This window comes from Cornus florida, unplaced genomic scaffold (genome assembly GCF_030987335.1).
Source record: "Cornus florida cultivar Cherokee Brave unplaced genomic scaffold, ASM3098733v1 CherokeeBrave_3.0.0_Hap2_Chr01, whole genome shotgun sequence".
Lineage (NCBI taxonomy): Eukaryota > Viridiplantae > Streptophyta > Magnoliopsida > Cornales > Cornaceae > Cornus > Cornus florida.
The window spans coordinates 103,577,550-103,721,728 of NW_026775571.1; the positions used below are offsets into that span (position 1 = coordinate 103,577,550).

At 34.8% G+C, this 144,179-nt stretch overlaps 8 protein-coding genes across 10 annotated transcripts; 4 read left to right on the forward strand and 4 right to left on the reverse strand.

The window, feature by feature from the left end:
• The first annotated feature begins 1,713 nt into the window (after positions 1-1,713).
• Positions 1,714-4,682, forward strand: LOC132279430 (GDSL esterase/lipase At5g45670-like). The gene is made up of 5 exons (XM_059781409.1): positions 1,714-1,915; positions 3,134-3,258; positions 3,516-3,764; positions 3,907-4,153; positions 4,456-4,682. The coding sequence occupies exons 1-5, from the start codon at positions 1,714-1,716 to the stop codon at positions 4,680-4,682; spliced, it is 1,050 nt and encodes a 349-aa protein (XP_059637392.1).
• A 6,685-nt stretch (positions 4,683-11,367) lies between these two features.
• On the forward strand, positions 11,368-12,042 carry LOC132279438 (secreted RxLR effector protein 161-like). The gene has a single exon (XM_059781420.1). The coding sequence runs from the start codon at positions 11,368-11,370 to the stop codon at positions 12,040-12,042; it is 675 nt and encodes a 224-aa protein (XP_059637403.1).
• Positions 12,043-12,944: 902 nt separating this feature from the next.
• LOC132279448 (uncharacterized) lies at positions 12,945-13,614 on the reverse strand. Its single transcript, XM_059781430.1, has 2 exons — positions 13,201-13,614; positions 12,945-13,100 (listed from the first exon to the last, which is right to left on the reverse strand). The coding sequence occupies exons 1-2, from the start codon at positions 13,612-13,614 to the stop codon at positions 12,945-12,947; spliced, it is 570 nt and encodes a 189-aa protein (XP_059637413.1).
• An 8,595-nt stretch (positions 13,615-22,209) lies between these two features.
• On the forward strand, positions 22,210-61,174 carry LOC132279456 (GDSL esterase/lipase At5g45670-like). The gene is made up of 7 exons (XM_059781441.1): positions 22,210-22,258; positions 23,521-23,645; positions 23,957-24,208; positions 26,370-26,616; positions 60,600-60,655; positions 60,763-60,993; positions 61,040-61,174. Exons 1-7 carry the CDS (start codon positions 22,210-22,212, stop codon positions 61,172-61,174), a joined length of 1,095 nt encoding a protein of 364 aa, XP_059637424.1.
• A 774-nt stretch (positions 61,175-61,948) lies between these two features.
• LOC132279466 (GDSL esterase/lipase At5g45670-like) lies at positions 61,949-65,449 on the reverse strand. The gene is made up of 5 exons (XM_059781452.1): positions 65,209-65,449; positions 63,439-63,563; positions 62,871-63,119; positions 62,480-62,726; positions 61,949-62,175 (listed from the first exon to the last, which is right to left on the reverse strand). Exons 1-5 carry the CDS (start codon positions 65,447-65,449, stop codon positions 61,949-61,951), a joined length of 1,089 nt encoding a protein of 362 aa, XP_059637435.1.
• A 5,569-nt stretch (positions 65,450-71,018) lies between these two features.
• LOC132310673 (GDSL esterase/lipase At5g45670-like) lies at positions 71,019-74,116 on the reverse strand. Its single transcript, XM_059808701.1, has 5 exons — positions 73,713-74,116; positions 72,882-73,006; positions 72,170-72,415; positions 71,690-71,945; positions 71,019-71,445 (listed from the first exon to the last, which is right to left on the reverse strand). The coding sequence occupies exons 1-5, from the start codon at positions 73,978-73,980 to the stop codon at positions 71,222-71,224; spliced, it is 1,119 nt and encodes a 372-aa protein (XP_059664684.1). The 5' UTR covers positions 73,981-74,116; the 3' UTR covers positions 71,019-71,221.
• A 4,868-nt stretch (positions 74,117-78,984) lies between these two features.
• On the reverse strand, positions 78,985-81,140 carry LOC132310689 (uncharacterized). 2 transcript variants are annotated; one of them, XM_059808703.1, is made up of 2 exons: positions 80,279-81,140; positions 78,985-79,286 (listed from the first exon to the last, which is right to left on the reverse strand). In XM_059808703.1, exons 1-2 carry the CDS (start codon positions 80,744-80,746, stop codon positions 79,281-79,283), a joined length of 474 nt encoding a protein of 157 aa, XP_059664686.1. In that variant the 5' UTR covers positions 80,747-81,140; the 3' UTR covers positions 78,985-79,280. The 2 variants fall into 2 exon arrangements, with proteins under 2 accessions (XP_059664686.1, XP_059664687.1); XM_059808704.1 differs by having other exon boundaries at positions 78,985-79,439; positions 80,280-81,139.
• Positions 81,141-92,782: 11,642 nt separating this feature from the next.
• Positions 92,783-113,469, forward strand: LOC132310715 (alpha,alpha-trehalose-phosphate synthase [UDP-forming] 1-like). 2 transcript variants are annotated; one of them, XM_059808705.1, is made up of 18 exons: positions 92,790-93,173; positions 93,962-94,364; positions 94,620-94,717; positions 94,849-95,237; positions 96,555-96,669; positions 96,853-96,954; positions 98,116-98,266; positions 99,931-100,019; positions 101,096-101,144; positions 103,991-104,091; positions 105,721-105,908; positions 107,009-107,126; positions 109,296-109,472; positions 109,542-109,664; positions 109,748-109,835; positions 109,960-110,090; positions 110,187-110,285; positions 112,775-113,469. In XM_059808705.1, exons 1-18 carry the CDS (start codon positions 93,123-93,125, stop codon positions 113,162-113,164), a joined length of 2,862 nt encoding a protein of 953 aa, XP_059664688.1. In that variant the 5' UTR covers positions 92,790-93,122; the 3' UTR covers positions 113,165-113,469. The 2 variants fall into 2 exon arrangements, with proteins under 2 accessions (XP_059664689.1, XP_059664688.1); XM_059808706.1 differs by lacking the exons at positions 110,187-110,285; positions 112,775-113,469 and having other exon boundaries at positions 92,783-93,173; positions 109,748-109,827; positions 109,960-110,091.
• The last annotated feature ends 30,710 nt before the right edge of the window (positions 113,470-144,179 follow it).

Below are 144,179 nucleotides of genomic sequence, written 5' to 3' on the forward strand. Positions count from 1 at the left end.
GTCAAGAAATTGTGATAACATGTGAATTTTGTATCAAGGTTGTGATTCTTCTAAATTAAATATGGTACGTTAACGAAATAAGATTAATAAATATAAAGAATTTTTTTTGAGTGAGTTAAAACATGTCTGCAAACCTAATTAGTATGCTATACCAGCCTCTATCATAACACTATCTCTCTTATATCTTCCACTTTAGAACATGCCCCACACATTCAAAGTTCAACATTACTTCATTGAATTAATTCTCTCTCTCACACAGAGTGGTTGTGTTTTTGTGTGTATTGCTACTTGGGGAATATTGATTATGATATGTATGTGTATATCCACTATTTAAAAGCCCTCATGCTTTTATGGGCCTTTCTAATTTGGTCCATGGAAAATGCTAAAACCCTAAACTACCTTCTAATACCTTTAATAGTCTAATAGGGTGGCTTTTGCCACAATGAATTTTGATTTAATCACATGTAACTTTCATGTCTACTAAGAAAAAGAAAAGCTCAACGCATCTCACAATAATTCGAGAAAATTTAACGAAAAGGATAGTTCTTGAATGGGCAATTCAAATTCTACGCGAATATTATATTTTTCTAACTGGAAATTTGGAATGTCCTAATCTTATGGGAAACATTTCATTATTGGTTATAGTGCCTTCTACTCTTCAATTCAATTATTGTACTTTTTTATACTAGATTTTGAAATTTATCTAAGTTTGAGCACAAAAGAATGTTTAGACAATTAATATTAAACTCTGTGCAACCTCATCTTACAGGACTGACAGTCTGTCTCTAACTTTTTATTTATTTAATTATATAAAAAGACCTTTATACACTAACCGACTGCATGGTCCCAAATTCATGTGGGTAGTGAGTTTTGTCGAATTAAATATCATTTTTCTTATAAAATGCAATCCTTCATACTGCTACATTGTTAATTTACAGGAACCTAGCTAACGGACTTATTACGGGTGGAATATATTAGTCATTTAAATAAAAACTCTTCAAAACAAATTGGTTTAAAAAAAAAAATACTCTAAAAGAATAATGTAACACACAAATTATTATTTTTCATTTCAAAGATTAAAAATTTGAATTCTCTTAAAATTATTTTCTAAATTTTTTATCGATAATTATGCGATACGGCAGGATTGCAAATGTTCAGTAGTAGATTATGAAAAACTCTAAAAGACATTACACTACCATAATCGATTGAAAAATAATAATAATAATAATAATAATCTACTTCAAGAGATACAAGCTTTTTTTTTCAAGGTGACGCAATTCATGGTTTGTTGAGTTGCCAAGAGAGTGGACCAGGCAACCATCAAAACAAAAGAAAGTCCCCAATCTATCATTCTAGGATGCAAATTGATTCTCCTCCCACTTGATATAATTTAATTTAATGCCAAACTTCAATACCTCTCACAACGTGGAAAAAGAAAAAAAAGAATATCTCTTATAACCTGCGAGGGAATAGGAAAAAGACAACCAAAAAAAAATAAGGCTGCCAAACACTTCAAATCCACTTCCTTCTAGGCCTTTGAACTTTACTTTTCCTCTATATATAGTCCTCCTCTGTGTTTTCCATCTTCTCACACCAACTTCCTCTTCTATTTGGATCTACTTTCTTTTCCTTTGATTGGCTTTCTTTCTTTTCTTTCCATCAATGGCTTGTGGGCTTAATGTGTTATGGTGGTTTATGGTAACCATAACCTTAATGGTAGCCAACTTGAGCCCATTGGCCAGTGGTGAACCACAAGTCCCATGTTACTTCATATTTGGAGACTCATTGACCGATAATGGCAACAACAATCCCCTCCTTAGTCTGGCTAAAGTTAATTTCCCGCCCTATGGGATTGATTGCCCTGATGGTCCCACAGGCAGATTCACCAATGGCCGAACTACAGTGGACATCATTGGTCTGTTTTTCTTTCATAAAATAGATGCCATTAAATTCCATTTTTCATTTATTAATTTGCCAATTTTTTTTTTCTTTTTTATTTAAATTTATTGCTTCTCCCCGGCGCCCACTCATCCATTGGATTGAGTGCATGATGAGAGTACCCTCATCATAACACTATTCTTTCTTTTATTCTCATTACCATCTCGTTCTGATACTCACTACTATTCCAAAACATATTGGGTAGGAGGATGATTTTGAAGCCTCTTCGAATTGAATACAACAAGATCTCATGACCCATACTGAGAAACCTAAAGTCAGCTTGGTTTTTTTTTGTGCGGAATTAAATATATTTCTAACTTGTTAGAAAGGACCAATCTTAATTATCACTTGTTTTCTACAATCATTTTCTATATTATTATTTGTTTTTTCGTTTTTTTTTTTTTCAAGGCAGCAAGCTACATTGTGATCTAATCACAAATAATAATAAAAATTAATGAATAAATAATAAGGTAGATAACCTTTTTTTTTATATATAAAATTTATTTATTAAATGGTACTGGTACAACTGCATTCTGCATACAGGGGAATATTTTTCCCTTTTGGGAGGTAAGTCACTAAAACAACTATATATCATTACTTTATAAGGTGTACAACTCAGACTCAACCAAAGCTCCGTATTCTAAACTCAACTCATGTTCAAAATTTTGACTTCGGATAAAAAATAGGGCTGATCTAGGTTAGCCTCGGGCTGGGTTACATAACATTTCTAATAGTGTAATGCATATATATATATATATATATATATATATATATGTAAAAGATATTATAATCAAATTTTCAATAAAATTCACCAAAGGAAGAAGTCAACATCAAGGCTTCAAATGCCAAAGTATCTTGAATATGTAGTACATTTGAAGAAAATGTACTACATTTTCCTTTTATGCCAACAATGCGTACTTCTTCTTCAAATTACCAGGCGTGTCTTGAATATTTTGTCCATGTAAAATTTCTAGTTAATTCTATGCATTTCCTTTTTTTTTTTTTTCCTGAATTTCTAGGCATTTCCTTCATTTCCAGTGGACATGAAAGTGCAGCTTCAACATCTTCTTTTTGTTGGAATTTAAGTAGTATTTATGTAAATGCAAAATTAATTCATATAGATGCTAAAGCTTCCTTCCTGTAGCTATTGCTTGCCAAATAAATCATCATGCTGATTGAACACTTCCCTTTGCAGCTGAACTTCTAGGGTTCACCGATCGCATTCTACCCTTTGTAAATGCAACAGGCACGAATATCCTCAGAGGCGTGAATTATGCATCCGGCGGAGGTGGAATTCGTGATGAGACTGGAACCAACGTGGTAATGAGCTATTTGTGTGTGCATGCACTTGTGTAGCTTCTTCAGATAATTGTCCTTTATAATTTTCCGATTGAAAACTGTTTTCTAAATACCGAACTAAACCAAACCAAACCAAACAGCCCTTAGAATTGAAGCCATACGAATTGAGCCTACATATGCATGCTAGAATCTCTTTGGTACAAGTCTGCTATTGTGGCATATTTCCACTTCAACTATATATATATATATATATAAACTCTCTTAATACTTTATTACAGGTTGGTCGGTTCAGCATGAATGGGCAGTTAGCAAATCATCAAGTGACATTGTCACGCATTGCTACTTTACGAAGAAGCACAGTTGATGAAGCTAAAGAATACGTAGGCAACTGCATATATAGTGTTGGAATGGGTAGTAACGATTACATCAACAACTACTTGATGCCACAAATCTACCCAACAAGCACCCTTTTTACACCCGATCAGTATGCAGCAGCCCTTATCACACAGTACGAACAGCAACTAAGGGTCAGTATTGTTACAATTCTTATATATACACAGTCACACACACATATATAGTTATATGACTTAATTGCAATTAGTACTTGTACTAGCTAGTGTCTTAATACTAATAATATTATTAATTGTTTATAATTTGGATGCATGGTAGACTTTGTACGCAGCCGGAGCTAGAAAGGTTGCATTGTTCGACGTTGGTCCAATAGGTTGCACTCCAGCAGAGATAGCCACATTTGGCACGAATGGATCTGCATGTGTTGATTTTATTAACGCCTATGTCACTCTTTTCAACACAAGACTCAAGACGCTTGTTGATCAACTCAACTATGACCTAAATGATGCAAAATTTATCTATATAAACACCACTCACATTAACTCAGGGGATCCTTCAGCTGCCGGTAAGTAATTAACTGCAACTTTTAACATAAATTATACCTATATAATTTGTTTCCACTTTTTGTTGTTGTTTTTGTTAATATTCATACATTACAATATTATAATTAAATATATAATAATTTTAAAAACAAATCATTAATAAAAAAATTTGTTATGTATGATATGAACTTATTTACATGATTATTATTCCCCTCCCACACACATATATTTCAAATTTCATTCATGTTTTGTAGTGGACAAGGTATAGTAGTGTAAATTGTGTAATATTATTGATGTCATTTGTTCACATGTATGTAATTTTCAGGGATTACAATATTAAACGCACCTTGCTGCAGTGTATCCCCAACAACAGGACTATGTATCCCTAACAGCATTCCATGCAGTAACAGATCAATTTATGCTTTTTGGGATACATTCCATCCTACTGAGATTGTGAATCGGCTTGTAGCCCCACGAGCGTATAGTGCTGCCACTCCCATGGACACTTATCCCATTGATATCCGCTGTCTTGCTCAGCTTCAGCTCTATTGAATGATGATCAATATTTATATATATATATATATATATATATATATATATATATATATATCAATAATCTAGGATCTTTGATTTGGAGGAAAAAATCTATTATCTTTGATCTGTTGCCATTATTGCAAATAAAACGCTCTAACTAAATAAAAGAACATGTTTGAGCTATCATTTCATGTGTTATATATATTTATTACGAATCAATTGGAGTTATTTATGCCTTGGTTTTGTTTCTATGAAATTAAAATGAATAGAGCATGTATATACTGCCTGTTTAAGTTTATATGGTGGTTTGTGGAAGGTATCATGGAACTAGCTAGCCAGATCATTATTCATTTATTAATATGAACTCATGGCATATGCTGTTGGAGATCTTTAATATTTTTCAGGTTTATAATATCCCTGATTAAATGTTAGAGGATATATACTTTAAATGTTAGTGGAGTAATGAAAAGGAGATTTTGCATGGCTTAACTCATTCATGTGACAATGATCGATAATGACGAAGATACACTCACACCGACCTGAAAGGAATGAGATGTATGTGATGCTCATAATCTATCTTAAAATAATATATATAAACAAAACGTGACACACTCTTTCCGGTTACAAGTATAGAAGGGAAGCTCCATAAAATAGGTAAATTAATATCGGTGCATGGCCTATTATATATTGACAATAAGGATGGGAGGCCCTCTCTATAATGTCGAATATGAAATTGACAATAGGAATTATTACATATAAATAGCACTAATGACCTATATTTATTATTTGACGGAGTTAAAGTCTCATTGTTCCAAAAAAATGAGGATATGAAAAACACTATTTACCTTTATTGAAGTATCACTTTTGTGCATGCAGGTACCATTTTTTTGTGCATCAGGTACTAAAGTGGTACCTATTTGCACAGAAGTGGTACATATGTGAACAAAAGTGATACCTCTATACCCAAAACAAAAGTGGTACCTTATGCACAAAAAGTGGTACCTATGTGAACAAAAGTGATACATTTATGCCCAAAACAAAAGTGATGCCTTATACACAAAAAGTGATGCCTATGTGAACAAAAGTAATACCTCTATGCCCAAAACAAAAGTGGTACCTTATATACAAAAAGTGGTACATATGTGAATAAAAGTGGTACCTGAGTGAGGACAAACATTGTTTTTTCATGCTCACGTCAGTATTTTGGTCAATTTTATTTTTTTTAAAGTATGAGACTTTAATTCCATTAAAAGATAAATATAAATCATTAGTATCATTTATATGTAATAATCCTTTGAAAATATGCTTATAAAGGACAAGTTGGATATAGATTAAGTCAAAATCAAATAAATATAGTATCCACTGCTATGTATATGTTTTGGTGTGGGGTCCACTGATAATAAGTAATTGTAATGAAGATATATATGTTATCACTGTGTGGCAGCAGCTTATGCAATACGCTTTGGGTGGCAGTGCATCTTATGCAAGAAGCTGCTTGCTGCCCACGCACATGATGCCTATAAATAGGTTTTCTCGGTATACAATAATGGTGGTGAAAATACAAAGCAGTTTTCTCTCTCTCTCTCTCTCTCTCTCTCTATCTCTGTGAAAATTACTTTTCATTTCTATAAAAAATATTGTTCTATAGATATATATACACACATATTTATTACACGTTATCAGCACGATACTTTGTCAACTGAGAAGAAAATTCTATTTTTCTTTCTCACTTCAAAGGGTAAGAAAAATAATTATTTATATTAAACTGTTGTTGTTCAAACTTTACAGTTAATTAAAATTGCTGAGCTCGAAGTCTCGCAAATACTAAATTATTTAATTTGTAAACTCGAAGTTTTGCATATATTAATATGTTGTTTGTGAGCCTGAAGTTTCATAAATATTTGGTACTCTTTGCGAACCCGAAGTTTCGCAAAATTTGTTGACCTGAAGTCCAAATGAATCTAAAATTCTTTGACACGAAGTCATTTACACTGAATACCCTTACAAACCTGAAGTTTTGCAAAACGTAGAAATATAAATTATATGTGCCTTTTAGTGTAAACATATTTTGTCTTTTAGCCATTGTTTTGTTTACTAAAAGCACATGATTAACTTTTTGACATTGTATAGTATATTTATTGACAATTCATATTATATTTGCTAAATATATTGTTACAATCTTTTACATGTTACTTTATGTACATTACTATGCATATAATTTGGCTCAGATTTAAGTACGTAAAAGAAAAAAAAAGAAAAAAAAATTAATTACCACAAGATTCGAACCGTGGCCCTTTAATGCGCAAGTTGAGTTAACGAGTTACCAAGCCACTTGTTCTGTTGTGATTATAAATTGACTATTATTTATATATATTGTATCACCACTATGCAAATCATATTATAGTGACTACAGTATTTTTATAATCTCAAATTCATTATTCTTTTTGTGAAATAATTCTAACTATGTTATTTTATCATTTATAGTTCATAATGTCAAATCTTACCAAGCTTGAATTTGTGGCACTTGATATCTCGAGTAAAAACTACTTGTCATGGATCCTTGACGCCGAGATCCACTTGGATGCCATGAATCTCGGAGAGACAATTAAGGAAGAAAATAATGCATCCCTGCAGGACCGCTTGAAAATTATGATCTTTCTTCGTCATCACCTCCATGAAGAATTAAAAACAAAGTACCTCACGGTTAAGGATCCACTTACACTGTGGAAAATTTTGAAAGAACGATATGAGCATCAGAAAATTGTGATCCTGTTAAAAGCTCGTTATGACTGGATCCACCTGTGATTGTAGGATTTTAAAAGTGTAAGTGAGTACAATTCAACCTTGTTTAAAATCAGCTCACAATTAAAATTATGTAGAGAAAAAATTACTGATGATGATATGTTAAAAAAAAACATACTCCACATTGCATGCCTCAAATGTGCTCCAGCAGCAGCAATATAGAGAGCGCGGATTTACCAAATATTCTGAGCTGATTTCTTATTTGTTGGTGGCTGAACAGAATAATGAGTTTTTGATGAAAAACCACCAGTCCCATCCAACTGGATATGTACCATTCCCAAATGCGAATGTGTCCTCATTTCACGGCCATAGACGTGGACGTGGACAGACGTAGTGGTGGTCGTGGATATGGTTACAATAGAAATAATTATAATAGTCGTGGTGGTCATAATTCCTCATTGACTCCCAGAAAGAACTCCACACCGTCCTATCAGAAGTGGAATTCAAATACGACCAACAAGCAAAAGGAAAAGCTTTGTAGAACAAAGCTCCTGAGATATATGATGACAAGCCTTGCTATAGATGTGGAATGAAAGGTCATTGGTCGCGTACCTGTCGTACACCCAAACATCTAGCTGATCTTTACCATGCCTCAATGAATGATAAGGAAAAAGGAAAGGAAATTGAAATGAATTTTGTGGATGACGACCTGCCAGTTGATATTACTCACCTTGATGTTTCTGACTTCTTTGCTGATCCTAGTGGCAGTATGGATCATTTGATTGGTGATGGAAATGTCCATACCAATTAATGTGTCATTCTCTAGTATGTTATCCCTAGTGTGTTTTATTTTGTCTGTATCAGTATGTTTAAATTTTTGTTGTATTAATATGTCTCTATCTTGGTTGTACCAAAATGTTTTTTATTTTGGCTATCTTGTATGTAAATCTAGTTTGTATTTCAAGTTTGAAGTAATGAAATATATATTTTGTGTGTATGAAGAAGCATGGATCTGACTAAGGCATTAACTGTACCCAAGATAAATGGTGAAGATATATGTCTAGCAGACAGTGCAACAACGCACACTATACTCCGAGATAGAAAATATTTTTCGCATATAGCATTAGTTGAAGCTCGTGTCAATACAATATCAGGTCCAGCAGACTTAAATGAAGGCTCCAGAAGAGCTATCATTGTGTTACCATGTGGAACAAAATTGAATATTGATGATGCTCTATACTATACCAAATCCAAAAGAAATTTATTAAGTTTTAAATATATACGTCTCAACGGTTATCATATTGAGACTATAAATGAATGGGGCATTAAATATCGCTGTATTACATGCCAGAAGCATGTATTAGAAAAACTCCCTGCTTTATCTTCTGGATTACATTATACAAATATAAGAGTAATTGAGTCACATGCAGTGACGCACCAGAAGTGTTCTGACCCAAATATTTTTATACTTTAGCATGATCGCCTTGGTCATCCTGGGTCAACAATGATGCGCCGAATTATTGAAAATTCACTTGGTCATCCACTAAAGAACCAGAAGATTCTTTTAACAAATGATTATCCTTGTACCGCTTGTTCACAGGGTAAATTAATAGTTAGACCATCACCTTCCAAGGTCGTTGTTGAATGCCCACCATTTTTACAATGAATTCAAGGGGATATATGTGGACCAATTCATCCAGCGTGTGGACTATTTCGGTATTTTATGGTCTTAATTGATGCATCAACACGGTGGTCACATGTAAGTTTACTTTCTACTCGTAATGTTGCATTTGCTCGACTCCTTACTCAAAACACGGTGGTCACATGTAAGTTTACTTTCTACTCGTAATGTTGCGTTTGCTCGACTCCTTACTCAAATAATCTGATTACGAGCACAATTTCTGGATTATCCAATCTAGACTATCCGTCTTGATAATGCCGGGTAATTCACATCTCACTCATTTGATGACTATTGCATGTCAATTAGCATTCTTATTGAACATCCTGTTGCACATACTCACACCTAAAATGGTTTTGCAGAATCTTTTCTCAAACGTCTTCAGTTAATTGCTAGATCATTACTCATGAGAACTAAACTACCTGTTTCTGCTTGGAGACATGCGATATTACATGCATCATCACTAGTTCGCATTAGACCAACTACATATCATAGTTTCTCACCACTACAACTTGTGATTGGTCAACAACCAAGTATTTCTCACTTGCGAGTTTTCGATTGCGCTATATATGTTCCCATTGCACCCCCACAACACAACAAAATGGGTCCTCAATGACGACTTGGTATTTATGTAAATTTTGATTCTCCATCTATTATTAGATATCTTGAACCTATGACATGTGATGTTTTTAAGGCGCGGTTTGCTGACTGTCATTTCGATGAGGCTGTTTTCCCTCCATTAGGGGGGGGGGAGAGGGGAGAAAAAGCCAGAAGAGCAACGAGTTATTAATTGGAATGTCTCAACTTTATCTCATTTCGATCCTCGCAAAAATCAATGCGAACTAGAAGTTCAAAGGATCATTCATTTACAAAGTATTGCAAATCAATTACCCGATGCATTCACTGACATAAAGAAAGTGATAAAATCACATATACCAGCTGCAATCATTCCAGCAAGAATTGATGTCCCTGTAGAACAGTTTGTCAGTGTTATTGCAAATGCATCTAAGACCGCTAGAAGCGTGGTAGACCATTCGGTGCAAAAGACATTGTTCCCCAAAAGAGGAAAGTACAAAAGAAAACAAATCAAGCAATTGGCGCTCCTGAAGATGTCACACTTGCAAAAGGAACAATGAAAATAATTGATCAATCTAAATTTTATAAGCAAGTAGCCCCAGAAGTGGCACATGCGCTAGAAGTGGCACAAGCCCCCGAAGAGGCACTGGTACCTGAAAATAATGAGATCTCAATAAACTATAGAGAATTGTGGGATAGAAATATAGTTATTATTAGCGATATATTCTCTTTTGCAGTTGCTCTTGATATTGCAGGTGATAATGAGGATCCTGAACCTCAAAACGTCAAAGAGTGTCGATGTAGAAATGATTGCCCAAAATGGAAAGAAGTAATACAGGCAGAGCTAAACTCATTAGCAAAACGTGAAGTATTTGGACCTGTAGTCCAGACACCTGAAGATATCATGCCTGTAGGGTACAAATGGGTATTTGTAAGGAAATATAATGAGAAAAATGAAATTGTAAGATGTAAAGTCCGACTTGTAGCCTAAGGTTTCTCGTAGAGACCTGGTATTGATTATGAGGAAACATACTCTCCTGTGATGGATGCAATTGCATTTCGCTTTTTGATCAGTTTGATAGTCTCAGAAGCACTGGATATGCATCTGATGGATGTGGTTACAACTTATTTATATGGATCACTAGATAGTGACATATATATGAAAATCCCTGAAGGATTTAAAATACCTGAAGCAAATAGCTTGAAACCACGTACCATGTATTCGATCAAGCTACAACGATCCTTATACGGATTGAAATAATCCGAACGCATGTGGTATAATCGTCTCAGCGAATATTTACTAAAAGAAGGATATGTGAATAATCAAGTTTGTCCATGCATTTTCATCAAGAAATCAAAATCTGGATTTGCCATTATCGCTGTATATGTTGACGATCTAAATCTCGTGGGAACTCCTGAAAAGCTCACCACAACTGCTAATTATTTAAAGAAAGAATTCGAAATGAAAATTCTTGGTAGAACAAAATTTTGTCTCGGCCTGCAGATCGAACATTTACCAAATGAAATTTTTATCTATCAGTCAACATACACTGAAAAAGTCTTGAAGTGCTTTTATATGGATAAAGCTCACCCCCTGAGTTCTTCAATGATTGTCCGATCACTTGATGTTAAGAAAGATCATTTTCGTCCTCAAGAAGAAGGCGAAGAAATTCTTAGTTACCATATCTTAGTGCAATCGGTGCTCTAATGTACCTTGCGAATTGTACCAAACCTGATATAGCATTTGCAGTCAACTTACTAGCACAGTATAGTTTTGCACCAACTCGAAGACATTGGAATGTGGTTAAACATATTATGCGTTACATTTGGGGAACGACTGATATGGGGTTATTTTATTCAAGAAAATCAAAGCTCCAGTTGATCGGATATGCAAATGCAAGTTATCTTTCTGACCCACATACAGTCCGATCACAAACAGGGTACTTGTTTACTTCTGGTAATACTGCTATATCATGGCGATCTATAAAACAGACCATGACTACAACTTCCTTAAATCACTCTGAGATACTCGCAATTCATGAAGCAGGTAGAGAGTGTATTTGGTTGAGATCTGTTATACAACATATTCGAGAATCATGTGGACTTTCCTCAATCAAAGATAGTCCAACAATATTATATGAAGATAATACAATATGTAATACACAGGTAAGAAGAGGATACATAAAAAGTGACAGAACCAAGCACATTTCACCAAAATTCTTTTCCACACACGAGCTTCAGAAGAGTGTTGATATTGATGTTCAGCAGATACGCTCGAGTGATAATCTAGCAGATTTATTCACTAAAGCGCTTCCAACTACAACATTCAAGAAATTAGTGGACAACATTGGAATGCGTCAACTAAAGGATCTTCAGGGTTGACCTAATGAAGGGGAGTAAGTGATCGAAAAGGTATTGGCCTACTATACTCTTTTTCCTTCGTCCAGATTTTGTCCCACTAAATTTTCCTAACAAGGTTTTAATGAGGCAATTTTAATTTATGCAATATCATACACAAGAATACTGTACTCTTTTTCCTTCACTAAGGTTTTGTCCCACTGAGTTTTCTATAATAAGGTTTTGACGAGGCATATTCTTAGTATAGTACAGTTAACCCCAATGGGAAGTGTTATGTATATGTTTTGGTGTGGGGTCCACTGACAATAAGTAATTATAATGAAGATATATATGTTATCATTGTGCGGCAGCAGCTTATGCAATACGCTTTGGGCGGCAATGTAGCCTATGCAAGAAGCTGCTTGCTGCCCACACACATAATGTCTATATATAGGCTTTCTTAGTATACAATAATAGTGGTGAAAATACAAAGCAGTTCTCTCTCTCACTCTCTCTTGTTCTCTCTCTATCTATGCGAAAATTACTTTTTATTTCTATAATAAATATTATTATAGATATTATTCTATAGATATATATACACATATTTATTACATCCACCAAATTGTAAAAGAATTTGTCTTATATATATCTTGATGGATCTTAGAACACACTTCAGTGACATAAGCTTAATGGCCTATCCCTTAGCTATGCGCATGCTTTTGCCTTGTGAATTCTAATAGGGACTTGTACGGATGCAATGTATATTATGTTAGTATGTGTGTGTTTCCTAGTGTTTTTATTTTCATTTTTTATTACTAAAATATATTTTCACCTGTATGACTGTAGAAAAATAAATAAATAAATAGGAATTCAACTCCATGTTACCATAATCCTTTGTTTTTTTGGGCAATAACAACAACAAAAGAACCAGCAACCAAACTAACAAATTAACACCCCACCAGCACAGCAGCCTGACCCTCCTCCTCAGCCAATTGAAGTATCAAAGCAGGAAGAGGAGAGAGAATCAAATCCGAATCTGCACCACCCCTTGTTACCTTGGGGCCGATCCTTAGAGATTGAAAACCATGAGAACGATTTGAGCTCTGCAAGAATATCAAAAATTAGAGAAGAAATGTCTACAGAATAAACACCGGCACCAGTCAAGGAGTCTATAACTAGTTTAGCATCCTATTCGAAACACACTTTTTGAAAATTGAAGGTCCGAGCCCAACCAACAGCACTTCTAAAGCAAGACGCCTCCGCTGACAGCGCCCAAGAGGTCAGAAAAGGTTTTAATACTACTGCTTGAAGAACAGCCCCCGACAAATCCTGGAACACAACATTCCCACCTCCTAACAAGGATGATTTAACAAAAGTAGCATCGACATTGCATTTGACAACTCCATCCGGAGGACAAGACCAAATATCATTAGACAGATTCTTTTGGGAGGTTTGGAGAATATACATACACTTTTGCTGTGAATTCGTGAACTCCCAATAAAGTTCCACTACCATATTTAAATCCTCTTCTGGACTCCAATCAGCATCGTCAAAAACCTTATTTCGAGCTTTCCATACAACCCATAAACAAAAGGAAGCCAATCCACGTACGGTCATACCACACACTACCACAGTACCACTAGAATTTTTTTTTTTTTTTTTTTTCACTACCACTAGAAAGTTCTAATTGGGTCTCGTGCGGATGCAGTGTATATTGTGTGTGTGTGTGTGTGTGTTTGTTTGTGTGTTTCTAAGCTTTTTTATTTTCATTTTTTGATATCTAGAAACCAATCCCAAGCACAGTTGCCCAAGCCCTTGAATCAGGCCCAACAAAAAGGGTTGCAAAACATTTTATTTTTATGCGCATGTCCAGGCAATTTTAATTTTTTTGACAGTATATTCAAGAAATTAATGTTCTTAATTAGATTTTCTTTTTGTTATGTGTGACGACATTGGGTGTATCATATCGCCAGGATTTCATTTCGGGAGGGCCTGGGGATTGTTCAAATCAAGAAGAAAATAAAGATTAAATCTTTACAAAATAATGTGCTAATGAATGAGTATAACTAGCCAAACTATTCTCAATATTACACATTTTCTTTTACGCCTGAAGATATTCAGTATCCCCCGTCTTAATAACAAAATTCCAGATAATGATATTCAATATGTCCAATTGGATATGATTTATCATGGAATGCATATTATGTTTGTGTGTGTATGTTTTTTATTTTTTCAAAAAAAATAAAAAAAAATCAACTATAAGGTAAATGAAATTTGTATACATGCATGAAGAATAAACCTCAAAAGGCCCCCGCAAAACTATGGAAAATATGGCAGAAGGCCCAATTCAACAAAGAGTTAGAGGAGGACTACAGAAAACAAACGTTAGATATCTACAAAGTAAGCCCAAATACAGCAGGCCAAGCCTTGAACCAAGCCCAATAAAAGGCAACTGGAGCGAAACCTGAATAGACTACAGGTCCAAGCAATTAATGTTCTTAGGTTTTTTGATACCCACACATCCCTTTGTAAATGTTTCTTATGGAGCACTTACCACATAAAATTAGTAAATAAATATGTGAATACTCCGCAATATGTGTGGTGGCTAGTTCGTTTGACATAAAATATTTTCTTTAAAATAGATTTTAGTTTTAAGATTTTTGTTTATTTTGGGATGTTTGTCAAGAGTGTAGGTCGAGGTTATCGGGTGGAGAAAAAAATCCTCTCCAGTTACTCTTTCACTGGATTGTTTTAGAAATAAAAAAGCTGATTTGGCGGTTGAATTAAATTTTTATTTTCCAAATTAACTTTTAATATATACATACAACTTCCTTATACAATAAATTTTTTATTTAATTAATTGATTTTTATTTCAGGGGTCCCAATTGATTTGTTGGCACATATCTGTGCGTACATAAGGAGATAGAGCTGGAAAAGGAAAATAAATAAATAAAAAAAAGGGAAGAATACCAAAATAGGGAGAAAAAAAAAAAAAATTAAAGGTTAGGGAAATAAGATTTAGTTTGTGGTGCAAAAATTAAAGTTGTTCAATTTGATCGAATCCTACACAACTACAATTTGAAATTTTCAATTTGAAAAAAGTTTTGAGAATTGAGTGATTTGGATCTATTTTTGAAGTGGGGTTATACTAACCCTAATAACCTATTATATGATTTGTTATTCCTTGTAATTTTGTTTGAGTAACATATTCTGTATACATATTTTAATTTTAATTTTATTGTTTTAAAGTGAGTTTATTTTGCATTTTAATTTTATTTTAATTTCAAAAAAAATGTAAAGTTAAATTATATAATAATATACTTTGTATAATATATTGTATAAAACATAACGTATAGAGTGGTATATTGTATATGGGTAAAACAAAAGTAAATTTTTTTTTCTAAACTTGCTAACTTGACATTGATTTGGTGATGACAAAGCTATACTAGGGAGTTGGCGTTAATTACCACTATTAGATGTTTAGTGTTGTATTGTTAAATCAAATCCAGAATGCATTGCATAAGGTAATGATTTGTGACTAACGAGTTCTCTCTTTAAAGAAACAAAATCGGGAAGAACAGAACAGTGAAGACGGTTTTTTTCCAAGAATGAGAGGTGAACGATTTTTTTCACAATACAGAAGTAGAAAATGTATTTTAATTTAAATAAAAAGGTAAAGTTAAATTGTATAATAATAATCTATTATACATATAAAGTATAACGTATAAGGTGGTATTCGTGTATATGGTAAAACAAAGTATAGATAAATAAATTTCTTAACTTGCTAGTCTGGCGATGACAAGGCTATGTTGGAAAGGTAGCCTAAGTCACCACCATTAAAAGTAATTGGAGAGGATTTTTTTCCAGATATATATATATATATATATATATATATATATATATATATTGAAGCTATGTATAATAAACTATGGAGAGAATCAAAATATATGTAAATAATTCTTACGTGTTGGTATGAAATTATTATGTTTGTATCTCTTTTGTATAATTGGGACTTAGTATTATGGATGATTTGTAAAAAAAAATTGAAGGCATCTATAAATGAAATTATACATAATTTCATATCAACACGTAATTAGTAATTGTTTTGATGAAATTCAACATTTGACGTATGTAATGACTATGGTAGAGGAAGATAAAAAAGAGGAGAAAGTGACGTGAGTGCAAAAATATGACATTTATTTACCATTTGTGATACAAACTTGAATATTTTTTCGTGAAGTCTAGCATTGCTCATATTATATTAAGGACAATACTTGGGTATCCCCATTGATGATAAATTTTATCTTTGCAGCTAACGTGGCCCAATATAATTTAGACATCAATTAAAGGATTGGGAATTTAAGAGAGATCCAAAAGTAGATCTAACTGTGACTAACAATAGATATACTAGAAAAACTAACTCTGACTAGAAATAAATTTACAAAAAAAACTTTTATTGAAATATAGATTAATATCAAAAATAAATTTAATAAATTTTCAATTTCAAACGAAGGTTAAGTATAGAAATAATTGTGATTCTTTTGAAAGAAAAAAAAAAAGATTCGATTTAACAACAAAAAAATAGTAATGATTATTTTTAAAATTTTAAATATTTATCTAAATTGTATTGGGCCACATCAATTGAAAGATGTGCCAGGACCCAATTATTTTCCTTATATTAAAGTTGTATATGTGTTATTTGTGCACACACTAGATCGTTACTCCCTCTCCCTCTCTGTGCGTATATATATCTGTCAGCCTCTTCCGTCTGCTCCACTCCAGCTTTCTTTGCCTTCCGATCGCTGGTTCTCTAATCTTTGTATGTATTGTTTAAACTCATAGATGATTCTTGAACGAGGAATTCAAATCCTCCGTGAATATAATATTTTCCTAACTAGAATGTCCTAAGGGAAACATTTCATTATTGGTTATAGTTCCTTTTACTCTTCAATTCAATTATTGTACTTTTTTATACTTAGCTTTTGAAATTTATCAATTTTTGAGCACAAAAGAATGTTTAGACAATTAATATTTAAACTCTGTGCGACCTCATCTTACAGGACTCAAAAGTCTGTCTTTAACTTTTTATTTATTTAATTATACAAAAAGACCTTGATATACTAACCGACCGCATAGTCCCAATTTCATGTAGGTTTGGTGAGTTTTGTGGAATTAAATAGCATTTTTCTTAATGCAATCCTTCAAACTGCTACATTGTTAATTTACAGGAACCTAGCTAACAGACTTATTACAGGTGGAATATATTAGTCATTTAAATAAAAACTCTTCAAAACAACTTTTAAAAAAAAAAACACTAAAAAAATAACCTAACATACAAATTATTATTTTTCATTCTGAATGTTAAAAGTTCGAATTCTCTTAGAATCACTTTCGAAATTTTTTATCAATGATTATGCCGTACAAGCTTTTTTTTCAAGGTGACGCAATTCATGGTTTGTTGAGTTGCCAAGAGAGTGGACCAAGCAACCATCAAAACAAAAGAGAAAGTCCCCAATCAATCATTCTAGGATGCAAATTGATTATACTCCCACTGGATATTATTTAATTTAATGCCAAGCTTCAAGACCTCTCATAGCGTGGGAAAAGAAAAAAATAATATATCTCATAACCTCCAAGGGAATAGGACAAGACAACCAAAAAATGAATAAAAATAAGGGTGCCAAACACTTCAAATCCACTTCCTTCTAGGCCTTTGAACTTTTCTTTTCCTCTATATATACTCCTCTGTGTTTTCCATCTTCTCACACCAACTTCCTCTTCTATTTGGATCTACTTTCTTTCCCTTTGATTGGCTTTCTTTCTTTTCTTTCCATCAATGGCTTGTGGGCTTAATGTGTTATGGTGGTTTATGTTAATCATAACCTTAATGGTTGCCAACTTGAGCCCATTGGCTAGTGGTGCACCACAAGTCCCATGTTACTTCATTTTTGGAGATTCATTGGCCGATAATGGCAACATCAAAGCCCTCCTTACTCTGGCTAATGTTAATTTCCCGCCCTGTGGGATTGATTTCCCTGATGGTCCCACAGGCAGATTCACCAATGGCCGAACTAGACATCATTGGTCTGTTTTTCTTTCATAAAATAGATGCCATTAAATTCCATTTTTTATTTATTCATTTGCCTATGGTTATTTTATTTATTTATTTAAATTTATTGCTTCTTTTTTTCCCTCCCCCTCCCCCTCCCCCTTTTTTTGAGGGCCTCCTATATGAGGATTGCCCACTCGTCCATTGAACATTTGAGTGCTGAGAGTGCCCTCATCATAACACTATTCTTTCTTTTATCTTCGTTATCATCTCGTTTTGATATTAACTATTATTCCAAAACATATTGGGTAGGAGGATGATTTTGAAGCCTCTTCGAATTGAATACAACAAAATCTCTTAATCAATACTGAGAAACCTAAAGTCAACTTGGTTTTTTTGTGCAGAATTAAATATATTTCTAACTTGTTAGAAATGACCAATCTTAATTATCACTTGTTTTTTACAATCATTTTCTAATCACAAATAATAATAATAATAATTAATAAATGGTAAATAATAAGGTAGATATATAGCCTTTTTATATAAAATTTATTTATCAAATAGTACTGGTACAATTGCATTCTGCATACAAGGGAAATTCAGCAATGCATTCTTTCTTTTAATCCTTTTAAAAGCCCTGGTCCTGATGGCTTTAACTCTTGTTTTTTTACCCATGCTTGGCCTATCATTGGCCAAGAAATCACTACTGCAATCAAGGATTTTTTTGTCTCAGGGAGAATACTTACTGAAATTAACTCCTCCTATATTGCCCTTGTACCCAAAGTCCCTAATCCCACAACTGTCAATGACTATAGGCCCATTTCATGTTGCAATTTAATTTATAAATGCATTTCCAAACTTAATGCTAACAAGCTAAGCTTGGTCCTACCCTCACTCATAAGTCCCACACAAACTGCATTTGTTAAACATAGACACATCACTGATAACATACTTCTTGCTCATGAACTACTGAATGGATACCATAAATCATCCCACCCCCTCTCTTATGTCCTCAAAATCGATCTTAGGAAAGCCTTTGATACCATTCATTGGCAATTTTTGCTTGATGTGTTGCAATTGTTTGATTTTCCACATCAATTCACACATTGGATTGCTCAATGTATCTCCACTCCTTCCTACTCCATTTCAATAAATGGCCAGCTTTGTGGATACTTTAAGGGAAAAAGAGGAGTAAGACAAGGTGACCCTATTTCTCCTCAGCTTTTTGTTCTTGCCATGGAAATCCTTTCTCTATCTATCAACAAGGCCATCTCCCAAAATTCCAATTTCAAGTATCACTAAAGATGTAGTAAGCTCTCCATCTCTCACTTGGCATTTGCAGATGACATCATGTTATTCTCTTATGGTGACACATCCTCTGTTGAAGTTCTTCACTCAGCACTAAACAACTTCCTTTCAATCTCTGGACTGTCCATTAATTGCTCCAAAAGCCAAGCCTTCTTTGCAGGAGTTGATAATCACACAAAGAACAGCATTGCCTCATTACTTCAGTTTGAGATTGGTTGCCTACCAATCACATACCTTGGTTTGCCTTTGTCTTCATCAGCAATCAATGCCAATGACTGCCAAACACTTGTCTAGAGATTTACAGCTAGAATCAGCCAATGGACCTCAAGATTTCTCTCTTATGCGGGAAGGGCCTTGTTAATTAAATCCATACTTTTCTCTATTCAAGCTTATTGGACACAAGCTTTTATTTTACTTATGAAAGTTATTGATCAGATTAATCAAATCTTGAAAAGCTTCTTTTGGTCTGGAACTGATCTCAAGAAAACTGGAGCCAAGGTTGCTTGGACAACCATTTGCAGACCTAAAGCTTTTGGTGGTCTTGGATTTCCCTGCCTTGAGCTCACCAATAGAGTGTCAAGCCTCAAACACCTATGGAGATTGTGCTCAAGAAAATAAAGCCTTTGGGTGGCATGGACTTACAAATACCTCATCAAAACCAAATCCATTTGGACAGTCAAGGCTACATCTACCAGTTCAAGATTCTGGAGAAGATTGCTCAAACTGAAAAGCATGGCAAGAGGGCTTGTTAAACACAGAGTGATGGATGGGAATACCACAAGCTTATGGAATTATTATTGGTTGCCAAATGGTCCCATTACACAACAGTTTGGCATCACTGATGTGGAAATTCTTCAACTGGATCCTCAAATCACAGTTGATAGCCTAATTTCCAACTATCAGTGGTCAATCCCAAACACACTTCACCACCTGCCTTTCTTCATGAGCCAAGAATTCACCTCTCAACTTCAAGCTATCCCCTTACCATCCAATAACCATGATCAAGTTGAATGGCTTCCATGTGTAACAAATAACTTCTCCTACAGACTCACCATGGAGTATTACACTACCCCTTCTCTGGTCTTTGCTTGGGATCACCTCATTTGGTTCAAACATCACATCCCAAAGCATGGATTTATTGCATGGCTTACACTTAAAGAGAAACTTGCAACACTGGACACTAAACCAATGCTAAATAAGCAATATCCCAATGCTTGCTACTTATACCTTTCAGCTGAGGAGTCAGTGGACCACATTTTCTTCAAATGCCAATATAGTGGTATCATTTGGAATTTCATTCAGCATGCTGTAGGTTTTTACATCAACCCTACTAACTGGAGAAACCTAATTGCATGGTGCTTAACAACTTGGAGACAGAACCACTTCATTACACACAAGTTGCTTCTCTCATGTGCCATTTACTTCATATGGCAGGAAAGATATACAAGAGCCTTCAAGAACAAATCATCTCCGCCCCACCATATCATCCAGTGCATCAAGGACTGTATAAGAGCAAGGTTTACATCTCTGAAATTAAAATCTAGTGCAGATTTGAGGAAGATTGGCTCCCCTGAAGCACTCCAGCAGCTTTTCATTCAAGGATGCTCTTATGCCAGTGGACAATCATGGTTCCTAAGACAGTAGCTGCAGCATTACTGCTCCAGCATACAACACTACTGCTAGAATTTATGAAGTGAATTATAGCCTTTTGGGATTACTAAATAGAATCACTTGGTGATAGGATGCTGTATTGGTTGTTGTGTGTTGTTTTACTAATTCTTTCAGTTTCTGGTTTAGATTGCTTTTCTTTGCTTCTCTAGGTGACAACATTTGTTGTCCCTAGCCTGGCTTGTATTGTCCTACTTGGACTCATGTAAATTCTTCTTCTTATTTATTGAAGCTTACCTTTTACCTAAAAAAAATATATATATTTTTCCCTTTTGGTAGGTAAGTCACTAAAACAACCATACAACTCAGGCTCAACAAAAGCTCCATAACTCATGTTCAAAATTTTGACTTCGGATAAAAAATAGGACTGATCTAGGTTAGCCTGGGGTGGGTTACATAAAATTTCTAATAGTATAATGTGTGTGTGTATATATATATATATATATATATATATAAAAGATATTATAATAAATTTTTCAATAAAATTCACCAAAGGAAGAAGTCAACATCAAGACTTCAAATGCCACAATTCCACGCGGGTGACGCGGTTTACTAAGGCCAAAGTATGACAAGCTAAACTACTCCTATTATTCTTTTATCTAATTTGAAGTCAAACACAATAGATTAAGTTACTCTTAGGCCTAGTTTGGTGGATAGAATGGGGTGGAATGTCATTCTACTTTCTCATTCATTTCTCTTGTTTGGTGTGCCACTTCATTCCAGTTTTTAGATGGAATGACCATTCCTCTTTTGGACTTGTGGAATGGTCATTCCATTCCCACTAAATTAAAATAATAAAATGCAAAGATCAAAAAAAACCTATACGCATTCTTTTTTACAGATCTAGCAGACTCTCTCTCCATCTCTCCTCTCTCATTACGCGATTGTACACCCTCTCTCTCTCTCCTTTTTCTCTCTTCACACTTCACTGTATACCATAAAATATATATATATATATATATATATATATATATATATATATATATATATCCCTCTCTGATTCAAAGGATGCAATTGTTGAAGATTTTGTTATTAAAACTTTCAAAGAACGTCACCGGAGAAGATGATCAGAAAATTCGTCAGGCGAGTGAGATCTAAGGCTGTTCTCCGGTGGCAACGCCTCCCGTCTGTTCGATCACCTTCCAATTCGTCTTTATCTCGGGAATCTAGTTGAGAAATTCCCTGATATGGAGCACTTTCTAGACGACGATGATGTTGGCAATGTTGAGATTGATGGTAATGTTGGAGAGAGTTTAGGGCTAAAGATCAATTGAACAAGAGGAAGACAATCCATAACCACTCTTTCCTAGTTTCATGTTTGGTAAGATGCCTCTAACGATTAGGCAAAGAAGCAAGACAAACTGGAGCCCTAATTTGCCAAGTTTTCAACCTCATCCTTCCTTTTCAATTCTTTTTTCTCGTCTATTTTCTATCTCTATCTTATCTATTTTCTTTATTTTTATAGATGTTAATTTTTTTAGTTTTTTTTTTTACTAATAATAAAATATAATTTAAAGAAACAATATAAATTCATTATATTCTAACTTTCTTACCAAATAGTGGAATAAGAATTGAGCATTCCATTTTTACACATTCCATGTTTGCAACCAAACGGTAGAATAAGAATCATCATTCTCATTCCACTCCATCCTCATTCCATTCTCACATCCATTCTCATTCCATTCCAATTCATTCCACTACACCAAACTAGCCCTTAGGGCTTAAGATGTCACAAGGTTTATATTTATTTTGCAAATAAATTTTGTAAAATTCTTTATTCCATTTGACATTTGCTTTCCGTGTGAAGATATTCAACATGGTTCTCTATCTTAATAACAACATTTCAAATAATGATAAGAGTTATCATGGATTCATTTGGTTTTCAATTGAATGGGGGCCTTTATCATTTTTTTCTTCTATATATATTTGAAAAATCACCAAATGAAGAAGTCTTGGGATAAATTAAGATTAGAAATATAAACTGAAAAAGAAAAAAAAGAAAAGAAAAAAAAAAAGAAGAATAGTTGTTCAAATTTAGTTTGGGTTGAAGTTTTTCAACTAAGTCTCGCCCTTATTGTAAAAATAGTTATTTGAGTCTATGAAAAATCGAGTTGAGCTTTTTGAGTACCGTTTAATCCACCTAAGTTGCCCTCTACTCCTATTAACAAACACCGTTGTATAACAGTGCCAAAATCAGCTTACTAATGACCCTCATATAAACATGCACATTATTATAATAAAAAGTAGGAAAAATTCCCACCAAGTCCTACTTTTCTCATTCAAAAACAAATAAGTCCAAAACTTTTTCTTTAGGACTAATAAATCTTACTTTTCTATCCCAACAACATCTACTTTTTGTTGGAATTTAGGTGGTATCTATTTTATTTTTATGTAAATAGTAAAATTAATTCATATAGATGCTAAAGCTTCCTGCTAGCTTGTAGCTAATATTGCTTGCCAAATAAATCATCATGCTGATTGAACACTTGGCTTTGCAGCTGAACTTCTAGGGTTCACCGATCCCATTCTACCCTTTGCAAATGCAACAGGCACGAATATCCTCAGAGGCGTCAACTATGCATTCGGCGGAGGTGGAATTCGTGATGAGACTGGAAACAAGGTGGTAATGAGCTAGTTGTGTGTGCATGCACTTGTGTAACTTCTTTAGATAATTGTCTTTTATAATTTTCCAATTGAAAACTGTTTTCTAAAAATTAACTAAACCAAACCAAACATCCCATAATCACTACAGACCTTAGAATCCAAGCCATACGAATTGAGCCTATATGTGCATGCTAGAATCTCCTTTAAAAATAATACCATGCCAATTCCAATCAATTAATATATTGGTACAAGTCTGCTATATATTGTTGCATATTTCCACTTCAATTGTGTGTGTGTGTGTGTGTAATCTCTCTTAGCACCTTATTACAGGTTGGTCGGTTGATCAGCATGAATGGGCAGTTAGCAAATCATCAAGTGACATTGTCACGCATTGCTACTTTACGAAGAAGCACAGTTGATGAAGCTAAAGAATACGTAGGCAACTGCATATATAGTGTTGGAATGGGTAGTAACGATTACATCGACAACTACTTGATGCCACAAATCTACCCAACAAGCACCCTTTTTACACCCGATCAGTATGCAGCAGCCCTTATCAAACCGTACGAACGGCAACTAAGGGTCAGTACTGTTACAATTGTTATATATATATATATATATACACAGAGTCATACACACATATATAGTGTTGGAAATAGTGGCCTAGTTACACACACAACACTATACTATTTGGAAGAGAATAGAAATGGAGGAAAATATTTTTTATTTCACTTGATCTATTATTTGACTAGAGTACATGAATATATAGGCCTCACATATGTATGTGTAACCATTACATTTAAATGTCTATAACTCTCCTATCTCCCACTAACATAATCTTCAATATGCATAATTCCCACTAACATAGTATTTGTTAGGCTTAACTCTCATGACTCTTTATTTTGAATAACCTTAACTCACACTAAGACAATTTACTACCCACTAACATGCTAAATTAATACATGCATCATGGATACAAAAATACTTGAAAATACTAAATACTAAAATCAAGTTTATTTTCAACACCCCCCTTTAAACTTGATTTTGTAACTTGAAAAACCTTCTTATTAATCTTGGGGGCTTGATCAAAAGTTCGATAGTTGATCTTCAATTCCACCTCCTTCAATAGCTTCAATCTTCTTGGCCATTTCCATTGATGTGTAGGGCTTGTGAAACTTCTTCAAATGCTTGTTTGATGTCTTCACATAATCATATATCATCCTCTTTATACAAGCACACCATCGATCTTTTTTCTTCTTAAATTTTTTATGGATCTTAAACTTCACATATACTTCTTCTTTAGAGTCAAAAAATAATTCCATATTCACCCAACCTGTATCAATTACAAAATTCTCCAAACTATTTTTAAAAAAATAATATGAGAATTTCTTATCATCCTGGGCTTCAATCTCATACTTCTTTGGAACAACTTTCTTTAAGAGAAGTTCATCATTCTCCACAAAATAAGCATTATTTGATGAAGAAATAATAATTTCATCAAATAAGTCAAATATAACTTCTTTCAAGGTGAAATTTGTAACCATACCTGAAGATGTTAATTCACCAACTTGAACTTTTGCCTCTTCTTTAGCACTTCCTTCTTCTAAATCTTCTATTTTCACTTCATCCTCCTTCACTTTTTCAATCTCTTCTTTAACACCTTTTCTTACCTCTTCCTTATTCACCATTTCAAATTCTCCTTCAACTTTTGAATCTCCAAAATCTTCAACTTCTTTTGCATGATACACCTCTTCATTCTCCACAACTTTGTCTTCAAGACTTTCATAATCATCTTTCGTAAACTCATCATTCTCAAAGCATTGTACCCAATACTCCATGGGTAGTGATTCACCTCTATGATTAGAAATGATGGTCTCGAGCATCTTCCAAATATAACTTGGAGTTTTGGACTCTCCAAAATACTCCCAAATTTCTTGATGTATTGCATTTTGCAACACTACCAATGCCTTATCTTCTTTCTTTTCATGAAGCTTGTTAGACATGTCATTCTTTGGCTCTTCTCCAACAACATCCCACAAATCGCATGCTTTGAGGTATGAAGTCATGATGATTCTCATTCTCTTGTAATTAGAGAACATCATCTTTTCACTAAGAAAATACATTTTCTCCCCTTCATCATCATCAAGGAGAAACATGTTTTTCTCAAATGTTGAACCTTCTAGGATCAACTTCGTCTGGCCTTCAGGATCGTCTAGGCTCTGAACATGAAATCTGGCTTTGAACATGAAATCTGGCTCTGATACCACTTTGTTGGAAATAGTGGCCTAGTTACACACACAACACTATACTATTTGGAAGAGAATAGAAATGGAGGAAAATACTTTTTATTTCACTTGATCTATTATTTGACTAAAGTACATGAATATATAGGCCTCACATATATATGTGTAACCATTACATTTAAATGTCTATAACTCTCCTATCTCCCACTAACATAATCTTCAATATGCATAACTCCCACTAACATAGTATTTGTTAGGCTTAACTCTCATGACTCTTTATTTTACATAACCTTAACTCCCACTAAGACAATTTACTACCCACTAACATGCTAAATTAACACATGCATCATGGATACAAAAATACTTGAAAATACTAAATACTAAAATCAAGTTTATTTTCAACATATAGTTATATGACTTAATTGCAATTAGTACTTGCACTAGCTAGTGTCTTAATACTAATAATATTATTAATTGTTTATAATTTGGATGCATGGTAGACTTTGTACACAGCCGGAGCTAGAAAGGTTGCATTGTTCGAAGGTGGTCTAATAGGTTGCACTCCAGCAGAGATAGCCACATTTGGAACGAATGGATCTGCGTGTGCTGATTTTATTAACACCTACGTCACTCTTTTCAACACAAGACTCAAGACGCTTGTTGATAGGCTCGACTATGATATAACTGATGCCAAATTTATCTACATCAACACCACTCACATTGACTCAGGGGAACCTTCGACTACCGGTAAGTTATCAACTGCAACTTTTAACAGAAATTATACCTATATAATTTGTTTCCACTTTTTGATGTTGTTGTTAATATACATCCATTACAATATTATAATTAAATATATAATAATTTAAAAAACCAATCATTAATTAAAAAATTTGTTAGGTGTGATATGAACATATTTACATATTATTCCCTCTCCCACACACATATATTTCAAATTTCAATGTGTAATATTATTGATGTCATTTGTTCACATGTATGTAATTTCAGGTATTACAATATTAAACGCACCTTGCTGCAGTGTATCCGCAACAGGACTATGTATCCCTAACAGCATTCCATGCACTAACAGATCAATTTATGCTTTTTGGGATGCATTCCATCCTACTGAGATTCTGAATAAGTTTGAAGCCGCACGAGCGTACAGTGCTGCCACTTCCATGGCCACCTTGTTGGGATTTATATGCCCTGACATAGCAAATTTCTGTTTGGATTAAAGTGACATATGTTCCTGACGTTTCTGAAATATTTATATTTTATACAATTGGTGAATTCAATGTATTATATTTCGATTCATTATAAAATTGATAGTGTCCATTTGATTACAAGAAATATTTATATATATGTATATGATGGCAATTAATGCATGATATATAAATAGTAATCATAAATGGTTCATAGTCGGTAATTATGGATGGACTCATAATTAATTAAGATTTGAACTGAATCCGCGTTAAGTTGAGATATATTGCGAGAGCCGTCATATGCAATTGCTCCCTATCACCGTCATGGCATTTGACTCTTAAGTATGAGAAAATTATAAACTCTTTTATTAATTAATAATTACTTTGATTTGTTCGGCGGATTTTTCGGGATCCTTAGACCGACACTTTGGGTAGTTATGTAATTAATAGTTAGAGAGTTATATTTTCAATATTTGTATCATTGTTACTTGTATTTATTTTGTATTGATTATGGTTGATCACAAAGTAAATTTGAAGGCCTTCGTATGTTTTTAGACAAAATGATTTATTATATATTTATTTATTTAAATTATTACTTTTTGTCAAACAAATGTTTTATTGTGATCGAGCCAGAAATAATCAATGGTACCGAAATAAATATATTAATTAAGTAGTCGGATTGATGGCTTTATTTATCCGATAACTAATTAAGAATAGAGTGGTTAAAGTGCAATATTGACTTAGAGGTTATTTATTATTTAATTGGAGTTCAATTAATTTCTTTTAGTGGAGTAGAAATTAATTTATGAATTAATTGAATTGGGTCCATGGACCGGGCCAATTATTAATTCATTGTAGCCAATAAAATAATAGGCCCAATGGATTCTCACTCATAACCCAATTTGATATTGGAATCATATTAGATTTGAGACATATGAATTAGAGATTGAGAAGGATTTGTTGTTTCCTTTTCTTTATTTTTATGTTGCCTATAAATATACATGGTTTATGTATATTTTGGGGGTGATTTTTGGAAAGAAGGAAAAAGGAATAAATTTTCTCTCCCTAGAAAATTAGGGTTAGTGTTCTCATCTAATGGAGGCTCCCACAAGCCTAGTTTTCCAAGGTCATTCATGGAGGCTTATGAGTGATTCCTAAAGGTAAGACCATTACCAAGAAGATGGAGATCCATGGAAAAGGTGTCTAGCAAAAGGGATCTACAATAAGTGAAAACATTCACTTTAGAAGAGAGATCTAAGGTTTACTCAAACCTTGATGTAAGTATTCAATCTTTTAATTGAATGATACATCATGTTTTATTTTTACATAAAACTTGTCTCTATGTGATGAATCAAGATCTATGAATTTAAATCCCTTGAAAAGTTTTTAAAATATTACACGTTTCCCAACAGTGGTATCAGAACATGGTTTGATTCATTACTAGAGATCATGTTTTTATGAAATTCATCATCATGGATCCAAATTATATATATATATTGATGTATGATTTAATATATTGATACATGATGATGTATGTATAATTGTGAATGGATGATGATGTGTGTTTGGGCCATGGATTAAGTTTATAGGTTTATTTAATGTAATTTTATCTTCGGATGACTGTAATTAAGGCTTTGATTTAGCCGTTTGAAAGTTCAATGATGTAATTTAATTTTTTTCATTGTATTTCAAATTTTAAATATTTTTAAAGTCATGTAATATTCATCAAAGGATGCTATGAAGCTTCAAGAGGGTCCGAAAGGGTTAAATTATGCTTCAGTAATTTTCTGGAATTTTTTCGAATTTTTTTGAAATTTTTCTGGAATTTTTTGAGGCTTACTTTAATTTTCTGGGAATTTTTCTGATTTTTCTGAAATTTTTCGGCGATTTACCGGCGATCGGAGTAATGCCGGCAGCGAGGGACATTGCCGGAAGGTGGACGGATGATCCGGTGTGGCGTAGTGCATATGCACGCGCACCTACAGCCTTCAGATCAAAGATCAGAAGCGAAAAAGATCCCATGCAGCGCATTCCATGGTGCGTTATATGAGCGCCCAATGGGAATGCGCATGAGATGCACGCGCCGAGTGATGCGGCGAAACTACAAGACAGGCGCGTGGAATCACGCGCTACAGCATCTACAAAGTGCGTGCAAGCGCGTCTCACGCGCTGACGCGCACACCTAGTGCGTGCAGGCGCGTGACTGCGCGTGGGGGCGCATGGAGGCCCGTGCAGTGTCCTGCTGCTTGCCCCCGACGCGTGTGAGCGCGTGTGGGGCCCTCCGGGCACATTCCAAGCGGTGTTTTGCTTCTCCAAACGAGTACCAGCCTTCTGCGGGTGTTCATAGGTCATTTATTGGCCCTCGTGCAATTATTAGAGTAGTTAAATGTTAAAAGCTAAATCCATTGGCCATTTAAATTGCTTCTGTCTATAGTTTGATTATTTATGTGACGCATGGAATAATTTAATACTGATTATGATTATTCATGCATTGGATCCATGATATTTAATTAAATGACTTGATTTATATTAATTAAATTATGAAAATTAATTGGATTTGATTACTAATTAATTTGAGGGCACTTATTGGAAAACGAAAAATTATTTTTGTAAATTATTTTTAAAATGTGCTTCAAATTAAATATTAGTGAATCATTTAAAGTCCAAATATTTTCTAAATTTAATTGGATTAAAATCAAGACGTTTTGCATGCATTATATCATGTAAATGAATAAAATGAAAACTCTAATTATGAATGATTAAAAATTGTGTGGGAGCGGGGATTTTTATACATTGCCCCATGGCCTTTGTTATTAACACCATTATAATTAGATCTTCAAAAATAAGGCCCCACGTATGATTTGAAGAGTCTTAATATTACAAGAATGGTTATCTCATGAAAATAATAATATTAAATGTTCATTGTAATTAGATCTTTAAAAATAAGGCCCTACGCATGATTTAAAGAGTCTAAATTATAATGACAAGATATTTAATATTTTATTTTTCATTAGAACTTTAATAACGTTATACAGTCAATCTAAAATCAATAGTGTTACCTCCCCAACGGAGTGGTTTACACTAGGTGATTTTAGAAAGGTTAAACATAATCAGGAATCATTTCATATAGATAGACAAGGCATTGTCTTAAGAGATATGGAGATGATGGGATTTGCCCGCCAATAGCAATAATGAACTTCGCCAACCGAATAAGTTATTGGCGTATTGGTTATCCGATTTTGCATGCAGTGGTTAAGGGACCCACATACTATTTTAATGGAAGTGCTCGCCTAATAGTAAATGAATCTCAATAATAGTAATAATGAACTCCTCCAACAGGATAAGTTATTGACATATTGATTGGTTGATTTATTATGCTGCAGAGTTGAGGGACCCGTATTAATTAAAAGGGATTGTTCACCAATAATGATAATGATCTCTTGTTCAATTGAGATTTATTATATTATGTGGTTAACAAACTCATTTTAATTTTAAATATGCATGACAATATTAATAATTCACCTTGCATATTGTATGAATGCATTTATATTAAGATTAATTATGTCTAATCCAGTTTATCTGCTTACTTACATATTCAATGTAACTGGACCTCATTAATATTGACTGGGAAAGGAACTTAGATAATTTATTCACAACGTAAGGGTACAAATGTATTTATTACTCCTAAACCTAATCATTTTACTTTAAGATACCCAAGAGAACATTAATGCTTTGAATAAGTGAAATAGGGCAAATGAGATGACTTGGTGTAATATTCTAGAGTTTACCTCGAATACACTCCAAAGCTAACATTTACATTATTTTATTTTCTTGAAGCATCATGTTAAATGTCAATAAGATGTTTTGGTGAGATTAGATAAAGAGTATGCCAAAGTACTATGTCAGACTTGAATAGCATCAAGATAGCCTAAGGAACTCCAGTATGAAATGGAATTTTGGAAAATGATTGTTTATTATTTAAAAATTAGCTGGAGATTAATAGGGCTGACTTGGGTGGTAAGTTTCAAGTTGACATGATTATTGCCTTGTTACCAAACTCGTTCGACTCTGTTAGAGTGAACTAAATAAGGAATCAGTTTGAGTTCACACTCGCTGATATTCTTATAGAATTGGTAACAGATGAAGGGATAATCAAGAGTATGGGCGTTCCTATCAATCTAACCTAGTCTATACCATCTTCTTCTAGGCCCAAGTGAACGGGCAAAGCAAAGAAGAAGGATGATAATAGGACTAGGCTAGCATAAAACATGAGTATCCAAAAGGTTAAAGGGAATAAGGCAGTGTATGTTGAGGGCAAATTAAATTGTTTCTTTTGCTGCTAACGAAGACACTAAAGGACGAACTGTCTAAGCAATGACGTGGCATAGGAAAATATATATTTAATCATTGAGCCATGTTATGTGGTTGTATCTATTAATTCCTGATGGATAGATTCTAGAGCCACTAAACATTTTTGCAATTCGTTGCAAGGATTTCAGGAATCCAGAAGCCTCGATGATATGGAATATATTTGTACTTGACCTGATGTCAAGGTTGTAGCTAAGTCAGTGGGAGTATTACATCTGAAATTAGAGAGTATGAGGATATTAGTATTAGAGAACTATCTTTATGCATAGAAGTTAGACGCTATCTTATTCTTGTTTCACTTGTGGTTTATAAAAACTGTGTTTCTATTTTGTAAAACTAGTTTTATAAAATTGAATAGATATGCGATTGCTTCTGGTGCATTGAAAGATGGTTAATATACTATAATCACAAGCTCTTAAGATTTGCAGGATGTAGAAACTAATGTTGCATCTTCTAGATTGAATGTTAAGAGAAAATTTGTTATTCCTGACTCATTGTATTTTTAATGTCTATTTTTGGGTTGTTATCAATCAAAATGAGATTCAAAGATTGGTCAAAGAAGGTTTATTACCTATTGAGGCAGAGGAGCCTAAACCAAACTTGTGAATCCTGTTTTGAAGGATAGATAATTCTAAAGGCTTAATCAGCCAAATGAAATAGACATAAAGAACAATTGGAGTCGGTACACACGGACACGTGTGGTCTTGTGAACATCCAAGCAAGATTACTCACGTTTTGGATAAATTTACCTGTTGCGACACAAGTCTTACACTTTTGGTATATTCCGAGAGGGTCAAGACTGATGTGGAGCACAGATTAGGTAAACTTATCAAGACACTTCGATCTGATCGAGGATATGAGTATTTCTTGGGATAGTGCAAAGACTATATGGTCAATGAGGGTGTTGTGTACCAGTTTTTCGCAATTGACGCTAAATGCATTTAGGTGTCAAATAGGAATAACAGAATTCCACTTAACATGGTTAGATCTATGATCAGTTATGCCACATTATCTCTTTCATTTAAGAGTTTAGCGTTAATGACATCGATGCGCATTATGAACTGCATTCCATCTTAGTCTGTCTCAAGGATACCGTTGAGCTGTGTTTTTTACTAAATCTTAGTTTGAATCATATGCGCATATGAGATAGTCTTGCACATGTGCGCTTGATATGGACAAGTAAGTTAGAAACAGATCATACGCATGATAGATTTGATAGCTACTCTAAAAGTCACTAGGACGGATTATTTTATGATCTCATTGATAAAAGTTGATTGTTTACACTCACTATTTATCTATAGGAGAATCATATTATGAATCGCATACCTAGTAGCATAGTATTAGAGAATATGGTATGAGTACCAGATGTACCACATATGAACACACTTAGTATAGAGATTTAGAATTATAGATGAATTCCCTATTGATGTGTCAGCATCATCTAGTACACAGATTCCTTCATCGGTACATTGATGTAGTGGGAGGATAATTATCCAATCCGACAGAATCATGTTATTAGGTGAGACCGTTATAGACATCCCTGTTAAACATGGGTTGGACCCAGTAAGCTACACGAAAACGTGAACCGATATGGATACAAATCATTTTGGCGAATTACTATGAAATCAGAGTTGGAATCTATGTATTCTAATAAATTCTGGGATCTTGTAGAACTTTCTAGTAGGGTGATTCCTATGGAAGGCAAGTTAATCTACAAAAAGATATCAGAAGATTTCTTAGTGAATAAATTATGAGTGTACAAGGGAATGTCATTATTTTTCTGATTCTATATATATTGATGACATCCTACTCATTTAGAATGATGTGGAAGTTTTGTCATCAATAAAGAGGTAGTTGTTCAATTACTTTTAAATTAAGGATTTTCAAGATGTAAGCTATATTCCTAGGATCAAGCTTTTGCAAGATCAGGTTAAAAGGAAAATAGGCTTATCTTAATAATCCTACATTGATAAAGTTTTGACCAGGTTTGGTATGTATAACTCAAAGAATGAGTTCTTGCTTTATTTATATAGATTGCTCTCTCTAGTAAGTAGTTTTCCAAGACTAGCAGAGGAGATTGAGCAAATGAGACTAGAACTATATGCTTTGGCATATGGGAGTCTCATATATGCCATGGTCTATACCAAACAGGACATTCGCTACATAGTAGGGATAGTCAGTAGATATCAGTCCAATTCTGGACTTGATAACTGGTCTGTTGTGAAAAATATCATTAAGTACCTAAGGAGAACCAATGATATCATACTCATTTATGGATGTGATGATATGGTCCTAGTCAGGTATGCTAATTCTGATTTTCAATCAGAAGTAGATACTATGAGGTTCATGACTTAGTGTATGTTCACTTAATGAAAGGGAAATAAGTTGGTAGATTGTTAAGCAAATTTCGACTGCTGACTCAAACCTGCAGGTGGAATATATTGCAGCCTTAAAGGCCGCAAAGGAAGCCTATTGGTTTGATCTCACTAATTTAGAGGTTGTGGAGCATACTAGCCTGCTGTGGAGGGAAAAAAACTCCCTCCAATAAAAAGCGCACATGTCACCACTACCCATATCTACATTCCAAGGACATATAAGGCCCATCATGCTCAAGCCCAAATTGAGGGTATTTACGGCCCAAGACCATTGTTATTTGTCCTCCACACTTTCATCAAGGCCGAATCAAGAAATCATCAGCCCAGCTTGTTAATATTTAACATCCGGCCTGTTACTCAAGCCCAGCCGGATCAAAATATGTTCAGCCCAGTTATTCAAGAATGCACAAGTCCTACCAGTCGAAGGATTTACTTAGAAGGAAAATTCTGAAATAGGAAGTTCTGTACAAGGCAAGTTCTATGTATGGAAAATTCGACAATGGAAAGAACTCTAATAGTAAAGAATGTTTATATAGAAAGAATTGGAGGGCAAGCAACGCGAGTCCTACCATAATTTTACAATCTTTTGTATATAAATAGAGGCTAAGACCTCCAATAAAGGGATCAAGCAATTCTACGCTTCTTTATATACTGTTCTTGTTTATTTTCATTGTTTGTTGAGTGAGTTGTTTTATTTTTCTCAATCATTATTGGTTGAGCGAAATTCTGTACCTACACTTTGGCGCCGTCTGTGGGAATCGTATAAAAATATACTCCCACTTGTTCTTCAAATCAAATCCTTAGTCGTGTCTGGAATGTCAAACGGAGAGTCAGCAATGAATCAACAGATAGAATTGATGCAAAAGATGCGAGAAGAGTTCTTGTACCAATTTGAGACACTCCGGCAAGCAAACGATACGAGTGTCGCCCAGATAGCTGTGCTTCAGCAGCAGACTCATACGCTGCACACGGCAATGGCCAGGCTAACGCCACAACCACCACCAGGCGATGCTGCAGCACCACCCCCCACCCAGAATTTACCTCCAGTTCACGAGCCTCCAGCCAACGAGACACCACCCAACGGGGCTCGACCTAATGAGGTTCAACAAAAGCAAGGGACGAGGTCCGAGGCGGTTGCTTCGGGTAATCTCCCGCGTCGCACATAGGACGAACAGGCCGAGTCCAGCCATAGGCTTACGGTATGGTCCAATGGCGTTCCAGATGACGCATGCGTACAAGATGCCTTCGACAAAAAGAAGCTCTTAAGAGTTCAGACACCGGTCGAGATGGCTAGAGAGCACAAAAATTCCTTGGTCAAGACCCCCTTTACTGACGAGGTGTACCTTGTGGAGAGATCAAAGAAGTTCACTATGCCATCCTTCACCCAGTTCGATGGGGCAGGAGACCCCTCTCGGCATCTTGATCATTATGCACAAAAGATGGCACTGGACGATCATAACGATCCGTAGATGTGTAAAGTTTTTCCTACCAGTTTAACCGTAGCAGCGTTAGAATGGTTCAGGAATAGGCCACACAAGTCTATCCCTGATTATGAGACCTTGTGCACTATGTTCTTAGCCCAGTATTGCGGAAATAAGAAACAGAAGAAAAGTATCGCCAGCCTTTTCACCATAAGGCAAAGGAAGGGAGAAACTCTGCAAGATTTTTTATCCAGGTTTAACATGGAGGCCTCGGAGATAGCAGATTGCCACCCTGCCACGGCAATCGAAACATTTAAGTTGGCAATGATCCAGGGAACCAAGTTTCACACATCCTTGGTCAAATATTCCCCCCCGGATATGCAGACTTTGAACGCTATGGCACAAATCTACATTCGGTTGGAGGAAAACGTAGCCCACCGTGCACAGCACGCTACCCTCGTCACAGTGGAAAACAAGTCTCGAGAGAAAGCTGCGAGCACAAGGATGCAGAAGGTTCCTCATACCGCCACACAAGTCACCCAAGCGTCCGAGAAGAGGCGAAGGACAGAAGACAGGCTTACCCCTCTCCGTACTACCTTGGCGCGCCTATTCCAAGAGAATAAGACGAGGTTCGCAACTCCTCAGCCCATGAAACAACCCTTGGAGCAGAGGGACAAAAGCAAACATTGTGCCTACCATAGAGACTATGGGCATACCACCAATGACTGCAGGTCACTTCAGCGACAGGTAGAAAGCATGATAGCGAAAGGAGAGTTGGTGGAGTATCTCGCCACGAAGGAGCACGTAAAACCTCGGGAGGTTAACCCTCGGCGGGTAGAGGGCGGTCAGGTAAAGGTTATCCATGCTATACACGGAAGGTCAGAGGATGATGAAGAGTCTGAAGAGTTGTACAGATCCAGGCTGAGAGAGGCTCATAAGTTACGAAGATTGTCTTCGGTAAACACGGTTGCACCAGGCAGCATCAACACTGGATTCGGTAACAATAATCTTTCTAGAGTCCAGCGCCCGCATGAGGACCCCTTGGTCATCAGCCTCCTGGTAGCGAATTATATGATCAAGAGAGTGCTGATAGATCCGGGAAGTAGCGCCAACATCATTACAAAAATAGCTTTTGATCAGTTGGGGGTTTTACCATCATCCATCAGGCCAACTTCCAGCCCCCTAATGGGATTTGATGGTACTAAGGTGAATCCGCTTGGGGTGATCGATCTATCCGTTACTGCAGCAAAGAGGACTCTGAAGGAGAACTTTGTCGTGACGGAGATTCATCCATCTTATAACCTCATTATGGGGAGAGGTTGGATCCATCGTATGAACGGAGTCCCCTCTACCCTTTATCAAGTAATAAGGTGTTTATCCCCAGATGGCAGGGAAGTCATCGACCTCTGGGGAGACCAGGTGGCTGCAAAAGAATGTTACATGCTAACGCTACATGAAGCAAAAAAGGCGTCGAAATCACCTCAGTTAGAGGCGAATCCCAAAGGCGCAATCAAATAGCAGTTACAATATCCTCTGCCCAAGTATCTCAAGGCAGAGGAAGAAGCCGAGGCTGAAGCACCTACCGAGGAGTCCCTCGAAGCTATAGAGGTAGTCCTCGGAGACCCTCAGAAGGTCACCTACATTGGCTCATCTTGCACAGCCGAAGAGAAGGAAGCAGTGATCAGGGTCATTCGGTGCAATTCAGATGTCTTTGCCTGGGATCACTCGGACATGGTGGGGATCGATCCTATGGTCTCATGCCATAGTTTGAGGGTTAACCCAGAATTCAGGCCGGTCAAGCAGAGGCACCGACGGTTCGCACCTGAACGAAATCGCATAATAGCCGAGGAAGTAAATAAACTATTACAAGCAGGATTTATTCGAGAGGTGCAGTACCCACAATGGCTCTCAAATGTAGTAGTCGTTCAAAAGAAGAATGGGAAATGGAGGGTATGCGTAGATTATACCAACCTTAGCAAAGCTTGCCCAAAAGATAGCTTCCCTCTGCCCAAAATTGATCAAATGGTGGATGCTACGACGGGTTATGAGAGGCTTACATTCCTCGATGCATACTCCGGCTACAATCAGATTCCCATGAATCCTGAAGATGAGGAGAAAACCGCTTTCATTACAGAGACGGGCACTTACTGCTACAGAGTGATGCCCTTCGGTCTAAAGAATGCCGGAGCCACCTACCAGTGACTTGTCAATAAAATTTTCAATAATCTGCTGGGGAACACAGTTAAAGCCTATATCGATGATATGGTGGTCAAAAGTATACGGAAAAAGGACCACCCGAAGCACCTCCAGGAGGTCCTTGATACTCTTAAGAGGTACAATATGAAGCTGAACCCCACCAAGTGCTCCTTCGCCTTCTCATCAAGACAGTTCCTCGGGCACGTCGTAAATAAAAGAGGAATAGAAGTAAGCCCAGCTCAGGCAAAGGCACTCATACAGAACCAGGAGCCAAAAACCCGCAGGGAAGTGCAAGTTCTAACCGGCCGAATTGCGGCTCTCAGCCGGTTCATATCCCGATTATCTGATAAGTATAAACCTTTCTTTGATGCTATTTGATCCAAAAGCAAAGATATGTGGGGACCTCAGCAGCAGGAAGCTTTCAATCAATTGAAAAGCTACATGACGAAACCCCCAATCCTTTCTGCTCCAACGCCCGGAGACACTCTCATCCTGTACTTGGCAGTATCAGCTGTAGCAACGAGCGCAGTGTTGATCAAAAAAGGAGGCAAGTTTCAGCACCCAATCTTTTACACAAGCAAAACAATGACGGATGCCGAGACACGGTACAGCAAGACGGAAAAGGTAATCCTGGCGTTAATTTATGCCAAGAGGAAACTTTGACATTACTTCGAGTCTCACAGCATAGTGGTACTTACAAATCACCCTATACAAGCTATCCTAGCTAAACCAGACCTGTCTGGTCGAATTGCAAAATGGGCTATTGAACTTAGCTCTTTTGACATCACCTATGCACCGAAGGTATCTCACAAGGGGCAGTCAGTAGCGGATTTCTTACTAGAGTACGAAGATCAACCTGAGGAACCGACACTTCAAGAGCCGTACTGGGAGTTACGGGTTGATGGCTCTTCCAACCGGAAAAGGGCAGGGGCCGGGATTGACATCACAACACCCGAGGGTACCAAGCTGCAACAGTCAATTTTGCTAGATTTCCCATCTACTAATAACGAGGCCGAGTATGAGGCGTTGCTCGCCGGACTTCGGCTAGCTAAACAGCTACAGGTACGGTGTTTAAAAGTTTTTAGTGACTCACAGCTTGTGATCAATCAAGTGACAGGGCACTATTCTCCCAAGGAGGAACGTATGAAGTCATACAAAGATGCTGTAGAGAGTGCTATCCGGGAGTTCGATCAAATCGAGTTCCATCAGGTACCACGAGATGAAAATGCCGAAGCAGATCGATTGGCTGCAGCCGCATCATCTTCAGATGAAGAGTTGATTCGGCTTGTTCCAATCGAGGCCTACCTCAAGGAAGGAGTTCTCCCGAATCAGAAAGCTGAGGCAAGGAAGCTTAGGCTTACCGCGGCTAAGTACGCAATCATCAATAACCAGTTGTACCGAAGGTCATTCTCCGGTCCTTATCTCAATTGTTTAACCCCTACTGAGGCTCTCACAATTCTAAAACAAGTTCATGAAGGAGATTGTGGAAACCACTCGGGAGGAAAATCCCTTACACACAAAATTCTAACCCAAGGTTATTTTTGGCCATACTTGGCTCGGAATGCCGAGGAATACTCAAGAAGATGTGACAAGTGTCAGCGCCATGGTCCAATAAAGCACCAACCTGCCGAAGGTTTGCACGTCATGGCTAATCCATGGCCATTCGCCCAATGGGGGATTGATATAGTAGGACCATTACCCAAAACCATGGAAAAAAAGGAGCATGTGCTTCTGGCTACGGATTACTTCACCAAGTGGGTGGAAGCTGAAGCCTTCTCTAGCGTCACCCACGAAGAAGTAAAGCATTTCATTTGGAGCAACATTATTTGTCGGTTTGGGGTACCAAAAGTCATCGTAATGGACAATGGTAAGAACCTCGATAACAGAAGTACAAGGAAGTTCTTTAGCGAACATGGAATCCTGCAAAAATTGGCTGCAGTTAGTCATCCACAAGGCAATGGGCAAGCTGAAATAACTAATCGCACGATATTCGGGTGCTTAAAGAAAAAATTGGAGAAATTGAAGACAAAGTGGTACGAGAATCTCCCTCAAGTGCTCTGGGCCTATCGAACCACTCCAAGACGACCCACGGGAGAAAGCCCATTTGCTATGGATCCGAAGCTGTCATTCCTATCGAGTCCATAATCCCAACCCTTCGGACATCCTTGGTACTGGAGGGGAACAATGAGCAACAACTCGAACATAGCCTTGATCTTGTGGACGAAAGGAGAGATGCAGCAGCAATTCGTCTCGCGGCATACCAACAGCAGGTGTGTAACAGTTATAACAAACACGTCAGATTCAGGAGCTTTGTGGTAGGCGATTGGGTTTTGAAGCAAGAGACAGCTCATGTAAAGAAACTGGAACCTAATTGGACCAGACCCTACAGGGTTACCGAAGTAGTGGGGAAAGAGCATATCGTTTGGCCGAAGCTGGCGGACGTCCCATTGCGCGTCCTTGGAACGCAATACACCTGAAAAGGTATCTCCATTAGTTAAGTTTGTCAATTTTGCTATAACTTCTTCCCAAATAAAGCTGCGTATGTCCACAGTCAGCCAAACTTTTCTTTATTTTGCTTCTATATTCAGTACAACTTTCCTCTATTTTTGTTTCTTTTTATAAAAATGGGGGGCCATACTACTCTATGCATGGCATTCATCACGATGATTGATTTTTTCAAAAAACAAAAAAAAAAAAAAAAAAAAAAAAAAAAAAAAAAAACATGAGTTATGGCCTGTGCTTAAAACTTTCTATCCCACATTGACAAAAAAGTATGTGCTACATTCTGTTATATATGGAAATATTCAAATAGTTAATTACGGTGTAAGGAGGGCCCACTGGTATTTAAGGCTGTCAAGCTCAATACCAGAGGCATTCCTTACACCGACCTTTTTAATAAAATTTAGTCTATGTCCCACATCGGATAGAAATAGAAAAGAAATGCAGTTCATATATGCATGGTCCACAACATTTGGTTGCCAAGAAGGGAGTATCAGTGGAGGAGGCAGGTCTCCAAAGTCAACAAATGGAAAACTTCACAGCCACTGTTACTCGCTTTCTTGGCCTCTTATCATTTTTGAATCCTCGGCCTCATGATAAGTGGTTTGAGGAAAAATACAAAACAAACTTCCCCTCAGGCTCAGCGTCGGGGAGTAGTTCATTCGCCTCGGACCTTAAGTGTCCAGTTCGGCAAAACCTCCCCTCAGGCTCAGCGCCGGGGAGTAGTTCATTCGCCTCGGACCTTAAGTGTCCGGTTCGGCAAAACCTCCCCTCAGGCTCAGCGCCGGGGAGTAATTCATTCACCTCGGACCTTGAGTGTCCGGCTCGGCAAAACCTCCCATCTGGCTCAGCGCCGGGGAATGATTCATTTAAACCTCCCCTCAGGCTCAGCGCCGGGGAATAGGTCATTCGCCTCAGACCCTAGGGGTCTGGCTCGGCAAAAATCTCGCCTCAGGCCCTAGGTGTCTAGCTCGACAAAAATCTCTCCTCGGACCCTAAGTGTTCGGCTCGGCGAAAATCTCGCCTCGGACCCTAAGTGTCCGGCTCGACAAAATCTCCCCTCCGGCTCCACGCCAGGGAGTGTACAATTCGCCTCGGATCCTAAGTATCCGAGACAGCCTCGAACCCTAAGTGTCCTATTCAGCACTAGTCCTCCACGACTCAGTGCCGAGGGACAATTCGCCTCGAATCCTAAGTGTCCTAGACAAATTTGGACCCTAAGTGTCCTATTCAGCAATATTCCTCCACACTCAGTGCCGAGGAATAATTCACTTCAGACCTCTGGTGCCCGGATCAGAACTCTTTCCTCCGGACTCCAAATGTTTAATACCCTGTGGATGTGGATGTATCATAAGTTCATCATGATCCATCCCATATCAGGAACACACGAGAAGGAAAGAGTACGTATACGTCTACTGCAGGTAAGTAAAAGGCAAGGAGGGTTCATTTAATAGTTAAATCATTGTCCATATGAATCATCCTGAGATATCAACTAAACTGTTCAAAGGATCTCCTTCTTCCCACCATCCTTGCTTTTTCGCGGATAGCATAAATCCGAAGCATAAAAACAATGTTTATTGTTTAAACACATTACCAGTCAGAGAAATATGAACAGTATCAAAAGCATACAGCAAAAACAAGTCAGGTAAGCCTAAAACAAAAAATTATATTCATTATCCCAAACAGGCTGTCCATAAAAACAAAATACATGGTTCTACTTTCTCTTCGGATCGAAGGGAGTAGATTCAAAAGCATCCACTACAGTAGGACCTAGGATAGGAGGAATTGAAGCCGCAGGAGCAGAAGAGCTAGGAGTACCCTTCAGGTGCGCCTTCACCATCTCGGCAAAGCGGATTTCAGCTTCCAAAGCCTCTGGCCCTTCATCGTATGGGAAGCGCACCCCCACCTGCTTATCAAAAGCGTCCGGATCCATCGTCTTAGGGCCTGAGCGCTAATTATAGCCAGACCGGAACGCTTTAGCACTAGCCAGGTGTGCCAGACAGGAGTAGCGCCCCTGCATTTGCTTCCCCGCCTTGAAGCAAGTAGTAGGAGCCTCAGTCAGGCGTTGAACTTCGGCCTGAAGAGAATCCACCTTAGCCTCAGAGGCTGACAACTGCCTCTTATACGCATCCTTGGCTTCAGAAGCTATCTTCAGATTGGTAGAGGCAGTAGTGGCTCTCTTCTCTGCATTGTCAAGATCCTTTTCCAACTTCTTGATGGAGAGGGATTGAGCTTCAGCAGTGGCGCAGAGGGCCATGGTGTGGTATAAACTCTGTTTAACAGAGGAGCAAATATAAGCATAAGTAAAAACATAAGCAAGCAAGAGTAACATAATTCTGAAGGATCAATGCGAACTTCTATGGCCCGGACCGGGGCAGAGGGGAGTAGTTGTTCCAACCCCATTTGGCTGATGGCTTCCTCGTCCTTTGGGAGCCACATTCCTCGAGCCACCGCCAGTGCAGCTGAAGGGTCTGTAATCACAGAATCCCCTGAGTGCAGGACTGACCTGTCAGCCCTGGTGAAGGAAGGAGTCCAAGGAGCCCCAGTCTCAGCCAGAACAAAGGCCCTGACTTCATCTTCAGGTTCGGCCTCTCCAACCTTTTTCCCTCTGCTCTTAGAAGGGACCTTGCCCATGCCAGAGGATGAGGGGTTGAGGCGAGATTTCTTCATTGGTGGTTCCTCAACCTCCACCTCATCCTCAGTTGATCTAATAACAACCAAGGGTTGGGCATCTTCGGCTTTCTTTTTTGAAGCCTCAGCCCTCCGTATCTCCTCCTCAGTCATGGGAAAACTGTCAAAGGATGGTAGAGACAGATCCATGAGGTCTGCAGCAACAGCACTGGAGGCAATATCCTTGAGGTTTGAAGAAGTTAGCAGGTCCTTGATAGGCGAGGGGTCACTCTAGACTCGTTCCTCAAGAAAAGAAAGTCTGTTCCTTACTGCGGAGGATGGGAATGTAGCTGAAAAAACACCAAGAAACTCATAAGTACGGCGAAACATTAAGACTTGGCAAGGAAAACAGCCAGAACACTTGGTATGAAGGGAGGTTAAGTATTCTATACCTAATTTCCCGAACTTGCACGGGATGGGGAGCATAATTGATTGGGGCACGAACCATTTTCCTTTAACTATAACCATCCTTTCTTTCCACTTCTTTTCGGATGAAGGAAGGTTCGTGCATATCCTCTGATGAAGGGGAGAGGTAAAAAAGAAGCGACCAGGCTCGGTCCCATGCTTAGATATATTGTAAGTAAGCAGAAGGTCGGCGAGGGTCAAATCCAGAGCCTCTAATTTCTGGCGCACCAACAGTGCCGAAAGGATGCGAAAGAAATTAGGATTTACCTGAAGAGGGGCAAGACCCAGCTTATTGAAAACTAAATGATAGAAGGGATGAAGAGGGAATCGGAGGGCGTTAAGATGCCCTACCGAAAGAAGCAACTCATCCTCCTCAATTCCCTCGCCAGAGGTAAAATCGGCACTCTCGGGATATTCTGCAATTTCTAGTCCCTCGGGAATATCAAATTCTTCCATTACCGAAGCAATAGAGAACTTGATGTGGCGAATAGAGATGATTGCTTTCTTCTCTTCATGAGTAAGAACATAATCAGAGCCTGAGGTGGATGTCTCGGCTAGAAAAGGGGAAGTACCTAATGGATTCAACGAAAGGCGATCTGTAGAAACCCTAGGAGGGGGAGCCCTAATGCGAACGGGTGAAGATGAAGGTGTGGATTCAGAATCCCCAAGATCTATACGTTCGGGAGTAGATGAAGTACTCATAATGAAAGATTGAAGAGAAAGATGTGAAACTAACCTGACAAAGCGATGGAATGAAGAACGCAGAAGTGCAGCAAGGGCAAATGTAACTCTTGCAAAATCTTGTATGACGGAATAATAATGAAAGACCTCGAACCGTTTCTGAAGCAAAGTAAAAAATCGATTTCAATTCCCTCTTTAATAGGAGCCGTCGCTCAATTAAAAATGAAATTTGGGGCTTATGAGTGATTCCTAAAGGCAAGACCATTACCAAGAAAATGGAGATTCATGGAAAAGGTGTCTAGCAAAAGGGATCTACAATAAGTGAAAACATTCACTTTAGAGGAGAGATCTAAGGTTTACTCAAACCTTGATGTAAGTATTCAATCTTTTAATTGAATGATACATCATGTTTTATTTTTACATAAAATTTATCTCTATGTGATGAATCAATATCTATGAATTTAAATCCCTTGAAAAGTTTTTAAAATATTGCACGTTTCCCAACACACCTATCCAATTGATATTCGCCGTCTTGCTCAGCTTCAGCTCTGTTGAATGATGATCAGTATTTATATATATATATATATATATATATATATATATATATGTATGATTAATAATCTAGGATCTTTGATTTGAAGGAAAATAAATCTATGATCTTTGATCTGTTGCCATTATTGCAAATAAAACGCTCTAACTAAATAAAAGTACATGTTTGAGCAGTCATTTCATGAGTGTATCCTTGTTCCACTAATCTAACTTTATTTTTCATCACAAGACCAGGTTCATCAAGTTTATTTTTAAAAATTCATTTGGTCCCTATGATATTAACATCACTAGGTCGAGGCACTAGTTCCCAAACATCATTCATCACAAATTGAAACAATTCTTCTTGCATAGTTATAAGCCAATTAGAACTTTGAAGAGTTTCATCAACATTTTTAGGTTTAAACTGAGCCATGTGACATGAGTGAACAATATCATCTACAATGCATGAGTATCCTACATCATCACGGACTGTACTCCTAGTACCATGTTTATCCCATGGACCTGTCACATTGTCAATTGGATGACTCAATCTAACTCTAGAACTGCTAGATATGGGAATATCTAGAGATGGTGCAGGAATTCCTTTAGGTTCATCAGTGGTAACCGTTAATTCCTCATCCTCATCTTTTTCACCCTCTTCACTTTCTCCATCTTTATCCTCAACTCTTTCTTCTTCTTGAATTACAGGTTCTTTCCTTTCTCCTACAATTTCAAAATTAGTTTCTTCTTCTTCAAGTTGAGAAGAGGTTATCTTCGATTTTGTATCATCAAAAACCACATTTATAGACTCCATGACCACTTTGGTTCTAAGATTAAAAATCCTATAAGCCCAACTGTTTTGTGAATAACCCAAAAACACACCTTCATCATTTCTAGAGTCAAATTTTCCTAAGTGTTCCCTATCTCTAAGGATATAACATTTACTTCCAAAGGCTCTAAAGTATTTAACAGTGGGCATTCTATCATACCACAATTCATATGAAGTCTTATTAGTTTCAGGCCTAAGATAAACTCTATTTAGGATATGACAAGCAATACATACCGATTCAGCCCAAAAGTGACTAGCAATTTTATTCTCGTGAAGCATAGTACGAGCCATACCTGCAATTGTCCTATTTTTCCTTTCCACTACACCATTCTGTTGTGGTGTTTTGGGTGCTGAAAATTCATACTTAATGCCATTCTTATCACAATATTCCATAAACGCCTTAGGTTTGAATTCACCTCCATTATCGCTCCTAATCCGATTAATTCGATACCTTTTCTCATTTTAAAGAAGTTGGCAAATAGACCTGAAATTCATAAAAGTATTAGATTTTTCTCTCAAATATGCAACAAAAATAAACCTAGAAAAATTATCAACCATAACAAGCATATATCTTTTTCCTCCTATACTATTAGGTGTTATGCGACCCATCAAATCCATATGGATCAATTCTAAAGGTCGAGAAATGACTTTATGAATAAGTCTCTTATGTGACACTCTAGTTTGTTTTCCTAACTGACATGGACCACATATTTCATTCTTAGCCATCTTCAATTTAGGCAAACCTCAAACAAGATCATTGTTTGACAAATTCACTAAATCATTATAATTCACATGTCCAAGTCTTTTATGCCATAAAACAGTCTCATCAGTAACTGTAGAAAAACACATAAATGAAGGATCTGAAAACACAACATAGTAATTATCAAAAATTCTAGTTCCTTTCAAGATGCATTCATCTTTTTCATTAGTTACAAAACACCCTTGTTGAGTAAAATTGACTTGAAACTCCTCATCACATATTTGACTAATACTCAACAAATTAGTGGTTAAACCTTTAACATATAGAATATTTTTAACTCCCCAATTCCTGAAAATTTGATCTTACCTTTACCACTTATGGTAGAAGCTTTACCATCACCAAAAGTAACAATACCAACTGAGCATTCCTTAAACGTGGTAAACAATATTCTATCTCATGTCATATGCCTAGAGCAACCACTATCAAAATACCAACCACATAGACTAAGTGCTCTAAGTGCAATGTGCATGGCAAGACACTTAAAAGTCTCTTTCTTTACCCAAACAATTTTAGATTCATTATGCAATGATTTCCCTATTGTTCTTGACAAAGTGTCACAAGGCTCAACAGTCCTAATCCTCTTCTTCCTCAAATTTGAACTCTCCAGATTTTTCACTTTCTTTCCTAGTTCAATTTTTCGTTTCTGACACTTATACTTGATATGTCCTGTTTCACCACAAAATGACATGTTGAAACAAGTTTAGGAGAATTAGAAATAACACAAGGCTTGGTTTCAACTTTCACAAAAATATCTTTAGATTTTTTAAAATACAAATCCTTTAAAGTTGATGCCAAATTGTTGTTAGTCCTAATATTCTCAACAACTACTTTCAACTTATTAATTTTGCAAGTGTCAATATCAATTTTCTGAACAGACTGTTTTGATTTAACAAATTCACTACTCAAATTATCAATTTTAAGTTCTAGTGATTTATTAAACAAATTTACCTCCTTAAGCTCCTTTTCCAGAAAATCAATTTTATGAAGAAGACGTAAATTTTTATGGCCAATTTCTTCCAAATTCTTATTAGAAATATAAACTTCTAACTTATAAATATCTCTATCAAGTTCCGCAAGTTCTAATTTCTTTAACAATGTTTCAAAATCATTTTGAAACGTTGACCACTCAATTTGCATACTTGTGACAGAATCAAAAACAGGAGGTAAAGATAACACATCAACAGATGAATTTTCAGACATGATGCAAAAATCAATAATTAATCAACAAATAAGATCTACTCTGTATATCGAGTAACCCGCTCTGATACCAAATTGTGAAACAAGAGTTATGCGGGGTGCGGAAACTGTTATTTGATTTCAATTGTGATTAACTCCTTTATGACCTATATCTGATTAGTAGGTCAACTTGCTCAATTTATGATTGATTAAAATATATAACCAATTTAAACATCCACAATCACAAATATATGAAAAGTAAAACAAGTTAGAGTTAGAGAGATTACACCAGGATTTTTAGCGAAGAAACCCTAGTTGATAAAATACGTCAACTGTTCTGGGAAAAACCTCATAGACTATGCAGTCCAAAGTAAACCAATCCACTTTGTTTGAAACAAAGTATTCTGAACTTTGACTCTGACTCACACCCTATCGTTCTATGCCACACCAACCGCTGACGATCCTCTGGCTTTACGACTCCTCGTCCAACAGCAACTTGATCTCAGGCTTACATTTGATGTTTGTAAAAGAATAGCAGGTAAATCAGAGAGCACTCCTTGAATGCTCCAACCCTTCCAACGTGTGACTGCGTTTACTTCTGTTCTTCAAGATCTGAACACGATTGTAGAAGAATTAAATCCTACTAATCATCTGGAGTATCTGAATCTTCAATACAACTCCAATTCCGACGAGATAGAGAACACTACAACTAAATCACTCATGAATATATTTGTGTGCTCTCAAAAATAAATTCAGAATAATCAGATTTGATTTTCTTAAAAAAGTCATTCACCTTGTCCTTCAATTAAAAGGAGAAGAGGTGTAGCTTGAACACATCATCGTCAAAGTTCTGGATCTTTATTCTTCTGCACACCTCTGCAAAGTCATCCAAGTGCCGGTATGATCTTCTTTTGATAAGCCGTAAAAAGAAAGTGGTAACTGAAGAAACTGGCCTTAATTTCTTAGTGTTAGGCCCTCACAACAGGATACTGAACTGCAAATGAAGAGCTATATGCACCTGGTTCATAGCTATCTTTTAGACGGGGAAGCACTCCTGAAACTGGTGGAACCGCTCCTTCAACTTGTAACTCCAATGTTCTCCCCATCGTCAACCATCTTTGCTTTTTTAAAGCTTCAAGAATCTTTCTTCAAGTGTATGAAAGTCATTTCTATTTCTAGGTCTAATGGAAGCCTAGGGAATGACAAAGAACGTCTTCCAAGCATATATTGTTACCTGCAACAATTAAAAAAAAATATAATCAAAATAAAATTAAAAAAATCCTAAACTAAAATCCCAATTGAAATTAATTGTAGAACTTAATATAGTCCATTAAGAACTAAAACAAATCTGATCTGGAAACGGAACCAAAAACTTGTTGTAAAACTTTAGATGTAACCACTCGCAAGCACACAAATCTTTGCAGATAAGACTTCCTTGTAAGGATGTCGTACCCAAGGGACTTGTGTTAATGAAGTTGTTAACAGATTTCTCAAATTCTAAATTAACTTGAAAATAGGATAAACGAGTTTGAATTGGATTTAATCTAGATTAACTAAGTGGAAAATTAAATAAAAAGTAATGATTAAATTAGAGGGAGAAAATAAGAGAAAGAGAATTAAGGACATGACGTCACCACTAACGTCGCACCACCAGTCAATTGTATCAATTTATTAGAGATATATAAAACATGCATAAGGAATTAATCATGGCTACAAGCACATATTAATTTAGGTAGAAGATAATATAAATTAAAGCTAAGTATGGATTATCTTTGATTAGCATAAACCATCTACCTAACTACTCTACTCTAGGGTGTAGTATGGTGTATCTTCTCTAGGCATAATCCATCAAATCCCTAATATATTATATTCAGAGAAAAATCATTGCATAACCATCTCATTCACAACTAGAAGAAGTAAATGAGTTGTATTCAATCACAAGATTTAAATATCTAAGATAAGATTAAAAACACTTTGTAATTGAATTAAAACTTTAAAACCGATTTCTATTGAAAAGTTAAGTAAAAATCTTCTAGGTTACACAATCATGCATAGAAATAATTTTTCTCCAATAAATAAATACAATCAAACCAGTGGTGCTAAGTTAGGGCTACATCACAGCCCTAGCAAAGCTTTTAGCCAGTCATGACTAGAATGGGCTTCTTTATGGTTGAAGAAGACATCTCCGCCGCAATGGATGGATCCCTTCTTTCTTGTGAATGATTTTCCTCTAATCTTAGGCTTAAACTCCTCTCTATGATGATCACAATGATATAGAGAACTCCCTTTAAACAAGAAAAGATCAGCCTCAAAGTTCTCTTTTCCATATATAAGACATATATGGAAATTCTGCCAAACAAGAACTTTAAAATTCATGCAGACTTCCAGCCCAGTTTTGACAAGGTAAACAGCTGTTTTACGAAATCCTCGTGAAATACAAAATTATTGAGCTTTGAATTTCCTTTCAATCCGTGAAGAATTGAGCTGTTTTGACACTCGAAATGAAGATACAGACAGATTACCAAAACGGATTCAAGTTACCAAATCAAGAGAAAGTTTCCTAATTGGAGAATGATTCTTTCTTTTATTCTTTTTTACATTACTCATCAACTTGTGGCTTCTCTTGGACTTTTTTCTAAGTCTAATTAGACTCGGATCTTCATCATTACTCGGTCCAAAGGATATGGTCTTCTAACCTCTTGGATATCATCTTTTACAGCCCAAAATCACTGGAATTGACTGATATTACAATTAAGGCCCTGAAATAAATAAATAAAATAAAATAATGTAAAATCACAAATAAAACTACTAATAAGAGAATAAAACATACAAGTTAAGGGGCTAAAATGTACAACATTCAGCGCTTAACACTAACCTTAAATTCTAAAAAGAATGATTGAACAAAAAAAAAAAAAAAAAAAAAGGGGGCCTAAGATTGTGTGTGTGTGTGTGTGTGTTTTTTTTTTTTTTTTTCCCCTATTCCATGTTTTACCCCTTTTTTATTCCTTTTTTTTTTTCTCTCTTTTCCACCCCTCTCCTTATATATACACAGATATGTGCTAAGAAACCAATTGGGACTCATGAAATGAAAGTTAATTAATTAAATAATAAATATGTTGTATACGGAAGTTGTATGTATATATTAAAAGTTTGGTAAATATGAATTTAATTCAACTGCCAAGTCAACTTTTTTATCCTTTACTAGACCAATTCAGCAAAAGAGTAACTAGAGAGGATTTTTTTCTCCGCCCAATGAACTCAATCTACACTCTTAACAAACACCTAAAAACAAAACAAAAATTTTTATCTTAAAACAAAAATCTTTTTTAAAGAAAATATTTTATGTGGAAAAAAATGAGCCTAAACTGCATATGTTTTACCAGACCAGAGATTTTTCCCGTGATTAACGAATGTAAATGATTTGTCTCATCCCCTTTTGCAGAGACCAGTGAGAAGGCAAACTATAACTTGTTCCCCCCCCCCCCCCCCCCCCCCCCTCTTTTACTAGGGATGGAAAAAAATTGATATGTGAAAGTTAATTCTTTGTAAATTTTTGGATGCGGATCAAAGCATCAAAATCATAAGTGTAATACCCCTAATTTTAAAAATGATAAAAAGGGAATTTAATTTTGTTTTTATAACATTTTGATTTAATTATATGACTTATGTGGTTTGTTTGCTTAGTTGATTTAGTGTGAATTTATTTTAAATTAATTGGTTAATTGTTATTATGTATTTGTTTTATTTAATTGGTTAATTGAAATTATTTGTTGGTTAGTTTTATTTAATTGTTTAATTGTGATTAAATTTACTTCTTTGATTTATTGGTTTTAATTGACGTATTTTTATCTGGAAGCTTAGGTGGGTTATTTGTTTTAAACATGTGTGCTAGGGTTTTATTTTCATATAGTTTTGGGACGCTGACGTATATTAGGTTTTAATTAACAACTTGTAGATATAAGTTTAAGCCGACTTCTAGTTGGGTTGGACTTAGGATTAGGATTACTGGATTTGGGATTAGGGTTTCAGAGGAGTCTATATATATATAACAATATATGTTGCAAGGGTTTTTAGAGAAAACCCTATTCATGTAGGGGTAATTTGAGAGGAAAAACAGAGATACATAGAGAGGGTTGTATACACTTCAATGTGTATATTCTTGTGTAGTCTGCTAGGGTTACAATAAAACCTTATTCACGTAGTATTAATCTGTGAAGCTAAGGAGGAAGAACAGAGGAATGGAACAATGGTCAGAGGAGGGAGCAGTCTAAAAGAATTCTAAAACTTAGAGACGATGCTACTGTAAGGTTTCAAAACGAAATCTAAAGGCAAGTTTCAGTTTATCTCTTTCCTGTAAACTTGTGTTCTGTGCATTTTTTATAGTTTATAGGGTTTAATTCAACTTTAAAACTGATGGTTGATGCATGTGTAGCAGACTGTAACTTGTTGTGTTTAAAGAACTAAAATTGGTTTCCTGCATACTGTGTTTGTTTATGAATTGAAACTTTTGTAAATTAATTCATAATGGAAGGTGAAGAGTTTCTAGGACTTTAGGAACTTAGATGGAACACTAGGAATGTTAAAAGTGTTGGGATAGTGACTGGAAGCTTCGCCGGAAGCGCAGAAGGCAACCGGACGAAGTAGAGAAGACGCATAGAGCAGAGACGGCTCTCAGGAGGAGAGAGCCGGCTCCCTAAGTGAGGGAGCAGGCTCCCATTAAAGTAGAGCCGGATCTCCATGAGGAAGAGATGGCTCTGGAAGATAAAGAGCCAGCTCCCATGGGGGGGAGCCGGCTCCCTTGAATAGAAACCCCTTCGGGGGTATTTTTGGTAATTTTTCTGACTTCAGGGGCTTGAACGGAGTTTTTGAAAAGTATGGGAGGTTATAAATACTTAAAATTCACCTGTTAGATCCTTAAAATAGTTAGTATAAGTTGGGGGGTTAACTGGAGAAGACGGCATGAATTATAAAATATTAAATGTGAATGCCGTCGGAAGGAAGGAGGACTGTATTGCCAGCTGTTTTAGCAAATTCAATGAACTGAGATAACAGGTATTGTTAGGCTTTTATATCAAAGATATTTATGATATATTTAAGTTCCATGAGGGTTGGTTGGGTTGTGGTTGTGGACGTCATGTAATTTAAATACATGACTGCATGCTGTCAGGAGTGGATGAGCTTTTATTTGCCGGTTTGTTTTAACCAGTTTATTTAGGTAAGTATAAAATACCGTTGGGGTTTTATATAATGTGCAGTGAGACTTCTTAGTTGAAATATCATGTCAGGCACAGGTTTTAAGATGGAGGGTTGAAAAGGACGTCATGTAATGAAACGATAATTTTCATACCGTCAGGGATTAAGGAGGACTTTCATTACTAGTCTTTGTTTTAATAATTAAAATGAACTAGTATGAGAGTATAATTAGGGTTGTCTAGTATTATATGCTCAGGTCATATTTCTTATAATCGTTATACCATGATGTGGGTGTTAATTGATGAACTGTTGAAATTTATATTTTATCAATTGGATGGATATGGATAGTTTAAATTGTCTATCAATGCTCTAACAATTTAAATAGAAGTTTTATGATTATAAACATATACTGGATGCATGATAGGACCTTAATAATGTCTGATTTCTATTATGCTAGTTTCTGGATATACTTGACGTTCATTTGAGTGTGCATCATTTGTGGATCATATGCATTATATATATCGGTATGGGACGGTGGCATATTAAAGATGGATTAGATCAAAAAGCTAAGTCCTACCTCTTCATACATAAGTAACGGATTAACTAAAACAGTTAAATCCTACATGGATTGTCAACTAAAACAGTTGAACGACATAATGGATGTTTGTTCTTTATTTTTCTGCAGTAGGAAGGATAGGGATTTAATTAAAACATTTAAATCCTAAGTAAATGTCGTGTCTTGACAATGAACAGTTGAGCGGCACTTCGTTGGTTTTGGATGGACTTTATATATATATATTTATGATGCCACGATATGAGCTTGAATCTCAGGATAGATGGTTAGGGAGCGTATATATATTGGGATGCATAACTGGCTATGATGGTTTAATGTGTGCCCTGCTAGGTTTGCTAGTCAGGTTGAAACAGGCCTGTAGTCCAGGGAAAGTCCTGTAGTGTGGATATATTTATATTTACAGACTATTTAGATATTGCTGAGCTATCTAGGATGTATCTGCGTATAGGGTTTATGTATGGATTGTTGTAGTTTAGAACTTGCATGTGGGCCTGGCCCACTTTTATTTTTCAGGTGTTCGTCAGTAGCAGGCTTAGAGTTTGATCATGTTGATGGAGATACAGATACTCACTCTTCCGATTACATAAGATTTTTTTTCTACTTTAGTCTTGGATATCAGTATGTAAATTATTTTTCATTTGGGGATTAGGGGTCCACCAGATGGATTCCCGAGTTGTACGGATTTGAAGGATTAAATTTATATTAATTTATTATTTAAAGGTTGAGGATTTTTTTATTTTTAGATTTCGTTCAGCGCATTATTATTTTATTCTTAATTCAGTTTTTTATTCCTGCTTGTTTACATATTAATTGTTTGGTATCCCTCGGATCTGTGCTCGGACTTGATCACCCGTGGCTCTAGAATCGAGGGGTATCACAGTTGGTATCAGAGCACTCCAGGTTCTAGTGTCCTTAGGAGTGTCTTTCGTTAGAAGTCTTCCACGTTGCGTCTCTTAAAAACTTAGAGCCATATTAGGATTCGTTGTACTCTTTTACGGTTCGTTAGGAGGAGCAGCTGATGTCAATTATATTCCATAATTATGGAATGGTTGACATTAGGAGGAGGATGGGGTCTAAGGCGACAGCGAATTAGACCCGAAGGAGTAGAGGAGTACGTTATCGAGTTCTCTATCAGCAACAGAACTTGGGATTGAAGGTTTAGTTTCGGTTGGCGCTACTTTTAGAAGTATAAGCCAAAGAGGGATATAGGAGTGCGTTTTAGATCACCGCATAACAGGACCAACACGATTTCAGTTGTTCTCGTAAAAGAGACAACCGAGGAATAGAAGTCCAAAGAGGATTCTAGTGGAGGAGATTTCAACATATCCAAGCAAGAGGGTGTTGAATGTTGAAAATCAAGGATCACGCGAAAGTGATCTTGTTCGCTAATAGTATAGTGAACGATACTCGTAGAGTTGAGGTGGATAGTTAACCTTGTATTTTACCTTTAAATGAGGTAGATAAAGAGAACTCTTTAGGGGTTCAGGAATCGGATGGAGTTCTTCTCAGAACGAAACAAAGATTATATAACACGTTCCGGGAGTATGGGGATTAGGTTGGGACAGTTTAAGTTGCTTTCTTAAAGCTACATTAGACGGTTTGTATTCTGTGTATGAACAGGATGAAGGTTAAGCCTTTGGAATTTGCTGAGGCAAATGGATTTTGTTATGAGCTATGGTTTAAGCATAGGTGTTGAGGTTGAATGATTACCTCTGGAACTGGAGAAGGTTGATTTTTAACAAGCGATTTTCTTGCTAGGAGGAATGATGTTTTACGTAGGATTCTATTGTGTATTATTGTGTTTTATTGAGTGTGCTTTATGTATTTCTTTTTCGTCAAGTATTCAGGATTAGGAATACGGTTTAGTTGGGGACACAAGTGAGTGATCAGTTAACTACCATTTTGGAGGAATAGCGTTAATTACGCTAGGATTTTAGGCATGTGATCATAGGATTTGGTAAGTATATCTAACTTTAGCCAATCTAATGAACCTAGACATGCGTGGTTATAGTATGTGTTCAGGATGGGATAAGTAAACCAACAGCTTGAATCAAATGATATAGATTCATTTGATAAGCTGTAACGTCATGCTGGTTTATCGGAGGAACTGGCTTGGCTGAATATCTTCTAGGAAATTTTAGACGGGTGTTCCCAAGTCAGTAGGAGGATTTTGTACTGATTTAAGTACTTAATGGAACGTCACCGACTGAGGATAGTATACAAATTAACTATTCATCAGTTTATCCCTAATTAAGAATTTTCTTTCATGAGGGGGTGTCATTAGGAGGAATTGCTGGAGGTGCATATCAAGGATAAAGCAAGTCTCTTCATTTGCACAAATAATATGGAAATTCTTTTTTTAAGGTCCCAGTTCGCAACAAATGGTTGTTGCTGGGAATTGTTGACTATTTGGAGGATGGATAGTTTCTGTATTCTTTTTGAAGTTCGACAGGAAGTCTAATAGACACTTACTTGTGTTAGAAACGTAGGATGTCAAGAACTTGAAGATGAGACCGAACATCTAATTATGGAAGCTGGTGTTATTAAATTAACAATACTTTCGTTAGACAAATTGGAAGAAGGATGTAAGGACTGAGGTTCACCACTCTTAGTTCTTTATTGCACCTGGAGGAAACATAATACTTTACAGAGGGAAGCAGAGAGGGAAGGTAGGAGGAGGGACATAGGGACTGGTCTCAAAGTCTGATATCTGGTAGATAATCTAGATGGATTGTCAGAGATCATTGGATCCTTGCAGTCACTTCTCATGCTAGAGCGGGACTAACAGAGTAGTTTCCAGGGATCTAGAGGAGAGATTGCTGATTTTACACAAAGGTAAGGATCCTGATCTGAATATTGGTTGACTGATACAATTAAATCAGTTTCACTTTGTCTATTTTGGAACTAATAAGATATCAGTTCCTATCAATAACACGGATCACGAGACGGCTTAGATGCATAGCTGTGGTGAGTCACACTTTGTATTCAGTTTCGTCTGGTAGAAGTAATAGGGTGAAGGATGATTTTATTCACCGATATGGTAATTAAACTCTCGGTGGTTGTTACGCAATCTGTTGCGTTTTAGCATGTGTACACACTTGCTATTACCAGGGGAATGGAGGTGGTTAACTTAGAATATTTAAACTGATCCCACAAGAGGTAATACCTTACTCAGATGGGTTTAGGGTACTGAAGGAAGATTAGTAATGTCTTCCTGATTTCAGTAAGGTTGGAGTAACTGCGATGTAAATTAGTGAAATTTTACAGTGCAGTCAAATAGTTATGAGTTGCATCATGACATACAATGTTAGTTTTGGTGCGGTACGGATAGGGACATGTTCATAACTGTCTCAAGGAGTATCATTTGTTAGCAAAGTGGAAAAATTGATACTTGGATATCATTGGAGGTTTTAGCTACTTCCTATATCAACATGGAAGTAGGACTGATCGGGAGGGGATGGTTGGTAGGAAGTCCCGACATTGCTTGGAATTTTACTCCCATCAGAATTAGGAGTCGTGGATCAAGTAAGTTCGATTGTGGACATCACTGTTGGTGGTGTTTGTTTTGGCATGTTATGTCAAGTTCCACATTGCACTGATAACGGAGTCGTAGTCTGTGGTTATCTCGTATAGGAGTTAAACACTGCTTTGTCAATGAAGTTTTGAAGGTGTTGGAGCAACAACTATGCTTCTCATCTCTAGACAGGAAATCGGATCACGATATTATATGTGATCATGGCAAAACATTGTATTTTAGAGGAAGGTCAGTTTCACGTATCGCACTGACTCTTCACGGATTTTGGTTATTGGTTTAGGCAGTAGCCTATTGTTTAACGTTACCAACTTGTTAAGCGTTGGATGCATAAGAATTTTATGGGTTTATTCTATGGAACTTGAATGAATAGGGATTGTTACCCTTCGCTAAATATGGGTATGATTGGATCGTTGATAGATACAACCTAGGAGTTGTACATTTATGCTATATTTCTTTTACATGGAAACTTGGTATATTGTTGGTTATGTTGGGAATTTGGTAGAGCTCATCTAAAAGAGGCTATACCACACGAAAACGGAAATGAATTTTAAAAAGACATTAATTCAGCGTTTTGTGAATTCCGAGGACGGAATTCCTTTTGTTAGGGGGGAAGAATGTAATATCTCTAGTTTTCAAAAGAATAAAAAGGGAATTTAATTTTGTTTTTACAGCATTTTGATTTAATTATGTGACTTATGTGGTTTGTTTGCTTAGTTGATTTAGTGTTAATTTATTTTAAATTAATTGGTTAATTGTTATTATGTATTTGTTTTATCTAATTGGTTAATTGTAATTATTTGTTGGTTGGTTTTATTTAATTGTTTAATTGTGATTAAATTTACTTCTTTGATTTATTAGTTTTAATTGACGTGTTTTTATCTGGAAGCTTAGGTGGGTTATTTGTTTTAAACATGTGTGTTAGGGTTTTATTTTCATATAGTTTTGGGACGCTGACGTATATTAGGTTTTAATTAACAACTTGTAGATATAAGTTTAAGCCAACTTCTAGTTGGGTTGGACTTAGGATTAGGATTACTGGATTTGGGATTAGGGTTTCAGAGGAGTCTATATATATAGAACGATATATGTTGTTGCAAGGGTTTTTAGAAAAACCCTATTCACGTAGGGGTAATTTGAGAGGAAAAACAGAGATACATAGAAAAGGTTGTATACACTTCAATGTGTATATTCTTGTGTAGTCTGCTAGGGTTACATTAAAACCTTATTCACGTGGTATTAATCTATGAAGCTAAGGAGGAAAAACAGAGGAATGGAACAATGGTCAGAGGAGGGAGCAGTCTAAGAGAATTCTGAAACTTAGAGACGATGCTGCTGTAAGGTTTCAAAACGAAATCTAAAGGTAAGTTTCAGTCTATCTCTTTCCTGTAAACTTGTGTTCTGTGCATTCTTTATAGTCTCTAGGGTTTAATTCAACTTTAAAACTGATGGTTGATGCATGTATAGCAAACTATAACTTGTTGTGTTTAAAGAACTTAAATCAGTTTCCTGCATACTATGTTTGTTTATGAATTGAAACTTTTGTAAATTAATTCATAGTGGAAGGTGAAGAGTTTCTAGGACTTTGGGAACTTAGATGGAACACTAGGAATGTTAAAAGTGTTGGGACAGTGACTGGAAGCTTCGCCGGAAGCGCAGAAGGCAACCGGACGAAGCAGAGAAGACACATGGAGCAGAGACGGCTTTCAGGGGGAGAGAGCCGGCTCCCTAAGTGAGGGAGCCGGCTCCCATTAAAGTAGAGCCGGCTCTCCATGAGGGAGAGCTGGCTCTGGAAGATAAAGAGCCAGCTCCCATGGGGGGGAGCCGGCTCCCTTGAACAGAAACCCCTTCGGGGGTATTTTTGGTAATTTTTCTAACTTCAGGGGCTTGAACGGAGTTTTCAGAAAGTATGGGAGGTTGTAAATACTTAAAATTCACCTGTTAGATCCTTAAAATAGTTAGTATAAGTTGGGGGGTTAACTGGAGAAGACGGCATGAATTATAAAATATTAAATGTGAATGCCGTCGAAAGGAAGGAGGATTGTATTGCCAGCTGTTTTAGCAAATTCAATTAACTGAGATAACAGGTATTGTTAGGCTTTTATATCAAAGATATTTATGATATATTTAAGTTCTATGAGGGTTGGTTGGGTTGTGGTTGTGGAAGTCATGTAATTTAAATACATGACTGCATGCTGTCAGGAGTAGATGAGCTTTTATTTGCCGGTTTGTTTTAACCAGTTTATTTAGGTAAGTATAAAATACCGTTGGGGTTTTATATAGTGTGCAGTGAGACTTCTTAGTTGAAATATTATGTCAGGCACAGGTTTTAAGACGGAGGATTGAAAAGGACGTCATGTAATGAAATGATAATTTTCATGCCGTCAGGGATTAAGGAGGACTTTCATTACTAGTCTTTGTTTTAATAATTTAAATGAACTAGTATGAGAGTATGGTTAGGGATGTCTAGTATAATATGCTCAAGTCATATTTCTGATAGTCATTATACCATGATGTGGGTGTTAATTGATAAACTATTGAAATTTCTGTTTTGTCAATTGGATGGATATGGATAGTTTAAATTGTCTATCAATGCTTTAACAATTTAAATGGAAGTTTTATGATTATAAACATATACTGGATACATGATAAGACCTTAATAATGTCTGATTTCTATCATGCTAGTTTCTGGATATACTTGATGTTCATTTGAGTGTGCATTATTTGTGAATCATATGCATTATATGCACCGGTATAGGACGGTGGCATATTAGAGATGGATTAGATCAAAAAGCTAAGTCCTACCTCTTCATACGTAAGGAACGGATTAACTAAAACAGTTAAATCCTACATGGATGTATGTCTTGTCAATTAAAACAGTTGAACGACATAATGGATGTTTGCTCTTTATTTTTGTAGGAAGGATAGGGATTTAATTGAAACATTTAAATCCTAAGTAAATGTCGTGTCTTGGCAATGAACAGTTGAGCGGCACTTCGTTGGTTTTGGAAGGACTTTATATATATATATATATATATTTATTTATTTATGATGTCACGATATGAGCTTAAGTCTCAGGATCGATGGTTAGGGAGCGTATATGCATTGGGATGCATAACTAACTATGATGGTTTGATGTGTGCCCTGCTAAGTTTGCTAGTCAGGTTGAAACAGGCCTGTAGTCTAGGGAATGTCCTGTAATGTGGATATATTTATATTTACAGACTATTTAGATATTGCCGAGCTATCTAGGATGTATCTGCGTATTGGGTTTATGTATGGATTGTAGTAGGTTGGAACTTGCATGTGGGCCTGACCCACTCTTATTTTTCAGGTGTTCGTCAGTAGCAGGCTTAAAGTTTGATCGTGTTGATGCAGATACAGACACTCACTCTTCCGATTACATAGGATTTCTTTTCTATTTTAGTTTTGGATATCAGTATGTAAATTATTTTTCATTTGGGGATTAGGGGTCCACTAGATGGATTCCCGAGTTGTACGGATTTAAAGGATTAAATTTATATTAATTTATTATTTAAAGGTTGAGTAATTTTTTTTTATTTTTAGATTTCTTTCAGCGCATTATTATTTTATTCTTAATTCAGTTTTTTTATTCCTGCTTGTTTACATATTAATTGTTTGATATCTCTCGGATCTGTGCTCCGACTTGATCACTCGTGACTCGAGAATCGAGAGGTATCACAATAAGCATGAGGAAAAATTTATAATTTTAATCATGAGAACACATTCGAGATAAGAAGAGATATAGTATTTTCTTTTATGTTGGAAAATGCATAATATTTGATATATAATTTAAGATGCATAAAGTTATATTGGTACCATATTTTTTATTTTTAAGGAAAAGAAATTAGTTTAATTTTTTTAGATGAAAGAATTAAACATCTTAATTTAAAAATAAAAAAGAAAAAGAAAGAAGTAATAACAAAATATAATTTATTTTAAAAATATGTATTGGATCAAAAAAATCATTTTAGACGTCTACATTTTTAAGAAGTTGGGACATTTAAAAAAAAAAAAAAAAAAAATGTTTTTTTAACTTTTTTTATGCATAAATTGTTCATGAGGGTAGATTGGTCTAATTTATTAAATTATAAAGTTAAAAAAGTCTCTTAAATGGTTAAAGGATAATTTAGTCAATTTCTGTAAAGGAGTGTTTTTGTTTAAAAAATATGTAAGTTTTCTCCTAGTGTCCTTTTTGTCAAATTTCAAGAGGTGTAACTATACTTTACCCTAAAACTTTCTCGTGGTAGTGTGTGGTACGAGGATTGGCTTCCTTTTGTTTATATATGGGTTATATGAAAAGCTCGAAATAAGGTGTTTGACAATGCTGATTGGAGTCCCGTGGAGGATTCAAATATGGTAGTGGAACGTTATTGGGAGTTTACCAATTCACAGAAAAAATGTAGGAATATTTTCCAAACCTCCCCAAAAAAATTTGTCTAATGATATTTGGTCTTGTCCTCCAGATGGAGTTGTCAAATGCAATGTCGATGCTGGAGAGTGTTGTGTTCCAGGATTTGTCGGGGGCTGTTCTTCAGGCAGTAGTAATATTAAAACCTTTTCTGACCTCTTTGGCGTTGTTGGCGGAGGCGTCTTGCTTTAGAAGTGCAGTTGGTTGGGCTCGGTCCTTCAATTTTCAGAAAGTGTGCTTTGAATCGGATGCTAAGCTAGTTGTAGACTTCTTGATTGGTGCCGATGTCTGTTCTGTAGAGATTTATTCTCCAATTTTTTATATTCTTGCAGACCTTAAATAATCGTTCTCATGATTTTCAATCTCTAATGATCGACGCCAAGATAACAAGGTTGCTCATGCTCTTGCTTCCTTACCAAAGGGAGGTGCAGATTCGAATTTGTTTCTCTCTCCTCTTCCTGCTTTGATACTCTATATCTAACACAAGATACATTGCATCCGTACAAGTCCCTATTAGAATTTACTAGGCAAAAGCATGCATATAGCTAGGTATAGGCAATTAAGCTTATGTCACTAAAGTGTGTTCTAAGATCCACCAAGATATATATAAGACAAAGTCTTTTACAATTTGGTGGATACTAGATTTCTTTGATTTTGATTTAATCGTATATCCAACCTGCTCTTCATAGCATATTGTCAATTTCATATATGCACCGCTATTAATTTACCTATTTTAAGGAGCTACCCTTCTGTCTTTGCAACAGGAAAGAGTGTGTCACGTTTTTATTTTTTATTTTTTATTATATATATATATATATATATATATATATATATATATTATTTTACGATGGATTATGAGTTTCACATACATTTCATTCCTTTCAGGTCGGTGCATGTTTATGAAAGTGTATCTTCATCATTATCATTGTTATATGAATGAGTTCAGCCATGCAAAATCCCCTTTTCATCTCCACTAGCATTTAAAGCATCTATCCTCTTACATTTGATCAGGAGCGATATTATTTACTACCCTGCAAAAATATTAAAGATCTCCAACATGGAGGGGCAGAGCCAGTATATATATAACACATGAAATGATAGCTCAAACATGTACTTTTATTTAGTTAGAGCGTTTTATTTGCAATAATGGCAACAGATCAAAGATCATAGATTTTTTTCCAACAAATCAAAGATACTAGATTATTAATCATATACATATATATATAAATATTGATCATCATTCAATAGAGCTGAAGCTGAGCAAGACAGCGGATATCAATCGGATAAGTGTCCATGGGAGTGGCAGCACTATACGCTCGTGGGGCTACAAGCTGACTCACAATCTCAGTAGGATGGAATGCATCCCAAAAAGCATAAATTGATCTGTTAGTGCATGGAATGCTGTTAGGGATACATAGTCCTGTTGTTGCGGATACACTGCAGCAAGGTGCGTTTAATATTGTAATACCTGAAATTAAATTACATACATGTGAACAAATGTCATCAATAATATTACACAATTTACACTACACCTTGCCCACTACAAAAAATGATTGAAATTTGAAATAGATATGTGTGGGAGGGGGAATAATAATCATGTAAATAAGTTCATATCACGCATAACAAAATTTTTAATTAATGATACGTTTTTAAAATTATTATATATTTAATTATAATATTGTAATGGATGTATATTAACAACAACAACAACAAAAAGTGGAAACAAATTATATAGGTATCATTTATGTTAAAAGTTGCTGCTAATAACTTGCCGGCAGCTGAAGGATCCCCTGAGTTAATATGAGTGGTGTTGATATAGATAAATTTTCCATCGGTTAGATCACAATTGAGCTGATCAACAAGCGTCTTGAGTCTTGTGTTGAAAAGAGTGACGTAGGCGTTAATAAAATCAACACACGCAGACCCATTCGTGCCAAATGTGGCTATCTCTGCTGGAGTGCAACCTATTGGACCAACGTCGAACAATGCAACCTTTCTAGCTCCTGCTGTGTACAAAGTCTACCATCCAAATTATAAACAATTAATAATATTATTAGTATTAAGACACTAGTACAAGTACTAATTGCAATTAAGTCATATAACTATATATGTGTGTGTGTGTGTGTATATATATATATATATAAGAATTGTAACAGTACTGACCCTTAGTTGCTGTTCGTACTGTGTGATAAGGGCTGCTGCATATTGATCCGGTGTAAAAAGGGTGCTTGTTGGGTAGATTTGTGGTATTAAGTAGTTGTTGATGTAATCGTTACTACCAATTCCAACACTATATATGCACTTGCCTACGTATTCTTTAGCTTCATCAACTGTGCTTCTTCGTAAAGTAGCAATGCGTGACAATGTCACTTGATGATTTGCTAACTGCCCATTCATGCTGAACCGACCACCCTGTAATAAGGTATTAAGACAGATTTTATATATATATATATATATATATATAGTTGAAGTGGAAATATGCAACAATTGCAGACTTGTACCAATATACTAATTGATTGGAATTGCCGTGGTATTATTTTTCAAGGAGAGTCTAGCATGCATATATAGGCTCAATTCGTGTGGCTTTGATTCTAAGGTCTGTAGTGATTAAGGGCTGTTTGGTTTGGTTTAGTTTAGCTTTTAGAAAACAGTTTTCAATTGTCGGAGAATTATAAAAGACAATTATATGAAGAAGCTACACAAGCATATGTACACACAACTAGCTCATTACCACGTTGGTTCCAGTCTCATCACGAATTCCACCTCCGCCGGATGCATAATTCACGCCTCTGAGGATATTCGTGCCTGTTGCATTTACAAAGGGTAGAATGCGATCGGTGAACCCTAGAAGTTCAGCTGTAATGCCAAGTGTTCAATCAGCATGATGATTTATTTGGCAAGCAATAGCTACAAGAAGGAAGCTTTAGCATCTATATGAATTAATTTCGCTATTTACATAAAAATAAAATAGACACTACTTAAATTCCAACAAATTAAAAGTAGATGTTGAAGCTGCACTTTCATGTTCACCGGAAATTATGGAAATTTATAGAATTAACTAGAAATTTTACATGGACAAATATTCAAGACACGCCTGGTAATTTGAAGAAAAGTAATTATTGTTGGCATAAATGGAAAATGTAGTGATTTAAGACTTAAATAGGGAAAGAAACAAAAAATCAGAGAGAAGTATGATTTATTAGTACTAAAGAAAAAGTTTTGGACTTATTTGTTTTTAAATGAAAAAGTTAGGACTTGGTGGGAATTTTTCCTACTTTTTACTATAATAATGTGCATGTTTATATGAGTGTACGTGATTTTTCAAATATATATAGAAAGAAAAATGATAAAGGCCCCCATTCAATTGAAAACTAAATGAATCCATGATAACTCATATCATTATTTGAAATGTTAAATATCTTCACGCGTAAAGAAAATGTCAAATGGAATACCCAAATTTACAAAATTTATTTGCAAAATAAATATAAACCTTGTGACATCTTAAGCCTTAAGAGTTGCTTAATATATTATGTTTGACTTCAAATTAGATAAAAGAATAATAAGAGTAGTTTAGCTTGTCATACTATGGCCTTAGTAAGCTGCGTGGAATTGTGGCATTTGAAGTCTTGATGTTGACTTCTTCCTTTGGTGAATTTTATTGAAAAATTAATTATAATATATATATATATATATATATATATATATATATATTATACTATTAGAATTGTTATGTAACCCACCCGAGGCTAACCTAGATCAGCCCTATTTTTTATCCGAAGTCAAAATTTTGAACATGAGTTGAGCTTAGATTACGGAGCCTTGGTTGAGCCTGAGTTGTACACCTTATAAAGTAATGATATACAGTTGTTTTAGGAACTTACCTACCAAAAGGGAAAAAATTTCCCTTTTATGCATAATGCAGTTGTACCAGTACTATTTAATAAATAAATTTTATATAAAAAAGGGCTATCTACCTTTTTATTTATTTATTAATTTTTATTATTATTTGTGATTAGATCACAATGTAGCTTGCTAGTTGCTGCCTTGGAAAAAAAACCTAAAACAAATAATAATATAAAAAATGATTGTAGAAAACGAGTGATATTTTAGATTGGTCATTTCTAACAAGTTAGAAATATATTTAATTCCACTCAAAAAAATCAAGTTGACTTTAGGTTTCTCAGTATTAATTGATCAAGAGATCTTGTTGTATTCAATTCGAAGAGGCTTCATAATCATTCTTCTACCCAATATGTTTTGGAGTGAGTATCGAAACGTGGTAACGAGGATAAAAGAAGGAATAATGTTATGATGAAAACACTCTCATCACGCATTCAATTCAATGAATGAGCGGGCAAACCTCACATGAAGAGGCCCTCAAAAAAAGGGGGAAAAAAAAAAAAGCAATAAATTTAAATAAAAAAGAAAAAAAATACCACAGGCAAATGAATAAATAAAAAAAGGAATTTAATGGCATCTATTTTATGAAAGAAAAACGGACCAATTATGTCCACTGTAGTTCGGCCATTGGTGAATCTGCCTGTGGGACCATCAGGGAAATCAATCCCATAGGGCGGGAAATTAACTTTAGCCAGACTAAGGAGGGGATTGTTGTTGCCATCATCGGCCAATGAGTCTCCAAATATGAAGTAACATGGGACTTGTGGTGCACCACCAGCCAATGGGCTCAAGTTGGCAACTATTAAGGTTATGATGGAAAACACATTAAGCCCACAAGCCATTGATGGAAAGAACAGAAAGCCAATCAAAGGAAAAGAAAGTAGAAAGAGAAGAGGTAGTTGGTGTGAGAAGATGGGAAACACGGAGGAGGAGGAGTATATATAGAGGAAAAGAAAAGTTCTAAGGCCTAGAAGGAAGTGGACTTGAAGTGTTTGGCAGCCTTATTTTTATTCATTTTTTTGTTGTCTTTTCCCTATTCCCTTGGAGGTTATGAGAGATGTTCTTTTTTTCTTTTCCCACGTTGTGAGAGGTATTGAAGTTTGGCATAAAATTAAATAATATCAAGTGGGAGTGGAATCATTTGCATCCTAGAATGATAGACTGGGGACTTTCTTTTGTTTTGATGGTGGCTCGGTCCACTCTCTTGGCAACTCAACAAACCATGAATTACGTCACCTTGAAAGAACGCTCGTATATAATATTGAAATATATATTATATACATGGATTATATTCTGTTTACTTGTCCCTTCTTTTCTTTTATATATATATATATATATATTATATTCTGATTCCTTGATTTATTCTTTTTGTCAACTTTATTTCTTATGTATTGTGTATTAATGCAATGTAAACTTATCAAGAATTAATAAGAGAAATGTAACATTAGTGGCTCTTGATCCATGGATTTAGGCCTTAGTGTCAAACCATGTATATACTGTGTTCTCCAACTTTCTCTCTTCCATCTTCTTATTTTACATCTTGTATTTTTGCATCCTAAAGTTAACATAAATCTCTTGATTTTTTAACCGATTGTGTGGTAGTGTAATGCTTTTTAGAGTATTTCATAATCTATTACTGAACACACATCAATTCTCCCATTTCATATATACGGTATAACTATCGAAAAAAAATTCGAAAGTGATTCTAAGAAAATTCAAACTTTGCGTTAGTTTATTCTTTTGGAATTTTTTTTGTAAGCCAATTTGTTTTGAAGAGTTTTTATTTAAATGACTAATATATTCCACCTGTAATAAGTCTGTTAGCTAGATTCCAGTAAATTAACAATGTAGCAGTATGAAGGATTGCATTTTATAAGAAAAATGATAATTAATTCCACAAAACTCACCAAACCCACATGAATTTTGGACCACGCAGTCGGTTAGTATATCAAGGTCTTTTTGTATAATTAAATAAAAAAGGGTTAGAGACAGGCTGTTGAGTCATTTAAGATGAGGTTGGACAGAGTTTAATATTAATTGTCTAAACATTCTCTTGTGCTCAGACTTTGATCAATTACAAAAACTAGAATAAAAAAGTACAATAATTGAATTGAAGAGTAAAAGGCACTATAACCAATAATGAAATGTTTCCCATAAGGTTAGGACATTCTAGTTAGCAGAATATAATATTTGCATAGGATTTAAATTCATCATTCAAGAATCACTATCCTTCTAGTTAAGTTTTCTCGAATTGAGAGGTGTGTTGAGCTTTTCTTTTTCTTAGTAAAGATATTGTCATGGAATGAAAGTTACATGTATTTAAATCAAATTCATCGTGCAGCAAAATAACTAGGAATCCCACTATGAATGAAGAATTTGCGTTAGGTATTAGAAGAGTGTATGGTTTGTTGAGAGGTATTAGTTTAGCGTTTTACAATGAAAAGCATGAGGGCTTTAAGATGGTGGATATACATATCATAATCAATATTCCCCAAGCAGCAATACACACAAAAACACAACCACTCTGTGGTGAAAGAGGATAAATTCAATGAAGTAATGCCGTGTTATTAGGGGGTAGACATGTTGAACTTTGAATGTGTGGGGGCATGTTCTAAAGTCGAAGATACAAGAAAGATTGTGTTATGATATACGCCGGCATAGCGTATTATTTAGGTTTGCAAGCATGTTTTAACTCACTCAAATAAAAAATTTCTTTATATGGATCAATCTTATCTCGTTAACTTACTACATTTAAAAGAGTCACAACCTCGATACAAAAATTACATATTATCACAACCTCTTAACGTGTAATTATAAATAAATAGTATGTAATGGTAATAATTCGTATTATTACATCATATTTGTGTCATGTCGATCTAATACTATTATGTTATGTTATGAACTAAGTCACATAGAGCGTCGAGCGAGAGCAAGAGGAAGAGCGAAAGCGAAAGCGTCAAAGTCTAAATTTTTTTGAAAGCGGGAGCATTTTAAAAGTGTCTGTATATTAGGTTTAAATAAAATTATATAAAGTCATGACATATATATTTTGTATTTTTTTATTTATTTAAATTCATATGTAAATATATTCATTATTATTTATTTTTTTTTCACTAATAGATGCGTGGTTTATTTGTAATATTTTCCAATTGAGAAGTTTTTTTTAGTAGCACATTTTCAAATATATATGGTAGTATAACTATGCCAATACAACACACGTGCAGTTTAAATAATTAATCAATATATTGAGTAATAATGTAAGTAATAAATGCATATATGGTAATATAGGTGTTCTATATCACTAACAAATTTAACTGTATAAAGTGAATTAGTATAAAAATCGGGAATCCTAATTGGTGAATTACAAAAATTGAATTCACGAATTTGTCGTGAGAACGGGACTACTTTGGACGAATTGTGTGACTAAGGTCATGAATGACAATATTAAGAAGACCATTTCTTGCATCCTTCCATGTAGGCTATGTAGCCCATACGCGACTCGATGGTACAAATTAAATAGAAATGTAAATGAATTTCAACATGTTGCCCTTACGCGACTAGATGCATACAAATTAAATAGAAATGTAGAATGTAAATGAATTTCAAAATGAAGAGATGTGAAACATGTGCAAAAATATAGCTAGATGACGATTCTTTGGCGGAGCACTAAATGAAATGTAATAAATGTAGATATCTAACACAAATATGAGAGACCGAGAGATGAGTTAGATAAAGAAAAAAAAGTAAACTAACCAATGAGATTTATGGTGAAAGCAGAGATACTTGTCCTCATGAGAGATACTGCTTGCCATGTGAGCTTGTTTTGCCTTTAATACTTGCCTTGTACTAGTATTTATAATCCTAGATTTTTTGGGTAATTCCTAGAGATTCTTGATGGAGTTGGTCCTTACCCAATCCCTAAGGTCATAGGTTATGATTTTCTTAGGGCATAGCGTGTTAAGTTTCTCATGCAAACGTTAAATGCATTCGATCGAGAAAAAGCGGTGATTGAGGCATTAATGGTAATTGTAAGAGTTTCTGCAATCGCATATGTTTACTATCCCTTTAGCTAGGCTTGTTAGACATTTTTGGACTTCTCACCCACAAAATCAAAATCCTTCTAAGTATCCCAAATTGTACGCGAGAAGGTCATGTACGTCTTTTATCTCATTTTATACTTTATAACTTTGGCTCGAGGACGTGAAATGCCACATATTGGTTCTCTAGACTTGGTAACTAGGGCCAAGGCTTTCTTAAGACTTGAGGGTCATGCCTTTTGAGGTTAATTTGATGATCTAGCATGATGTTAGGGTTTTCTTTGGTCTCGAAAATCTGACTCTCGAGATTTAGTGATCTAACATGACATTATAGTTTTCTTTGGACTCAAGAATCACGTTGAGGTTTGATGACCTGGCATGATCAATGTCAAAGTTTTCTTTAGATTCGCAGGTTATACTCTTTGGATTTGACAACCTGACATGATCTCAAGGTTTTCTTTGGGTTCAAGGGCGGAGCCAATGTATGCCCAAGGGGCATACCCCTCTGGCCTAGCCCCTCTTACTATAATATATACACATAATTTATGTATTTTTATATGTATATATAAAAAAAAATTCATATAATGCCCCCTAGAAATTTTTATTTTTTAAAATTATCTCTAATGTTGTATTATCTCTAATGTTGTATTTCTTCGTTTTATTACTCTTTAAATTGGTTTAATTTCCTTAAAAAAAATAAAAATAAAAACAAAAAAGTCAAATTTTCCTTTTTAAATCAAAGTTCAATTTTTTTCCCTTTCAAATTCTCTCATTTTTCTTTCCTTTTTAAAATATTTGTTAACTATTTATCTTTCTTAAACGACTCATTAATTGACATATTATTTTGAGTAATTTTATTCTTTACCGATTGATTTGAAGACTCTATTTTTATTATTATGTCTATTGAATTTTTTTTTTTTACACCATGCCCCCTCAATTTAATCCTGTTTGGATTCGAGAGTAATACTCTTCAACCTTGACATGTTATAATTGTTTTTTCGTGATCTCAAGGAGGTAGTTTTTTTGTACAGAGAGTTATGGTCATGTGGGCCTATTCTTGACTTTTTAAAGAGCCGTATGATCAATTACTTTATTAGCTACGTTGGCAATGTTTGTTTGACCTTTCAATGTTCACGTTATAGGCACCATGTGACCTGCCATTATTAATTTAACTGTAATTAAAATGGTTAGCTAATGGATTGTCATCAGGAAGGGGGGAAAAAAAATTATATCATACTGTTCAAATCAACCAATTATTCCACTTGTGGGATGTTTTTATATTACTTTTATGTCAAACAATAAATGATGGAATTGGATAATGATGGGCCGGTTATGGATTCTGTATCATGGAATTCAATTGATAATATAACTTTCGAAAAAAAAAAAAATCCAATTGATGATATAGGCCTTATATTCAATTGGGCATATGTGATATGCCATAGGTCTTATTCAGGTCCTCCATTTCTCGTGGCCTTTGTTTTAAGCCCTTTTTTGGGGGCTTTTAAGTGGCCTGTTTTAGTTTCTTTGTCATTTTATTGTGTTGGGCCTCGACCCATTTTACGCTTTTCTGTTTTCTCTAGGGGTTATGCCCCTTTGCCTTTGTTTATCTTGAATATAATTTTTCAGAAGTTCAAGAAAAAGCGCACACTGATAATTTTTCCCCTAAGTGGAGAATAGAACTTGTATCATTTGGACTAATTTTCATTGATGCAAAAAAACACTTTAAAAAAATTCCTCTTTTAATCAGTTTCTCAATACTCAATCAATATTCAAGAACGCAAAAAATATACGGATCGAATCTTCGATACGATTCAATTCTGGTTTCGGTTCCAAAAATAAAAAAAAATTAGTTTACAGTTCCAGTTTAAGTTCATCAGGACCGTATTGTAAACTAAATAAATAAATATATTTATATATATATATATAGATATATATATTGTATATATAAAAAATAAGTGTGAGCCTTAGAGATTTTGTATTCTCTGTTTGGATGATTATGTTGGAACTGGTTAAGTGGTGAGGTCATCACGCAAGATGTGAAAATTTGACGAGCATTTTTTTTTTTTTTTTTTTGAGGCAAGAAGTGTTAAAAGTTAGATTAATAGATGAGAGAATCGAAACCTGGCACTCTAAAGCCTATCGGAGACACTAACCTACTGGGGCAATTTGACGAGTATTATATTTGTGCTAAATGAAAAAATTATTAATCAACAATTAAATTTTGTATTTATTTAATTTATGGTTTAAATTTCATTCTCTTCTTATAGTCCGAACCCCAAAGCTACGCCACTAAAGTAAATAATTTCCATTGGAGTTGTAACACAATAGCATTTCTTCTTCAAAACAATGACAACAACCATAGCAATACCAATGATGCAGATAAATAATAATATGAAAATTTCATACTTAGATCATCTCTTTCTTCAGAGTTGAGCTAAAACTCCAATAATTTTCATTGAAGTACATTGCAACACAACGACATTTGTTCTTCAAAACAATGACAACAACTATAACAATACCAATAGTGATACAGATATATAATAATACGAAAATTTCATACTTAGATCATCTCTTTCTTCAGAGTTTAGCTAAGCGAGCAATGCCGAATGGGTAAGCATCTGATGAAGATTGAGGGTTATATGATCTCCTACCAACAACCACATTTGCAGCTTCTGTTGGGTGAAATGCATCCCAAAACAAATACTCATTTCTATTTTGGCATGGAGTTTGAAGAGGTAGACATGTTATTTGACCATTGTTTCTCCCTACACCGCAACACCCCGCATTCGTAACCCTAAGACCTGAAATTAACAAAGCAAATATACATAAACATTTGTATACAACAATATTTACAAAAGAATTATAATACGGAATTCGATAGTCTGAACAACTTTCAAACTGTTTTTATGTTAGTGGAGGCTGATATCATGACATCAAACCCACCCATGAAAGTTATCCCAATGTCGGATTCTAAAGTACTTTGTAATTAATTGCAAATTTGATGAAATGATTATGTATAGAGGAAGGGTGTTGAGAATAATTTACCAAAAGATGAAGGGCTGTTGATTAAATCTTGGAAAATTCCATAAGCATTAATGTAGATGAATTTTGCATCAGCTAGATTGTTGTTGAAGTCGTTGACAAGAGACTTGAGGTTGTTATTGAACATTTGATTTGCACTGTTGATTCTTTCTACACACGTTGAACCATCTGGGCTGTTTTGGGCCAATTCACTTGGGCTGCAGCCTATCTGGCCCACTCCGATCACAACAACCTTCCTTGCTCCATAGTTGTACAAAGTCTGATGCCACAAACAGGAAAGTCAATTATCTTTCAGTTGATTATTTTAAAAATCTTGCAACTATAGAGATATATAACAATAGAAAGTTATACAAAGGGCGTAATTTTTGAAAATACTGTTTAGAATAAAAATTCAAACCGAGAATGATAATAAGAGTTCTATCTCTTGAATGTATTGGATAAATCTCGGTTAGACTCTTAGATGCAAGAATTAAGAGTACTAACCCTTAGTTGTTGGGAATATTGTTGAGCGAGAAGATCAGCATATTGTTGAGGAGTATATTGGCGACTGCTGGAGTAAAACTGAGGCATGAAATAGTTGTTAAGGTAATCGTTGCTGCCCAATCCAACAGAGTATATGCACTTGCTCAGATAATTTGCAGCTGAATCCTCATCACCAAGTAAATCCACCACCTGAGATACTGTGTTCTTGTAGTTGTTTACTTGCCCATTCATGCTAATCCTCCCACCCTATAACCATAACACACATACATGTATGTGTAATCATTAGTAATTATAAGTTTTGCACAATAGGGAATGAGAAATTCCGTTCTTGTTTCTTTCCACAGTTGGCCTCAATCCCGAATAAGAGAGCGAGGTTGTGTTAAGTAATTTGAAAGACATATTAAAACTATTATGAAGAGGCTGCAACACATTACTGAAACAGTAAGGACGGTCAGAATCATTCATACTTACGTATGAGCGTCACATGTGTGAATGATCTGACCGTCCACGTGTGATATTCTATAGAGGAAAGCAAACTCGACGAAAAACAATGACTTAATTGGTATTGTATGATAGAAAATGAGACATTCCGCCACACTTGTGAATGATTCTAACCTTCCACGCGTGTTGTAGGCAGAAAATCCAAACTCGACGAAGAAAAAAAATATGATAGGGAATGAGAGATTGCAGATTTGGAGAGAGAGATGATTACCAATTGCTGTCCAGTTTCATCTCTAATTCCTGCAGCTGCTGATGCATAATTAACTCCTTTGAGTATGTCTTGACCTCTTGCAGATGCATAGGGAGGAATATAATCATCGAAGCCCAAAAGCTCAGCTGTAGATATATAGCAATATATTAAATTTATTAAGCTTGTTATATAATGTTATAGTAGTTATCCTAAATATTATAATAATATGTATCTGTAAAATCAAAGTGTTATGAGACCATCTCTAATTAATGCATGGTTTGGGCATATATATTTTGCATGCCTTGGACAACATATAATAGACACCATGTACTTGATTTGATCGCAACATGCAGTCCATATATGTGTACCATGCAAACATGCAATTTTTTGTTTTGTGTGTGTGTGTGTGTGTGTGTGTGTTATGGCCCCTGTTAGGTAGGAATGACACAAATTCAACCTCTGCCAGGACATGTAATTACTTGATGTGTCTGGTCCATGTGACCCACCTAAATTTATAGAATTTAATAGGAAAAATTAAAGGTGGGTCAAGTCTGATTTTACCGACACAAATATTTTAAATATACAAGTTACAATTTAATGATTTTAGCTACAAATATTTTAAATATAAAGTTACAATCCATATTTCTTCTGTTTGATATTGGAGTCGCCCCAAAAATAAAATAAAAAATAAGTCATACCGTATGACATTGTTATTCATTTTTAATAGTCTAACGGAAAGGCCTAACTCTAATTTATTCAAAAAAAAAAAAAAAAAGGGTTCTAAAGACTCTAAAGCTATTAATTATTAAATAGATGATATTTATGCATGTATAGAGAGAGAGAGAAGCTCACCAATGACATCAACTGTAGTCTTTCCGTTAGAAAACCTCCCAGTTGGTCCATCGGGGAAGTCAATCCCGTAAGGCATGTAATTGGCTTTTGCCAATGAATTGATTGCATTATTATTCCCATTATCAACCAATGAATCACCAAAAATGAAGTAACAAGGCACTTGAGGCTGTGCTCCAACCCCAAACAAACCCCAATTCATGATCACCACTACCACCACGCACATGTTCACCACCAACCATTTCTTCACAACCTCATGATCACCACCCATTGTCTAAACACAAGATATATCACAAGAGAATGATATATATATGTGTGTGTTTGTGTGTGTAGCTAGAGAAGCAAATAAATTAATAAAGGTGGTGATCAAGAAGTGATATGATCCAAAAGGAATGGAATGGTGTGTGTGATGAAATTAAAAGCTACGAGTGTGTATTTATATAGGAGCTAGCAGAGAGACAGAGTGTTTGGATGAGACGGAGTGGTCATTTTCTTAGCTTATAAAGATTACAGTTGAGGAGGTAGATAGATGCATTTATTTCACGCGGATATATAACGTGATAGCCGCACTGCGGCTCAGTACTCACTCTTTGAATAATTTTGTTTTAGTTTTTGGCAATGCATGGGAATTGAATTTCATGAATAATGTCACTTACAGTCCAAAGTACGATACTGTGTAGATTTGCAGTCGTTGGCTATAATAAGCTTTTAATCACATGGAATACTAAGCATAGTTGTCGGTGGGTCGAACTGCATGTCTAGCGCTGTATAAGTGAATATTTCAAAAATTTATAAATTACGAAGTAATAATGTACATTATACTATGATAATTTTTCACAAATATAAATATCTAAAGGTAAGGTATCATTTCAAAAATGCTTCCCAAAGCCATGTTTTTTATTATTATTAGAACGGTCAAAGTGGACAAAATGCATGTTTGTGTATCTTGTCAAGATGATAAAAAATAAAAATAAGATATATATTTTTTTACAGCCAAAATAGGTAAAAGTGAAGGCCAAATTGCACTATGCTCTCTTCTATCAAAATTAAAGTTCTAAAATACTCATTTTGACAACCAAAAGTTAAAATTATGGTATAAAAGTGGTCATATATATGAAACACCCGAGATAAATGGAATGATTGTTTTGATGAAAATACTTTTAAGTATGCTCATTTTATCTTTTACAATAGATTTTACAAATGAGAAGTTGAGAATATCTGTAACTTTTGATAAATTAAGAGTGTTTGCTAAAATGAGTATCTTGTAAATTTCTGATAATAAGGAGAGTTTAGAGCAATTTGACCTAAAGTGATATATGCACAATGTGACTCATATATATCTATTTAAATTATAAGGGCTCTTAACTAGGAATAGCGTAAGATCCACTGCATCATGACAAGGACACCCATTTCTCGACCCCTTAATTTGCTACTTGATGGAGCCATGCATTGTAATTGTCGTATAACAGCTAATCAACATTTTGACTCCTTCACTGTTCATCTTTTTTTCTCTCTCCATTGTTGCATTACAGCCACAGTTGAATGGGCAAAAAAGATAGATGATTTGAAAGGGAAATCTCCATGGACCCAAAATACAGACATGCACGTTGACTCTAGGGCACAATACGGTCCATCAAACCGTTGAAAATGAAGACGACGATAGATCCAACGGCGTATAGCAGCTAATGATCAACAACCTGGACTTAGGATTGCACATTTTTATGAAGGAACAGTATCTACCATAGCATGATGAAATAATTGGGTAGGGGTGGGTGGACTAGTTGACCCATTGAAATAAATGTTTGGACTTGAATTGGTCATGCCGAGTAACATGGGTCATAATATAGATCGACGACCATTCATGTGTAATTATGAACAACTTCATCTCCGACATGATTGAATCAGAAAATTTTTAGTGTATTAAATGGTTTAAGCTGTCATTGCCGACCTTTTCAATGGCATTAGGTCAGCTATCTTCTTCTTTTTTTCCGATGAGACGACTATGAACTTTTTAGCAGCAATAGTTGTGACCAGTTGTGATTCAAGTACTTTTGAACACAGTGGCTTTCGATCTGTCTGTTTAATGCAGCTTTCGGCTGAAATCCATTTGTAGGGAGGAGGATTTTATAGCAAGAACTCTCAGTTAAGATAGGAAATTGTACTCTCTCTCTCTCTACACACACAAACATATAATACCGGACTCGAGATGGAATAGTCTTAGGCTAAATTCCACTGGACATATTTACGATCAGGATATATATATTGCATGCATTGCTATCATTTACTTTTAAGGGTATATCATTGACGGTTATATTATACCCTACTTTAATTTTGGGGGGGCGATTTACACATATTTGTCATATGTTGAGCGATTAATGTGTTCACTAAATAGAAACAAGTGTTTTGTGCACAATATATGGGGAATTTCTTCCACCATACCCCACTTTAAGTTTAATAAAAAATTAATATCTTTTGAATGCATTAGTTCAGAAGAAAATGGGTCCTAAAAGTGCATGGTAGGTACGCAATTAGTTTTGTCAAAGTCTCACCATCCATTAGTCATAATGGTCAAAATATGTGCATGGAAGATATATATACTATATAGTAATTATGCTATCAAACAAGTCTTTCTCTTGGCAAAAAGTGATTCAGAGGTGATGAACCGCAATTAAAGATGCAATGTCTCTCATTTTTTGAATGCATTAAAATGAAACCCAACTCGATCAGTGCATTATGTGCATAATAATTATACTTTGACAAAAGTCCGTAATAACTTTTCATTGAATATGAGCAGTGATACACGGACCATGACATACAATTAAGTTCTATTATTATTCGAAATATGGTTTGTGGTATTGATTGATACGTAATTTTTTTTCAAAGATCGAATGCTATTACATATTTTCATGACTTTCATGAACTAATAGATTCGACAATTTTACATCGATATTCGCATAAGTTCATTACATCGCGACTGCAAATTATGAATTATAAATATAAAAAAATGATCACGAGAGAACTTTCACACGAACATGTCCCTTGACAATTAGATCAAGAGACCGTAACTCTTAAACGGACATTGCATGTGATGAGTTTATGACTATTACGCACGGCAAGAATGACCTCCAGTAACATGACTAAAATACATATTAAATTTTACTACAATTTAGGCCAATTACTCTTAGAACATGAACCGGGCTAGTTCGAGACAAGTTACCCAAATGGGCCAAATCTCAAAACGGTTTAAGTTTTGGACAGATTCCTCTGATCCCACAACATCCAGTTTCATTTCCAAACCCGCTCCGCATCAAAGTTGGGCAGGTTCGGGTTTAGCTCCTTCTATGCGTGCCTTTTTTAAAAATAAAATTAAAAATAAAATATCAATCTGAAATATATAAATATTTTTATATAATTGTGGAGCAAAATTCTCCACCAATTATGATTATTCCTTTAATTATTGTGCACCTTTTATATATTCTTATCTTTATTATGCCTATATATAGACTCCTTGTACTCAAACAATATACAGATCTGAATAATAAAAATGTAGCTCTTAGTGAGATATAGACCTTGGTGCCAAACCATATATATGCTTGAGTTTTCCATATTTTTCTCTTCCCTTTTCCTATTTCCTATTTGTATTTCTTATTTTCGTATTCAAAATTTAATAAATCTTGAATAAATTTATGATAAATCTTTAGATAAAGCGAAGTACAAAAAATACATACAATTACTGTCATCAGTTGTATCATTACACGTATTTTGGTATGACAAATCTTTCACAGCATGTGGGACACCACAAGGGTACCATATTCCATGGTCTGCTTCTTAAATTGGTCTGCATGCACCTTCCAAAATAAGTCCCTGTTTGGTGCAACTTATTAGCAATCCATCGTCACTTGTGGATAAGCAACTTTTTCAATAGTAGGTGGGGGTAGGTTGGTTATAAAATAAAAGGCAAAGAAAAATAAAAAATTTGTCAAACCATCCTTTGCCTTCGTATTGTAAAAAGCACTGTAAGGCTTCACAAGAAGTCCTTTTTTTACAAGTGATTAATCATGGGATGGATAATGATAAAAATCAACAAACATGGCCTCAGTCTTTTGAAGATGCATAGAGATTTTTTTGATCAATTACCAGAATAATTCATACACAAAATAAAGCAAGCTTATAATTTATAAGTGATCAAGGTTTTAAATTCAGTATATTATATATGTATATGTGCGTGAGTGTGTGTCAAGTTCATAACTTCCTCCACAGTTTGATAGTTCAACAGTATTCAATTTTTTATTTTTTTTCTCAAAATAATAAAGCACTATAGTTTTAATTGTTAGTACATTTTTATCACCGGGAGAAAACAAACATGATAATATTCAAAATTATGTCCCTTCTAATATCATATATTGCGCTTATGTGAAATAAAAATAAAAAATAAAAAAAAAAACACGAATAATTTGATGTTAAAAAAATTTGTGTTCTAGATCAACGGCCATTAGTCTAGATGGTATGATCTCTCCTCTCAAGGAAGAAATTAAGCGTTTGAAACTTGTATGAGTAATACAATAAAAGTATGTCTATTTGCTTGAACTTTACCGCCCGCGGCCGCCGGGGGGGGGGGGGGGGGGGGGGGGGGAGGGTGGTGGCGGGGGTGAGGAATTTCAGATTAATCTTGTTTAAGGCAAAGACTAATTTTTCTTTTCATTCAATAAAAGTAAATCCTATATAATATAGCTGCGCAATTACATTTTTTGGGTTTTAATTTCATCCAAAAGCCCAATAACATGAATCTTTGGGCTTGGTACCCATCATCCGAATGATGGAACGAAGTAGGCTTGTACAAACGAGCTCAGTTATTGAATTGGTTCTACAATATATCTGGCCCATTAACATATTGTCTTGGCAGAATTGGAGTGCCACGGCTCATCCAAGACCTAATTTAACACGCTTATCAGTGGAACGGATTCTGATTCGAATTTGATAATCTAATATTGATTAGAATCCGATATTCGTCTTTTGACATAAGATTTTTGTGCAATCATAAAAAGTCTCACTAAAAACTATAATTTAGTAGTACTTGCTAAAACGTAAAAACTATAATTTGGTGGTAATTATCATATTTTCTAAGCAAACATTCAATATGATTTAAAAAAGGAATGCATCGTAGGAAGGACTCGGACCTCTCTTCAGTGGCTCCAGTTACATAAAAAAAAAAAAGTTAATTCATTTTTAATTTTTAATTTTTAATTCAATGCTTCTTTTACACACACACACAAAAGAAACTAAACCACATGCTTAAATTACATTATGGGAAATAAATCTTAAAAGCAATCCATTTCTAAAATGTAAATACAACTAATTACACATAGCTAGCTATCTCAAAAAAAAAAATCAGGCTTGATCTGTTTTGATGTTTGTTTACATTACAAGTAATAAGATCCGGTTTGATAAAAGTTCCGATCAGATTTTGTTACCGAAGTCCATCCTGACTAACAGTTCTCGTTGGACACTATCTATTGGAGACGCGCAAAAATGCAACCGGACATTATAGCATTACTCTTCTTCCCTCATAGATCAGTCCTGTCAGAAGAAGAGGAGAACTGTAAAGCAATATCTCTGAAGACTTGAATTAAGCCCTTCAAATCATTGCTGCCCAATTCCAGGCAGTCCATCAATAACTCACCCTCCACCACCTCTTTTTGCACTGTCTTTACCATTTCCCTCAACGGTCCCCGACAGACATTCAAACCATTTATAATTTCAGACAAATTTAGATCAAATTTACTTTACATAAAGGACATGCTGTCTAGAAAACAAAAATTCAGACCATTGGACTTATGCCTTTAATTGGGAATATTAATATCCTTTCATAATAATTATATATTTCAGGCGCGCCTCGCCTCCAAAGGACGTCTAACGCCTTCAGCCTTTGATAACGTTATCCGAGGGATAAAAATCACACTACTAGCATTCTCAATTTAAGGGTTAGATCTGAGACAAATCATATTCTCATAATGTAGCATAACATTTTATTAGTATACAAATTCAGTAATCTATTTTCATATACCAAAAGATATTAGGACTATAACTCAATCACCAATCTAAGTTGACTTCAACCCAATCTTCGAATGGAGTAGAGAGGCAGGCTATTTTCGTTATTCATAATAGGTTTGAGTTGAAAAGTTTTAGAACCTACATTCCGAACAAAATTATTACATAATCTTTAACCATCTATCAATTGATGGTCCACTCCAATCACAATTAATGTTCGTTTCTTTATAATACAATATTACACTTTAGAAAGTCACTTCTTTATAATACACCATTAAACTTTAGAAAGTCATTTAGAATCAGACAATTGGATTCCATCACTTCTCTTACACTTTTGTGGGTTGACTTTCTTAATTGGATTGGAACACCAAAAGTTCATGTTTTAAGATTATTTAATAATTTTTTTAATTGGAGTGTGACAATTTACACCGACCTCCCTTGCAGTTTAACAAATTTATAGATGGTATTGTTAAGTTTTGAAATTTTGCTCTAACCTCCTCTGTCAAAAATTGAGACCTTACCGATTGACGAAACACTTTCAGAAGCCTCTGGAAGAGAGAGTTCGAAGCCCTAAGGACAGCTTTGTAATTTCCGCCAACCCACGCCGCTCTCTCCCTCTCCGATTCCATCCGAGTCAACCCGTTCAGAGACCTCAGCAACTCGTTCATGTCGGACACAGCTCCAAACAGCTCAGACGAGGCCACATCTCTCCACGCGTAGTTCCTCACGTAGTCCCAACCCATGGACCCCATCGCGCCCCAAAACCCTAACCCAAGTCCCGGCTCGAGCTTGCGGGCGATCAATCTGGCCCGTTCAGAGCCGGCGAGGTCGCCGCGGGAGGCGCGGAGGTTGGCCACGCGGGACATGAGCGAGTGGGCGAGCGAGAAGAGGGTTTGGAATTGGGAGAGTAGGAGAGAATGGGAGGTGGGTGGGGTGGTGATGAGGAGCAGAGTGAATAGGAGGAGGAGAGGTGGCGCTTTGGTGGCCATTGGTGGTTTGGGGGCTCCGATTGTGGGAGTGTGTCAATCGGACGGTAAATGTTGGTGGTGATTCGTGTTTGGATACAAGGAAATGGAAGGAAAAGAAAGAGAAGGACAGGGAGCAGAGGAAACTTAGATGGAAAGTAAAGAATTTGGAATTTGGAATTTGGAATTTGGATATAAGGTACTTTTTGGCATTGGGAAAAACTTTAATTAATTCGTTGTATTAGTCCACTTAACTCACTAATTAAATACTGATACTTAATAATATGACTCAATTAATTAAATGTATTTTTTTTTTTTTTTTTTTTTTTTTTTTTTTTATATAACCAAGAGATAACTGATAGATTGATTACATTCGAGAATGATGAGTTGATATTTCTGATGTAATATAAATTTTCTCATTGTAGAAACAACTCCACTCCACAATGATTCTTTTATCCTCCCAAAAGCGAGAACAAATGATGAGAAATTAATGTGTTAGTAATGAAACTTTTAGGTACTTATTAAGCTCCTAAGCTTATAATTATAATTTAATAGTAATATATATATATATATTATCTTGGCAAATATGTAAGTAAAATGTAAATACATAAAAATATTGTAGTAAACTTTAAGAGCATTCAATTTCAAAAGTCATGTCAGCAATTCCCGAAGCCGCCTCTCTGAATTTTCGCTCTCCTTTAAAAAAAATTTCCTAATAGCTATAAATGTGGAGAAGGGGGTATTTATAAAAGATAAATTATTTTGTTTAAGTTATAAAAAATTTAAAAAATAATTTTTAAAATTATAACCGGCAATGTTTATGTCAGCCAAACATAGCCTTAACAGCCCTAAAAGCACATAACTTAAAAAAATAAAGCAAAAAAAGTTATTAAAAAAAATATATATCAATTTTTATTTTAACTAAGCTTTTTAATTTATTTTTGGCCCAAATTAAATTTTTACCGTCCGATTGATTACAAGGAGCAGATGAAACTTAGATGGAAAGTAAAGAATTTGGAATTTGGAATTTGGATAGAAGGTAAAGAGTTTGGAGAGATAAGGACTGTTTAGCATCGGGAAAAACTTTAATTAATACGTTGCATTACTCCACTCCACTTAACTCCACTAATTAAATACTGATCCTTAATAATATGACTCAATTAATTAAATGTAGTTTTTTTAATATAACTAAGAGATAACTGATAGATTGATTACATTTGAGAATTATGAGTTGATATTTATGATGTAATATATATATTATCTTAGCAAATATATAAATCAAGGCAGTATATGAAAAATCCCTAATTACAATTAATTTCAGTTAATGACTCAGGTTTGATGTAAAACACCAGAATCCATACGGTGTCCGAGTCTGCACTGGCGAATTTGAATTGGGTACAATAGACATGTATCAATAAATCAAATATCTGTTAAGAGCAGACTCGGACATCGTATTCAAATTCACCAGTGCAATGGCTATATCAAGATGCCTATTTTTGGTGTGATTAAACAAAACTAGAAGCTTCAAATCAATTAACCGAATCAAAAGCAAGAGCGACATCGTCAAGTTTTGAACGAATAAGCAAACCAATGAAAACGCAATAAAATCTAACAATGAATCTAAACCCATAAGAATCAAAAGCAAAATGAAAGAAACTCAAAATAGTTTTTGGGTTAACTGATAAATGTGTGTCAAAGAGAACGAATTGGGAAGGAGACAAATGGGCTACAATAGCTTTACATGTAGAGGAATCTAGAAACGGGGTCCTAGAGTATGTCTTTGTTTCAAGCTACAATTCGTCCATGTGTTGGTCTATAATGGTTGGTCCAGCCTAATGGGTTTGGCCTTGTTTGGGCTCAGTTTTTGGCCTGGACTCTATTTATCATTTATGTTTTATTATGAATTGGGCAGCTTGGGTTGGGTTATGGCTGATTTGGCTGGGCTATGGCTGATAAGAAATAGTAGTACTAAATATATATATTTTTTTTTTTGGACCTGGGCTATAGCCCAGGTTATCCCACACATGGTTCCGCCCCTGCATATAACCTAGACTCAACAGAATATTAAAAAGATACATTTTAAAAAGTTAGGTTTCCAAGAGGCACATATTGGTCTCCGTTGCCAACAAACTCTTCTTCTTCTGGCATTTCAACTTCTTTTGTTTTTTTTTTTTTTTTGTTTTTAGTAAATAAAATGACTAAGCTACCCTCTTATTTTCTGATTCAATTACAAAAGCCCTTTCTCTTGTTATGTGATCCTTCTATTTTCTTCTCCTCCTATTATTCACAAGATATCTTCATTAACTAGTATTTCATTACTCATAAAAATTCAGATAACAAGTCAAAACAAATTGTTGGGGAAGAAATTCGCGCGGCCCGATATAACACCGTTTTTCTGCAAAGAAAAGAGTAAAAGATCGATGAATCTTAATGACGCCGGTGTGGTGTCTGCCAAGAGCTCTCCGACGATCAAGTCAGTTACCGGAGGTCTAAAAGAAAGGCAAGGATTTAATATATCTGTCATACTTGATTGACTGGTAGGGTCTCGCTCTTATAACCGGCTCTCCCTCAATTCGTTGGGAGATTAGAGGAGATTTATCCGTTGCCAAATTATACGAGATTTGTTGGGAAGATTATCTGCTTCTTTGAATTTGAAACTGTGCTGAGTTTATCTTTACCCGATTGAACTTTTATCTGCTTATTTAAATTATCCTTATCAGTTACCCCAATTCCCAAGCTTGCTCGTCTAGTTTTGGAAATGTCTTTTTTTTTTCTTTTCTTTTTTTTTGCCCCGGGCACAATTCCCGAGGTCAACAATCACCTTGGGTACTGTTCTCGAGGTAAACGGTACATCGGGGCACTCTTCCCAAGGTGGAATTAATACAGATACCAAATTAATGTTCTATTTTGGAAGGGCATGGGTTCAAACCCATGGTCAATGACTCTTAGTGATGTAAAGCAGGATTTTCTTTGAAAATCCAACATACTATTTGCAGATTTTATGGGTTTCAATCAGCTCATCCCTTTGGTAAGGAAATAAATTTTACAAGCTTCACTCAACTCGTCCCTTTAGTAAGGGAATTAGTTTTTAAGAGCTTCACTCAGCTCGTCCCTTTAGTAAAAGAATTAATTTTTACGAACTTCACTCAATTCATCCCTTACTACCTTTAGTAAGGGAATTAGTTTTCGCGAGCTTCATTCAGCTCGTCCCTTTAGTAAGGGAACTGTTTTCACGAGCTTTACTCGCCTAATCCCTTTAGTAAGGGAGCTTGGTTTTTTGTAAGCTTTCTGTAAAGCATTACTACATAGGTCATTCACAGGTAACTGAAAATATAATATTTTATTGCGCAAAAATGAGGGTCATCCATCTTATTGGTGATGGTGACTTTATTGGAAAATAAGCTGACATGTGAGAGAGTTATCATCCATTTAAAGTGATTAACTGACATGTCCCCAGTCTTTATTTGGAATGACTTGATAAGGCGAATTCCAGTTGGGAGACAACTTTTATCACGTTAGCCTCCTGAGCCAAGTTGGATTCATCATCCCAGGTTTATTTATCCAGAGATGATCTTGATTTCTCTAATTAGTTGTTGCCCCAGAAGGCGATTATTGGAGTTGGTCCCTTCATTGGCAGCGAACCTTTGTAAGTGACCCATTCGAATCAGATTCTTAATCTGATTCTTAAGGTCAAAACAATCATCTGTAGTATGCTCATGATCCCGATGGAACCTACAATACTTATCTCGAGATCTTTTCGCTAGATCAGACGTCATCCTCTGTGGTCATTTCAAAGACTCGTTGTCTTGAATCTGTAGAAAATATGGTCAATTGACGTATTCAGAGGAGTGTAGTTGGCATACTTATCTGAGTCCTTATCACGAAATGTCCTATCGCTTTGACTGAAGAATGATTTCTTGTATTTAGTTTCCTTCTCATCCTTGGCGTTAGAGGCTGGCTTCTTCTTGTCCTCTCTTTCCTTTTCCTTCCATGCATTCATGGCGTCTTCAACGTTCATATGTTTTTGTGCTCTGATTAACAACTCTGCCATGTTGGTGGAAGGCTTTTTTAACAAGGAGAATAAGAATCTGGAGGTTTGGAGTCCTCCTATGAAAGCGATCAAAGCCACCTAATCGTCCACATCTTCTACCTGCAACATCTCTGTGTTAAATCGGGCGATATATTCCCAGATCGACTCTCCCTTCTGTTGTTTCATAGTCAGCAAGTAGGTGGTCGGCCTCATATGTCTTTGACTTGCAATGAAGTGGCTTACAAACTGTCTACTCAGTTCTTTGAAGGTGTCGATGGTTCCTGGCTTCAGCTTATTGAACCAAACTCATGCTGGTCACTTAAGGGTCGTGGGAAAGACACGACACATGATTTCATCTGGCACAGTTTGGAAATGCATAAAAGCTTGAAAGGTCTTTAGGTGATTGAGGGGATCTTTGGTCCCGTCGAATCTTTCGAATAAGGGTATCTTGAACTTGTTAGGCAGGGGGCATTTCATAACGGCGGGGCTGAACGGTAAGTTAGTCATCTGCACCAGATCATATATAGCGGCAAGACCTTTCCCCTTCATAGCCTGCCTTACATCTTCTATTTTAGCCTTGAAATCCTAGATCTGTAAGTCGAAATGGGTAACTTTTTGTCTTCTCCTCAACATAGATGGTTGTGCTTGTCTAAGGCTGGGGATTTCGCGAAGGCGAAGGAGGAGATTCTCTGTGTTGGTTCCCGACTTGGCTTTGTTCTGCCTCGAACTCGTGAGAATAATCGTTATCCCGGTCCTCCCAGTTTTCTACCCCATCATTCAGACTGGGAGGATTTGGATGTCCGTCGGACAATTCTTATTGAGGTGGTGGTCCGGCTGGGACAAGATGTTGCAGGATCAGTGCATTTTGTTGGATTAACTAGTCCATACCCTGATTCTGAGTTTGAACCTGTAGTTCCAACGCTGCAATATGTTCTTGGTCATTTAGGACGTCTGGGTGTTCACCCAACCCTTCCTTTTGACTAGATATTTGCAACGATGTTTCTTCTCCAGTAACCATATCGGACCACAAACGCATATACCCAACCGAGTAACTTATTGATTTAAGGGAATTGTCGTTCCCACAGATGGCACCAGCTGTTGGGGAAGAAATCTGTGCGGCCTGGTACAACATTGTTTTCCTACAACGAAGAGAGTAAAAGATCGATGAATCTTGACGGCACTGGTGTGGTGCCTGTCAAGAGCTCTCCGACAATCAGGTTCATTACCAGATTATATATTTGTTGGGGAGATGATCTGCTCCTTTGAATTTGAAATTATACTGAGGTTATCTTTATTCGGTTGAACCACTTTATCTTATCTGCTTACTTGATTTCTCCTTATCACAAATCATCAAATATCATTCTTTTAATTTTTAAACCATCACCTTGTAAATTTTTAAACCTTTAATTTGCATAGATTGAATGGCAGATGATCACTAATAGTGAATTTGATTGCAGCTAGGTGATGCTTCAATCAAGAATTTTTATTAAATTTAAACTTTAATGGAATTTTGATTGAATTAGTAATTTAATTCTTTTCAGTACTATTGTGCTGGAATGCAATAAGTCTTTGCATTATATTTATTCTCAATTCATTATTTATATCAATTCATTATTTATAAAGCAGTTTATAGATTTAAAAGATTGCTTCATCTGTATGTGAATCCCGTATTTGTGTGCGTAAAAGATCTAATTGAAGGTGTTTATGTGTGTAAGAAATTTAATCTTATTAAAAAACTGAATAGATAGAAACACCTCCGAAAAAAAACAAAGAAAATGGCATGTTGGTCATTTCATTAGTGACTTGGATATCCGCACAGTTGGCAACAATCTAAAACTAATTAAGGTAACATTTGTTTATTTTTTTTTTAGGGTGAATTGCAAAAAACCCTCCTCGACTATCACTCACTTGCAAAAAATTTCCCTTATGAATACTTTTAGCAAAAAATCCCCCCTAACTATACTGAGGGAGTATTTTAACTTAACACCGTGTAATAATTTTTTGAGGTAATTTTTTGAACTAAATTACCCCTCAACATTGTGGATTGGGTCATTATTCAGTTCTCCATTAAATTCGATGAACACGAAATTCAATCAAACCCTAATTTTCTAATTATTTTCATCTACCCAAACAATACTAAAATTTTGTTCTTCTTGATTTCTAAACTATTATTGGGGGGTGTTTGGGGATGATATTGGAAAGAACACAAAAGATAATGATTGTGATAAGCAGTGTAATAATCAAAGATGCACATGCCAAACCACCACTGTAAACTCATTTTTCATCTTTTTTGGAGGTTTTTTTTTTTTCTTCCTCCCTGCCCCGCAACTTGTGTCCGATCACACTCATATCTTCACATTTAATCCCTCCACTCTTTATTTTTTTTCGGTAATTATCCCTCCACTCTTTTCATCACTAAACTTGGTCACATCTTACTTTAACCATTAAGCTAACCCAAAAAAATTTGTGAAGTGAAAAGGGAAAAAGAAAGGAAAGGACAAATTTTGTAGAGAGCAGCGGCGGCGGCAGAGAGTTGGTGATGATCTGCATGGGGTTAACGGCACCGGTGAGTTTGCCCACTGTAGAAGAGCAATGATTGTAGATAGAAATGAATTCTTTGTGCCAAGGAAGCATAGACTCGTGGCCTGGGCCTAACTCCTAAGGGAGATGCATGAAGTTGTATAGAAAGATCCACGCTTGGTGAGGCTTTGGGAAGAGTACAAGTCAGATTAGGGCCTTGGAGACACGCCAGATACAGCTGCTGCAAACAGAAGGACATTCCAAAGAATGGCAAGTTTGGATCCTTGCGAAACAGAAGTGTCCGTCCAATTCTGTTTCCAGGGAAAAAAAAAAACTGCATTGACTACTATTTTTGGAGAAACTTTTAGCAAGTTATTTTTTTATTTTTCTCATTACAATAGTTTAGAAATCAAGAAGCACAAAATTTAAGTATTGTTTGGGTAGATGAAAATCGGCAAAAAATTTGGGTTTAACTAAATTTCGTGTTCACCGGATTTAATGGAGGACTGAACAATGACCCAATCTATAATGTTGAAAGGTAATTTGGTCCAAAAAATTGCCTCAAAAAATCATTACACGGTGTTACGTTAAAATACCTCCTCAAATTGAGGGGGGTTTCTTGCTAAAAGTATTCATAAAAGAAATTTTTTGCAAATGAATAATAATTGAGGGGAATTATTTGCAATTCGCCCTATTTTTTAAAGTACAACATATTCCTTTAAAATACAATATATTAATTCAATTAGATTTGTAAACTTCATGAAGGTAACGTTTTTATGCACCTCTGTTTCAGTTAACCTCTATTGCAAATAAACTATGCTTTAAGTTTAACCACTTCACGTCTCATTACAGATTATTTGAAATTGAGGTTGGAATTTATTTTCCATCTCTATTTATTTCAATTACATTTTTCTCATTTTTTCAAAAATAAATAAATTTTCATCAATAAATATACCAAGACTAATATTGTACAGAAAATTATATTACAATTAACTTTTTTTTTTTTTTTTTTTTTTTATAAATTTTAAATACATATATAATTCAAGTTTGTCACTTTGTCACCCTAGCTAATTCAAAATTTTTAGCTCCACCCATAAATTGGGGCTTATGAATATTGAAGTGGTTAAAGTAAATTGTTTAAAATTGAGGTTGGAATTTATTTTCTGTATACAATACGTGAAATAGTTTACAAAATAATCCTATACAGTTCACAAATAGATGAAAGGTTAACATACCTGCAAAAAAATGTTACCTTAATACAGTTCACAAATCTAATTGAATTAATATATTGTTTGTAAAAGAATATATTATTTTTAAAAGAAGACAACTGTTGCCTTAATTAGTTTTAAGTTGGAGAGGATCCAAATGGGTAAACTTTTTAGTTTTGGAAATAGTCCCAGAGATCCCACCACTCACCGGAGTTGATGAGAGTGAAAACATTAATATGTTATTAAAGTACCAACAAGACATGCACGAAATAATCCGCAATAATTTTTTACTTACCAAAGTGCACAATAATTTTGATCCCTCTGACAATCTTATATATATATATATATATATATTCCTTACTTAAAAAAAAGTTCTAAATTTATTGTAGGATTAAAAAAAAAAAAAAAAAAAAAAAACCTAATTTAGTCCCTTTAAAAAGAGTAGATGTATCCAACCTTTTTTATACATACATAGAAATTGTATTTTATTGAGTAACCATTAGATTACAATTGAGTAATCTCAGCATTTATTTATTTTAAAATCCTAAAGAAAATATTTGAAATTTTTGCTCAAAGTTTCCACTACACTAACAAATTAACATACACCTCTAGGGTGTACTCTAACTTTGTGGAGTCAATCTGAACTCTACAATCTACAAGACACAATGTAAATCCAAGCCTAAATTGAGCTTCTTTTTTATTATACTTTTAGATTGAGAAAATAAATAGTTTTCAGTTTTTTCTATTAAAGCAATTAACTTTAGAATCTAAATTTTACAATTTAATTCAAATGAAGACCCCTTGAAAATAAATTAAGGAAAATGATATTAGGGCGATCATTTTGACAGTTTTGTTAGACCGAAACAGACGTGGCCAGCCACGTCATGACAATCTCCCACGTTGTCCTTAGACTCTTCGGACCAACAAGTTCTCGCCGGAGCTGTTGTTCATGTTGACACTCACAGTTACTAGAGCATGGCCAGAATCTCAGGTGCCAGAACTGAGTCAGTGATGAATGTCAAAGTGAAACTCACAGCCACCGGAGAGAAGCTGAGACTGTGTTGTTCTCTTCTTAGCGATTTTTTTTTTTCTCTTTCGAATCGCGAAATTAATTCATTGATATTTTGTTCTTGGTCGGTATTGCTGTCATCAGTCTCTGCCGCCTGTCCTCTCTCTCCCCTCAAATTTCTCTCTCCAAACCGTGAGCCACTACCCTCTGTCTCTGCCTCTGACTCCGTCGTCTACCATAAGCCTCGCCTACTCGGCCGTTTCATTCCCTCCATCAACGACCAGATCAGATTTCCAACTACACCAATCAACCACTTGCAAACCCAAATCCCCACCAATCATACCCACAAACATACCCTTCAAACAAATAAAACCATACAAACCACCAAGACCCGACACTGTTCTCTCGTCACTGTCGCCAGAATCGGATCACCATCACCACCACGTCGTCGTCAGATTTCTGGTCCTTGCTCGCAGTTCAATAACGACTGTTCAGTCATCATATTTGCTTGCCGATTCAGCCTGTACTGCCGCCGGAAACCCCAGTCGAAATCCACGTTGTTGCCCGTCGTCCTTATCATCGCTGCTGCTTCTAGCATCATCGCCGGCTAAGTTGCGATTGATGCTTGTAACAGTCGCGATCTAAGGTCCTTTGATACCGCCATCGCGTGTGTGATCTGTAGTCGCCGTCGAGATTTGGTGTCGGTGACTGCCGGTCTTCATATAAGTTTGGTCGAGAAGATGAATAGACGATTTGCGACGATGTTGATGTCAAATGGGATTAATTTTTTTGCCAATTAGACCGCCACGTGTATTCTGCCTAGCATCAGACTATTCTACCTTAATATCACAGCCCATAAATTAAAAAAATAAATAAAATTCAATTTATCACCATCTACATATATAGTTGCAACTTTTATCATATATTATTTTATTATTATTATTATTATTATTATTATTATTTAAAAAAAGAGAGAGATGTGTTTTTGTAGATGCCGTACAGTTGTATAATTAAAAAGTTGATGACAATGACTAAAAAAGGTATTAGGCAATTTGGTAGTGTCCCACGTGTAAGTCGTGAAACTTATAACAATAACTGTACTGATTGCATGGAACGTGGGTGATCCCATTAATGCAGTCACAATCTTTCCTTTCCACAGATGAAGCAAGGGCCTCAGTTGTCTTTTTCTACCACTGTTATCCAATTATACTTCTCTGGTGAGTTTCGCTCCCGTGAGTCTCTGTCACGGGCCTCACTGTATTTATAAAGAGACGTCACACTTGCAAATTTTTATTTTTATTTTTTAAAATCTAAATAAATGAATAAACTTGGACAGCTTTCAACAAAAAAATATGTGAAAATGATAAACAAGCCAATTCAATTTGTGTAATACAGTATATTCCAAAATTATACTCAGTTAGTCATATAATTTATATAAGACCTATATCACTTTATAAAAAATTAATTTACTCAACGATTTTAATAATTTGATTGTACAATATTAATCAGCTATTTAGTCTTGCAATATCTTGTAATTAATACAAAAAAATATACTCCATCTTTCTAATTTTTTTCATTATAATAATAATAATAATAATAATAATAGGTATTTACATTTTTTATTCTATTCTCTTTAATTCTAACTCTTTCGATATATATATATATATTTCCTAATTCTATTCTCTTTCTAACTTTTGTCATTATAATAATAACTTAGCAACACGCAAATTTATACTGTACTATTATTAGAGTTTTAGTACATTATTTATTTAGTCATTCTTTGGGGTTTGATTAAGAATTTTATTCCATGCTGCAACTTTATATAAGAATTTCAATTAAGATAATTTGTTAGCCTGTAACATGTGCATTTCACCTGCAATTTTATTGATTAGAAGCTTCTTTTCACGAATCAAGAGACAAGTATAATAAACTATTTCGTCGGTAATAAATATGTTAATGTGGTCAATTATACCATGAAACATTATAAATAAAAATGTAGTTTCTCCTCACGAATCAAGGAACAAGTATAATAGACAGTTTCATCGACACTAAATATGCTAATGTGTAATGTTAATTATACCATTACACATTACAAATAAGAAAGAAATTTATCTTCACGGATCAAGAGACAAGTGGAATAGACTGTTTACCCAACATTAATACTGTGGTTAATCATATCAAGCACATTACAAATAAGAAATAAATTTATCCTCACAGACTAATAAACAAGTATAATAAACTGTTTGGCGGACAATAAATATATAATGTGATTAATCATATCACGATACATTACAAATAAGAAATAAAATTCTCTTCACTATTCAAGAAATAAGTATAATAAATAGTTTGGTTTAGGGGCGGAGCCAGTGTATGTCTAGAGGGGGCACATGCCCTTTTTGGCCTGTCCTCGCTTACTGTAATATATATACTAAATTTATATATTTTTACATGTATATATGAAAAAATTCATATAATGCCATCCCTAAAATTTGTATTTTATAAAATTTTGTATTTCTTCTATTTTTTACTCTTTAAAATTCGTTTAATTTCCTTTAAAAAAAGTCAATTTTTCCTTTTTGAATCAAACTCCAATTTTTTTCCCTTTCAAAATTCTCTCATTTCTCTTTCACATATTATTTTGAGTAATTTTTTTTTTCTTTATCTCTTAATTTATATAATCTATATTTATTGTCGTCATTATTGATTTTTTATTTTATTTTATTTTTTTTACACCGTGCCTCCTAAATTTAATTTTTAGCTCTGCCCCCGGTTTGGTCGACATTAAATATACTAATGTGGCTGATCCTGATAAGAAAGAGATTTCTCCCAATGGATCAAGCTACAAATATAATAGACTGAATGGTGGACACTATATATATCATGTCACAACATATTACAGATATGAAACAAAAATTTCATCATAGTTCAAGAGACAAGTATAACAAATTGTTTGGACAACACTAAATATAATGTAATTTTTCACATCGTGACACATTACAGATAAGAAAGAATCTTAAATATAATAACGATTCACGATACACAACTGGGAGAAATTTCTCTTCCCGGATCAAGTGACAAGTATAATAGAATGTTTGGCTAGATTTTTTACCCCCTCTAAATTGATGAATTAAACAAATACTTTACATAGTTGGTACTATTTTTTTTTTTTTTTTTTTTTTTTTTTTTTTTTTTTTTGGACAAAATAAAAAAATCTCAGGGTAAGTAGGAGTAATATTTTTGATTTGTTGAAGTTATAGCTAGGACATGAATGTGCAATAGTAGTGCATTCTGTGTAAATTACAAAATTTGAAAGTATCATTGGTGCCACCCTCACCTGCATGGCTAAAAAGCTGTGCAAATGTGAACTTCCACAAGGATTCAGTTGTTGTTTGTGAGTTGTAAATACACACATACACACTCTCCCTCTCTCTCTCCTCTTTCTGTTTCTCTCTCTCTCTAGCTATATATGGATGGATAATCTTCATCTGTATCTTGATTTTTCTCTATTCGTTCTTCTGACCATAGCCACCCAAAATATCCGTTAGCCAACTTGCTCTCTCTCGTCTCTATATGGACACTCCAATCCTTTAAAGAACACAAACACATACCAAACTAGGGTGTGTGTTTCAATCCATGATGAAGGTCAAGTCATCGGAAGATATCGGCATTTTGCAAAAGGATTTGGTAAACACCCACTTCGTTTTTCTCTTTCCACATTCAAATTTCGAACCATATTTCTCATTATTATTATAATAATTTTTAATGGGTTGGGTTCGAGAGTGTGATTTTCATTCGATTCAGTCTTGATTTTAGGTTTTTGCAGTTGTTTACAGATCCTTCTCATCTCTTTATTTATATATAAACAATGTTCATGAATATGTTGTGCTTTCGGTATGTTCATGGCTATTTATTTATTTTTATTTTTTTATTCTGACATTTTACAATTTTTTATTCTCCCTCCGTCTCTCTCTCTCTCTCTCTCTCCACACGCACACACACACACACACATAATATGCTTTTGACTGAGGATGAAGAATTATTTAGGGTTGGTTTCAGATTTTCTAGTACACGCACTTGGATAAGAGTGTTTTTGCCTAAATTATTTCTTGATACCTATTCAATGTTTTCCTTTTTTAAATAAATAATTTGTTTATTCCTTCAATCTGCAATTAGGTTCCTGTTTTTACCTACAAAAAAAAAAAAAAAAGGGTTCCTGTTTGTTTTTACTTCTTTACAGAGATGTTGGACCTTACTGTGCACATTGCAGTTAAAATGTCCAATTTTTTAGGTTATAAATTGTGAATAGTTTGAATTGACATTTAAACTTGGGTGATTGGGTAAGAAATGAGTTTGCCATTTGAATGAGAACAAATTCTTCGAATTTGTTTCAAAGAATTTTCTGTAGAAATGACAATTTATGATTTGATAAAGTACATGTATTAATATGACTTGCTGGTATTTCCAAATTGCAGGCAGAGTTACGCATCTCATGTATGAATGGGAATAAGTATAATTATAATCCTGGCACACCCACAACTAGATTGGAAAGGCTCTTGAGGGAGAGGGAGCTAAGGAAATTGAGTAGGTCAGCTCAACCAAATGAAGAAGTAAGAGATGGCAACAAGGAGGTGGACATCTTTAGTGACCTGGGTCTAACTGAGGGTGATAATTTGCCGCGTGAGGAAGAGTTTCTGGAAGGCGTTGCAGCGGCAAGAGCACCCAGTGATAGAAGTGAGAGGCAAGAAGGGCAAGGGCGACGTACCAAACAACGTCTATTGGTGGTGGCCAATAGGCTGCCTGTCTCTGCAGTTAGGAGGGGTGAGGACTCATGGGCTTTGGAAATAAGTGTAGGGGGCCTCGTCACTGCACTTTTGGGTAAGTGTTAACTATGGTCCAATTGATGCTCTTCATTCACCCTTTTTGTTTTTTTTGTTTTTGTTTTTGTTTTTGTTTTTTTGCATTTTCTATCTTATTATATGTTTGTTTATTTGTGTCTCAAAGGATGCAATCATGATAGTATTGTTTACATGTTTGTTGTTCGTGTTGCACTGCTTGTTTTTGATGTGTGTATATATATATATATTTTATCTCAAAAGGTAACCTAACGGATGCTGGATTTTTTTCTTGAAGGTGTGAATGAGTTTGAAGCCAAATGGATTGGATGGGCTGGAGTAAATGTACCTGATGAAGTTGGACAGAAAACACTCACTAAAGCTCTAGCTGAAAAGGTTCATAGATTTCAGTTCCATCATGAAGTTCTTACTGATGTTAAACTTCTAAACATGTTCATGATTATGTTGCCTTGAATTACAATTTTGATCCTTGATATTCCATCCTAAGATTGTCTTTCTGTCTGCAGAAGTGTATCCCTGTTTTTCTTGATGAAGAGATTGTACATCAATATTACAATGGCTATTGTAACAACATCTTGTGGCCTCTTTTCCATTATCTTGGGCTTCCACAAGAAGACCGGCTTGCAACAACTCGTAGTTTTCAGTCTCAATTTGATGCTTATAAGAAGGCTAACCAAATGTTTGCTGATGTGGTATATGAGCATTATGAGGACGGTGATGTTGTTTGGTGCCATGATTACCATCTAATGTTTCTTCCAAAATACCTAAAAGACTATAACAACAAAATGAAAGTTGGTTGGTTTCTGCACACACCTTTCCCTTCCTCTGAAATTCACAGGACACTGCCATCTCGATCAGAGCTGCTGAGATCTGTTCTTGCTGCTGATTTAGTTGGGTAAGTCTTCATTTTACTTTACTATAATTCATTTTATATTCCAGTTTTTTCTTTTAACTTTTTTAGTTCCTCAATATGTTCCATATCATTCAGATGGTTATAATTGGCAAGTAGCTAAGGTATAACAAAATTGGTTCCCCCCAACACCCCACCCCCTAAATTTGTGAACTCCCTTATGTCTATTCAGATAAATTTTCTTTTCCTCTATAATTATACATGAAGGATGGTGAATATGGGACCATCAACATGGGGATATTTGGAGAGAAATATTACATCTAGAGTCATCATGCACCATTTTTTTTTTTTTTTGATAAATAAAACATTTTATAAAAAACGCTCAGAAGGGGAGCGGAACCCAAGAAAATACAAAAGACCACAAAGGCCTTAAGCCTTCAAAGAGGCCAAAAAGTCAACAATTTCCTCTAACAATCTATGATCTCTCCCTGAAACCCAACAAAAAAGAGTGGAAATAATCGAGAATTTAAGCACCGAAATCGACAACGCCTGTCCTTCAAAGAATCTCCTATTCCTTTCAAGCCAAATACACCACCACATACAAAGCGACGTAGCCCTCCACGCATCTTGAGTGAGAGCCCCCACAGGGCAACCTCTCCACGCCTCAATCAACCCGCTAGCAGATCCTGGCATAACCCAAGAAAAACCAAATAAGCCAAGCATCAAATCCCAACACTCTCTAGCCAAAGAGCAATGAATGAGAAGGTGATCCACCGATTCCTCATCACTAAGACACATAAAACAACGATTGACCACCACCTGGCTTCTCCTTCTCAAATTATCTTGGGTTAAAATCCTACCCAGAACCGAAGTCCACACAAAGAAAGCCACCTTGAGAGGAGCCTTGGAACGCCAAACAGACTTCCAAGGAAAACGAACTCCAGGAACTAATGAGAGGCACCTGAAGAAAGACCTCACCTCGAAATGCCCATGAGAGTTTGCAACCCAAGACCAACAATCCGAATCCTTCTCCACAATCCCCTGGCGATACAACAACTCCAACTCCATGCACCATAACTTTAAGTTGTTCTGCTTGAACATTTTGTAGGAGCTAAAATTCTTGTTGATCTGAAATCTAATTGAAATAACAAGATATCATCTACCATAATTGTTTTCATTTAGGATTACTTTATTAAACATGAATAAAATCAATTTAACTCCTGTATCGTACTTGCTTGTGGGTGATTACAACTTTAGTAGTAATGCAGTTTGGTCATATTTGTTTATTATGTTTTTTTTGGGCATGCTTTTTAAATTCTTAAAATACAAGGGTTTTACTTAATTCCAATTCTTTACTTCCAGGTTCCACACTTATGATTATGCGAGGCACTTTGTTAGTGCTTGCACTCGTATTCTTGGGCTTGAGGGTACACCTGAAGGAGTAGAGGATCAAGGAAAGCTAACTCGTGTGGCTGCGGTATATACATTATTTCATCATTTTTTCCCTTTTCTATTCTATACACCCGCAGAACATGTGATTAATTGACTTCCACAACTACACCACATGCTTATATCAGCATTAAATTTTTTGATGGAACCCCTGAATTCTTCAAGCTTTGTCATGATACTAAAATTGTTTCTGGTGAGCTTTAAACTACAGTTTCCTATTGGGATAGATTCTGATCGGTTCATTCGAGCTCTTGAACTTCCTCAAGTCCAGGATCACATCAAAGAACTGAAAAAACGATTTGCTGGCAGAAAGGTAGGTGCTATTCCTTTTATGCGAAAGCATCACACTTTGTAGGATCAAGACTTGTCTGAAGTGTTAGAATTGTGGTACTATCTATGATATGATATTATTTTTATAAAAATTAACTGCTGTGTAGCTTGAGTTGGAATAAGATTTCTGGGCAAGACCTGGTGGTTTGTGTTCAACTCTTGGAGTGTCAAGTCTCCACCCTGGACTTACCTGATACCCTAGGTTTGGGGATGATTGCGGGTATCTGAAGGTAATAGTCTTGCCCCTAAATGGGGTGGGGATACCCTCCCGTTTCCCAACAAAAGGAAAAAAAATGAATTGTGTATATATTACTTAATATAGAATTATTTCTGCAATTCATATTTCATTTTCTTGTGCATCCTTCTAACCACATACAGGTTACAAACGATCCGAAACTAATCCTGTAGTGATAGATGTATATTGTATTGCTAATTATTATTGCTGTCGTAAGATGGATCTTCTGTATTTTTACTGAAGTAAATAATGGTTTCATGTATTTTGACTTTCTGTTTTATATTTTGTGATATTACGTTTATGTGTATTCTTCTGCTCAATACATGTGAACTTCATCTTGATGCAATATAAGCACTGTATGAAAGAATATACAGGAGTATTTTGATCTAAAAACAGCAATTATGCCCAAGTAGGACCCTAAAGGGAAAAGTTCATGAAATAGAAAAATTATTCCCACATTCTGAAGGTGCCATCCAGCGTACTTTTGTTTTTCTGTTATTCACAGCATATAGGATTACAGAAACTGCAGTCTTTTCTGTAATTGTCAGCAATTATAATTTTGGGACATCAAATTACTAATAACAGAAATGCTGCTTATTTCCAGAACCATGTACTCGAAGTTTAAAAGACTTAGTTACATACAGTGAAAATAACAGATGATCTGTAATTCAGCATAATCATGGCCCTATCTTATCTGTAGATGTTCTGTTTCTTAATTATGTTTTTTAAGTTCCATAGGTCGGTTAAGAGCTTAGTTTTCCATTTTCATTGTTGGGGCAATTGTGCAGTTGTATGCACACAGCACATACTATCCGCTAAATTTTCAACCTTGAATGTAAATATATCCCTTAGAAGGAACATATTGTTTATTGTCAGAAAGCTTACTGTTGTTGTGTTGAGTATGGGCAGGTAATGTTAGGCGTTGATCGTCTTGATATGATTAAAGGAATTCCACAAAAGATTTTGGCATTCGAAAAGTTCCTCGAAGAAAATCCAGATTGGCGTGATAAAGTTGTTTTGCTGCAAATTGCTGTGCCAACAAGGACTGATGTTCCTGAGTGTACGATATTCTTCTTCTTGGTTCAATTTTCTAATTTTCACATTCTTTATTGATATAAGTGTATGAAATGGAATGAAGAATGTTTAACTGAATTCAAGAACCTAGACTTGAAGAAAACAACTGAGCACTGTAACCAGTTCTACCTCTGAATGGCATGCTAGAACTTGTTGACTGCTGCAAAGGTTTTCTTTGTCGATAGATAAAATATTAGTTTAGGTTTCGAATTATGATGGAGCTGTTTGATATCATCAGTTTATTACTCCATACACATTTAATGTTATAAACAGAAGTATTCCTGTTCCAGGAATGGCTAATGTATCAGTGTTTTCTGAAAACTAGGAACAAGACATACATTAAATAGGCTGACCATGCTAAGGTTTGTTGAATTGAGGAACCAGACATGCCATTCTTGAACATTTTTCTCTTCTTTTTGCTAAATCAAGAAAAGGCAAATTAATTAAGAAAATATAACCCACTATAACTATTTTCTTTTAGGACAGCTTTCCTTTAATTGAGCAAGTCAAAGAATGTCTTATCGTTGTTTTTCCTTGTTTTTTTCATAATTCTTTATCTTATTTTTCGTTTTCACTTTGAGGCTTCCAAAGGTACCCATTAAAGATGGAGGCCTGCATATTTACAAGGAAACACTCTAATCTGGAGTTCTTTGTGATGGATTCTCATTTTTCTGAACAAATTATGGTTTCAATAGGCTTCACATGGAGTTTGACGCAGGAGTAGGGTTGTATCCAGATTCGGAACTGACAAACGCAGTTTAGGAAATCTTTTCATAAACAGATTGAACTTGATATATGTTGATTCTATCTGATTCAATTTATAAATGTAATATGTATTATATATATATTTTGGTGAGGATAACTGAGTGATATCTTAAGATACTATATCATCATCATCATCATCCTTCCCTTTATCCCGTAGAAACTGGGTCGGCCACATGGATTCTCTTCTTCCACTCTTTTCTATTACAGGTCATATCTTCTACTGTATATGATATATTATTTGTTTATACATTAAAACCACAATCTGTTATATTTGTCACAAATTTAAATCTACTTTGGTTTTTTGAATGCTTATTGACTTTTAAACTGCGGTTACTATTATAAGATTAGTCAGATTCTGATTTCAATTTGGGCATCGATTATATATATAGATATAGATTGACAGATAGAGACTTATCAAAAAAAGAAAGAAAAGATAGATAGATAGAGAGAATTGAATTTTCCAATCTTGCCAGATATGCATAAAATCCGTCCTGTTTACAGCCGTAATCAATGGTAGTTTTCCTTCTCTGAGTACGAAAGATAAAAGATGTCTTCATTTGCTCTTTCTTCTAGCGTATTCTTTTATTATTATTTTTATATATATATTTTTAATTTCTCTTGAAGACATTGAGGCTTTTTTTTTGTAAAAATAAAAAAATAAAATAAAATGAGGGAATACTCCAAAAGGTATTTGATGTCCTTTCTGTAGTTTCTGACCTATTTGGAAACAATTATGGTGTTGCCAAGCTGTATTTGTTTAGGAGTATTTGTTTTAACTCTGTTCTCTAAACTAGCTACAAGTGTTGCTTTGATGGGCAGGATATGATATTCTTCTCGTTGAATCATTATATAATTTATCTTCTTTTGATTTGGTTGCTTTGACAGATCAAAAGTTGACATGCCAGGTTCATGAAATTGTTGGACGCATTAATGGAAGATTCGGAACTCTTACAGCTGTCCCAATACATCATTTGGTTTGTACATTTACCTTAATCACTTGAATTCCCCTGAATGGAATTGCTGAAATATATAGATGAAGCTGTAACTTTTTTTTCCTCAAATGGTTATAATGATCTAACTAATATAATCATCATGATTTTGTTATTTTTATTGCCTTGGCAATAAACTCACTCACACACCCACTTTGCCCCTAAGGGGACTTGAACCGCCGACCTTCTACTTTGGAAGGTGAAGAAGTACCACTAGGCTACAGCCCTATGAATTTCACCTTAGATGATATATTGGCGGGCCTGTCTCAGTCTCGATCCTAGACAAGTCCAAGGTGACTATGGCCGATATATATGCATAGTTGATATTTGATGTTTGCCTTTTATTATGATGAATGAGATTTGTTCATTCTGATCATGGATTAATTTTTTTACTATAAATGTAATAAGGTGTACAACTAGTTATGTCATGTAAGATTGTTAATGTTTAAAGTAAAAATGTTGAATTGGGGATCTCTTAAAAAGGATGTATATATAAAACTAAAATATATTGAATCAACTTTGGAAATACTAGTATTAAGGCCGAATTCTTAAACTTCCTATCGCTGATTTTGCATTGCTTCAACTTTTGAACTTGTTAAGTGTTTTAGTTTTATTCCCTGCCCTTGAAGTGATAGCTGATAGGCACTTGATTCTTCATATACTTTTTCACTTAATTATGAAAACCTTATTACAAAAAGTTCTCTATTATTTTTTGATCTCTGTTATTCTTTTTTGTGTATAAATACTTTCTTCCCGGTAGGTACTTCTTGCTCAGCAATCCTATTTAATGTTCAGATGCCGATTTATCTATTTGTTTTCCTGTCTGAATTGGTTTATGAGATCGGACATCCTTATAAAAAAACGTAGTGGAAGATACACAAATTTTGTTCCTTTAATTCTTTGGGATATTGCACTAAGGATAATTTATGCTTTTAATTATTTACATGCATACCGCCTTATAAGTCTCCAGCATATATTTCTTTATTAATATTCTACTTTTCAACTATTGTTGCTGACTAGTACTGTGAAAATTTCTAAAGAATTTTCTTCTTTATTTACAGGACCGGTCTCTTGACTTTCATGCACTATGTGCACTCTATGCTGTGACTGGTACTTATTTTTGTGCCATAACCCCCCAAATATTAATCATTGTTGTCTATAATGACCTAAAGACTGTCCAGGCATACTTGAGGAAACAAAAAAAAGACTGTCTAGGCATTGTTGATTTTGAGGGAACAAGCAGTAGGCCTCCTACCTCCAAACTAAAATGTAAAATGGATTTGAATTGCAAAGAGAATAAATTACATTGGGGAATAACATTAAGTGATTAGAAATATTCTGTTAACAAAATATTCTCAATTAGAATAAGAACTTCTGCTATTCAAAACTTTTATCTTCAAGAATCAAACCACTTCTATTACCTAAAGCAATCTAGTATTGTTTAGATCCTATATTTTCCAAACGGAAAAATTAAGATAAGCAATATTAAATGCTCAAATGCATATATTAAAGTTCCCATCACACTCTGTTTTACCAGTAGTGAGAATCTGTTTTCTCCTGTTTCCAAATTTTTAACGGGCATTGTTTAAATAATGCCTGTTGCAGGATGTAATGACTGCTATGTAATGTTGATTGTTTGTGTGTGTGTTGGGAGGTGGGGGGAGGGGTGGTAAAGTTCCCATCACAGTCTGTTTTACTAGTAGTGAGAATCTGTTTCAAGGCGGTTAAGGGGCCATAACAAGTAACAACCAGTTTCAGCAGTGAAATTTTTTTTTTCTTTTTTTCTTTTTATTTATTTATTTATTTTTTATATTTTATTTTATTTAAATTTTATTCTTTCAAATTTATGATTTGTTTTCATTACTACGACTCACAAATGCGTAGATTTAACTTCCGAGGCTTCTAAAATGTAATATCTTAGCTTAAATCTTGATCTATAAATTCACAAGAGTTCATCCTATTAATAAGTTAATTTTTTAATTAATCAATTTCTCATTTTTCACTTGTTTTGGGTTAAATCTCGCATCAAATTATTGGTTGATGTTAAATTTATAAATGGTGGATCTTGTTTCAGATCTTCCAATCTTTTACTGATCAGTTTTGAATTTTTTGATGGGTTAGATTTTTTTATATTATTCCATAATTATACATTTTATATGTAAGTGACATTGATACCAGAATATTGTTTTAATGTGCTTTATTGAATAATGTACATAAACATGTTTAATTGTGGTCATAAAATTAATAAAATTTAAAAATTTAGTACACTTTTATTGCCTGTTGTACTTTAAAATTTATTGACTACCTTTTACTGATATTAAATCATCTTTAAAATTCAACAAAATTCATCAAAAAAATTATAAATTTATGGGAGTCTGAATCTAAAAGATTCGTACTGGTACAATTTGGTGAGAGTTGGGTGAGGTTGAAAAAAATATAGCTCTGATGGCCAGTATCATTTTTGTTACCCTAGTTATACCCCGTGTCCGTTACACTAGGACCACTACCATTACTTAAAACATTACTAATGGAAAGATGAAATCTAATATGGTTTAGGTAATACTTCAACAAAGGTAGAAACAAAGCAAATGCAATTCTCCATATTTTATTTTTTCCGCAAATTATTTTAAAGGGTAAGGCAATATCTAATATGTTTTCAGTTCTACCCTTATTAAAGGTAAAATACAGTCAGTACTACTATCTATATTAATCTTTCTCCTTTTCGATTAGCTAACCAATAGGACCAAATCTAATATGGGTTTTGCTGCTTCAATGCTACGGGTAAACAAGAAGCAAAAGTTATTATGTAATTCCATATTCAAATTTCTCCTTTTCAATTACATAAAAGAGATGACCTAATCTAATATCATCATGATATAGGAAGAGAGAAAAAGAGAGAAGAATGGGGGATAAGTGAGACCAGAACAGAACAGTGAGAAAAATCATAAAGAGAAAGGAGAATGTAATTTATTTCGTTCTCCAAAAATAATGTCAAATCCATTTGCAAAAAGCCTTACTATATGTGGTCATGCTACTATAACAAATATGAACGTTGCAAAAGCGAGAAGAAGACAATTGTGAACAAGCTGTTTAATCTTCTTCTTGTGGCAGCATACATTGAAATTTTGTTTGGAAGGTTTGCAAGCAAGAAATGACTTGAACTTACCTAGAAAATACACGCAAGAACTTCTACTATTTTTGCATTCTGGAGTAATATTATTTTGGAAAGTTATAAATAAATTAGCAATTGTAATTTGTGTTGTCCTTCTTGTTCATCAGTTTGTAGTTGTTTCATATGATATTTCTGTTGCAAGTAATTTTTTATTTTTATTCCAGAAATGGTTTTCTTAAATACTTCACTATTGCTTGCAATTAATCATTAATGATTATCATGCCGCCTATCAAAGAAGAAAAAAGAAAATGTCTTATAAGTTTAAATGCGTCCAGGACCATGTATGACCTTGTAGCACGACTTATCCATTAGATGATCTGCCGTACGCCTATCCTAGCTGGCACCAGGTGATTGATTGAGTCTAGGCCTATAACTAGGATACTTGGATGCAGGTGTTGTGCCATGAATCAGGAATGACCCTGAGATAAACATCGTATGCAAGTGTTTGCTTATCCATGATACAGAAGCAACAACTTTATAGCGGGTTCTTTGGAAGGAATGCACTACACACATATTCTTTCACAAATAACAAATATATAGATATATAATGGTTGCATTCTAGTAAGTGTTTAAACTTATGTCGGTAATTCGCTTGTCAACAATCATGCTTCATGTCCTTTGACTGGTTTCCAATAGGCTATCCATCAGTAGGGAGCTCTGTCCTACATATCATACTTATCTGGTTATTTTATCAAAGGCTTTTTTTTTTTTTTTTTTTTTTTTTTTTTTTTTTTTTTGAGGATTTATTTTGATGAATTGTATATATTTTTCTTATCTTGTTTAGATGTAGCACTTGTTACATCATTAAGGGATGGGATGAATCTTGTCAGCTATGAATTTGTGGCCTGTCAAGCTTCAAAAAAAGGGGTTCTCATTCTAAGTGAGGTGACTATAATTTACACTCGTCTTTGAGCTAACATATGTTTCTATTATTTCTAGGTAATACAAAAACGCCAATTATTGTTAAATTGCAATCATTATAAAAGAAAAAAGGTGTTATGATTAACTGAATAATACCTTTTCTCTGGTTAAATTATAATACTGAAAAAATATAATGTATAAAAGATGGAGTCATGAACAGACTCTTGACCCGTCTGTCATACTGAACAGGTGCATGCCAATTTGTTTTATGTTTTTCCAATTATAACCGATATATCTAATGCAACAGAAATTCAGCAAGATGAGAACATGCATTAAGTTTATTATCTTGCTTTGTCCACTTATATTTATGAGTATCCATTGCATGATATTTTTATGGCATTGAGTGTAGTCATAATTTCATTTGGTGTTGCAAGTTGCAACAGGTAGAGTACCCACTCTCCTTTCTGAATTCCCCCAAATATTTTCCTTCATATATGCTCCGCCTATATCTAATAAGTTCTGTATCAGATACTCAGTTGTACCTAAAAATTTCTACAAATTTAACAATTAATAGCAATATGAAGTTAAAATTTCTCTCTTTCTATGTGTTTCCTTGTGACTTCTTTATAAAAACATTGTTAAAAATTTATCATATCAGATTCTAGATTTTGCGATTTCTGTGAGCCATCTGCTCAAGTAATTGTTGGTCAAATACTCTCATGCCAGATAGAATTGCTATTCAGAAGACTAAACTCTGTTTATGCCTTAATTTTTAAATGTAATATTATAGACTCCGATTACTTACTCTCCTATGATAGTGTTTGTTTATTTCGTGGTTTCATCATGAACATTGTTCAAGAGAACTTTCAATTGCTTGAACACTAGGTTCCCTACATCTTTCCTTCCTTGAACTGGATGACATCATTCACATCTTTCCTTCTTTTTTTTTTAAGCATGTATTCACATCTTTCCTTCTTTGAGGAGGATTTTTCCTTTCCTAAATATATATTTCTATTATTGAAGTCATTTTTAACTAATATTGTTCTGCTTGGTCTATGGGACCTACATAATTTTTATTCATGGTTTCTGGGTTTTTTGGGTGATTGGGTTGCATAGTTGGCATGATTTGTGTGAGATTCATGGATTTGCTCTGAGCTCCAGTCTTAATTTGATTTTGTCCCACAGTGATATGGCTACAACCATTTCTCTTTATAATGTTCACTTTCTTTCCTGAGTCTTGTTTGTTCTTTTAAAATTGCTCTGGTTGAGTTGTTTGAGAAACTCTGACCATGATAATGTTCGTTGATAACCATCAACGGAGAGTTGAGAGTTCCATATCATAATAATGGATCATGTGGTGTTTAGGGATTTTTTATTTTATTTTTTATTTTTTATTTTCCTGTGGTAGAATAATGTAGTTTTTAAAAAATGCTTTTATCTCTCAGTATCCAAAAACAATTTTCAGAAAATTGTCAACCAAATGAATTTCTGTACCATTTTTTTTCAGTTCTCTGAGAATAAAAAACTTAACCAAATAGGCCCTTGGTAGTTGTCTAAAAGAAATGCTCCACAATTATCCATAATAACACGCATATTTAGTTCATTATTTGAATCCTTACTCTCTCTCTCCCTCTCTTCTTTTTCTTCTTCTAGTTTGCAGGTGCCGCACAGTCTCTTGGTGCTGGGGCAATTTTGGTAAACCCTTGGAACATTACAGAAGTTGCTGCTTCAATTGGTTATGCTTTAAATATGCCAGCTGATGAAAGAGAAAAAAGGCACCACCATAACTTCACGCATGTGACCAATCATACATCCCAAGAATGGGCTCAAACCTTTGTAAGGTATATATCATATTGGGTGCTTTTAAAGCTTGGTCATTGTTATGTTGTACTTATATATGGAAGCTTAAACTAGTGAAAAAAACGAGTGGGAAAAGAAGCCTTCTCTTAAATGGACTTTGTTGTAAAATTATATTTTGACATATTTTCAAATTAAAAAGATATATGAGAAAGGGAACTAAAAAGTTGTTGGTGCTTTTTTCTTAGCCAACCTTTGTGATGGCCTCATATAATCTTAAGAGCATGTCATTTCTGAGAAATAGCCATGAATAGTTCCAATGCAATATATTAAGGTCTTCTCAATTTTATTTTTCAGTTTCCCAATATTCTCATTGCCTAATTATATATTGGCAATTTACTTGTTTCAGCATCATGCTCTTTTGGTTTTAATCTTTTTTCTCCCACTCATGTACTTCAAGCTATTATAAAGGTTTCTGAGTCACGGAGAGTGGTCATTTAAGTCATAAAATGAATATTTGAAAGTCCTAGCTTTATATTTGGATTTATTACCAAGGCCCAAACACTAGGCTTTAAACTGGGACTTAGCTGCACTTTCCACTCTCAGTAGCATACTATATATGGTAAGTATCATTCAAACTCAAGTTTTCCTTTTCCATTTTTAGTGCTCTGTTTTCTCAGACCACATATCATAGATGTGGAAAAGGAGAAACAGTGGCATGATTTTATATACTTTTAGTAGGAAGGGTGACATTGACATTGAGGTACTATTACATGAAATAGAATGTGAGAATTGTGTGTTATGACAGGATATTATAATTGAAATGATCGGAAGTGAACTTGAAGAAAGAAAAAAGAAAAAGAAAAATATGAGTGGCGGTCATTGTTGCTTGTCATTGACCTTTGAATTGTTATGCCAGTGAAGGTTATTTTGATCCCTTAACAGTTCCATTGAACTGATGTCACAATAGACATCGATTTCTTCACGAAATTATGCGTGAAAAAGTTATCCACATGTATGCAAGCATCTGATTTGCAAAATATTCTATACATCATAATCTTGACCCGGTTGCATTTAGACTTTTTTTTTTTGTGTGGGTGTTATTACCGAATTTATCCTGATTCCACAGTTTTCTTTTATGTAGTGAACTCAATGATACAATTGTTGAAGCTCATCTGAGGACTAGACAAATTCCACCTTCTCTTCCGGTCAAGGTTGCAATAGAACGGTATATGCAATCCAATAATCGACTACTCATATTGGTAACTCTTTTTTCCTCGTGTCAAATTCAAACTCTAGCCTACTAAACAATTTTAATGTTGTGAGTTTATTCATCAAACTTCCCTATCTGGCAATTATTAGAAAATGTCACCTACTGAGTAAGGCTTGATATTATTAGATGTATATATGTAATATAGTATTTATAGATTACCATGTTGGTGAATTACTATTTTAAGATTTTCCCCTTTGGTGATTTGTACTTATAAATGGACGTAGATGGTGTTGAGTGTTAGAAACAGAGTGTAGATGGTCCTAAGTAGTTGGGGTTAAGGCTTTCTGGGTTGACGTATCAAATAGTTTCTTACCTTATATTCTAGGGATACAATTATAACCCCTATACATATTGTTAAACGACATTAAAGTTAAACCCTCTCTAATAGCTTAAACTTTTGGAACAATTGGTGTTCCAACATGATGTTAAAGCCTTGAATTTACTTTTGCAATGGTATATCCCCATTCATATTTCCGTGTTTGACGTGCTAATTTACACTTGTTTGTTTGGTCAATCCTTAATAGTTTAAACTTTTAGACTAATTGGTTGTCTAACATGGTATCACTTTCTTGGTTCTGGTGGGTCTTGGGTTCAAGTATCCAAATGTGCTTTTGTTTCCCCATTTGGTGTTCAGTATTGACTTTTTTCTGGTGTTGGTTTGGCTTGTTTGACTCGGCATATGCAAAACGTGGTTGCACGTGAGGGAGGGTGTTAGAGCCTGATATTGTTGGGCCCATCCTTAACAGCTTTGGTTTTAGAGTAATTGTTTGTCTAACACATACTCTAGATATTTTTAAGTTGTGTTTTGTGAAGAAATTCCTACAAATATCAGGAAGCAGAGGTGCTTCCATCAGTCAGTAGTAAATGATATGTTTGATTTTGTGTGCTTCATCTATTGTCTGATTTCAATGGTGTTCGAAAATGTTTTTGCTTGATGATGGGTGGAGGAGGAAGCATAGGTAAGGGCTGCCACTTCCCTAAGCTAAGACCATGGAGATCCTATTATTTAATACATGTAATTTTTTTATTCTTGCTCAGCAAAATGAAAAATGTGTATTTTCTTGAAGCAAACCATTGACTTTCCTGATTGTGTCCCCCAAAACAGATTTCATGTGGCACTAAATGTAATATATATACACGCACAAGTCGAGGTAGTGAGAAACAGGGGTTCCTAATCTAGAAAACCAAGAAAGTGTTTCTCCTCGTCTCATTTTCAAGTATTTAAGTGCCAGAAAAAGGTAGGTGAAAGTTCATTCTAAGCAAATGTCGCCTTTGATGGCCTTCTTGGATTGGCTTTGCTATACTTAAAACAGATGTGTTGTACTTTCAAATTCTTTTATCTATTTAAGAAAAAATAGTCTCTTAAAATTACTCCTGATAAAAATGGGGGTAATTGGGCGACTTAGATTATGAATTCCCAAGTTTATTACTACATTCTTTTCCCCAAGGACCCCTTTCTCTTTGGCTTTCAGAATTGTAGTACAAACACCGAATCAAGGAGTACAGTAACAGGTTATTAGGGACAACTATATTCCTCAATCATGACGTCCTATTCTTCCATCTTATTTTTCACATTTTTAATAATCTTACTAATGTACTTACAAATGTTCTTATATAGTGAATCTAGTCTCCCCCGCCCCTTCCGTAAGATAATTTCATATTCTCTCGACCTTTTTTCCTTTTTTTGTTTTTTTGTTTTCAATTTTTAGTTTTTCCTGTTAGTGAAGCAAATCTAACCCTTCAACAGATCTTCAGTGAAGATAAACGTGTTTTGAAAAGATTAAGTACTTATCTGTTAATATGATTTAGTACACCTGCCAATTTTTTCTCTGCTTAAATGATGAGATTGGGGCTTGATGCAGAGAATTTTTCCAAAATTTTGTCTTGACTATCGTGAGTCCAGCCCTCTCGCTTGAGAATTTCTGGCTCCGCCCCTGCCTGATAAGGCTTTTCTTAACATACTGTGCATACTCATCTCCATTCTATGCAAGACTTAACCATTTCTGAAGAAGAATGTTTCTTGATACGGGGGGATGGGGTGCTAGGCAATGGTAGTATGTTCAATTTCAATTATTTTGCATTCCTTGTATAATTCTATAAATTGTAGTTTCCTTGTTATCATCTTCTGTCTAATAATCATTGCCCTTCCCCTCAACAGGGATTCAATGCAACATTAACTGAGCCTGTGGATGCTCCAGGAAGAAGGGGTGATCAGTTCAAAGAAATGGAGCTTAAATTACACCCAGATTTAAAAGAATCCTTAAAGAAGCTTTGTGATGACCCAAAGACAACGATTATTGTCCTCAGTGGAAGTGACAGAAGTATCCTGGATGAGGTAGAGTAGTTTTACTTTGATTTCCATTTTGTCCTTGATAATTTTACTTTTCGCTGACTGCTTCTACAGAACTTCGGTGGATACAACATGTGGTTGGCAGCAGAACATGGGATGTTCTTACGTCTTACAAAGGGAGAATGGATGACAACAATGCCAGAAAATTTACATATGGATTGGGTTGACAGTCTAAAGGTGCATTTTAACACTTAAATTGAAATCGTCTTATATATATGAAGTTCTCAACTCTCTAAAAGTTATGATGTTCATCATTTCAGCATGTTTTTGAGTATTTCACTGAAAGGACACCCCGATCTCATTTTGAGCTTCGTGAGACGTCACTTGTGTGGAATTATAAGTACGCAGGTGTTTAATCTTATATTTTAATCTCATTTTAGTCTATTTTTTAAGAATATTTATAACTATGCTTTATCTGCTGTTATTTATTTCTTTTTCTAATTCTCATGTTATTATATGAATACAATTGTAGATATTGAGTTTGGAAGGCTTCAAGCAAGGGACATGTTGCAGCATCTGTGGACAGGTCCAATCTCAAATGCATCAGTTGATGTTGTACAAGGTGGCCGATCAATTGAGGTCCGGGCAGTTGGTGTCACAAAGGTGCATGCACTTCATTTGTCCTGGAAAGCGTATCTGCCTGTTATGCAATGTATTAGATTTGCATGTTTAGCTTCCCTCTTTTTCATGCTCATACAGGGTGCAGCAATAGATCGTATTTTGGGAGAAATAGTTCATAACAAAGATATGAAGGCACCCATTGATTATGTCTTGTGTATTGGGCACTTTCTAGCAAAGGTGTGTGATCGTTTCAACTATTAATTAGCTTTCTTTTAATTAAGAATATATTAAGTTGTTCATGCTCTTGTTTAAATATATTTCACTGTTTGATATTCCATAGACTTAAATTTTTCAAAAAGTTTCAAAATTTTTTATAAGCTTTGGTTTGTGTAATTTTGAAAAGTACTTTTTTTCTCTTTGTAACACACACTATATAAGAAAAAGTAATGCTGTAAATGCCCATGTCAAAATTTGTTAACTTGAAGTGACAATGGTGCTTTCAACAGCAATTAGAACACTGATATTCATTTATATGTGAAATTAATAATTAAATTGATGGTCCACATAGATCATTGGTGTTATTTGTGAAGGCTGTTCTTCTTGACTTTTAGCATTTTTTGTAAGATACTATTCATTTCAGGTGGAATATCAAAATTTAATGTAGAATAAGTTGGAAGTGTATTAGTGTATCTCAATAGATTTCCAAGTGGTAAGTTTTACAAGCTTCAATAAACTAATGGTACGTTAACAAAATATCCACTGATATCTATATTTTGACTCTGAAACTACATGTATTTGGGATCTAACTGTAAACATTTCCAAACGTTGACATGGGTGAAAGTGAGCCTACTTTTCCGTGGGGTTAGAAGCAATCTTATATGACCCTGTTAAGCTAACATTGTCTCATTCGCTCACTCTCCTTTTTAGGAGTTGAGTAGATTTTGAAGAATTATTTTCGGCTGGGGTTGATGGTGTCCTCTCATGATCACTTGCTTAGTTTGGTAGGTGGTATGTCATCGTAGAATGGTTGGGATGCTAATCCAGCATCTAGGGGAACTTACACTTTCGAGAGCCATTGTTTGTGGGCTTCATAGTCCTCACATCAGATACATTATTGAAGATGAAACTAGGATTCACTTTTGGGAAGATTTATGTTGGAATAATTATTCCCTCAAGTTTATTTCCTTCATAAGTTCAAAATCTCCAACCTTCATTGGCCACTTAGCTTGAATTATTTAGTCCAATGGTCCTATCTAATTTACCTGGGACTTGGAGCCTCTATCTGTTTGAAGATCACGTTGCATTGTCGGTGTGAAGTTGCGGCGGTAAGGCCTCTATTGGATGCAATCCTTCTCCCTCAATATTGTTGAAGTACCATGGACTCAAAATTTGGGCTTTAGGAGATCACATATTGGCATGGTTCACAGACCCGGCTGACTTGGACTGGCTCAACCGAGTTATAACGAACTCAGTCAGGGTCGAGTCCGAGTTGGCCCAATAAATTTCTGTGGTAGGAGACTTGCATGTGACTCAGTGTTAGTCCAACTCCGCTGTCACTATGCTGACCTGGCCAGTTGGCTGTGCAACTTTAAATAGACCCAATGAACTAATTCCAACCTTTTCTCTCCCTAGCGGATTCCTCTCTCCCAAACTCAAGATATAACTTGGATTCTTCAGCAAACTTCAAAATACTTGAAATCTAAGGCTACCACTTGAATCAAACGCATCCAACGGAAGATTAATCAGTCAGTTTAAAAATTTTCTTTTGGTTTTAGTTTTTGTTCCTTCACCTAAATCCAACATGAAATTGTTGTCATGCTAGATCTATCTTGTTTTTTTTCTTTTTTTTTTTAGTGATTCTTAATGAATTCTGTTGAATTTATAACGATGATTAATTTTGCATTTTCATTTCAATTCATTGTTAGCAAAAAATGCTTACTAAAAAGTTGTTTATGTTTTGTTTTTTGTTTCTTTTCCACCCCAGTAAATCGACATGCTTACTAAGTTTTGCATTTCGCTATTTTTGTGACTGCAAATTCTCTTAAAAGTGAAAATACAGAAAAAAAGTTTCTAAACTATATTCAAATAACATTCTAGTCCTATTTGCAAAAATGATGTTGAAAGATGGTGCAATCCAGATGGCACATGACACAAAATCACTACCAGAAAGTGTTGTTGAGGATCATAGTACTGAGATGGAGACTTGTACTAGATGTTACTTCCTCTATTACCTCCAGCCTGTAGGAAATATATACGTGAAAGCTTCAAAAATGTTATGATTACATGGTTGCTTGAAGTAGTGAACTAGTGGGAAAAATCTAGGAAGAAAGGGATCAGGTGGCATTTTTTTTTTTTGTAATTTTGTGCTAATTGAGGATAATACTGAGAAGGCCCTGAGTATTCTGGTTGAAATTGAACTTGAGGAAGTCACAATTAATAATATTAACTTCGGAATAAATTCTAGACAATTCCAACTCAAAGTCGATCTTTTATTCTTATTTTCTTTCGAGTTATATCCTTTTGGTAATTTCCAGCACCACGTGACTACATAAAAACCTATATTCTCATTTTGTCAATTATTCTGTACTTAACAGATCTCATTATTGTCTTTTATGTAAAACTCTGTAGAAATGGGAAATTGATGAATTATTTGATATGGAATCTTTTATTGCAAAGTGATACACCAGAGAGAAATACTCATTTTGCATTTGGATTTACTGCTTCAGGATGAAGACATCTATACGTTTTTTGAACCCGAGCTTCCTTCTGAACCAGCAGCCGCCACAAGATCCCAAATAGCCAATCCTGCGAATACTACTGCTCTAAAACATATAATTGGGAAAAGTGTGTCCAAGGCATCTGGCAGTAAGGCCCGATTGCCCTCCTTGATTTCAGAGAAAAGAACAAATGATCATGGAAATGGGACTGGTTGGTGGCCTATGATGCATGATAAATTGTCACTGCATGAGGGTTCATCCATACTTGATCTCAAGGGTGACAATTACTTCTCTTGCGCTGTTGGAAGGAAGCGATCAAATGCTCGGTATCTTCTTGGATCATCAGCTGACGTTGTCACACTATTAAAGGAGCTGGCAGGGTTTCCATCATCGAGTTGATTAAACTTCACCTTTGTCTTCTGGAATACTTTCTTCCAATGGTGGAGAACATAGAGGTTCTAGAGGACATGATATTATGTTTGGTATGGCCCTTAGCAGCTCCATTTTACAGCTGGTAAATTTCAGCTTCTTCCTCCCAAGATGTAGATTTTTTCTTTTTCTCTTATTCTTTTTTGTGCCTCCTAGGTAGATGGTTACTGGTCCATATTATATAAAAATTTAGTTACAAGTAGTTTAAGCTGTCGCAAAGAACAAATTACCCAAAGGAAAACAGCAGGTGCTAAAGATCTATTATTTGCAAACTAGGTTTGGCAATCAAATTCCCTCGACCTTCCATGTTACTGTTTGTCAATCAAATATGTGTTTGTGTGTGTGTAGAGAGAGAGAGAGAGAGAGAGAGAGAGAGAGTATTTATGACATTCAGTAAATGTGCAAATAGTTCAAGAGATACACGAGGAAGAATGCTGTCAGTTTCAACTGGCCATTTGGGGAGGGTCAAATGTCCACAACCTTGTCTTTGCATGAGAGACTATTTTCATTTCAAACTTGCCAATGGAGTAACCTTACCCCATTACGCCAAAGCCCACCCTCAATCTTGATATACATGGAAAAAAATCCTCTCTAGTTATTCTCTTACTGGATTGGTCCAGTGTGAGCAGTTATTCTCTTACTGGATTGGTTTAGTGTGGGGGTAAAAATACTGACTTGACACTTGAGTTAAATTCCTATTTATCAAGTTTTCAATTTATACATACAAAGATTTGTATATATGGTAAAATAAAGTGTAAATTAGTAAATTTTTTATTTAACTTGCTAACTTGGCAATAACAAAGCTATGTTAGAAAGGTGGTGTTGATCACCATGTTCACTGTACGTCGTCCAGTGAGAGAGTAACGTTCAGTGAGAGAGTAACTGGAAATAATTTTTTTGGGTATATACATGTATGAAAATTTAGAAATGTTTGACATGACATCAGTTTGCTGTTGCTCTAATGGTAATTGGAGGTAATCTCTTGAATTGTTATCATTTTACAATTTTTCTTGAGCTTGGCATGCCTTTTATTTATAATGAGACTAGCTTCTTTCAATATCCAATCTCATTCAAGAGCAAGGATAGGATGTCCTTTGTTGCCAAGAGATGATGAGTACATGAAAAAGCAAGGAATTCAGATAGTTGAAAAGAGATACCAAGTGAAATGAGTTTTGAAATGATTGCGAGTTCTAAGTTCCCTAATTATGCCTTCGCTATTCTATACATACTAAATTTTAGTAAGTCATGAATTTAACTACAATGGATATGGATGTGACTTTCTTACGGGTGTATATTTGGGAACATACGAAAATAAAAAGTGTAGGGTTTGGGAGACAACATCTTTAGGTCAAAAGTCCATTCTCTTATTACTCACATAGATATGTGTGAGCTCCACAATTACGTGGGCATGTGTTGGCATCCCCATATTGTGGAACTCACGTGGCCATGTGCGGGCATTACCATTTTTTTTCAATTTGAAGGATAAGACTGAACAAACATGTCAATTTATAAGAAAACTTGAGTTTAATTTTTTTATTTTTTTGAAAGGCAAGTATATTAATAAGAACAAATGACAGACCCATTGTGGGCCGGGAAACAAAATAAGGCCAAAGCCCATTCTAATTTCAATAAGCCGAAGCTTAGCCCAAGTTAAGTGAACCCAAAGTTAAGTTCTAACTAACAGTTAGATCATAGATAAATAAGAGTAAATGTAGTACATATAAAACTTTATATATACTTCCCCCAACACACACACTGGCCGGGTCTTAGCAAGTCTGAGAATACCCAAAATAGTTCCTATCAGCATAAATATGATTTTTTTTTTTTAGCACAAAATTACAAAAAAAAAAAAAAAATAGTGAACAAACAGATATGGCATCATGCATGCTGCTTCAAAAGGTAATCCGGTGGAGGAATAAAAGCTTATACAAGTGAAATAGTGAAATTTGTGCTGGTTCTAAGGGAAATTGGTGAGGGCATGGAAGTGGCAATTGCAGAGAATGGATGGCTGGCTAATCATGGTGTTACTTCCAAAGGAAAAAATGCAATTAAAATTCCTCAAGCAATAACAAAGAAATAGACAGTAGTAGTTAATCAAAAGATTGCAATTAAAATTAAGTGACAATAATTGTAATTGTTTATACATAGTATGCGGCAGGATTAGAGAACACAACCTCCTCTGTTAATATGGGAAAACTTAGGAGGAGGAGAGCACAAAACAAGAAGTGAGGTACAATTCACTGACGAGGCCGCTGATGTTGAGAGGGCAGAATGTGGAACTAAGAGTGGTTAGACGACTGAAATCATCAGAAACTTCAACTACACACGGCCACATTTTGTTCATCTGGAACAGAAATCTCTTCCTTTGTCTGGATGACACAGAATCTTTTCCCCATCCCCATATATGCAAAGCAGAATGAAGATTCACAGTCGTCCCACCCCACTGGTGGGGATGTTAACTCTGGATATCCAAGAACCAGAGGAGTAGATATAGCAAATAGAGCCTCCTCCTCCTCATCCTCAGGCCATTCGACCGGGTACGCAACCAACCCGCATTCTGTATAAGAATAAATCACACCCTCAACAAACTCAGCCTTTCCTGAGAAGGGGTAGTCTTTTGTGTCTTCTGACACCACCAACTTCTCCCACTTGTTACTTGTTTGTGAAGAATTCGTAGAACCAGAGAATTTCCAGTAGACAAATTCGTTACCGGCACAACCACCATTCCCATTTGCAACCGAAATAACCAGAAAATTGTTAACCACCGCATAACCTTCCACCAACATAGACCTCTGCAACTGATACTAAGGAGGTAATTGTAATTGAAATTGTAACAAAGCAGAATTGAATGAACCAGATTCCCATTCCAGCGTTTTACAGTTAAAGCACTCAAGTGTTGGTTGTGGGACCTTCAGTGACGTCAACATACGTTGCCCATAAACATAAAGTTTACCACCAGCTGCCATGGCTGAAGGGAATGGCTGTGCTGCAAGCGGTGATGATGAATCCACCGGCAACCCGGTGAGTTGTGAGTTTGAGTATTGAATATATGAACCGGAGCCTAGGAGGAGCCTTTCACGCGGCCCTTCCCCAGCCCAGAATAGGTACAAAACTACAAACTAAATATATATTATGATCCACCATGTCGCAAGCCACGTTTGAAAGACATGGAGGAGGAGATTCAAAATCAAGGTACGTCTTCCAATCAAACACATCAACTACTCGATCTTTAGCCTTGGTGTGATCCCCAATTACTTCTCCGTTCCTCCCGATTTCACTTGGCCAACGAGGTACACTACTGACCTTACATCCTCCTCCTCAACCACCACCGGCACTGGCGGTGCCTCCGTCGTCGTTAATTTGATATTCTTCCTCCCTGATGTGACTTCCATCACGATGGAGAGAACTTAGAGATTTGTTAACACAGCAAAAACAAAAAGGAAGAAACGGATTGAGTGATAAATAGAGGGATCGATCTGACGAACAAAGCAAAAGAAACCCCCAATTAAATATACAAGACACGTGAAACCCTAATGATAATATATATAGGAGAGGAAGCCCGTGTGGAATTTGATTAGAATTAGGAATGAAGAGGATATAGATAGGATTATTATATGGAATTACAAAATTCATACTACTTTTTACTCTACGTGGTCCCGTAACACTATTTTTAGTTTTTAAATGAATTTTTTTGGCAAACAACACAAATAGACACAATCAAGTTAAGCACGATGGAGTATATCAAATGGAATATGAGATAGGAGAACGTCCTCGTAGAGATGACTTCGAGAGAGTTTAGCAATCATATGGGTCACCTCGTTGCTATGTCGACGCACATGGCTAAGCCGAAACGAGGGAACTCTCTGAAGTGCACACTGTATGTCATAAATAACAGCCGTCATATCCACTAAACAAGCACCATCATCCAACATTGCCTTACAAACAATCAAGGAGTCCGTCTCAAATCAACAGTGATAAAACGAAAAATGATGAGCCCGCAACAGAGCTTTACGAAGGCACACAGCTTCAGCCAAAGAAACATTCTGAGCTTTGAAAGAGCAAAACACAACTGCATACAGAATGGAACCATGAGCATCCCGAAACACAACTCCACCACCACCCTGAAGGGAATCAGAAGAGAAAGAAGTATCCACATTACATTTGATCTCACCAACAGTAGGGAGGGTCTAGCCAGAGTTGGAGGGAAGAGAAGTGATAGACTCTGTGACAGAAACGAAAGAGGGAGGAAAGCTAGACTCCGAAGCATCCAAAAATTCCCAATAAAGAGAGCAGGAGGAATTTACAATCCGAACATCAGACCAGCATTCATAATCAAAAATTTGGAAAGCTTGAAATTTTTAAATGATTCATTTTCCAATAGATTCATCTTTTTGTGAAATAAGAAGCTTCATTGCATGGAGTTGCATGCATGCATGCAACTAGAAATGAGTAAATTATTATTTTTTCTATTAAAAAATGTTATTGCTATTGGTTGCTATTAAAAAATATTTATAGTCTTTGATCAATTATGTACCAATTCCTTGTTGGATGTCTACAAGGAATTTCCATGTCAACCACGTACTGAGAACTCTAAATTAGCGGCATAAGAAGCCACAACTTCCTTCTCATATCTTTTTACTCCTCAAGTCTTCGGACTTTCAAAACGGAAAAGAAAACTATCTCCCATTAGCAAAGAATTTGAGTCAAACTCTAATTACACATCCAAGTTTAATTTTCTATATAAACGGTATAATTATGAAGTAAAGAGCAAATTGGCAAACCAGTCTCAGCTGCATCTTCTCTCAGTAAAGAATTCTAAAGAAGAAGCAAAAGCTTCTCTTATTTACAGTTACAAGAACATCGTTAATGGCTTCTCAGCATTGCTCACCCCAGATGAAGCTGACAAGTAGTTATAAGGTATATACTATGCTTACATAGTTACATATATGTGTGTATATGTGTGTGTGAAGTTGTGGTTAGAATTTTGTTGAGGATTAATTCTTTTTATTTATTTATTTAATTATAAAACAAAAAGTACACCAAGACTCCAATTTCTCCTTTGAGAAGGGAAAACTAATGCCATCTAGGCTAGAAACTATTAGCAGTTATTTCCGTTACTTCTTTGTATGGTAAAATCTCTTCGTTTTAATAGACATAGATGGAGGACATATGCCCCCACGGGAATCTTTTTAAATTTCATTATATACCTATATTTTTATTAATATTTTAAAACTGCCCCCAACTAAATTATTTATAATACTCTAACATATATACTCGCCCCACAAAAGTTTCAAGTCCTTAAAGGTAGAGTAATCAACACTCGCTCTCTCTTACCATGTTTTTGTAGACTCAACTTTTTTTTTTTTTTTTTAATTGTATAAATACTTTTACAAAATTATAAAAATATCTTTAGTCCTAAAATCCAATACAAAGACGAGAGAAAAAGGAGGAAGAAGCATGTTTAAGCAACTTAGTGACTAATTTCGCTTCATAGCTTGTATTTTTTTTATTTGTATTTTCTTTTAACAAAGAAAACATAGATTAGATCCGTAATTAATTTATATATATATATATATATATATATATATATATATATATATTAAGAGAAGTATATATAATCGCATTGAAAATGTGATATAACAGTGAAACTTCATCAACTATAATTATAAATGTATTGAATGAAAATATTATCAACCAAAATTTACTTTTTTGTATTTAGGGAGCTGATATTAGCGCTCCACAAGCATTCTAAGGCGCTACACACGCCTTCTCTCATTAAATAAAATTACAAAAAAATTCCTAACCCATGCAATGTTTGGTTGTTACAATTTAATTTCACTCCCATAATTACCCTTTACTATTTGCATAATCTCTTCCACAGGTTATTTCCTACAACTTATAGAGAGAGAAAAAGAAAGTCACGAAGAAAGAAACCCTAGAGACAAAAAAATTCATAGAGTTTGTTATAGAGAGTATTATGGTGAGAACTTGGTGGAATATACTACAATCAAATCATTTGTGTTTGTATATTTATATGTCATGCCCAACAAATAAATATATATATATATTTTGATTCAACTTCCCCAAAATTAGTATAATTACTGTGTTCTTTCCTTCTGTGAATGAGGTGAATACCACTGCCTCTCGCCACTCTAAATTAAAAATTTGTTTCTTTTGTTTCGTGGGTCATATGATAAAGGAAAAGTCAGAAACTCATATAGTATAAAAAATACTGGGCTCTTAATTAATATGTCAGAGGAGAATATCAGTTCCCTTGTATTTATTATCATAGTTCAAAAATAAACTACGTAAATCTACGTGTGTTGTCCATAGTTTACTTTTCCTTGACTGTGTCCGGTTTTGTAGGTGTTTATTAGAATAGTATATATTCTACTTAGTATATGTTACATAGTTGTGTAATACGGAGTACTACATGTATGCATTTTTATATTTTATGTGGTTAGAATTCACTTCTTTATATCCTAAATTAGTGATTGGACATTAACAGAGCAAGAAGAAGTAATTTCAGTGTTTCGAAGCCGTTTGAGAAGATACAGTCTTCAAACCATAAGATCATGGGATTTATTTAGATTTTATCATAAAAAATAATACTGGCATCTAGTTGTTAGGACTTGAACCTAGGGATGGCAATGGGGCGGCTTGGGACGGGGATCCCCATCATTCTCCATCCTCATTCCCGTTAATTTTTTCACCCCTATAACATGCAGTCCCAAAACCTGTTGGGTTTTTGAAAATAGCCCCCATCCCCATCCCCGTTTATATAATTGGTTCTCTAAAATTGCCCCACACAGGACGGCCTCTCGCCGGGCTGACGATTATTGATATCTCTACTCGCAGATCTTTTTTTTTTTTTTTTTCACAAGACTTAAGACATGAAACAAAATGAGGAATATGTAATATATCATAGCATATTATGGTAATTTAATAAATTTATAGTATATTCGGGACGGGGCGGGGTGGGACGGGACAACCCTCCCTCAAAACAGCCCCTAAACAAACCCCTATCCCCTTCCCTATTTACATAATCAATTCCCCAAAACCACCCCAAATCTCAACCTAACTTCCATTTTGGTTGAGACAAGAAAGTACTAGAATGCTGAAGAAATAGCACTAGGGTACACAATTTAGTGTTTGTAGTTTGTACTTGTATTTAATGACTACATAATATAACTTAGAAGAGTTACACACACACACACACACAACACACACACACACACACATATATGTATACATTGTGAATTCTTATGTTTTGATCAATGTTTAACCAAAGCAAATTAAGTTGCTAGGCCCTTCAATTTTACTTTTCGGTTTAGACAGGAAAACATGGCGTCAAAAGCAGATACAACTTTCTTCTTGAAGAATACAATCTGTATTACTAGTGTATTGATTGAGGGCTATAGTTACTCGTACTCTATTTTGTGTGATAACTGTGTGTTTTGTACCAGGTGTATAGCCAGAGTCGCAAAGTTTCAGTGATGAAGGGATGGAACCAATTCCAAATTCATGGAAAGGAATATGCCGCCATGGAGTTGCCTTTAACCAATCTCATTGTAATAGGTGATTATAGCAGCAACAACTAGCTTTGAGAGCCTTTTGTGTGCACCTAGACTGTCTTTATGAGCTACATTAATTGTGAGTGTTCATCTCGAGAGGCCAAATGAGAGTCGTGTTCTTAGTTTTGTTTCTATATTTGAGCTGCCTATTCACTCTTATCATTTGTAACGACGATTGTATGATATTGTCATATATGTTTTCTTGTATTTGAGGACCTGGGTAATCTCGTAGGGTCAAGCAGGGGTGTTTAGGATAGGGGGAGTGTTGAATACTGTTTGTGTGCTAGGGTGTGTGCGCAGAGTATGAGACAGTTAAGTATGTATCAACTTGCAACACATTTAGTGGATTTACAATAGCTGAGCTCAAGAATCAAGGTTTTTGATCCCTATTGAGAGGGGTTTTCCTTGTAAAATCTTATGTCTCAATGATTGCCATTGTGGTTCAAAACACTTGTAACAAACTGTGATCACAACACTTCAAGTAAACCCAAAAAAACAAAGACTTTGTGTTGAAACAAGTTTTTAAAGTGGAAGTACCAATTCACCCCCTCCCCCTCTTGGTTCATCAGAAGATCATAATGGAGGCATGTCTAATATCTCAATCTTATGATATATGGCATGCTACAACAGTTGGTGTGGTGGTTCTTAGTCCTGGAAATCCCTTTGCAAATGACAAAATAACCTTCTCAAATGATGGAAGAGCAAAACATGCTTTTTTTTTGGTGCTCTCAAACAAGAAGAGTTCACCAGGATAAAAAAAACTGAAAGACAGCTAAGGAAATGTGGGATTCATTTAAAAGCTACTTATGAAGGAAACAATGTGATAAAGGAGAACAAAATTCAGTTCCTCAATGTGTAGTAGAATCCAAGAATCAAGGTTTTTGACCCCTATCGAGAGGGTTTTCCTGTAAAAATCCTGTGTATCTATGGCTGCTTGTGTGCTTCATTTCACTTGTGACAGATTGGGGTTTTGGCACTTGTGTTGAACCAAAAAATTCACCAAGTGTTAAAAAATAAGTTTAAGAACCAATTCACCCCCTCCCCGTTTTGGTTCATCAACAACTAAATACAATCTTAAGTAAAGGCAAGATAACAACTATCGTCATAAATTTTGTTAACCCTATAAATACAAATCCAAAAGATAATGAAAATAATGAAAAAGTAATAAAAATATTGTTTATATATATATATATATATTTTTTGGGTATAGAAAATTAAACACGATTGTTCAAAATGAATATATTTTTGATTCATTGTCAAACTCAGTCAAAACAAATTTAAATGCAATGACAAATTTTTTATTTTATTTTATTTAAAAAATTAACACTAGAGATAGAGATGTCAATTTAGCTTGCCTTGTCCCGTTCTACTGGATAGATTTAAGATCATCCTAATAGGTAGGGTTCAGAGCGCGTTTGGTAAAAGAGTTTAAAACTCGCAAGGTCCCGAATCCGGCCATATTAATAATAAATACGGTATATAAATAAATATTAATTTATTACCTCTAATTTTTATTTCTCTTCATTTCTTAAAAGGAATTAAAATTTTAACAGCATTTATGTTATTATATTGATTAGATATTGGACAATACGTGATTTTTATTACAAAATTCATCTTAAATTTGTTTAAATGGATCTCGATCCCGGTGGATCCTCTATGTCGTTGCTTCTTCTTTCTCAAAAGAAATAGATCCATCCGGAGAGTAGGAATCAGCAAGCATTGCGGTATAGTCCATCTGTTAGAATGGTCATGAATTGCGTTTTATTTATTGTTTTTTAATGTATAGAAACATGCACATCAGGGTGTCTGAACTCATCCCAACTTCGATGATACTGGGATGGGCCAGTATGAAAAAAAAAAAAATTTATTAATGAATTTGGGAAAGGAGTGTACTGACAAGGGTAGTATGATCATTTCACATGATTAGCTTTGGCTACACACAAAATACTATATGCTTACGACCATATAGCGTCAAATAAAACCCTTGTAAAAAAACTGATTAGAAAGTTGGCAACAATATACTCAACCTCTCTACTCTGTCCTACTGTAAAAACAGATTGTGGGAAATTCTCTTTTACAATTTTTGCGCTTAGCTTAAGCCTCTTTAAATCCTTCTTTTCAAATTGGTTTCTCTCTATAATTTTCCTTTGTTTCTTTCTAATTTTCCTTCTCATTCATCTTCCCTCCAATTAAACTGTATAGTGTTCACAGATCAAGTGGTACAGAGATTTTAGTCAATTCTGGGAAAAATTTATATATTTCAATATATTCAATGTTTTTATATTTTTTAACTCTCCTTATTATCCTTTCAAACACCTGCATCCAGTACTGGTGAGAAATTTAAAAAACTGAATATCGTTAATTGAACTAATTCTGTTGTTAACTATCCTTATCGTCTTTTGATTCATTGTCAAACTCACTCATAACAAATTTAAATGCAATGACAAACTTTTTTTTTTTTTTTTTTTTTAAACACCCAAAGATAGGGATGTCAATTTAGCTTGCCTTGTTCCTCTCTATTGGATGGATTTAAGATCATCCTAATAGGTAGGGTTTAGGAGCGCGTTTAGTAGGAGAGTTTAAAACTTGCAAAGCCCCGAATCGGACTATATAAATAAATATTAATTATTACCTCTAATCTTTATTTCCCTTCATTTTCTAAGAGAAATTAAAATTTTAACAACATTTATGTTATTATATTGATTAAACAATACGTGATTTTTATTACAAAATTTATCTTAAATATGTTTAAACTTGAATTGTGTTTTATTTATTTATTATTTTTTTATGCATAGAAACATGCACATTAGGGTGCCCGAACTCATCCCAACTTCGATGAAACTAGGATGGGCGAGTTTGGAAAAAAAATATATTAATGAATGGATTTGGGAAAAGAGTGTACATTCTTACACGGACAAAGATAATATGATCATTTCATATAATTAGTTTTGGCTACACGCAACATGTTATATGCCACGACCATATAGCTTCAAATGAAACCCTTGTAAAAAAAAAAAACTGATTAGAAAGTCGGCAACACTATACTCAACCTCTCTACTTTGTCATGCTATAAAAACAGATTGTGCGAAAATCTCTTTTACAATTATTGCGCTTAAGCCTCTTTAAATCCTTCTTTTCAAATTTGTTTCTCTTTAATTTAATTTCCTTCTTTCCAAATTTGTTTATATCTCTAATTTTCTTCTCATTCATCTTCCCTCCAAAAACTGTTTTGTGTTCATGGATAAAGTGATACTGAGATTTTAGTCAATTCAGGTAAATTTATATATTTCAATTCAATGCTTTTAAAAAATTGGGTAAAGTACAGCTACACCCCTTGAGGTTTGGTAAAATGACACTCAGATGAAATTTACCTGTTTTTTTGGACAAAAACACCCCCTGAAGATTCAAAAATGGACAAAGACAACCCTTTACATGATAAATTGACCAAATTACCCTTTAACCGTTTAAGAGACTTTTTTAATTTTACAATTTAATAAATTGAACCAATCTACCTTGATGAACAATTTATGTATAAAAAAAAAAAAAAAAAAAACTTTATATTGTTCACTTTTTTTTTTTGCTATTTACTTTATAAATGTCCCAAGACGTCTAAAATAATTTTTTGATCCAATACATATATTTCAAATAAATTATTTTTTTTATTACTTTTTTTCTTTTCCTTTTTTATTTTTAAATTAAAATGCTTAATTCTTTCATCTAAAAAAATTAAACCAATATCTTTTCCTTAAAAATAAAAAATATGGTACTAGTATAACTTTATGCATCTTAAATTATATATCAAATAGTATGCATTTCCTAATATAAAAGGAAAAAAAAATAATCATAAAACAAAGGAAAAAAAAAATAAAACAAAGGGAAAAAAAATAATAAAACTAAGGAAAAAAAATTAATAAAAACAACAGCATGCATAAAGTTAAGATACATAAAGTTATACCGGTACTTATTTTCTTTTATATTGAAAAATATATAATATTTGATATATAATTTAAGATGTATAAAGTTATAATGGTACCATATTTTTAATTTTTAAGGAAAAGAGATTGGTTTAATTTTTTTAGATGAAAGAATTAAGCATCTTAATTTAAAAATAAAAAAGAAAAGAAGAAATATATGTATTGAATCAAAAAATCATTTTAGACGTCTATATTTTTAAGAAGTTGGGACATTTATAAAGTAAATAAAAAATAAAAAGTGAACAATATAAAGTTTTTTTTTTTAACTTTTTTTTTTATACATAAATTATTCATGAGGGTAGATTGGTCTAATTTATTAAATTGTAAAGTTAAAAAAATATCCTAAATATTCAAAGGGTAATTTGGTCAATTTTTCATGTAAAGGGGTGTCTTTGTCCATTTTTGAACCTTCAGGGGTGTCTTTGTTCAAAAAGAGGTAAGTTTCTTTTAAGTGTCCTTTTGCCAAACATCAGGAGTGTGGCTATACTTTAGCTTAAAAAATTTAACTCTCCTTATTTTCCTTTCAAACACGTGCATCCACTCATTTGGTGAGAAATTAAAAAACACTGAATATTTGTTAATTGAACGAATTCTATTGTTAACTATCTTTATTATCCTTTCAAATTTACAGTCTTAGTAACAATATTTTATGGATAATTGAATTACTATAAATTCTATGGATTCAAGAATTACTGTAAACATATGCCAAATAAAAGATTCATAGATTTATCCTATATATTTTTTTAAACTAGCAATTTCAAATATTATTTGGCCTATGTTTATAGTAATTCTTGAATCTTTTCGGTAATAAAAAAAAAAAACTCCCATATGCATATTCTTTGTCAAATTAAATGTGAGACAACATAGGTCTGTACCTGGTTCACCTTTCTCTATCTTTCAATATTGGAATGTCTTTTTAATTAATACTTTACTCTCATATCTTTTTAAGGTTAGTTTTGTCTAAAAATTTATATTTTTAATTTATTAAAAAATAAGAAAAAATAGTAATATCATGAGAATTGGCCGGACATGCCTAAGACTTGGTGTGATGCACTGAATAATTTTTCCTAATACTATATAACATATCATAATTTTTGAAAACCATTAAAGCAAGTCCTAGTGGGCTTAATTACAGTAATTACATAAATAAATTCAAAAAAATTTCATAAACTCCATGAAAAATTTCATTACCAAATTCGTTCCACTTTTGAAATTAGGATAGATTTATAATTTAAGCAACTAAATACAATGATAAATTCAAGATAATTATGATTATAAAATTTGTTAACGCTATAAATACTAAGCTAAAAAAATAATGAAAATAATAAAAAGGAAAAAAACACAAGTAATAAAAATATAATTTTTATGTTTTTTATAAATAAATCGGACATGTTAGAAAAATAAAAAAAGAATTTTGATTTATTCTCAAATTAATTTGTAACAAATTAAAAAGTAAAAAAAGAAAGAAAAGAAAAAACAGAAAAAGAAAGGTTAAACACTAGGATAATATAGTAATTTTGTATTATTTGCTTTAGTTTAAAGCAAACAATACCTATTAAAGTAATTAAATACACAAATTGTAAACAATTTAGGATTATCTCACTACTATTGTAAAACCCTAAATCCTCAAAACCCTAATTCATAATTCCTAGTGTTCGTCTTCAATTCTCGAACACGAAAGAACGCAGCGGTCAAAACTTCGTATGTAGGAGACTTGGAGAAGTTTCGCCTTTAAAAGCAACAAATCTTCTTCAGTTTCTATTAAAGTAATTAAAAATTTTAAACAAATTGTAAACAATTCTCTCACCGCTATTGTAAAACCCTAATTCCTAATTCCTAATTCCTGGTCTTGAATTGGTTGGAACACGAAAGAACGCTGCGGTCAAAACATCGTAACGAGGAGTCGCCTTTTTTTCTTTCATCATCTGCCGATTGATACAAACTTTCCCTGTTAAGGTAAAATTGATATATATATATATATATATATATATATATATATATTGAATATTGTTGTGTTCTTAAATTATATTGGTTTTGGATTTTTATTTATTTCTAATTTTCTTTCCTTTTTGCCTTTTTTGAACAAAGTATTTGTAAAGACAAATGGATTCTATTGTTTTGTCTATGAAATAAATAAGGAGATAATTAACTTAGTGATTGTTGAAATCAAGTGCAACTGACTGTTGCGATTTTTATTTTATTTTTGGAATGGTTTACGGAACCATTCCTTTGCTGGTTTGAATTACTGAATAATTAAGATTGATTGTTGACTTTTTTTTTTTTTTTTTTTTTTCCTCCAAATAAGATCGTTGTTGTATTCTATGTACTTCTATTCTCATATTTTTTAATGCCTTTTAGACCTTTATCTTATTCTTATTTAACTTCATGGTAGTTGAGTTTTTGGTTTCTTCGTTTTAACTGATTGAAGAATCCTATATTTTTTCTACACAGGAAAAGCCGGCTAAAATGCCAAAGATTTGTAGCCACAAGTCCTTACAGAGGATCGTCCATAAAGGTATAAAGTGGGAAGTATGATTTTTTTTCTTCTTCTTTATGGCTCTTTATGAAAGCTAATTAACAATGTGTTTTATAGGCATTATTGGCAATAGAAGTGCTATTGGATTTGGCAATACCAAATCGTCATTGAAATCTTGCTTGGGTTCAGATTTATGTTCAAACGGATCACATAGGCAAGATCATCGTGATACTTGCATAATGGTACATATATGCCATAGTTTTTTTTATTTTATTTTTATTTATTCACGTCATAGACTTTCTCAAGATATGTTATGGATTCTTATTTTCTTTTATTCCATGTTTAAGGGATGGCGTTCAGTGCTGCCGGACCTAAACACGACACCTTCCTGGATGAGCAAATCTTCTGAAGGAGAAGGTTAGCTCGTCTATCAGTAATGTTTGATTCAAATGTGAATAAGTGTAGCTACATCTTTTCATAATTTTGAAATGTTATTCTTCCATTTGTTTATTTGGTATTGGTTGGGTCTCCTCCTATAGATGTTCAACTGTCCCCAAGGATGGCTATCCGTGCTGCGGAGCTAAAGAGTCGCTATTCAGGCATTATCTTGAAAGCACAACAACAGAGTCTGCCAAAGCATGTATGTACATAAATTTTTTCAGAAAAATTTTGGAATGCAAAAATATGATACATCATCTAGTGATTGAGAATCTGTATAAGTGTGAGGTGTTACTCATTTAGCTTGTTGTCTAATCCTCCAGGTTGGTAAAGTTGACTGGGTAAAAATGCAGCAGGAAAAGGAAAGATTGGAAAGGCTGCAGCACGAAGGTGATTATAATCTCCATACTCGTCCATGGACAAACTCAAGTGCTATTACTTGGTGCACTGCTTACTAGTTTATTATAAATATTATTACAAGACTGATGTTTTAGTGATAATTAAGTTTTTGTTTTATCTTAATAGGTGCCTTTTTCTCTTCCCGAAATAAAATGTCAAAATGTTTCTCACATATATTTGAACTGTTAATTAATGTTCACAGAAAAGGCCAAAACTGAAGCCCGAATCAGAAGTACTCATGAAGCTGCCTCGAAAATGAAAGCAGAACTGCTAGTGCAGCGGGAGAGAGAAAGGGAAGCTGCCCGACTTGCTTTGCAGAAGGTTTATATTTGTCTTATTGTATTCAATTTTTCTTTTTATTTAATCCTGTTTTAGAGACTAATTAAAAGAAATCAACATATTTCCCTCCCTTCTTCAATATAGATGGCGAAGACTGTCGTGTTTGAAGACAATATACAGACTTTAAAAGATTTTGAGATACTAATTGGAGCTCGTCGGCCTGTTTCTTAAGGATGATTACGTGGGGGATGAGGATTAGGACGAATGATCAGGTAAAAATATACGAATGACAATTTGTACGTGGAGATACAGATTGTTTAGGATGATTACACCTTCTCAGTTAACTTCTCAGTTAACTTAATACTGCACCTACATCAGATTGGGGGGTTTGGGTTAAGAAGACTTGAAGACATTGATTATGCTTCCAAGTGCATTCTGATGTGGGAACCTTTGGTTTTAAATGAGTAGAATAAGTGCAGACATTCTTCTCCTAAGGTGGTTTGTCATACTCTTGTCTGGAGGACTTGTGTTGTAGACCAAGGCGGCCGTTTCTTCATGCTTGATTCTTCAAAATGCAAATCCTTCTTTTGCAAATTTGAGGAAAAGGCCTGTGGTAGAATGTTGTCGTAACTGTTTGGGTAACAAAGGCACGAGTGATCATACCTTCCTGCCATATCTTTATGCTACTGCTATATGGGGTCAAAATTTTGATATTCTGCACATCAATATCCCTCGTGTCGGTTCCTTGGATCAGCTTGTGTAGTCATTCTTGCATCATTACGATGACAGCTCCTAACTGCTTTGTGGAGAATCTGGTTTGAGAGGAATGCAGCAGCTGTCCACAATGGTTCTAAAAGTTATGCCCTTCTGGTGGCACAATTGATTTTATGGGATTGTCTTCTCAGTGCTGGGCTTCAGCTTCATGACTTCTCTGCTCTCGATCTTCTCCACTTTTCATTTCTGTGCTTAGCTTTTTCTTCTCAACTGTTTTCAAGTTCTAGTTCTCTATGTACTGGAAATGGACCTTTTCATTTCCTTGGATTTGTTTTGAGGTTATGCCCTCATGTCTTTATGTACTTCTGTACTGCTTTTCTAATAAAATCAATCCCATTCGATAAAAAAAAATGCTAAGTTTCTTAAAGTTTTTGGTGTCATCGAGATGGTATTGCTGAGGTGATAAGGCATTTTTGGACTGAAGAGGTAGGTGATTTTGTTTCATGGGATTTTCTGTTCATTATTCTTAGGGCTTTTGGATTTGGGTGCAGATGGATACACCTGCAGAACATGTGATTAATTGACTTCCACAATTACACCTTTAATGCTTATATCAGCATTAAATTTTTTGATGGAACCCCTGAATTCTTCAAGCTTTGTCATGGTACTAAAATTGTTTCTGGTGAGCTTTAAACTACAGTTTCCTATTGGAATCGATTCTGATCGGTTCATTTGAGCTCTTGAACTTTCTCAAGTCCAGGATCACATCAAAGAACTGAAAAAACGATTTGCTGGCAGAAAGGTAGGTGCTATTCCTTCAACGCGAAAGCATCACACTTTGTAGGCTCAAGACTTGTCTAACGTGTTAGAATTGTGGTACTATCTATGATATGATATTAATTTTATAAAAATTAACCGCCATGTAGCTTGAGTTGGGATAAGATTTCTGGGCAAGACCTGGTGGTTTCTGTTCAACTCTTGGGGTGTCAAGTCTCCACCGAGGGCTTACCTGATACCCGAGGTTTGGGGATGATTGCGGGTATCTGAAGGTAATAGTCTTGCCCCTAAAGGGGGTGGGGATACCCTCCAGTTTCCCAACAAAAGGAAAAAAATGAATTGTGTATATATTACATAATATAGAATTATTTCTTTCTTGTGCACCCGTCTAACCACATACAGGTTACAAACGATCCGAAACTAATCCTGTAGCCATAGATGTATATTGTATTGCTAATTATTATTGCTGTCGTAAGATGGATCTTCTGTATTTTTACTGAAGAAAATAATGGTTTCTATGTATTTTGACTTTCTGTTTTATGTTTTGTGATATTACGTTTATGCGTATTCTTCTGATCTTCTGTATTTTTACTGAAGTAAATAATGGTTTCATGTATTTTGACTTTCTGTTTTATGTTTTGTGATATTACGTTTATGCGTATTCTTCTGCTCAATACATGTGAACTTCATCTTGATGCAATATAAGCACAGTATGAAAGAATATACAATAGTATTTTGATCTAAAAACATAAATTATGCCCAAGTACGACCCTAAAGGGAAAAGTTCATGGAAATAGAAAAATTATTCCCACATTCTGAAGTGCCATCCAGTGTACTTTCGTTTTTCTGTTATTCACAACATATAGGATTACAGAAACTGCAGTCTTTTCTGTAATTGCTATTGTGTTGAGTATGGGCAGGCAAAGTTAGGTGTTGATCGTCTTGATATGATTAAAGGAATTCCACAAAAAGATTTTGGCATTCGAAAAGTTCCTCGAAGAAAATACAGATTGGTGTGATAAAGTTGTTTTGCTGCAAATTGCTGTGCCAACAAGGACTGATGTTCCTGAGTGTACGATATTCTTCTTCTTGGTTTAATTTTCTAATTTTCACATTCTTTATTGATATAAGTGTCTGAAATGGAATGAAGAATGTTTAACTGAATTCAAGAACCTAGATTTGAAGAAAACAACTGAGCACTGTAACCAGTTCTACCTCTGAATGGCATGCTAGAACTTGTTGACTGATGCAAAGGTTTTCTTTGTTGATAGATAAAATGTTAGTAATTTAGTTTTGGAATTATAATGGAGCTGTTTGATATCATCAGTTTATTACTCTATACACATTGAATGTTATAAACAGAAGTATTCCTGTTCCAGGAATGGCTAATGCATCAGTGTTTTCTGAAAACTAGGAACAAGACATACATTAAATAGGCTGACCCATGCTAAGGTTTGTTGAATTGAGAAACCAAACATGCCATTCTTGAACATTTTTCTTTTCTTTTTGCTAAATCAAGAAAAGGCAAATTAATTAAGAAAATATAACCCACTATACTTATTTTCTTGTAGGAATGCTTTCTTTTAATTGAGCAAGTCAAAGAATGTCTTATCTTTGTTTTTCCTTGTTTTTTCATAATTCTTTATCTTATTTTTCGTTTTCACTATGAGGCTTCCAAAGGTACCCATTAAAGATGGAGGCCTGCATATTTACAAGAAACCACTCTAATCTGGAGTTCTTTGTGATGGATTCTCATTTTTCTGAACCAAGTATGGTTTCAATACGCTTCACATGGAGTTTGACACAGGAGCAGGGTTGTATCCAGATTCGGAACTAATGAGCCCAGTTTAGGAAATATATTCATAAAAAGATTGAACTTGATATATGTCGAGAATCTGTTTCAAGACAGTTAATGGGCCATAACAAGTAACAAACAGTTTCGGCAGTGATCTGCCAACCTGATTTTTTTTTTTTTTTTTTTACTTTTTAAGGGATGGGATGAATCTTGTCAGCTATGAATTTGTGGCCTGTCAAGCTTCAAGAAAAGGGGTTCTCATTCTAAGTGAGGTGACTATAATTTACCCTCTTCTTTGAGCTAACATATGTTTCTATTATTTCTAGGTAATACAAAAACGCCAACTATTGTTAATTTGCAATCATTATAAAAGAAAAAAAGGTGTTATGATTAACTGAAAAAATATAATGTATAAAAGATGGAGTCCCGAACAGACTCTTGACCTGTCTGTCATACTGAACAGGTCCATGCCAATTTGTTTTATGTTTTTCCAATTATAACCGATATATCTAATGCAACAGAAATTCAGTAAGATGAGAACATTCATTAATTTTATTATTTTGCTTTGTCCATTTGTATTTATGAGTATCCACTGCATGGTATTTTTATGGCATTGAGTGTAGTCAGAATATCATTTGGTGTTGCAAGTTGCAACAGGTAGAGTACCCACTCTCCTTTCTGAATTCCCCCAAATATTTTCCTTCATATATGCTACACCTATATCTAATGAGTTCTGTATCAGATATTCAGTTGTACCTAATCATTTCTACAAATTTAACAATTAATAACAATATGAAGTGAAAAATTCTCTCTTTCTATGTGTTTCCTTGTGACTTCTTTATAAAACCATTGTTAAAAGTTTATCAAATGAGATTCTAGATTTTGAGATTTCTGGGAGCCATATGCTCAAGTAATTGTTTGTCACATACTCTCATGCCAGATAGAATTGCTATTCAGAAGACTAAATTCTGTTTATGCCTTTGTGGTTTGGAATAATTATTTTTTGTCTGTAATATTATGGACTCGGATTACTTACTCTCCTATGATAGTGTTTGTTTATTTCGTGGCTTCATCATGAACATTGTTAAAGAGAACTTTCAATTGCTTGAACACTAGGTTCCCTACATCTTTCCTTCCTTGAACTGGATGACATCATTCACATCTTTCCTGCTTTTTTTTTTTTAGTAAGTATTCACATCTTTCCTTCTTTGAGGAGGATTTTTCCTTTCCTAAATACATATTTCTATTATTGAAGTCATTTTTAACTAATATTGCTCTGCTTGATCTATGGGACCTACATAATTTTTATTCATGGTTTCTGGATTCTTTGGGTGATTGTGTTGCATAGTTTGCATGATGTGTGGGAGATTCATGGATTTGCTCTGAGCTCCAGTCTTAATTTGATTTTGTCCCATAGTGATATGGCTACAACCATTTCTCTTTATAATGTTCACTTTCTTTCCGGAGTCTTGTTTGTTCTTTTAAAATTGCTCTGGTTGAGTTGATTGAGAAACTCTGACCATGATAATGTTCGTTGATAACCATCAATGGAGAGTTGAGAGTTCCATATCATAATAATGGATCATGCAGTGTTTAGGGATTTATTTATTTTTCCGTGGTAGATTAAAGTAGTTTTTAAAAATATGTTTTTATCTCTCAGTATCCAAAAACAATTTTCAGAAAATTGTCAACCAAATGAATTTCTTTAACATATTTTTATTTTTTCAGTTATGTGAGAATAAAAAACTTAACCAAATAGGCCCTTGGTAGTTGTGTAAAAGAAATGCTCCACAATTAACCATAATAACAACCGTACTTAGTTCAGTATTAGAATCCTTACTCTCTCCCTCTCTCTCCCTCTCTTCTTTTAGTTTGCAGGTGCCGCACAGTCTCTTTGTGCTGGGGCAATTTTGGTAAACCCTTGGAACATTACAGAAGTTGCTGCTTCAATTGGTTATGCTTTAAATATGCCAGCTGATGAAAGAGAAAAAAGGCATCACCATACTTCACGCCAATCATACATCCCAAGAATGGGCTCAAACCTTTGTAAGGTATATTTCATATTGGGTGCTTTAAAAGCTTGGTCATTGTTATGTTGTACTTACATATGGAAGCTTAAACTAGTGGGAAAAGAAGCCTTCTCTTAAATGGACTTTGTTGTAAAATTATATTTTGACATATTTTCAAATTAAAAAGATATATGAGAAAGGGAACTGAAAAGTTGTTGATGCTTTTTTCTTAGCCAACCTTTGTGATGGCCTCATATAATCTAAGCTGAGAAATAGAATGTGAGAGATTGTGTTTTATGACGGGATATTATAATTGAAATGATCCAAAGTGAACTTGAAGGAAGAAAAAAGAAAAAGAAAAACAAGAATGGTGGTCATTGTTGCTTGTGTCCTTTGAATTTTAATGCCAGTGAAGGTTATTTTGATCCCTTAACCGTTCCATTGAACTGATGTCACAATAGACATCGATTTCTTAAAGAAATTATGCGTGAAAAAGTTACCCTCTTGTATGCAAGCATCTGATTTGCAAAATATTCTATACATCATAATCTTTATCCGGTTGCATTTAGACCTTTTTTTTTTTTTTTTTTTTTTTTTTTTTTTGTGTGTGTGGATGTTATTACCGAATTTATCCTGATTCCACAGTTTTCTTTTATGTAGGGAACTCAATGATACAATTGTTGAAGCTCGTCTGAGGACTAGACAAATTCCACCTTCTCTTCCAGTCGAGGTTGCAATAGAACGGTATATGCAATCCGATAATCGACTACTCATATTGGTAACTCTTTTTTCTTTGTGTAAAATTCAAACTCTAGTCTATTAAACAATTTTAATGTTGAGTTTATTCATCAAACTTCTCTATGTGGCAATTCTTTCTTTTACGGCGAAGAATGGCTTGATTCTATAAAGTTGAAGTAAATGAATAATAAAGTTTATAGAACCTACAAATGGTCAGATGAAATTTGATTTTTCATATGCAATATTCATCATTCTTAAGAAATGGCCATAGGTACGCAAAGTTGATTGTCTTTAAAAACATGGATTTATAAATCTTAAAGGGGGGGGGGGGGAGACCAAAGAAAATGTCACCTACAGAGGAAGGCTTGATATTATTAGATGCATATATGTAATATAGTATTTATAGATTACCATATCCTTACCATGTTGGTGTATTACTATTTTAAGATTTTCCACTTTGGTGATTTGTACTTATAAATGGACGTAGATGGTGTTGAGTGTTAGAAAGAGAGTGGTGTAGATGGTCTTAAGTAGTTGGGGTTAAGGCTTAATGGGTTGACATATCAAATAGTTTCTTACCTTATATTCTAGTGATAAAATTATAATCCCATACATATTGTTAGAGGGCATTAAAGTTAAACCCTCTCTAATAGCTTAAACTTTTGGAACAATTGGTGTTCCAACATAATGTTAAAGCCTTGAATTTACTTTTGCATTGGTATTTCCCCATTCATATTTCCGTGTTTGACGTGCTAATTACACTTGTTTGTTTGGTCATTCCTTAATAGTTTAAACTTTTAGATAACTGTCACCACGGAAGCTTGAGCTCGTACCCCTTTTCTCTTGCTGAATATTTGTTAGGTGTTGTGGAATCATGCATGCCCACTTGCTTATGGATCGGTGCGCCATTAGTAAGCAAGTGGGCAAAACCAACCTAATTGGTTGTCTAACATGGTATCACTTTGTTGGTTCTAGGCAGTCTTGGGTTCGTATCCAAATGTGCTTTTGTTTCCCCAGTTTGTGTTCAAGTATCGACTTTGTTCTGGTGTTGGTTTGGCTTGTTTGACTCGGCATATGCAAAACGTGGTTGCACGTGAGGGAGGGTGTTAGAGCTTGATATTGCTGGGCCCATCCTTAACAGCCATGGTTTTAGAGTAATTGATTGTCTAACACCTACTCCAGAGATTTTTTTTTTTTTCCTAAATGTTTTGTGAAGAAATTCCTACAAATATCAGGAAGCAGAGGTGTTTCCATCAGTCAGTATTAAATGATATGTTTGAATTTGTGTGCTTATCTATTGTCTGATTTCAATGGTGTTTGAAAATGTTTTTGCTTGATGATGGGTGAAGGAGGAAGCGTAGGCAAGGGCTGCCACTTCCCTAAGCTAAGACCATGGAGATCCTATTATTTAATACATGTAAATTTTTTATTCTTGCTCAGCAAAATGGAAAATGTGTATTTTCTTGAAGCAAACCATTGACTTTCCTAATTGTGTCCCCCAAAACAGATTTCATGTGGCACTATATGTAATATATATACACGCACAAGTCAAGGTAGTGAGAAAAGGGTTCCTAATCTAGAAAACCAAGAAAGTGTTTCTCCTCGTCCCATTTTCAAGTATTTAAGTGCCAGAAAAAGGTAGGTGAAAGTTCAATTTTAGAAAATGTCACCTTTGATGGCCTTCTTGGATTGGATTTGCTATAATTAAAACAGATGTGTTGTACTTCCAAATTATTTTATCTATTTAACAAAAAAGAGTCTCTTAAAATTACTCCTGATTAAAATGGGGCTAATTGGGCAACCTAGATTATGAATTCCCAAGTTTATTACTACATTCTTTTCCCCAAGGACCCCTTTCCCCCCCTTTCCCCTTTGGCTTTCAGAATTGTAATACAAACACCAAATCAAGGAGTACAATAACAGGTTATTAGGACAAATATATTCCTCAATCATGATGTCCTATTCTTCCATCTTATTTGTCACAGTTTTAATAATCTTACTAATATACTTACAAATGTTCTGATATAGCGAGTCTAGTCTTCCCAGCCCCTTCCGTAAGATAATTTCATCTTCTCGCCTTTTTTTCCTTTTTTTTGGTTTGTTTGTTTGTTTGTTTGTTTTCAATTTTTAGTTTTTTCTGTTAGTGAAGCAAATCTAACCCTTCAATAGATCTTCAGTGAAGATAAAAACCATAGTTAATAGCTTTAAACCTTTTATATCTTCCAAAATAATGAACTAAAACAAAGAGATTTTAACTATTACAAGGACAACATGGAAATCAAAGTAAAACTACTGTACCTCATCCAGGATACTTCTGTCACTTCCACTGAGGACAACAATCATTGTCTTTGGGTCATCACAAAGCTTCTTTATGGATTCTTTTAAATCTGGTTGCAATTTAAGCTCCATTTCTTTGAACTGATCACCCCTTCTTCGTGGGGCATCCACGGGCTCAGTTAATGTTGCATTGAATCCCTGTTGAGGGGAAGGGCAATGATCATTAGACAGATGATGATAACAAGGAAACTACAATTTATAGAATTGTACAAGGAATGCAAAATAATTGAAATTGAACATAACTACCATTGCCTAGCACCCCATCCCCCCGTATCAAGAAACATTCTTCTTCGGAAATGGTCAAGTCTTGCATAGAATGGAGTTGAGTAGACACAGTATGTTAAGAAAAGTCTCATCAAGCAAGGGTGGAGCCAGAAATTCTCAAGCGAGAGGGCTGGACTCATATAGTCAAGACAAAGGTGCATTTTAACACTTAAATTGAAATCGTCTTATATATATGAAGTTATCAACTCTCTAAAAGTTACGATGTGCATCATTTCAGCATTTTTTTTAGTATTTCACTGAAAGGACACCCTGATCTCATTTTGAGCTTCGTGAGACGTCACTTGTGTGGAATTATAAGTACGCAGGTGTTTAATCTTATATTTTAATTCCATTTTAGTCTATTTTTTAAGAACATTGATAACTATGCTTTATCTGCTGTTATTTATTTCTTTTTCTAATTCTCATGTTATTATATGAATACAATTGTAGATATTGAGTTCCGAAGGCTTCAAGCAAGGGACATGTTGCAGCATCTGTGGACAGGTCCAACCTCCAATGCATCAGTTGATGTTGTACAAGGTGGCCGATCAATTGAGGCCCGAGCAGTTGGTGTCACAAAGGTGCATGCACTTCATTTGTCCTGGAAAGCTTATCTGCCTGTTATGCAATGCATTAGAAATGCATGTTTAGCTTCCCTCTTTTTTCATGCTCATATAGGGTGCAGCAATAGATCGTATTTTGGGAGAAATAGTTCATAACAAAGATATGAAGGCACCCATTGATTATGTCTTGTGTATTGGGCATTCTCTAGCAAAGGTGTGTGATCGTTTCAACTATTAATTAGCTTTCTTTAGATTAAGAATATATTTAAGCTATTCATGCTCTTGTTTAAACATATTTCACTGTTTGATATTCCATAGATTTAAATTTTTCAAAAAGTTTCAAATTTTTTATGAGCTTTGGTTTGTGTAATTTTGAAAAGTACTTTTTTCTCTTTGTAACACACACTATATAAGAAAAAGTAATGCTGTAAATGCCCATCTCGAAATTTGTTAATTTGAAGTGACAGTGGTACTTTTAACAACAATTAGAAAACTGATATTTTACTGATAAAAAAAAAAAAAAAAAAAAAAAATAGAACACTGATATTCATTTGTATGAGAAATTAATAATTAAATTAATGGTCCACATATCCATTTGTATGAAGCTGACAAGTTATCTGGTATATACTATGCTTACATAGTTTCATATATGCGTATACATGTGTGTGTGTGAAGTTGTGGTTAGAATTTTGTTGAGGGTTAATTCTTTTTTTATTTTTATTTTTTTATTTAATGATAAAGCAAACCACTAGGATTCCAATACTTAATTTACAGGAAGAACTAATACCATCTAGGCTAGAGACTATTAACTATTATCTCCGTTACTTCTTCGCATAGTAAAATCTCTTTGTCGATTTTCGTTATAATATACATAGACGTCAGGCCCGCTGGGGACATATACCCCCATGGGAATCTTTTTAAATTTCATTATATACCTTTATTGTCATTAATATTTTAAGACCGCCCCAACTAAATTATTTATAATACTCTTAACATATGTATATATGTACTCGCCCCCACTAAAGTTTCAAGTTATTAAAGGTAGAGTAATCAACTCTCGCTCTCTCTTACCATGTTTTTGTAGACTCAACTTTTTTGTTATTTTAGTTCTAATATTTTTAATAATTGTATAAATACTGTTACAAAATTATAAAAATATCTTAGTCCTAAAATCCAATACAAAGACAAGAGAGAAAAGGGAACTTAGTGACCAGTTTCGCTTCATAGCTTGTATTTTTTTATTTGTATTTTTTTTAAACAAAGAAAACATAGAGGCATAATTAATTATTTTTTATATTATATAAATGTTAAGAGAAGTATATTTAATCGCATGAAAAATGTGATATAACGGTGAAACTTCATCAACTATAATTATAAATGTATTGAATGAAAATATTATCAACCAAAATTTACTTTTTTGTATTTAGGGAGCTGATATTAGTGCTCCACAAACATCCTAAGGCGCTCCACACTCCTCTCTTTAAATGAAATTACAAAAAAAATCCTAACCACGCAATGTTTGGTTGTTATAATTTTCACTCCCATAATTACCCTTTACTAATTGCATAATCTCTTCCACATGTTCTTTCCTTCTACAACTTATACAGAGAGAAAAAGAAAGTCAAAGAAACCGTAGAGACAAAAAATTCATAGAGTTTGTTATAGAGAGTATTATGGTATGAGAGGGCTGACAGAGTTGTCATTGGTCGTGAAGAGGAGAACTTGGTTTGGTGGAAAAAAGCAATTCTCGAACTCAGATATATTGCAATCAAATCATTTGTGTTTGTATATTTATATGTTATTTTTCGGAGGATTCTGAAGCGCATCATGCCCAACAAATAAATATTGAACACGATTTTTTTTTTTTTTAATTCAACTTCCCCAAAATTAGTATAATTACTGTGTTCCTTCCTTCCGTGAATGGGGTGAATACCACTGCCTCTCGCCACTCTAAATTAAAATTTTGTATCTTTTGTTACATGGGTCATATGGTAAAGGAAAAGTCAGAAACTCATATAATATAAAATATATTGGTTAAGAAGTATTAGAAGAAATTTGTGACACAAGAAGAAAATTAGACCTATTTCAAATCATCCTAATTAATCTATGTTGAGACAACTCACTGATCTAAACCCTAAATTCACAAAATAACCCCGCATTCAACAAAATCTAAGAGACAGAGAGATGATTAGATATCTCCATATATATATGTGTATATATATAAAAGGAGATGCGTTGCATCATTGCATGAATTTTATTTTATTTTATTTTATTATTATTATTATTATTTTTTTTTCGGTAAGTATGAATGTTATGTTGTTGGTAGTGGGAGAGAGAAAGCATAAGCTTGAGAATATGAAAGGAATCCTAGCCTAATTGCGAGGATGACAAATAGGACATTAATTGTTTTGTGTGTGGTTCAAGGATTCTTTTGTAATTTTATTTTAGAAAAATAAGAAAGTGGAGCGTCTTAGTATGTTAGCGAAGAATATCAGCTCCCTTATATTTATTATCATAGTTCAAAAATAAACTACGTAAATCTACGTGTATTGTGTTGTGCATAGTTTACTTTTTCTTGATTGTGTCTGGTTTTGTAGGTGTTTATTAGAATAATATATACTCTACTATGCATATATTACATATATGTGCAATACGGAGTACTATATGTATGTATTTTTATATTTTATGTGGTTAGAATTCACTTCTTTATATTCTAAATTAGTGATTGTACATTAGCAGAGTAGGAAGAAGTGATTTCAGTGTTTCAAAACCGTCCGAGAAGATACAGTCTTCAAACCACAAGATCATGGGATTTATTTAGTTTTTATCATAAAAAATAATACTGGCATCCACTTGTTAGGACTTGAACCTAGGGATGACAATAGGGCGGTTTGGGGCGGAGATCTCATTCTCCATCCCCATTCCCGTTTAATTTTTTCACCTCTATAACCGTCCCAAAATCCATTAGGTTTTTAAAAATGGCCCCCATTCCCGTCCCCATTTACATAATTGATTCCCTAAAATTGTCCAAACGGGGTGGCCCCCGCCGGGGTGGGAATTTTTGCCATCCCTACTCGCACATCTTCTTTTTTCACAAGCGAGAGGGCTAGACTCATGATAGTCAAGACAAAGGTGCATTTTAACACTTAAATTGAAATCGTCTTATATATATGAAGTTATCAACTCTCTAAAAGTTATGATGTGCATCATTTCAGCATGTTTTTTAGTATTTCATTGAAAGGACACCCCGATCTCATTTTGAGCTTCGTGAGACATCACTCGTGTGGAATTATAAGTACTCAAGTGTTTAATCTTATATTTTAATCTCATTTTAGTCTATTTTTTAAGAACATTGATAAATATGCTTTATCTGCTGTTATTTATTTCTTTTTCTAATTCTCATGTTATTATATGAATACAATTGTAGATATTAAGTTCGGAAGGCTTCAAGCAAGGGACATGTTACAGCATCTGTGGACAGGTCCAATCTCAAATGCATCAATTGATGTTGTACAAGGTGGCCGATCAATTGAGGTCCGAGCAGTTGGTGTCACAAAGGTGCGTGCACTTCATTTATCCTGGAAAACTTATCTGCCTGTTATGCAATGTATTAGATATGCATGTTTAGCTTCCCTCTTCTTCATGCTCATACAGGGTGCAGCAATAGATCGTATTTTGGGATAAATATTTCATAACAAAGACATGAAGGCACCCATTGATTATGTCTTGTGTATTGGGCACTTTCTATCGAAGGTGTGTGATCGTTTCAACTATTATTTGGCTTTATTTTAATTAAGAATATATTTAAGTTATTCATGCTCTTGTTTAAATATATTTTACTGTTTGATATTCCATAGACTTAAATTTTTCAAAAAGTTTCAAATTTTTTATAAGCTTTGGTTTGTGTAATTTTGAAAAGTACTTTTTTCTCTTTGTAACACACACTATATATGAAAAAGTAATGTTGTAAATGCCCATTGATGTGTGTCTAATTTTACAACTCGTAATAGGACGATTCCATGTAGAATAGTGCTATAGAAAGAGATGTTGAACCCACAAGGACATGAGATTTATTTTAGTCCTTAATTTCGTTTTATGGTTTACAAGTAACTTGGTTGAAAAGTTTGTTGGTTGTCACGATTAAAAACAAACTAAAATTAAACTTCAATATTAAATTAAGTAACCAGAGAGAGAAAGTCTTAGGGCTTTGACTTCACCACAATCATCATACTATGGTCAATTGAATTAATTTTGGGAATTTAACCAATTATGTTTTCAAATGAATTGAACTTAATAACATTCGTTCAATTCGGATTTTAAAGAAAAATGTTTTACAAAATTCAGTTAATTATAACTTATCTGTAGTTAGCATGGACTATCCACCTACTTATTCTAACTATTCTAACTGCTTTGTAAACAATCCACCTTTCCTAAGCATAGATTATGAAAACATTCTTTTGCAAAAAATATTGGAACACCATTATATGACCTCTATTCTTGTGTCCAGCAGGGTTCCGCCAAATACCACGCAACAAGATAGGTTGAGAATAGACAATAAACCATTACATCTAAGATAAGGGAATAACAGTTTATAATATACTAAAGTATGAAAACTAATTGAGTTGTCTCAATTGCTTATAGTCATATAATCAAGAAAACATTATATATTAAAATAAAATCTCAGAGTTAAAACAATCAAATCATAATATCAGATTGGGTAACATCAGTGCCCTAAGAGAGAGATTAGCTACTCATGACGATGTTGGATGTCATCTGTGTTGGAGTTATCTCCATCGCCACGGACGACACTTTTCTTCTCAGGATCTTCATTTTCAAGGTTGTCGGAACCCTAAAAGTCACCACGTTACCAGCCTTCTGTATAACACCGTAAGAATAACTTGAAATTTTCAGACCTCTTCTATTAAGGCTTACGCCTTCTTTTATAAAAGAAAATAACGATCTGGTGGGCTTTTAGGTCTTCTGGGATGAGATACGGCTGATAAAGAGAGCACTCCCGTACTTTAAATCTAACATGTCATGGAAGGCTCGAGCTTTAGGAACAGAGACTCGAGCTTTAAGGTTCAGACTCGAGCTTTAGGAACAAGGCTCGAGCTTCTCTGGATTAATACTCGAGCTTCAAGAATTGGTGCTCGATCTTCACATTAACACTTAGCCAATTTTCTTCAACTATTTTTCGAAGCGTCTTTTTCTTCAACACTTAAAATATTATTGGGATTGAAGTCTGTTAACATTGCTCGATCCAAGCTTCATGGGCTTGAGCACTAGGTACCAGGCTCGAGCATTTGGGATTCCAGGCTCAAGCTTCAATGAATGGTGCTCGATCTTGAAGGTGAGGCACGAGACCAGGGAGCATAGCCTTTCAATTAAAATTAACTTTTCAACTTTCGACGCCTCATGCTCGAGCTTGAGGGTTAAGGCTCGAGCACCCTTAGGTAAGGCTCGAGCACCAAGGTACAAGGCTCGAGCTTTAATGCCTTGTTGACTTTTCTTCTTATCTTTGTTGTGATGCTCGAGCCTCAACACTTGGGCTCGAGCTCTGGGGCTTGAATTTCTTCAAATTTCACCATTTAAGCTTTCGGTTTGCTCTGAATGACCGGCAACGACTCTGTAAGCGTCGATATCATCATAAAGTCTCGGTTTTAACCATTCCTCTGGAAAGTACCTGTAAACATACATTAAACATAAATTAGTTTAAATATGGATAAAAATATCACTTTAGGCCTCAACATACGTATATTTAGGGGCTCGAATATACATATATTTAGTGCTCATCACACCCCCAAACTTACATATTGCTAGTCCCTTAGCAATATAGAACTAAAAAGCCGTTTTCATGGAAATCACGGTTGCATTTAGTTTATGCAACAAGCCTTTAAACCCTTAGGTTACCCTTAGTGGACGAGTTATAGTCTCGTGAGGGTTTCCAGTGAAGATACCCACAAACTTCCCAAATCAGTGCCTTAACTGCACGGTAAGCTTATTCAAGTCTTTTTTCAAATCATATCATCCTGCAGTTCATTAATCAGTTAAATACAACAAGTATACCAATTATGTAATCAGAAAAACTTTTAACTTCCAACTTCCAATCTCAATTAAGCAACCATAGTCCCCACATATCAGTTTAATCATTCATTCAACAATCTTAATATCTAAAATACTTTGAAAGTGATCCTACAATTCAACGTGTGGCTTACCATCCATATTTGCCTTTATTCCTTGCTATTCCTCAATTCACAAGAAAACTTTTCAAAGTCCGATTCCCAAGGCATTATTATTTTTCTATGAGTATGCATTTTTTCAAAAAGGATACTGTGCAATGTTCAGGTTTATTAAGCTTTCTAAATCACCTATGTAACAAATTTTAAGCCAATGACTCCTAGACCAGATAATCTTAGGGCATTAAGTATTAAAACACCCTTAATGACTTAATTGTTCAAGTAATCTAGGCAACCTAAACCTATTATGTAACAAGCTTTCAGCCAATAACTCCCAGACCAGATGATCTTAGGGCATTAGGTGTCAAAAAACACTCCTAAGGACTTAATCACTCAAGCAATCTAAGTACAAACCTGAACTTAATCCTTTTCTATTTCTTTTTTATTATTATTTTTTTTCTTTTCCATTCAC

Excerpts from the sequence above, each read along its gene's own strand:
- LOC132279438 (XM_059781420.1), top strand. The coding sequence starts at position 11,368 with ATGTACCTTGCGAATTGTACCAAACCTGATATAGCATTTGCAGTCAAC.
- LOC132310673 (XM_059808701.1), bottom strand. The coding sequence starts at position 73,980 with ATGGGTGGTGATCATGAGGTTGTGAAGAAATGGTTGGTGGTGAACATG. Across the intron at positions 72,416-72,881 it reads ATGAAACTGGACAGCAATTG|GGTGGGAGGATTAGCATGAA; the intron begins GTAATCATCTCT and ends TTATGGTTATAG. Across the intron at positions 71,446-71,689 it reads CAACAGCCCTTCATCTTTTG|GTCTTAGGGTTACGAATGCG; the intron begins GTAAATTATTCT and ends TGTTAATTTCAG.
- LOC132279448 (XM_059781430.1), bottom strand. The coding sequence starts at position 13,614 with ATGACCGTACGTGGATTGGCTTCCTTTTGTTTATGGGTTGTATGGAAA. Across the intron at positions 13,101-13,200 it reads GGACCTTCAATTTTCAAAAA|AGCTCAAATCGTTCTCATGG; the intron begins GTGTGTTTCGAA and ends ATATTCTTGCAG.
- LOC132279466 (XM_059781452.1), bottom strand. The coding sequence starts at position 65,449 with ATGGCTTGTGGGCTTAATGTGTTTTCCATCATAACCTTAATAGTTGCC. Across the intron at positions 63,120-63,438 it reads ATGAGACTGGAACCAACGTG|GGTGGTCGGTTCAGCATGAA; the intron begins GTAATGAGCTAG and ends ACCTTATTACAG. Across the intron at positions 62,727-62,870 it reads AGTACGAACAGCAACTAAGG|ACTTTGTACACAGCAGGAGC; the intron begins GTCAGTACTGTT and ends TTTGGATGGTAG.
- LOC132310689 (XM_059808704.1), bottom strand. The coding sequence starts at position 80,746 with ATGGCCACCAAAGCGCCACCTCTCCTCCTCCTATTCACTCTGCTCCTC. Across the intron at positions 79,440-80,279 it reads CTGAAAGTGTTTCGTCAATC|GGGACCGTTGAGGGAAATGG; the intron begins GGTAAGGTCTCA and ends GAATGTCTGTCG.
- LOC132279430 (XM_059781409.1), top strand. The coding sequence starts at position 1,714 with ATGGTAGCCAACTTGAGCCCATTGGCCAGTGGTGAACCACAAGTCCCA. Across the intron at positions 1,916-3,133 it reads AACTACAGTGGACATCATTG|CTGAACTTCTAGGGTTCACC; the intron begins GTCTGTTTTTCT and ends TTCCCTTTGCAG. Across the intron at positions 3,259-3,515 it reads ATGAGACTGGAACCAACGTG|GTTGGTCGGTTCAGCATGAA; the intron begins GTAATGAGCTAT and ends ACTTTATTACAG.
- LOC132279456 (XM_059781441.1), top strand. The coding sequence starts at position 22,210 with ATGGAGCACTTTCTAGACGACGATGATGTTGGCAATGTTGAGATTGAT. Across the intron at positions 23,646-23,956 it reads ATGAGACTGGAAACAAGGTG|GTTGGTCGGTTGATCAGCAT; the intron begins GTAATGAGCTAG and ends ACCTTATTACAG. Across the intron at positions 60,994-61,039 it reads ACTTCTTGATTGGTGCCGAT|ACCTTAAATAATCGTTCTCA; the intron begins GTCTGTTCTGTA and ends ATATTCTTGCAG.
- LOC132310715 (XM_059808705.1), top strand. The coding sequence starts at position 93,123 with ATGATGAAGGTCAAGTCATCGGAAGATATCGGCATTTTGCAAAAGGAT. Across the intron at positions 94,365-94,619 it reads CCTCGTCACTGCACTTTTGG|GTGTGAATGAGTTTGAAGCC; the intron begins GTAAGTGTTAAC and ends TTTTTCTTGAAG. Across the intron at positions 94,718-94,848 it reads CTAAAGCTCTAGCTGAAAAG|AAGTGTATCCCTGTTTTTCT; the intron begins GTTCATAGATTT and ends TTCTGTCTGCAG.